Source organism: Pezoporus occidentalis, unplaced genomic scaffold, assembly GCF_034315485.1.
Source record: "Pezoporus occidentalis ecotype Australia unplaced genomic scaffold, CSIRO_AGI_Poc_V1 ctg88, whole genome shotgun sequence".
In the NCBI taxonomy this organism is placed as follows: Eukaryota; Metazoa; Chordata; class Aves; order Psittaciformes; family Psittacidae; genus Pezoporus; species Pezoporus occidentalis.
The window spans coordinates 1,092,965-1,211,872 of NW_026916242.1; the positions used below are offsets into that span (position 1 = coordinate 1,092,965).

Consider the following 118,908-nt stretch of genomic DNA (forward strand, 5'->3'; position numbering starts at 1 on the left):
ATGACCAGTCAGACCACACCGTGCCTTTTGAACTTGTTGCTCACTTTCCAACTGAACTGGACTGAGTAGTTGTGGTCTCAAAGCTACCACATTTCTGTTGGTTTTGTGAAAATGAGCAGGTAAATAGAGTCTCCTCCATGGCAACAAGAAATTCAGTGTAAATGAAACCATGATATAAGGCACTGGAATACTCACAGAAGAACATTATGAATATTCCAGCCATAAATGTCAGTCTGAGCTTTTGCTCTGGGCTAATCCAAACAGGAGACACAAGGCTATAGGGAGGCAGTCTTTATCCACTGCATTCTGAACTACACATTTAAGTCAGCAAGATTGGAAACTAACGTCTTAATGCCACTTAACCCATTCATTCCCTTTTCTGATTTGTGCTTCTTGGACCTTTGTTAAAATCAATTGCTTTGCATATCTGATGCTAAGATCTTCGTAGATACATTAGGCAAAAAAGAGCATTGAATATTTTAGTCTTCTCTGTGTCACATTATTTGGTATCTTTCATTTTAGATACTGGATTTGAACCTTCCTTTATCTCCCTTACCCTATGTGTGTGTGTAACCTCTTATTGGCTTTTAGGTCCTTTCCTAATTTAAGTCATTTTGCCTTTAGCCTTCCCGATTTGTTCCCCATCTGAGCATGCTATTCCTTTAAACTCATTTTCAATCATCTGTTTTTGTTTCCACTTTTTTGTGTGATCCCTTCTTGTTTTTTTAGTTAATTGAATAGCTCCTGTTGAAGCCTCGCTGCTCTCTTTCAGTGCTTTCTTTGCATCAGGGTCTTCTGCTGTTGTGCCTTTAATACACTTCTTTCAGTAACTGTTGGCTCTACTATGCTCCCATTTCCTTCTGAATTTCTTCCAAAAGATCTACCCACCCATTCATTCCCTAAGCCAACTAAAATCTGCTTTTGGAAGCCCATTCTCTTTCTGCCACTCCATGCTTTCTTTGGCATCATTGATTTTATTGTTTTGTGATCAGTTTTATACATGTACCTTCCACCTTTGTCTTAATCAGGAAATATTAACTGATAAGGTAAATAATATTCAAAACAGCCTTTCCTCTCTTACCTCCTCAAGTCTCTGCAACCACAAATAGTTGTTCTCAGTACCCTTCAGGAATGTGCTGGGCAGCTCCTCTCTTGTACAGCAATTTTCCAGGACTGCAAGTGTGTTGTATGTGGAGGGGTGGTAGGGGAGAAGGAAAGGGTGTCCCAGATCTGCTGACTGTGGGGTTGTTATCTTTTTCTTGGAGGAATATGACAACTCTGGACAAAACCAGGGATAGGACACTAGTCTGAGTGGGTGTCAGATCAGATGGAGCAAAGCAGCTCCCCTCTTCCCAGCACAGGAGCATTGCAGAGCGAGGCAGCAGAGCAGCTCACCTGCAGCTGGAAGGGAACGGAGGTGCGGAATCTGTAAATTGTATTACTGATATTTTAATATCTAGTATTGCATCATCAGTCTGGCTTTTTGTGGATGATCAGGCCAAAAATTGAAGTCACTATTCAATAATTACAAAAAAAACAAACCCAAACCCAACAACTGTAAACTGGTATGACTTTTGCCTGAATAAAGCATCAAGACATGCCCCATTACTATTAGAAACCACACACAGACATGGCTCTCTGCAAACACTGTCTGTCTCTAATGGCTTAAAATCAAAGGCAACAAAATAAGCTCCAGGCTAGGCAGATACTTCAGGACAGAAGATATAGGGTGTATAGAGTGAGACAGAAGTACGAAAGATGTGTGGAAAAGCATGAGCTTAAAAAACAGAGGAAGCCTGAAAGATAAGAGGGGCCTGTTTACCTGACAGCAGCATTATAAAAGGAATAGTCTGAGTGTATGAAAAAAATTGCAGGGAACAGCAGACAAGTAGATTGCAAAGAACATGGGAAGAAAAGCAATAGAATGAAATGAAAACAGACAGGTGGGGAAAAAGAAAGTGAATGTAGCATCCATCAGGATGGGTTTTTCTTTTCTTCACCAGGGAACATTTAAAACCAAATTACTTTTTATTAAAATGACAAACACAAGAAGGGATTATAAAACTGTCCTTGATTCTGACTGGAATGTAGCTAATAATCTTAGTAGCTAGAGCAGGGAGACTGGAGTTCAGGGGAACATTTCTATGGTAAAAAAAACCCCACTGTTTAATTTCTGTGTTTGGTTTGAAGGGAAGCTGTTTTTAGGCTTCTTAGAGATTTGGAGTACAAATAACCACAGCAGAGGTGGATCACTGGATCTGACTGATGTTGATGATAGCAAAGGTATGATAAATGCAGTTTGACAATTACATCAATGATAAAAATGTATCTCTGCTTACATGGTGTTTGTGTCTGTTTCTCGAATGTAGGCTTAATGTGATACCATTTTCTTTCGTTTTGGCTTCTCTGCATTTTGATATGCTGGTATATTTAGGGAAGATATTTTTGCTAGTATATTATTTATGTATGTTTTTGTTACCTTGCAACTCAGAGTTGCTAGGAAGTGCTATATTAAAAAAATTATAAAGCATGTAGTGCAGTATATGGCTCAGGGAGAGAGCTCTAATGCAGTGAGCCTCAAAATTGATGGAATCAAGCTCTAAATAACTTTTTCCTATAAAAATATTATTGCTCTAAATCAGTTTTAGAAAACTTTACCTAAGCTCAAAAATGAATGTTAGTACGATTGCAACATTCCTGTTTGCTCATAAATAGAAATGCTATGTGAGAACCAGGTGCAGAAGCTGTTACAATCTGAGGTGGTGTTCTATCACAGCAATGCACTTGCTGTCACAGTTACTTGGCATTTTACCTTGTATTTGTGCCAAAACTGCATTTTCAATCTTCTGAGCCTACAGGACATAGACTGGAAGATTCTAGTCATCATTCCAGCTCATACTGGCTAGGAGCGCATTAGTCTGATACAGTGAGAGTCCATATGTGTGCTCAGCTGTGTCAAAAGGACAGTGTTTTTGAGCTACAAACTTCCAGCATTCCCTGAGACAGAAAACAGCATTTTCTTCTCCAGACCTGTTTTCCCAGCATACTACATTCCATCTAACCTAGAAATGTCATAAATACATAATTTTGATGATGAAATAATTTAGGCATTTTCTACTTTAGCTGCTGTACTGGTATGTCTATTTAGCTACAAGAGTATTTTTCACTCTGATAAGTTAAATCAGATTGACTGATGGTGTTGGCATAGATATAGGATGTGTGTATGTCCTCCTATGTATGGATGGGGTAGGTGAGTGCATGTGCAGTTGTGTATACATATACCTATGTACAGAATTCATATATCTATTGGCAAATTTAAGAGCAAATACAGTGTGGCATACTGTAATAGCTTATGCTTTAAGAAAATACCACTACAGGTCTATTATCCAAAGTGATAGGATGACAGGGAACTAACTAAGAATTTTAAGCCTTCTTAACAAACAAAACCTCAGTTTCACTGGCATTGCAATTAATTGATGGGCTGAATCAAAGGACATGAATATTGCTTACAGATGAAAATTGCTTGTTTGAGAAAAGAACAGAAACAAGAGTAGGTAGCTCTATTGTTTGTCGAAGGAGCTAACTTGCTCCAAGAAGATGGAAGAAAGCTACATATTAAATATTTCTGATTGAATATATGAAAAGGTAATAACAGATGTTATATCCTCGTTTGGCCTGTTTTAGAACTCTTAATCAAAAGAAGCAGGTAAAGGAAATGGATACAAAATGCATCTATAGTAAAAACACTAGTAATCTCTGATTCCTGACATTTTAATCATCTGTGTCTTACAGAGACTGATTTAAGTTTGGAAGTGTACAGTTTAATACCTTTCCAGGAACAGTGTCATTTGTCGTAGTTCTGAAAACACTCGACTTTCATTCCTAGAAGTATGAGCCTGCTAAGTCACATTCCTCTCCTACCTCTCCTTCTTCTTATTGTTCCGTGAATCTGAGGCCTTCCTTCTAATAATTGACATAATTTCAAAATGGCCTTATTTGGAACCTATATTTAAACATATGTTATTTATATAATTGGTTACCTGACATGAGCAGTCACTACTCCCAGGTGTTTCAGTATCTGCTGCTTACAGGAAACTTAAGCCAGTGAATTTCAGATTGTTTTTTCCGGGAAAAAGAGGTAAGACATACCTGGGTATTAAGAACATGTATTATTTGTTGTTAACAGAGTACATATTTTTTATTAGGATATCAAAATGTATTTGGTGCCCGTGAGCAGTGAAACTGAGCATCTCAGAATAGGGAGGAAACTAATCTCTAACTGGTCCTACAGTCATAGCATATTCTTCCTCAAGAACACCTGGGATAAACTCTGGATTTTATGACAATAATGTTTGACAATAATGATTTTTCTTTGTTCTGTAAAGGGTGTATGTAAAAATGTTGAAATTTACGTTTGACCTGAGTGCACCATTTTCTTTATAGATGCGATGCAGACGTCTCCAGAAACCTGCTCCTGCTGTAATGTTATTTTCACTATGCAGTCCATCAGTTCTGTTCTTCAAGCCATTTCCTTCACTATCTGCCAGTTAACTTCTCCTATGTTTCTAAAGATTATGGGGTAGATTGTGGACTTACTGTGAGAAAAGTTTCTTGCACAAATAATTCCAGTGGCAAAGTTGAAAGCTCTCACGATTTCAATGTTTTTCAGTATTATTATTGCTTGGCTTTTTTATCTTTGGGATAATGAAATGTCTTTATGCTTTTCTGTTCTTCAAGTGTCCTTGATTTGAGGGTTACTACTGTGATAAACCTTGCTAACTTCCATTTGACATGAGAAAAATAGCACATAGGTATTTCACTCCTCCCTGTTCTGATCTGAATTTTGAGATACTCTTCCTTACCAGTTAGCAAAACTAAATGAGCTCTCTTGGGCTTTGCCTAGAGTCAAGCTTTCCCTTGTAGGTAGGTATATGGCACCTTCTGCATTATTATCCAGTGCAATTCCATTGCAAGGGGATTTCCCCGTATCTATTACCTGAAGTTATGCCTGATATTGATGATATGCAATGTTTACATAGGACACTTTGATAGCAGACTGTTTTGCTCCTGAAAACCAGAAGACAAAGATCTAGTATTTATTTTATATACATATTATTATTTTTAAGGAGGAGTAACTCAAGGAGTAACTTGAGTTGGGTTTAGTTTTTAACATTTTGGGTGCATGACACTGAGCTGACAGCTCACCACTGTAAGACAGAGGTTATCCATCTGGCCGGAGGACCTTAGAGTTTTATTGCAAAATGAAGGCAGGGCTTTCAAGGGAAAGCATTATGCACACTAACGATGCTATGCAATAAAGCAAATCTTTTAGAATATGTTTGGAAATTTCCAAAAGGTATTAATGAAGATGTTCTTTCCTGCTATGATACTATTAAACTGGTAACACTGAAGCAATGCAGCTTTACAGATGAAGGGATACCTTAAAATCAGTGTCAGCACTAACACATTAAGAAAAGTTTTCTGGAAACTACAGAGGGAAAATATACCAGCTCTATGCACTTCTGAAGTTATGTGGATTGTTTTATCTGGAGATGATCTATGTAATTCACATTCTGCTTTCAGTTTACATCAACAGCTCACAAAACCATGAGATATAGCTCTTCCGCATTACAGAAAGTAGACCCTGACCTGTATTTGCAGCAGGTACCCCATTCTGCCATGCAGGAGATGCTGTGTTTAAGGAGTGCTCTGGTGATGAGTCCTGCAGTATATGCCCCTTCACCCCTGGTCCCTCAGTGACATTCTTCTAACACATACTGAGATATTGCAACTATCTGTTTTTTTTTCACAGTGTCAATTTATGACAATTTTAAAGACATCATGGCATTTTTGTAATATTTAAACTGCATGTCTGCTGAAGAAGTAATGAATGAATGGGATCTTCCTCTTCATAGCCTGTTCCCCTAGTCAAAGCGACTGATGCTCTATTTAAACACAGAGTCCCAACTATCAGTGAAATGACTTGTAGGCAACAGTTTGTAAGCAAAAGCAGCAGAAAGAATGCTTGTTTATGTATGTTTTGGTAAGGGTAGCAGGGGTTTGCATTAAGTGGATGCAAATGAGTATAAACAAAGACTCAATTTCTGTAACTTACTGCTTCTTACTTGACAAGATTTTAAGAGCAGCATACTGCAGCAGGGTAAACTCATCAGGAAATGAGGTACACATTCACTTAGGCTATTGTCTGGATTGTGGGACTGTAAGTATGTTTTGTTTTTAACCTTGCAAGAAATTTCTATACCAGCTGCTAAATATTAATATTGCATTCAGTGAACTAGCAATGGTTTACTTCATGCCTAAGTACTAGCAATTTCCTGATATAATTTCCTTAGGTAAAGCCTGAGAAGTCTTCTCTAGGATCAAGACCTTAAAACCAAGTTAAGTATCAGTTAAAGTAAAGATCCCTCTCCCCCCCATGTATAACTGTTATTAAATATATGTCTGGAACAAACTTATTTAGCAAGTAAATATACTAATTTTTACTTCAAGTTAATACCAAATTGCTAAGAAACTTGAAGCTATGCTGTATACTTGTGGGAGGTGAAGAACTTGGATAATCTGACAGATGTCACTTTAAAAGGAAGAGACAGAATTGGTAATATCTGCCAGATCTGCCACCCAACATTAGTAGTCTATTCCTGCCTTTCTCAAAGAGGGGAAAGTAGGTTAATAGATGGCCAGGATGTCTCCACACAGCAACCACAAAATAAGAGCCATGCCTGGCTGATGAATATGCTTCTTTCTATATGCAGAATGCAATATATCTACAAACCATGACTTTCTTATTTCAAGTAATCTAACTCGCTGTCATACCTAAGTTGCACCCATTCATTAAAAGGCTTTGTTCCAGAACTGACTTTGCCATGTATCTCACATTCTCAGTGAAGACTATGTTAGGTTTTAAGGATGGGAAAACTGAAAACTGGGTTTAAATTACGCTATGTCTGCACTTTAGTCTCATTCAAGGAGATGTACGTTCTGAAAGACGCATAGGCCAGTGCTGGTGCCCAGCGGAGAGCCCCAGCCTGTTGGGTGAGGCAGGTGAGCGCTGGTGGCACATGGCTCCTGCTGAGCTGCAGCTCATCTAGCGGGAGCTGCTGCTTTGCAGCGAGGCAGGTTACGGCTGGCGAGCAACACCTTTTCCCTCAGGGCAACAGCTTCTTTCGGGTCCCGCCGTCTCCATCGCCACACCTCCCTGCTCGGGAAAAGAAAAACACTTGAAACCCGGCACAGCCGAGGAAGAAATGCAGCAAACACAACGCGCACCCGCACCGCGTTGGGGAGCGCTCCGCTCAGCCCCGCCGTTACCGCCCGTACTCACCGCAGCACCGGGCTGGGCTCGCCCCCTGTGGTCCCACGCCAGGTGGTGCCGGGTCTCCTGCGCGGCCTCAGCCGCACCGCACACCGTCTCGCTCCTGCCCTCGGGCCGGCCTCCTCGCCTTGCCCTGCCACCCGCTAGAGAAGGCGCGGCGGCCGGCCCGAGGGCTCCGGCGCGTGCTGACCGGGCCGCCCAGGAGAGAGACTCGCACGAAGGGAAGCACCGCGGCCTCAGGGGAGCCACCCCCGGCCCCGCCGCCGCAGCCGGCGGAGCGCTGCCGCGGCGCGGAAGGTGCGAGCTGGGCCGGGAAGGGAAGTGCCGGCCGCGGGACAGGGGTCAGTGGGCTCGGTCAGAGAGCGGGTAGGGGTCGGCCGGCGTTCTGAGGCCACGGTGCAGGTGCGTGCGCGGCGGGCGTCGCTTACCCGCCCGCCGCCCCTGGGCGGCTACAGCACGGCGGGGCTCGGCTGGGCGCCGGCGGAGCGCGGCGCTCGCTCGGCTCACGATAGTGTTTGCGCATGACCCCTCCCCGCCTGCGCCCTCCCCTCCCCGGCGGCAGCGGGGAAGGTTAGTCTCAGACACAGGCGGCTGCTCGGCGGCGGCCGCGGCGACGCAGTGCAGAGGTGCGGGCAGGTTGCGCTGGCCCCGCGCCCCGTCTCTCCTGCGCCCCGCCTGCCTCCGGAGCCCGCTCCCCGCCGGCGGCCTCCCCGCGCCGGTGTCGGGCCGGCCCCCCGGCCATGAGCGCGGTGCTGGGTGTCCCCCCGCCGCGCCGCCTCCCCCGCCGCCCCCGGCGGCTGCCGGGCTCCAGGAAAGTAGCTTGATGAGTGTCCAAAGTAGCAGTGGAAGTTTGGAGGGGCCGCCATCTTGGTCCCGGCTCTCCACGTCCCCACCGAGCCTGCAGGGCTGCTCCGCGGCGGCGGCCTCCCAGCTCCACGGCGCGCCGCCCGGCAAGCCGCCCAAGGAAGGTAATCAGCGCGCCGCGGGGCTGCGCGGGGGGCCCGGCCCTCGGGGAGGGGCCCGGCAACGGCCGCCGGAGGCCGGTCCCGGGCTGGCGGGGAGCGGTGGTGGTGGTGGTGGTGGTGCGGGGTCAGCGTTGGGCCCGGTGGCGGCGAGAGGAGCCTCGGGCGCTGGGTGAGCGGGGCCCCCGCACGCGCCTCCCGCCGCCGCTCGTCAGCGCGGCGGCGCCTTGTTTCCCCCCGCGCCTCCGGGCCGCGGAGGGGGATCGGCCGCGCTCCCTCCGCTCCGGGGTCGGCCGCCCGCCCGCCCGCAAGAGCCGCTCGAGTCTCCTCCCGCCGCGGCTCTCCTCGGGCGGCCACTCGAAATCGGTTCCCCTCCGCCAGCGGCAAAGTAAAAGTGCTGCGCCGGAGGATGCGGCCGTTGTTGCTGGATGAAGGGAGTCGGGCACTTTTGGCATCATGGAGGTGGGGAGGAGAGAGGGGCCGACACCGGCGTGTTCGTCCCCGTGGGGAAGGCTCCCTCGGGGTGGCTGGTTTTGCGGCCAGAAGTGACAGGGCGCCTTACGGCCACCGCGGAATGACTGCAACTTTCCCCTGTCCTCCATCACGCCTTAGATGATAATATTTTTCTCCTCCCTCCCCTGCTCCTCCCCTCTTGTGTTACACCGACAGCAGGGTGTTGTGGGTGTTTGCAGGGAATATCTGTATGAAGGTTATGAGCAAACAAGTCCCTTCGCTATTCCCTTTCGGGTATTGTCTGGTTTTCCTCCTTGTGTTGAAATGTATTGCCACAAGATGTAGCAGTTATACAGCTAGTGGATCGCTCGGTGCTTTTAGCTAAAATAACTACTTGCTGAACGCCGGTTAGTGGTGGAAGAGAACTTTTATACAGAGATACTTGCATACCGAGCAGTTGTATAATTTTACTCCATTTGCCCCGGTTTAATGAATACCATGTAGCATTTCTTGTGGCGTCCGCAGAATGTCATTGCCCAAGCAGGAAACTTGCTAAGTTAAAATAGAAATAATAGTGAAAATGGGAAGTCTTTGTTTTTCAGGTCTTCCTGTAGCTGCTTGCTTGCCTTTTTTTTTTTTTTTTTTTGGTTGATAAGCAATGTAAGGACTTGGTAACAGGGATCTGACATCCTGGAAACATGCAACGCAGCCCGTGTTTCTCCATTTTCCACACCAGTAGTTGTCAGACTTGTATCACTCTGTGCCACTTTTGCACACGCTCCTGCAGGTAGATTGACATGAAATGCTCTAGAAAATACCTGGAGAGGAATTATGGTATATGTTAAAGATGCTGAGTAAAGTGGCAGGCATTTTGTGCTCGGCTGCTCTGGGAAACGGAAGCTTTCAGCAGAGCAACAACCACCGGCCAAATGTGTAGTTTAAGTTTACAGAGAGTAGGTTTCTTCAGTGTTGCAACACTTGTTATAAATATGCTGCACATAATATCCACATAGCATGTATACATGAGATATTTTTTGTTGGATTCAGATAGCCAGCATACAGGCTTGAGAAGATTATTGCAGCACAACTTACGTATCTTATCTATTTTAAGGAAAAAGGGTGTTCCTTGACTACCTCTATTTAGACAAGGAAGAACATTTTTGTGAAATTAATTTCTGACATAATGATTCTTTTTACTTTTTTCTTTCTTATGACTCATGCTGTTGGATTTTTCTGGGTACTGTAATTTACGTCTTCTAATATAGATTCAGGAGTTAAAGAGTAATCAAAACCCTGGTGTTTGCTCTGTTGCTATATGGTACTGTATTTGCATGGTGTTTCTGGGTCGGGATAATTGTGTGTCCTCACTAGGTAGTTCTGTTTGAAGACAGGCATCAGCTACCAGCCATGCTTGGTTTATATTTTGCATTCATGCTCTTGGAATGTTATCAGCACACCTTACTTCATGTATGTACATTCTACAGTGAAGTATCTTGCCTGAAAGCAATAGGCCCTGAAATATAAATATGTCAATATGCCATAGACATTGGCTTATATATGTGAAAGAATGATGTCAGATAAAACTAATAAACGTGCAGTATTTTCAGTGCAGTGTATTTATAGGAGCTTGTGCTCTCATCGATTCTGAACTTGTGATACTTTGTGATGTTACAGAGGTTATGAGCTTTCGAGCAGCGCATGAGGCTGCTGGTCCATACTGGATCAGAGCTGCGTTGCTGTGCTAATGCCTCTGCTGGTTCTGGGTGGATGATATTTCCAGGTTACGGTGCATTCAGTTCTTGGGTTGAGTTTGTGGCCCAGCCTGGCCTTCGCCTTTGTGGATTCAAACCTCTGTGACAGTTATGCTCATGTTGACTTTGGATGCACAGGCCTTCACTGCATGAACCACGTGTGATGTGGTTTATCTGACCTTACCTGTGATTCACTATGAAAGCTTGGCAACAGCCCACATCTCTCTATGGGTTTTCAAGGGTTCTGATTTATTTAGAACAGAAACCTCCAGCACCCTGATTTAGAAAGTCCTAAAAATATTCTCTGAAGCTGTAATACGGAGAAAGCAAAAAGAAAAGCTTTGACCTTATCTTCTAAAGTTTTAAAATGTAAGGACTGGGATGAACATAAATGCAGTTGCATCTATATACTTTCATTGTACCAGAACTGTCTCTTATTTGCATTTCAGTATAGATTGTAACTATCTGTAGTTATGTCAGTTATTTTATATGCCGATAATTGATGTGTGGGATATGTGGTCAGTTATTCAAGAGCCATGCAATAGATGCTATTGAGAATTTAGGAGGACTGTTATGTGTATTATTTTACATAAGGTATGTGATCATGGGGCTAAATCCTATGCCACAGCTCACATAACTGCAGTCGTGCAACTTCATGTTTGAAGTTTTTTAACTTTTGACTGCTTTATGTGTGCAACTAAAAAGACAAGAGCACATAGTTGGAAAATGCTGTTTTGTAAATGGGGGATGTTCAGGCCACTGCTGACAAGGCAGAGAGGCAGAAGAAATTTCCTGAATCATGCAATGGTTTGAAGGGACCTTAAAGATTGTCTGGTTCCAGCCCCCTGCCATGGGCAGGGGCACCTTCCACTAGACCAGGTTGCTCAAAGCTAACCTGTCCTGGGACACTTCCAGGGATGGAACATCCACAGCTTCTCTGGGCAACCTATGCCAGTGTCTTGCCACCCTCACAGTAAAGAATTTCTTCCTTATATCTAATCTAAATCTACCTTCTTTCTGATCAAAGCCATTCTCCCTTGTCCTGTCACTACATGACCCTGTAAAAAGTCCCTCTGCAGCTTTCTTGTAGGCCCCCTTTAGGTACTGGATGGCTGCTGTCAGGTTTCCTCAGAGCTTTCTCTTCTCCAGGCTGAACAAGCCCAGCTCTCTCAGCCTGCCTTCATAGGAGAGGTGCTCCAGCCCACTGAGCATCTTTGTGGCCTCCTCTGGACTCACTCCAGCAGGTCCACATCCTTCTTATGTTGGAAGCCCCAGAGCTGAGCACAGTACTCCAGATAGGGTCTCACCAGAGCAGAGTAGAGGGGGAGAATCACCTCCCTCAACCTGCTGGTCACAGTGCTTTCCATGCAGCTTTCTGGGCTGCAAGTGCGCATTGTCAGATCATGTTGAGCTTCTTCCTCAACCAACGCCTCGAAGATTTGAGAGATACATATGGGTGTTTTGGAATAGCTTCTCTTTTGAGGTGGGAAGCAGTGCCACAGTGTCTGGTAGTCAAGCATGATGCAAGTTATTTTTTGTTTGTGCTCATGGCTTTTGACACTTTACTAAAAGTAAAACAATGCCAAATACAACTTTGAATTACCATGACAGGAGTGTACATTTCAGTTTTCAAATTTGAGGCCAAATTAACGTATGATGACAAAATGGTAAATAAACTCAGCACATGTATCTGAAACACTTTGGAGAACTAATGCGGTAGGAGTAATAAATTTTGTTGGTAATTTTTTTCTTTTAAATTGGATAAATGTATATTATTTTTATTTATTGTTACCTAAAATGTAATGGTAGTTGTCTGTTATAAAGGTACATCTTTTCCTCAAGTTTGCAGTCTAGAAAACGTTTCTAGATGCCAGGTTGTATTGCATATGCTACATATAGTGTATTAGTCCATGAACATGAAAGATACCTGATCTTACTAAATCTTCCTGTTTTTTTTTTTTCTCTGTTGTTTTCTTATAGTGTAAAAGCTCAGCTGCTTTATTTGCTTAACCAGTAAGTTCTCAGTAAGTTTGTTGGGTTTTGTCATTCAACTGTAGATTGAGAATTTGATGGATTTGGCTAGTTCACGTGAGGACAGAATAAAATGAGAACACTTGACATTTAAAGATGGTGGTATGTTTTTACTTAGGATGAGCACAGCAATCATGAAAGATTATTTGGGCTGGCTGTAGCATGAGCAGGTGTTGTGGAAGACTTCATGTTGTTCCACTGGTATGCAGAGATTCTAGCTTGCATTATTGTTGCTGGTTTTGTTGAAGATGTGTTTCTCATAGTGAGCTGATGCTAATGCCAAATTCTGGTGAGATTTTGTAGCATGCCCACATGAGAAAAGGTGACCTTTTTTAATATAGGTCCTTATTTGAATCTGGTTTTCTGAAAGGCAAGTGCTGCAGAGAATAGAGCAAATTAGTGCTTGGGTGATTGTTTTATTTTAATTCTAACTTGGTAGAATGGAATTTCCCATTAACCTATTCTGTTTTAAAGGGAGAGAGAATCAATATGTTTAAGGACGGGCTGTATTTATTTATTTATTATCTCAATTCAAAGAAAAAGTTTGTTATTTGTTTTTTCCCCTATGATTTTTTCTTGTTTGCTATTTCTTTCAGCAAGTAAATTCTTTTCTTCAGTAAGCTGTAATAAACTTGCAGACCAGAGTTATTATTAACAAGCAATTAGTCTTGTCATTTCTTTGGATTTTCTTAAGGCTGGGTATTTCTAAATGATTGCAAAATACTGTTGGGAGTCCTGGGAAAGAGTACTGTATATATGTGCATCATGGTCAAAGTTAGGTCTACAGAATTTTGCTACCTGAAGAATGGAGGTTATGCAAATATAACAGGTTTAAATAATCCTTTATGCTTTCTGTGTTCTGGATACAAGGCTGTGTTTTGAAGTAGTACTTGCTCCCAGTCCAGATTACTCCCATACTCAATTTGTTGCCCCTATGCTGAGGTGTTGTTTTTTTTTTACATGTGAGAACACTGAAGTTGGAAAACTGTGTTTATGCAGTGAAGCATTTTCTGAACTGTAGCTCCCCTGAAATGTAAAAGCACACAAGGAGGGGGGAAGAAGAGCTTTATGAACTTCTTCCTGTTTGGCTTGGTGTGTCTGCTGCAAAAGAGCAAAAGGGAAATTTGGTTTGCCAAATTGCTCTGAGTGGAGGTGAAAGTGGTTAGAGGAAGAAGAGTGGTCAGGTTTGCTGTTGAGAATGCCAGTGCTCCACTTGTCATTGTTGGAGAGCAGTTAAACGGAAACTGGCCACCATAATATAATCCAGTTTCTCAGGTGGGCTTCCAAGTAGACAACTTCTAATGGCTGCTGAAGATAACAAGGGAAGAGCACTGCATTTTATGTTCAGTACTCAAGGGTTGAGTTTGGTAGCAGTAGAGAAGAATTAGTAAGCATCAGAAGGTATTTTGAATCCTACATTTCCCTTCGTCTTGACTCCGTCCTTATTGAGATGCTCTGTTAAGGTAGAACCTAAGGCTGTGCTTCCTTCCCAGGCACCTCTCTGGAGGTCTTACTCCCTTCTTTCATTCCTGAGCCGAGCACTGGAATACGCCAACAGAAGAATCCTGGCAAACCAGCATTTCCCTGGGGAGGATGCAGTAGGTGGCAGGAATATGAATGTGTGTAAGCTTTAATTGACCTTTGTCAAACTTAGTCGCCAAAGCATGGAGAAGAAGGACTTAAAGTGAGGCTGTATGGGCTGAAGTTTTAACGGGGGAAGGCTGGGGCTGTGCGAGCCTTTGGGGGTGGGTCTGTGCTAGAGGGATTGACTGAAATCAGAGTGATTATATTACTAATTTTAATCATGACATAAATCAGCAAGCAGGAAATCCTGATTAAATAATTGTTTTTAATTTTATTTTGCATTTGTGCTTAATTATTTTTTCTAAAGAAAAGTTGATTCTAATTGGTCTAATTTGATCATGCCTTTTGCCAGGCAGGAGGGTATGCATCTATATGCATCCAAGTTATGCAGCTTAGTTTCTTAATGTTTAAGAAACATAATTCCCCATGCTGTAGATAGCTTTTAGCTAACTTTATTAGCTAACTAAAATGAATCCTAATTGTGCTAGATACATAAGAAGAAACAAATATATCCAAATGTGTTTTGCATTTAAACCAGATTAAGTAGACTTGTCTGTAGTTTGTGACATGAGTCCGTTATTTCCTGTCATCGCACCCTGTGAGATTTGGAGTTAATAGATCAAATCCAGTCACAGTTCCTTCTTGTTCATCATTTGGAAAAGAAAGCCAGGCTTTCTTACGTTCCTAGTTGTCCATTGCTCTTCAGCAGTTCCAAGTGAAACAACTGTTGAAGTGGTTGAACGGGTGAAAATGGCAGAAGCAGTTGCTGGTAAAAGCCAGCAACTGCTCAGAGCTTCGATTTGGCATCTTGCTGGCAGCTTCCAGCGATGTGATGGTTTGGCTGCCAGCAGAGCATAAAAGTTTATATTGTTTGAATGTATTTTTACCTTGTATGAATTTAATGGATCGTAAAGTTTAAACCTCACCAAGGATTGTTAATGCGTCAAGTTTAGCTTAAGCGTTTAATGCTGGAGTGTATTTTTAAAATAAACAACTAGGAAAAATTACCAACTCAGTGCTCAAAAGGCCATTGTAGCTTTAGCTGGAGAAGTCCTGGGACAGATGAATGTCCTCCAAGGAGTCAGAGATAAAGCTAGAGATTGTTGGATGGTTACACAACTGTGATGGGAATCTGGTTGCTTTGGAGATTACTGGAGCTTTTACGTGAAACGGAACGCCACAGAGAGGTTGTATGCCCTGGGACTGCCTCTGCATGCTGAGAGGTGGCAGCAGGAGCATTAAGCAATGTATCTTGCCTCATCATATCTGCACAGTTCTAAGTGGGTGGAAACTTAAAGGCCACAGTGCTTTCTTTATAATGTCCTTAAGACCAAAGCACTTTGCACTCCTTTAAGAGATGAGGATGGTGGCAAGAAACTCCAGAGTGCCTTTTACCGGAAATGAAGCCTAACCGGAATTACTTGAGATTGGCAACTGCTGGATTCCCTTTCTTTGGACTTCTAATACAGCTGTACGTATAAGAGAAAAGGAAGAAAAATACCTTTTTTTTTCTTTTTTTTTATTTTAAGAATAACAGGTAATCTTGATGCTTTTAGAAAAATCCATTGTATGATGTCACATACACCCAACCTTTTAGATATTTAATTTTATGACTGTACCTGGAGCTCAAGGCACGTAATAGCTTCAAGCACCCTGTCCAGCAGCTTTCCGGTGGGTTGCAAATTCTTATTTTTTTCGTAAGTAGTAGAACCTCTGAACTGCTACCTAAGGGCAGCAAATTGGAAAGTAACATTAAATACGCAAATATTTAAGTTGCTTTTCTTAACTCCTTTAAGTCTGACAGAATTTCATTTAGATCTGGTCTTTGCTTGGTGAGTGTCTGCCCTTGGCATCACAGAGGTCTTTCTCATTTCTCCACCACTGAACTCTTGGACTCCTTGGTTCTATGGAGAAAACCTCAGATGAGGCTACCAGTAGGATTTCTAATACTTCTTTCCTTCATTCTTGTGTCTTAGGCTAATCAGGCCTATGCACTGCATAGCTGTATTTGTTAAGTGTTGTGTTTTCTAGTTAATGCTGCATTCTCACAGGTTCCCCAGTTTTGTCCTACATTTTGCAGCTGTACTTCTGCCAGTGATTTTGTTGTTTTGTTTTTTTTTGTAGCCTAATGCCCTCTTTCTAGCTATTTTGGACCATGGGGAGGTTGCTGTCTTTGCCATTTCTTAGCTTATTCCTAGTAAAAGCAATGAGAGTCGTGTCCTTTAGTTAGTTGATATTTTCATTATGAAGCAATTGAAAACAGACACAATTAATAGTATTCATTTTAAGATCAGTAGAAATGTGCAGTTATAAATTAAATATACAGAATTATAATTTAAAACATGTTTGTTTACAGGACAGCTTCTAGTTTTGATGGACACTGGTGACTTACAACAAGGTTTATATTTTTGTAAGTGATATCGCTGTAAAGATCAACCATATTTGCACATATAAGATCATAATGAAACCGGGTCTTTCAATAAATATGTTTGTGTAGTGAAAAATATAGTAACTTTGAAATAGCTTTGTTATTTTATCTTTTACAAATACCATATTTATGCAGGAAAACATTTTGCAGGTATGATGCTGGAGGTCTTAATTTAGTGGCAAATTCTCTTAGTCTTGATAGGGAATAATCTGTTTTTAACAGTTCTTTTAAAAGTTTTATGAAAAGATGTATCAGAAGTTTTGAAACTTTTCAAAGTCCTTTGTTAGTGCTAAGTCATGGTAAGGTATATCCATGAGAGTCTTGCTGCCTTTGCAGCAGCTCTTTTCCCCGTGTGTCCCCTTCCACTGCTAGATGAGAACTTACATGGTGGTGTGAAGAGTGATGGTAGTCCGATTATCTTCATGAAGTAATTTTAGTTGTGGTAGGGCTGATTATAGATTATTAAGAATAGGTTTTTTGGTATGGGTCACTGTGGGGTTTGTTTGTTTTTTTTGTTTCTCTTGCAAGTCAGGTATTCCTTGAGCTGGCTGTTGGTTGGGAGTGGTTGCTGTGTCTTTGATACATGGTCTAGAAACTTTTTAATTGCTAGTGTTGCGTTTTAGTTTCAATAGTTTTGTTCACAGTTCAGAACTATGATAGAAGGCTATGTAGCAAGTTTTCTGCAAGCTTCAACTTTCAATAAAGTAGACTAATTCTTGTTATAGTACCTTTGTATTTAGTGTCATGAAGAGCCATTATGAGTGGGATTTTTGTATTTTAAAGTGAGATCAGAGGAATTCCTGAAGATGCAGGTTTAGAATTTGAAAATGAGATACAAAAAGCACTTTTTGCTGTGCACATTATTGCTTCAGTATGCTATTGCTTTCTGTGAAGTTCATTGCCTATTTAATTTACCTCTACTTACATAATCAGATTGTGTATTCCCTCTTTCTAACTAAATTGTATTATTAAATGATGGTGATACTAGTAATGCCTAAGAGGGGTAACGCCAGTATTCATACTATGAAAGGCAAAAATCATGGTCTTTGCTTCCTTTTTAGATGGTATTTTGTATTCTGCATCCATAGGTAATTTTCTTTTTTCAGTCTCTTGTTTGATACATGCTGTCGCATCCAGAACATCCAAGTAGTTAGTATTAAGGAAGAGGCAATTTTTTATATCATGCATGTACACACTTTTATATATACACAAAATGTGTGTGTGAAGTCTTGATGAGCAGTCTGTTTAGTCATCAGGAATACTAATGTTGTTAGGACCCCCCACCCCCCATAGTAGTCTCATAAACAAGCTCAGCTTACACAAAAATTTCAGCTGCCTTTTAATAAAAATGTTCTAAATTCCTGTTGTCTATTATTAGATACTTCTTAAAAACCTGATTCAATTTTTCCAAAGATGTGATTTTGTTAAACCTGCTGATGAATACTGCAGATGATACAAAATTTGGCTCCTAGATTGATCATGATAATTTTGCTGTATCTTGATTTTTAGCTTTTTATATGGGGTTTGCTTCTAAACAGAATCATAGAGGAGAATAGAAACATGTAGAGTTCACAAAAAAGCAGAGTCTGGTTGTATATTAGATTATACATTAATGTTGTATTTCTTGTATTTTTTCTCCCTGTTGTACTTGCAACATATATCGTGATTTGGGAATAAAATGTTGAAGCTATGACAACAAAATAATTTCCAGTAAATGACCTTAATAGTGATTTTTTTTTTTTTTCCCCTTCTCTGTGTCGTGTGATTGAAAGTTGACCTGATTTGTTCTCCTGGCTAAATCGCAACGTGCTGTTCTCTCCGAGCCTTTCACTTGTTTTTCTCTTCTAGAGAAGTGCAAACAACAGGCACCGACCTCTGCCAGTGTCTGACACCACTTTCCTGCTGTTTTCCTTAAATCTTTTTCTTTAAGTTTGTCCATACGAGAGAGAGAGAGAGAGAACCTGCTATTTTTACTTCTTTTTCTTCTTGTGGCTTTGAAATCCCATTTTTCTAAGGGAAGCAATGATGAGGCAGCAGTACTAGTGACTGTCAGGAGCTGCAGAATCTGGCAGTGTGCCACTATCTGGGGGGGTTGTGTGTGCTCTCCCCTAGACCAGGTCCCTGAGCCTGCCTCTTCCCACTGCCCCTTTCCTTTCCTGACCAGTGTTGGGCCACAAGAGTGACCTCCAGTCTTGTCCTGCTCCTCTGCTTCCCCTGGGCTTCTCTGAACTGTCACTTTCCTCCCCAGACTGTGGTCCCTCTGCTCAGTTTCCATTTGTGCATGGTGTTGATTTTGCTGGAGGAAAGGTAGTTTTTGACAAAGGGAGCAGTCGATGTGGTAGAAGCCAGAACCTTCCGGACATTCAAGCATTGACCGTCCATGCTCAGCTGGAAGTGCACTTGGTGGCATGGTTTTGCACGGATGCAGCCGGGAATGTCTCCTCTCGTGTCCACTGGTGCCTTACCATGTGGGAGCACTGGACTGTAGTGCTGGCAGCAGTCGCAAGTGCTTTGTGCAGTAAAGAGTTCATGGGTGCCCGTGTCTAGAAAGACTGGAGAGGAACGTTGGTTTACCTTGGGTGTCAAAATCCTGCTTGGCCAACAGCTTCCTCTTGAGAAAAGGTGAAATCCAGTTTCAGATTGTTGTGGATAAAGGACCAAATGAGGGATTTTGGGGAAGTAACATATTTTATTAGTATGCTTTAAGTCTGTAATAATAGAAATGCCTCATTTTCTTTTGGGTTTAATTCAAGACTGGTCATCACAATTGCTTTTTGTTACATCCATCGAGTCATTGAATCTGTTGGGTTTGTTGCATGAATAAGCCAAAGATACCGAGTAATTTCTGACTTCTCTCATTAGGAGAAATAATTGCATTAGGATGTATTACTTGCAGAGCAACATTTTGTTACATAAAAGCAGTAAATGAAGATATTGTTCGAATTAGTGATGGAGGTAGCTACCGAACCAGGTGGTGCGGCTAGCTGTTAGGGATGCAGAAGGGCTTCGTTGGAGACTCGGCTGGTATTTGTCCGACCCCCTCCTACCAGCCCTTGCGGGTGCACTCGCTCAGTTCCGTTTGCGTTTACCACCTGCTATTTAAAAGCTCTCCTGTCTCTTTAAAGTCACGCGGCCGTGTCACGTGAGCGTGCTCACCGTTGCCGCGTGGTGGTTGTAACTGCCGGCTGCCACCTGAGGGGGGCGCGTCTTGTCCGTTGGCCCTGCCGGAGCGGGCACGGCACGGCAAGGCAAGGCAAGGGGGCCGGCCTCCGGCGCCACCGGCTTTTCTCCCTGGGAGCTGCTGCCGGTGAAGCTTCCTCCTCACTGATGTGGTTTTGTACCGTTGCTTTTACCTGTTCTTAAACTTCAGTTGTCTTTTTGCCACACCAAAGCAGCGGAGGCTCATCAGGGCTTTAGCCTTGTCTAACTGTCTCATTTGGACTCTGCCTTTTCTAACTGGTGGAGGTAAGCCTGGCTCAGCTCTGGATCCTCTCGAAGTCTGACGTAGATTTGTTGATAGATTTACTCAGTTTTAAAAAATCTCCCATGTAGTTAGCTTGGTTTAGTCACCCCCAAATTCAGGAGTGTGGGAGCATGCGTGTTAAGTGTATGCCAAGTGAAAGGCACCCTCACTTCTTAGGTTTTGGTAACCTCCTGGTAGCACTGGCTCCTCTGGCAAATTGTCCGTAGGAGATGGGTTCCAGGAGGCCTGCTTCAACCATCCAAGAGTTCCATTGTCCTCCTTTGTGTCTGGTATTGGCTATTTTCAGGAAAAGCCCTGCATTACCTCCTGTCAGCTGGGGAAGAGAACTTGGATCACACTTGTTTTTACTTAAATTACAGCCGCAGTAGTCCACAGAAGCTGGTATAGCATCCTTATCCTTTAACGAAGAAGAGCTGTGGTTAGTTTTGTAGAGGAACAAGTACTATGAGCTGAGTGTTTGAGTGCTTCTACATGGTGGATGATGTTAATTGCACATAAGTATTTTTACTGGTGTCTTGAAGTATGTTTGAAGTAAATACCTGAATCCATTTGTTTGGGGCTTTTTTCCACTATCAAAGCCTAAAAATCTGTCCTTTTTCAGGGCTTTAACTGGTGTCCCTGCCTGTGGCAGTGGGGTTAGAACTAGATGATTTTACAGTCCTTTCCAACCATAACTATTCTATGATTTATGTTATGAAATTTTATTCACATGATAACAGATTTTCTTCCATGAAGTCAGTTCACTGAAACCTGTTTGCTTTGCCTGCAAGATGGGCAGTTCTCAGGAAGGGGCTATGCTTAAAGGAATGAGAATCCCTTTCTTCTAAAACATGAATGAAAGTGATAGTATAGCAGAAAAGAAAGCTGGTTTAAAATTAGGCGTTGAGCGCTGGATAGGAGAAATGGCTGTAAAGCAGATTTCTTTAACGGTAATGCTGAGCAACACTAAAACTGAATTTTTGACAGATGATTACATAGGATGTTTCTTTGTCTGTGCACTGGGTGGGTGCTGAATTTTTGAAAATGTTCAGTACACGAAGTTGCAACTGAATTTATTGTACACTGTTGGTATCAATAGGCTTTGTAGCTGTGCTGTAAGAAAGACGAGTGCAACGTTGAAAATATTTTTTCCCCTTACCTTTAAACTTGATTTTTAGCTGATTCATGTGTGATTTCATACAAGTCTCATTTTTTCCCTGTTCAGAATGGGAGCAGTACTGCAAAGTCCTAGGAAAATACAAGCGCAGTCATAACCATGTCAGCTTTACATGTGTGTAATTTCTCTATTTAGAGCCATATTCTGAGAGGCCCCTCCCTACAAGGGACTTTACGGAAATTATTTTCTTCCCCTATTCAGTGAAGTTTGGATTGTCCTGTCAGTTCAGAAGCTGCTGGTTGAGTTGTAAATTAAAAAGCCGCAAACCCCTAAGGAGCACCACCAAAGGAGCACCACAAAAACCTAAGAAGCACCTTCTGTGAGCACCACCTATAGACAGGCTGCCTACAAGAGAAAAAATCGTGAGCCATCTTGTAGGTAGCATGGCTCTCTCAGCACTGGGGAGAGGGTCCCTGTTGTATGAGCTGCCCACTGGTGTGATGGTTTCTCACAAAGCTGTAATTCAGCAGCCTAAACCTCTTAATGTAAATTTGTTTTATTTGTTTTAATTATCACTATTTTCTATGCTGTGTCCACCACACAGATATTTTGAAAAGAGGAAATTGGCCGTGTTGTTTGAGGTTAGTGCCTTTTTTTCTAAAGATGGTATAGTTCAGAAGCCAAAATAGTTCATAAGTCTTGTGCTTACAGTTACAGGTGAGTTTACTGTCCCAGTTTAATCTTAGGGGTGCAATAAACTTTTCTACATGTTTGATGTTAAACTGTGGTTGCTTATGTAAGTATATGGGGATTGAAGTTCTAGTCGATCATAATGTTATAAGTGAAATAGATGAATGTATTTGGAAAGACTTAGGGTTTTTTGCTTGATTTCTTATTTGTAGCATTTGCTTACAATGTCATGGTGAAAACAACATTGGTTGAGAGTTACATACTGTGATCAGCATTTTGTTATGTCCTGTGTATTTTAGGGAGCAGAACACTTGCCTCTGCCTCTACAGTCAGTGGACTGTGGTGGGAAAATTTTGGAGATCATGAGGGCAGAAATGGCAGTAGGAGTTACAGAAGTAAGGAGATTAGGAAATACAGGGAATTAACAACTGAAACACACTTCTTTTGATGCAAATACAGCTTTCAAATACCAAACGACTGGTATTAAAAAAATAAGATACATTTATTCTGTGACATTGTTAGGGGATTTTGGACTGCCTTTCTATCCTATAGTTAACTTCCACACAAATTTATTTGGGGAAAAGGTGCACAATTTGTATTTGTTCCTTCATGGTTTACTTTTTCTAAAGAGTGAGGCTGAGAACCAAAAACCCTATGGGAAGGGGCATTGCTCGCTCTCTTCCTGCTCCGTAGGTGACCTCTGCTTTTAACTTCCTTTTCACTTCTTCGTTAGATAGCAGAAACCACTGTTTATTTTTGATATGTGCAAAAGGTCTGTGCCATTTTAATCCTTGCAGTACAGCCATTTCGTGGACTAGAGTGTTTAGTGCTTATGGTTTGTTTCCTAATAAATGAATGCAGCAAATGAAATTTGCTGTACTTTCTGGTATTTCTCTAGGTAGATGTTTTTATTCTTCAGGACTGCTCCAGGCTTTTAGTCCTTTTCAGCACAGAAATAGATGGAATGTAGAGAGCTTTTGTTCAGAACGTGATGCGCTTTTTGAAAGTATCACAAAACTGGTGTTACCTTGTGACCTGTTAGTCTGCATTGCCAACAAGTGACCCATGAACTTGCAGTGTGCTTCTCCCCAAGGGGGCAGGGAGCGCCTGGCTTTGTGGCAGATGAAGCTGAAATGGGCAAATTTTGCTTCTCCATTTCTGTTTGGTTACTTTTTACAGAGCTGTCTGGAAGCAATAGTAATTGCTGCAGATTCCTCTACATAGAGATGAAAAGGGGGCTGGTAGAGTTAGGCAGGCAGCATGTCACCTGCATATGTGCAGCCCAGGCTGTGCTAGTTTTTATCTCTCTTGACATAAAGTTACGTTCAAGGCAGATGTTTGCTACCTAGGAAGATAGTGCTTTAGTGTTTCTGCCACAGATGTCTTGTGTAATTTTGACCAAGATGTTAAGTGCTTTTTGTAAAATATAAATAGGCTTCTCTTATGTTATAGGGTGATTGTAAGCATAAACTTACCATCCTTATACTGTATATTTGTTTATCTATCACAGTAGTAGTAGAGCAGTGCAGTAAAGCAGCACTGATACTGCTGTATAGGGCACTAACAAGGACTTTTTTTACTTTTGATTGACCAAGGATCTCCAGTAGACTAAAGCATACACAGGGGTACCATCATATTTTCTTCTTATCTTTCTTCTAACGTGGTAGTATACAATCATTTAACTATGCATTTAGTGTAGTTTTTCTTTAACCAGACCGTTGTTCTTAACTCTGAAGAAACAAAACTGCTGTTGACCTTACCACTGTGTAATGAGGCTTCCCTTTCCAGGAGAAAGCTTCATGGAACCTTGATGTGGTTGTTTAAGGCTTTAGGTGAGACTTCAGAGACCTTAGTATCCAGTTTATGCAGGCACAGACTATACTGGTCAGAGATGACAAGAAACATCAGGAAGGATCTATTAGTAGGCTACCCAGTTGCTGCCATAACTGACAGTTGTCTTAAACTTTATTAAAAGCACTTCATATGATTGCTTTGTATCTCTCATTATTCCGTCACTGTAGCAGATGTTCAAATCAGATGCTGTCATTACAAAAAGTTTTACTGAAGATCCATTTGTTTTCAGTACCTGTAGACTTGTTCAAAATGAGCTAAAGGCTTAGAGAAGCACATCAGACAGCAAAAGTCAACTAGTCAATAAACTTGCTCATGGGTATCACCATCTTTATCTGTAAAGAGTGCAAAACAATCAGTGAAGACTAAGTTAACAAATCTACTTGTTTCTTTGAAACACTCTGGCTCTGCCAGTTCCGTATTAAGTAGTAGAAGTTGGTGGCGTTAATGCAAGCATCAAAATCCTTCTGTCAGATCAGAACCCACTCTTTGATTGCTCTTGGCAGTTCAGAATAATATAGAGGACAATTGCGAGTGAGTAATCCAGGTTTCTAAAAAATCAGGAAAATACAACACTTGGGATTATATAGCTACAGGTTTCAAAGGAATAGATACCATTTGCTGTAATGAACACATTCAGGATATCAGCTATCTGGTTTGTATATGCTCAAAGCATTGACTTCTTTGTCAGGCTCATTCTGCATATGGTACTGTAGCCAACAACTCTGGAAATCTGTTTTTAGCAGTTTTTTTATTATTTAAGCTCTTAGTTGTATGAGTTCAGCTGGAAATGTTCAGGGATTTGGATGGGTTGGTTGGGGCTTTGAGCAATCTCATCTAATGGCAGGGGGGTTGGAACGAGATTATCAGTAAGGTTCCTTCTAACCCAAACAAACCATTCTATGATTCTATGATATTATTCACTGATGCTGCTTTTCTGCAGAGTATTTTTTGTAGCATCTTTTTTCTTTGATTGATACAAGAGGGCTTTCATGGTGGAGAAAGTTCTTGCAGTTCGGGATTTCAATGTAGGAAGTACACTCTGATCTTGCTTAGGTCAGTATTGGTATTAAGAGCCTAGAAGGAATTACTGGACAAGGAGAGGGATTTTGGATGTGGGGAATTCTTTTTCTGAGGGCACAGCAGATGTTTCTGTTACTCTGTACATGAACTGATCTGTTGAATTCAGTTTTTGTCTAGCTAAGGTGTGTGAAGAAAACAGAAAATGCAGTGATACCAGCCTCCTTACTGCTGTTGAGGGGTGGAAATTCCAAGATAAACAGCTTTCAAGATGCTGGTAATGTACTGCATCATCTATCAGTTGTCCTTTCCTCCTTCATTCATCACGTTGAATATTATTCAACAGACTCAGGAGGGACCTTGTCATGGTTCTGTTGGTCATAGCAGTATTTGCCATGCTAATGCTTCCTGTACATGGTGCACATGGGAGTTACATTAGAAGTCTGGGAAATGGACAAGTGGATGCCATGTTGAATGTTCTACACTGTATCTTATTTCCTCTTTATTAATTATTCTATACTTGCCAACTCCTAACATTCCTAACGGAAAAAGAGACCGCAGAAAATAATGGCATAATAATTTTTGGGTCAAGATGGAGGAAAATGTGGTCTGTGAAGAATTCCTTCAGGAAGAACTAGCATAAAGAAAAGTCTGGCTAAAACCCAACCAATGTAAGGATTCACATGCCAAATAAAACTAAATTTTTACTTGTTTTCTGAATAACAAACAGGATTCGAATGAGACACAGCATGCCTGTTTCAGTGAATATTGCAAAAAGCTTCAGACCCATCAGCACCGTTAATTGTTAGACAGACCTGAGTCTTGAAAACTGTCATAGACATGCATGTTGTCTTTTTCAGGTTTGGGATGTAATTTTTAAAGGTACTTAATCAGTTGGGTTTTTTTTTTTGTTTTCAGGTCTTTCCATTTCCTACATTAGTACTTATCTTAGGTACTGTGCTGCACCTCAAGCAGGTTGTGTCTACACCCATGCAATGGGTTTGTTGTCTGTGGTGTTGAAGGAAAGTGCAGTTTTTTGTATGCAGTATGTATTTAAAATGCTGTCATTCAGAAGTAAGAGCTCTTTTTTTGCTTCAAGAGGCCTGTGCATTGCTCTTGAGCCGTGTGTGGCTTCAAGGCAATTCAGTTGTAGAGGGGCTGGATTAGCAGAGGGACTTGTCAGAAACAAGGCATCACCAGCTTGCCTTGGTCATAGTTGCATGCCTGGTTCTGCCCCCATTACAATAGAACAGACCCTTGGGGAGCTGTTGTTCTCTCTGTTGTATGAATCACTCCCTGAGCTCTGAATGAGCCATTCTGAGTTGCCATCTTTGTGGCATAAACCCACACGCATGAGTATATGTTGTTTGTGGCCAGATAAAGACATTGGGAGGCAACTTGGAAATTCAGCTCTTCTGCTGCTGCCTACAGCCGTCTGAGGAGACACATGATGGCCAAGGGATCCTTAGAAGAGGGTGCCTAGCTGAAAGGCGGGGAGAGTTAAACATTCTTAAATTGTTACACAGAAATGTCTGCTAGCTAATCTAGAGTTGGCTCAAGTAGTTCATTCATAAGTCTTTCTGCAGGGTGTTAGCAGATGTTCCCTCGGGAACGTATTTCCCTGTAATTCACTTTTCCTTTCCAGGTTGTTGGCCAGACAATTGAAATCCAAAAGCTGGCAGCACAGAGATGAAGTCTAATGATCATTACCATTTTACTAGCGTTAAAGAATTGATTTCTGTTGTGGAATGATTTGCAGAGAATTACTTATCTTTCCAGCAGCCAAAATTGGATTTTTGTTTTAGATCAAGTTTCTGGACCGTTGAACTGTTGGAAAAAGTGAAATAAACAATGTTCAAATGGCACTTTTAAAAAGTGAGCTGCGGTCATAAAAAAGCCCTCCAAAATGTAAACTTCCAAAAGGAAATAGACTGCATCTTGGAGAGAGAAGGGACACAGGAAACATCTTCCTGTTCTTTGAGCACTAGGAGAATTAATGTTGAGTGGTAAAGTCCTGGTAACCCAGCAACCTGTCTGAAATGCACTTCTTGTCAGCTCTTCTGTTCACAGGAAGTCGGTGAGAATTGTTGTGTTTGGGGTGTTTTATCTCCCCAGCAGAAAACCTTATTTTCTGTATTTTGTATTTTAACAAGTTTGCATCCAACAATCATACAACTGTAATCAGCAGGCGCAGAAGTTTTATTTGTCAAAACTGTCTTCTGAAGTTTATATGGAAGTTGGTGGTTTTTTTCTTAGAATTTGTTAGATTTGCTAATTATCCAATTTTTTCCCTTCTTTCCTTACACACACACACACCCCAGCTTCCCATAAGCAGTAGTAACCTTTAGCTTTTTGCATCCCTCTGCCCATTCTTTTGGACGCAGTCTTTCTCATTTTAAGAGGGTTAATTTGTGGAATAAAAACTCTCTTTAGATTATTAAGAAAAGCATTTCGAGTTCACCTGGGCACCTTAGCAGTAGTCGTAGTGGTGGTGTTCGTTAGGAAATGGGGTACCTAAACAGAGAATAGAACTTCAATGAGAAATACTATTTTTATACTTGGTTTCTGTGTTGTGTGCTCAGTGTCAGTGGCTCAAGTGCTGAGAAATGCTGCATTTTCACTGTGCATGTAAAACTACTCTTGATTAATTAAATTGATTCTGTGTTTTCCTGACTCTGCACTTAGATACATATCTCATTAGGAATTTCTTATCACTTAAGATCTTTTCAAACAGCTAGTTTTGCTTGAATATCTGGATGTATTTTTCCCCTTTGCTGTTGCATTTACTGCTGCTGTTTGACCAGCTATCAGTTGACTGGTTTTCAACTCGAATGTAGTACCCTGAACTTTTTCTTGTTACCTGTTGATTGGAGGTTATAGTAGCTACATAGTCATCTGTGAAAGTCATTGTCATTAATTCTCTTCATTGGAAAACCAGTGATTTTAAACATTTCTAAATGTTCAGGTTAAACTTTGTCATGGGTAATCTGCAGTTTGTTGTTATTCTGTTAGGTATTTTGGAAGAGATGGAGCCCTGGTGTCCTTTAAGCTTTGATTATGTAGCTATTGTTAGGAGATAAATATAGTTCAGGGTTTTTTTTTATTTGTTTTACTTTAAGTCTCAGTGATTGTATCTTGCTGTCTGCCCTATTGACTGCTAATTTAGGTTGAGTGGGACCTTCTCGACTTCTGGGTCTGCAGTACAGAATCACTGGGGCCTTGGGATTGTGGCTCACATTGGATGGTGATGCCCTTCAAAGCCTTCTGCTAAGGACAGGTTGCGTTTTTACTGTTACCTTGGAATTTAAGTCTTTTCATATTTCTGATGCTTGAGTTTATGCCATTGTATGAGCATCTCAGCTTGTTTTCTTAGCACATTAGTAGTTTTCAGGCCTTTTTCCAATTATTTTCTGTGATTCCCCAAAACATGCTGTGGAGGAAAGACTATTCAAGGCATGGTTTAGCAACACAGGTTAGTTTTGTTTTTTTTTTTGTGTTGTTTTGTTTTGGTTGGTTGGTTTGGTTTGGTTTGGTTTTGGTTTGTATTTCCTTGGCTGAATCTCACAATCTCACAGCCCAGATGTTCTAGTTTAAGTGGAACAGGTGTCATTTTTTCCAACTTAAAAATGAAGAAGTTTGGATCCACTCTATAGAGTTTGTTGTCTTACTGTATTTTGATTTGTCATACTTTTTCACTTGATTAGACTTGTATTTTAGAGCTCTGTATGTTCCTTCACTGACAAATTGTTCTGTGTTGCTTTATTCCCAATTGGCTTTGTAAGGTACTGAAGCAAATATAAAGCACAAGCTATAATAAATAGGAAGTTTTACTATTAATAGAAAGAAACCTTGATCAGCATGACAGTGGCTTGCTGGAATTTACCTGACTACAAAATATTTTGTTATTAAATAGTTTGGGTTTTTTTGGAAGCAGAAATGTTTGCTCAGTCCCCTATTTTCCTGGGGACTGAAAAAGTCCTTTCTCATTGGTTCTGCAATAAGGAGAGTTCAGACTTCCAGAAAGATGAGAAAGAAGAGTGAAGTTGAGTGCCTGGTTTGGTTGGTTTGTTTTTCTTTTTCCCCATGAGACAAGACACTAGGTCACTTAAAAGGAAATACATGTGGATGCAGAGACAAGGTGCATCTTCGTGTTGGTGAAAGAAAAGAAAAATAGTTGTGTGGACTTTTTTTTTTAGGAGACTGAGTAAAGATTTTAGAATCTGTGTTTTTAGTAATTTTCTGTAGTCTGTTTTGCTTTTGATATTTTAAAGCTTTGGTTTTCTCTGCTGTTAGTATGTTGGACGTAATTCTCATAACTGTGCGTGTTACTAAAAAAGCTAAGTGCCCTCTATGAGCACATCAGGAAATTCTTTTTACATTTGGACTATTGTTGAAGTGTCTTCTTCTATTCAATAGATACGTCTCCATGTTGAAGTATTTTACTTTGGCATTAAAAGCTATATGCAAATAACTCTGTTAAAGAAATCAGACCAAACCAGTATGCCTTTCACTTAAGTGATAGGTGGTTTGTGCTGGCCTTGCATTCAGGGGGTGGGGGGCCTCTGTCAAATCTGGAGGGTTGCTCAAAGACAAATCTGGTTTCTCCATAATGAACTTTATCTTCATTGTAGAAAGCTGACAGTGTGTGAAGCTGTTGAGCTTCCTTCATCTCCAGGCTGTAACTGATTGCCAGACAAGAGTCCATTCAGGGTAATAAGAGGGTCAGAGATAAAGATTGAGTCTTAGAGTTTGATTCCATATTTAGTGGAAAAGAGAAATATGTCTCAACTGTCAGGCTTTTGTGTTTGGGTCTGTGATGCTGCTCGGTAGTCTAGAAGTGTTTTGAGATAGAGACTGTAGTAAATGTATATTCCAAAGATACAGTTTTAGGAGGTGAAGTCTTGCAATTGCAACTCACTGCTAAACTTTTTCTCTAAAGTGTCAGTTTCACTCAGATACAAGCAAATATTTGGTTAAATAACTAGATCTTGTGCAAGTATTTGTATATTTGGAGGTGTCAAGACCTGGGGTACAGGTGTAGTTGCACTTCATTATTTTCTGGTCACCAGTTCTGGAAAATTCAAACTGCCATGAAGAATCCTCTGATTTGTTATATCTCTGTTTTCCTAAGGTGAAGTACAGTATAATTGATTTTATACTGAATGCCATAAGAAAGCTTATAAATTGCTTGTCTGAATTACAACTTCGACTTCTGACATAACCCATTGCTCAACATATTCTCAGAGGAGTTTGGAGTTCTTCTCTGTAGAATTCTCGCAAAAAGTATACTCTCCAGGACAAGAAATCTGTGTATTTTATATTAGTTTTTAGAGGAGAGTCTGTGTGATTCTGAAAGATAAATTGATGTGGAAGATACCACCAGTCCAAAAAACCACAAGAGCTAGGTAGTGTGGGTAACTTTTAAAAATAATACTAGAATAAGCATTCCAAAAGCAGTTACAAGAAGTAAAGTAGTGGCATGTTTTAGGGCTTTTTTGTGAGTTTTAGGTGGTAGTAGAAGGTTGAATGGCAGTGGATTGTAGCAGTGCCGGTCCTTCATTTAGCATCATTGTAAATACACTGAAGGTACCTGCAGTATGTGATTGTGTGTCCTTTGAGTTACTGAGTTGGCTTTCAGGGGTAAGAATGAGCTTAGTTCACGTAAGGCTGGGTACATGTTCAGAACTGTAAGTTATGTCGATGTTGTGGGCAGCAGGAGAATTTATAATTTTTGGTATTTAAAATAACTGATTTTTTTTTTGTCCCTTACATGAAGTGGCTTAAAGCTCATGGTACCTTTAAAAGCAGGTAACTTGTGCTGAGAACTGCAGAATTGCACAGAGCTGTGTGTTCTTGAAAAAACAGCTGTGTGTCTGGGAGTGAATGGTGAATTAAATTACAGCATGAATGAGGAAGGCAATTTAATAGATGTTCATAGGATTTATTCTGTGTTGAAAGAAAGTTTGAATCCAGCTTTTCTGTCTTGTCCTTTAGATAACCAGAATGGAGGAGTACGTGTTGATTTTTGGTTCTGTATACTTAATACCAATAACCAAAACCAAACCAAAACAACCCCCCCAACCGTAATGCCGAAAACCACTCCAGCAGAAATAATGAAGAGAATACAGTGTATTCATTAGCATTTGTGCGCTCTAAAATCTGAGCAGAAAGAAAAATTTTCATCTGTGCTGTGGAATACCCCTCTACCTGCTAAATTACAATTATGACTTGTAAGGTAACCTGGGGTGCCATCTATTCAGTACATTAGTGTTTAGATACAGTATGTGGGACCTGCTGTAGCAATTTTACCCTGAAGCACTTCAAATGTGCCTTAGCTGTCCACAGTGGTTATTGCTTTCCTGTGTTTCATAAAATAAACAATATAGGATATGATAGTATCTGTTTCTATAATATATGTGTGTTTTGTAATTGCTAGAATGTCAGTAATTTTAAGTAAGCTCTAAGCTTTTGTGGGCAGTGACTATCAAGTAGGCTAGTAAAGCAAAATACCACTTTATTAAACGGGTTGCTTTGGTAAACTGGAATAGGTTGTTTCAGAGTGGTATACACTTAAACACTTTCACTGTTATGAAGCAGAACAATAATAATTTAAACTTGTGTGACAAATCTGGTGTGATTAGTTTGTTAAGCTTTTTCAGAGGAATACTTTCCTGTTACAGATTACATACATCGTAGGAAGGGTGTGCTGTACACATCTGTGCACAATGTATAAATGTAAGAAGTATATTCTGTGCATATGAGAAATGTACAATTTGGTTTTGAAACTCTTGGAAGCAGTACACAAGCATATTTTAGGAAGCAAGTGTTTAAAGAGGATTCCTGATTGTTCTGCATTGTGCATACACATAGTAAAATAGTTTTTACCCTAGAGAGCTTACGATTTAAAATATGTAGAAATTGGACGAATTTTCACTAGGCAAGTTCAGAACCAGTGTTAACAACTGCTGATAATACACCAGCTGCAGTTTCAAAGTGGGTAAATTTCGCCTGCATTGCTGGAAAAGAGACCTCCAGCTCTGTATGTGGCTGCATTTGGGTAAACTTCCCTACCTCCAGAAACAAAATGTGGGATCCTTAAACCACCACTTGCGGTTTGATTTTTTCAAAAGAAGGCTCTGCCAACCAGACAGTTCTTGAATGTCTCCTTCTGAACCATTTTTCTCTTGGTGTGGTTTTCTTCCATCGGAGGAGGTCTGGGTACCAGGCTCATCTTTGTCATTGGTGATAATGTTATTGGCTGTGCTGGTGCCTTGGGTGTCAGGATGCTTAGCTGATAGGTAGAAGTTCATGAAAAGTTTTCATGAAAATAAAATTCCAAAAATCTTTTTTCATAGCACTTTGAATATACATAGTTATTACTGTAATGCCCTTTCTTAACTGCTGTGCTGCCCTCTGGGACTCAGAAGCACAAACTTGCTAAGTTGTGTCTTAGTTGAAAAAGAAAAGGCTATATCACTTTATATGGTACTTCAGGGATATGCTATGAAATAGTGCATAACGACTTTGGTATTAAATATCTTACTTAAAATAAAGCAACTGGAATGTTTCCAATTGGAGATAAACTGAATGTTCAAGTAGTTGAAAAGATAAAAACAAAGAATGCAGTTTGTGTAAATATGGAAGACTATTTGTCTAGATCATCTTTCAGACTCATTAAACAGCCGTAAGTGATTTAAATACAAATTAGAAAGCTGCACATCATGTTGCAGCCTACCCATGTAGGCTGAGCTCATCAGAAACTCCTTTTGTTCCTCCATTTCCTTCCATCTTCATTTCCCTACCAGAGCCAGCAGCACTGCATTACCCTGTTTAGCAGGGCTCTGTCAGAGGCACCACCTGTGCAAGGATCTCTGTTACTCATGGCTCCTCTCGTATTGCTGATCCTGCTCCTTGCTTATCTGCCCTTCAAACCTCCATATAATCGTGCATTCCCTTGCATGTGTTGGGGACTGTGGTCTACCTTCTGATTTTTATTTTTTTTTTTTCCCCTATGATTCTTGTTTGTCTTGCTTATCAATGTCTTAAACATTTTTAATAGTATGGAAAACAAGGGGATTGCAGAATTGAGAGGGTTTATGCTGGAAACTGTTTTGCTCCTGTCAGCTAGTTTTTAATCTATAAATAATTTGCTGGTTGGCGTATCACACACCGCAGACTCCATGTCTCTTCCGCGCCTCTAACACATTCTAGTTTTCACCAACATTGACAAGGCTATTCTGATACACGGAACTTCCCCCTAAATTTCTGGAATTCATTGAGTGCATTCGTTATTAGGTAACAGATGGTGAATCCTTGTCACATTGAGAGTATAAATCCTTTCTTTACATAGGCTGGTGGTATGTTTGGCTTGTTTGCAAGATACTCCGCTGCAAATACTAGGGAATATAATGAATTTATTTATCTCTTTTTAGGAGCAATGGATGAGCTTCATAGCCTGGACCCAAGAAGACAAGAATTGTTAGAGGCAAGATTTACAGGAGTAGTAAGTGGCAGCACTGGGAGTACTGGAAGTTGCAGTGTTGGAGCTAAAGTAAGTTCTAAGAGAAGTCTTCCAGATCTACCATCTTTGACATATGAATTTATCTCACACTGTCTCAGTTGCATATTGCCCATGTGATTTACTTGCAAAAGTATTGAGTTGGAAGGGAGTCTCAGGAAAATCCTTGTTGGTTATGTTATTTTGAGATAGGATTATTTATCCTAAACCTGTCTATGTCATGGAGATTGAATTGTTCTGAAAACAACCAAAGAATAGGCTTGTGCAGGCTCTTTTGTGGTTTTACTGTAGTGCACATGTGATCAGAGATGGAAATTTTTCCTGGTACTTAAGTGGAGTTGTCCCTTCTGCAGATGGCCAGCTGTTTACAGTTCAGTTTGAAATAGACACAGGGAGTGTGATGTGACCTGTTTTTTAAGATTAAATTTGTTTGAAAGCTAGTATATCTAGATTAACAAAGGGTTGGAACTAGATGATCTTTAGGTCCTTTCCAGCCCTAACTTTTCTATGATTCTGTGACCAAAGTACTTTTAAATTCCATTTCCAATGTGTCTGCAGTGTCCTCATAAAAAATTTAAGTATTTTACTTAAACTTGGTTAGTATTTTTCACTTCTTATTCCGCATTTTAATTAGCAGCGTAGACCAGAGAACAAAATACTGCCTGATAGCAGAAGTCTAAATTTCTGGGGACGTGTGATGTATTGATGACTATTAACAAACTGTAAAGGGTTGAAATTGGTGCATAGTAATCTTGCATCTTCTTAATTTGTTTTTGGGAGTGACAGCAAGTTAATTGTCACAAAGCTGTAAAATGGGTGACAGATCACTTCTGTTACTACCATTTTAACCAAGAAGTGAGGTAGTTGTTCAGGGGGAGGAATCAGGTTGGATTGACACAATGTAGTTGAGGCACTGTTTTTTTCTCTTGTTAATTGCCTTCTAATTATGACTGCAAAAATGTATACGAGGCATATCTTGTGATTAAAATTAGATACAAGCAAATTTTGGATTCTCTAGTACTACTTACTCCCCTAATTTTTCAGCTTATAATTGTTCAGGTAAATGCTGACCACTTGTCCTTTTTCATTACTAGCTCTGTACCTTCTTTTAACTTCGTTTAACTTCAAACCAGTGTATTTGTAAATACTTCCATTAGTTTTTGATACACTTGTGTTGTTTCCTTGCCTGAATGCCAGTCTTTCCTCCTCAGAATCTGTCTGCTGCTATGTGTGTAATACATTTTCCCTACAAGTAATCATCGAGTTTTATCCCCTCTAAGTCGCTGCTTACCATTTCCATAAATCTGTTCAAGTTTGGGGTTTTTTTTTGTTGTTGTTACTGTCTGTTGTTCAGCTAATTTCACTTTCAGACAGAGTTCATTCCACTCCCAGATTTTCGATTTGTTCGTCCAAATTAGCCATAAAAAAATTAAACCAACTGATTTCCCTTTTTGACTCTACCATGTAAAATATGAATTTCTTGTCCCTGACATGTTCCAAGGTCTGTTTGAACAGATAATTTTCTCTTATCCAGTTGGTTTCCAAATGGATAGAATGATAAAGTGTTTGTTTTTTTTTTTTAATATTGCCAAAAGGTTTGATAATTGTTTGCAGAAGATACTACTACCACTTTCTTCTGGTTGATGCAGATACTTACCTAAGACATTGTTCTCACTTTTGGCCAGAAAGATTCCACAAATGATCTTCAGTGCAATATCTCTTCTTTTGCGGCTTTTTTTTTTTTTTTTTTTTTTTTTTTGTAGTTTGGGGAGGCAGGGAGTCAGAGGGGAATACCAATATCTAGTCCTGTTATTTATCCCACCATCAGTAAAATGGCAATATCAGATTTGTATCTCTCTTATTTCTGCCCGTTCAGGATATCCAAGCAGATAATACTAACTGTAGTAGAAGGTCTGGGCTGTGTTTGGAATATGCCTTTCCCTCCATCCCCTCCCGCTTATTTTTTTTTTTTTCTTCCTTAATACAGTCTTTAGTCTTGGTGGGAACTGTTGATAGAGGCCTGTCTGATTTTTATTAACCTGATAAAACCTTTTTGATCTGATGTACAAAGGTAACTGGGAAAATGTGATGTGTAAATATGATCTCCATTTGTCTGCTTTCAATTTTAAGGTAAAAATCAGAAAAAATCCTCTTCACATACCTATCCAAATCCACACATACCAAATTCTCATTTTCCTAGCACAGCAACACAATACAGAGATTGCAGCTGCACTTAGTGATTATTTTTTGAAGCACTTACTGATTATTTTTTGAAGCATTCTAGGTCATTATTTTTCTGGTAATTAAATTGAGACGTATTTTTATTTATTTGGGCTACTGTTTTGTAAACCTACCTGTATCTACTGTTTTGCTGAAGAGTTTTCAAATAGTTGGGGCGGGGGCGGGAAGAACATAATCTTCAAGCTTTTGCAGTAAGCAAGAGTGGAAATAGCGTGTATGGGTTACTGAGATTGTTTTATCTGATTCAGATCACCACATACTCAGACATTGCAAGGAAGAACTACATATAGGCTTTTCCATAATAGCAACTGCCTGTGGGGAAAAGCACATGAGGAAATTTTGTGGGTTTAGTTAACATTTCTCCAGAAATTTCGATTCAGAGATGGTCTAGTTGTTCAGAAGGTGTCACACGTCAGTATTGTCTTGCAAACTGATGCAGAGTTAGAATGCAGTGCTTTGAAGCAAGATGAGTATTTGCCTTGGAAGTAGTTGTTTCACTTCAAAGTATTTGCTCTGCCTTCTTATATGGAGGAGAATAATCCAGTGACATAAGATTTTTGGTTTTCTTTTAATAAAAAGAAGCTCAGCTGATGTTGGCGTTTTTGTTATATGAACGTGGAGCAGACTCCTTCAGTAAAATGTCCTTGTTGCCATTCTGTGTTCAAAAGATCTCAGCATTAGAAAATTTCTAATTAGAAGTATTGTGACTTGAGACTATTTCACAGTTTCTTCTCCCCTTTCCTCCAGTCTAAATTTATTACTTTAGGGGAAATAATTTGTTTAAAGAACGTAGAAGAATATTGTCAAAAGTTGTTTGTTACTGAATGGATTTTAAAAAACTTAAATCTTTGCAGCAGCCTACTATCTGTCTTGGAGGAAATTAAACCCTCTTTTTCTTTGAAAATGATGAAAAAAATGAGGTTTTTTTCATAGTCTCCAGCACCTTCAGCAGTATTGGCTTTTTAAGCTTGTTTTGTGGAATCGTTTGTTAGGATTTTTTGTTGGATGTTTTGCTATTCCCAAATAAGACTGAAGTGGTTTTGACTGTTTCTGGGGTTTTACTTGGCTTAAAAGCAATTGAAATACAGAATTTGCTGTGCCCTGTCAAAACGTCCACCTGTAAAACTCTTCATCTTCCTTGCAAGTCACAAATGCTCTATAGTTAATAGGTTTATTTTTTTTTTCTCTTGCAAGCATGACAGTTTATTACTGTTACTTGTTATAACTGTGAATAATATTAGTGGATTAGCTGCTGTATAAATTTGCATAAAATATTTCGTATTTTATTTGTCTTGGTAGGCTTCAACAAATAACGAAAGTTCAAACCACAGCTTTGGAAGCTTGGGATCTTTAAGTGATAAGGAATCGGAGGTAAGTACATGGGGGACATTTTTTATTACTTAAGAAATTTAGTGCTGCAAGTAATAATTTTATATTCCAGTTTAACTTATTTTATATAGAAGCTTTTAAAGTAAAATACAAAATACGCAGCTAGATAAGAAAAAGCGTACATTACTGAAAGATACCATCTCTCAGAGGAGGAGAAATTACTTCCTTTTCTTTTGATTTTTGGTCATGAAACTAGGTGCTTCTGTCTCTTTATTATCTACGTAGTCATGTTGTGATGATACATACAGCTTTTGGAGCTGAAAATACTTAAAAACAGTTTGCTGTCTTTTGTTTAATAAGTAACAAGATTTTTATCAGCACAGATAAAGTTCACCTAGTCATTTGCTGCATCTTTGAAAATACTCTAGAAACTAGTTTGCTATGTTCTCTTCAAAAATACAGATTTACTCTGAGTGCAGCCAGTAGCTATCATCTGCATTTGTAAAAGCTGCAGTTGTCACTGTGTGTTCTCTTACCTAGTACCACTTCAGAATCCAAAAAAGGATTCATACTGTTATTCGGCTTTAATGTGCAGAGTGCAGATTTCCCTGGAGTAGAAGATTTGCCTCTTAATGACCAGCATTAATATAGGTACTCTGATGGCAGCTCTTAAAATTCACCTGTTTTGGAGTCAGCGAGTCCTTGACAATTTTGCCTGTGCACGTCACAGATTGCATCAATCAGATTATACCCATTGTAAGCAGGACCGCATTTCTAGCCAAGGCTAGACCTGTGTTTGAGCGTGTGTCGTGCCAGAGGGCATGTTGTTTGGAATGTGCTTTCAACATTATTTTCACATGTTAAAGCTTTACTTGGGGGCCTAATTGTTCATTCACCTAGTCACTATGAAACGCTGTCTGATATTTGTTTTTACACTGGGCTGACTAGCAAGTGAATTTAGTTTATTCCTAATACCAATATCTCATAAAGAATTGTGTGATTTCATGTTTTTCTCTTTGAAAAAGGCTCTACTATGTTTTTTTTCCCCTTTGTCTTTCCAAGCTGGATTTTCCTTTCAATTGTATGTAGACTATTTTCTTAACCAAAAGAGTCTGCCTGTTGCTTTTCTTCGTGGCTTTTCCTAGAAATACTTCCCCTAGTGTTGCAGTGAGGCAGTTCTGGTGTAGGGTGGTAATGGAAATGTGCAGCAGTAGCCTGAAGGTTACAGTGCATTATTGCAATTACTTGACAGAATAGCGTGTCTGTGAATAGTCAAGTGATCTCAGAACACTGACTTTATCTGTAATAACTTTTTGGTGTATAAAAATATTATTTTACAGTTGTATAAATGAGATACAGAGGCAAGGTTTTTCCAAGGCATGTAAGTTTGACAGTTCAATGCCTATCTTTGTTTTTTTAACCTCAAGCAGTGCTTCTGAGTAGGGATAAATGGGTTTATTTTCTTTTAAAATGTTCTAAAATTTGGATTCTAAAATAGAAGTAGACTTTTTCTTAGAAAAGTCCCTGCACACATAGATTTCCAGCGCTCCGTTGCTCTGTGCTTCAGATGTCTTCTGTTTTCTGAAAGACTGTTTTTTTCATTTACTGTTAATGACATTGAACAATGAAATACGATTTCTTCACCCATGTTCAGACGTAGTCAGTTGTCACTTAAATTGCAATTGTAATACCAAACATGTTAATAAGTTTTTACAGTTCTGTTCTTACGGTAACATCTGGTTACTTATATACTGTAATCCTATAGAAACACACTTTAGTTCTCAATATTGCAAACTATTTGTGGGATTTTTTTGAGGGGGGTGGTGGTGGTCGAGGTGTTGTTTTTTTTGTTGTTGTTGGTTTTTTTGAATGGTGTGACAATGAAGGTTTCATCATAATAGCAAATTTCTCTTGTGGATGGTAGTGTAGAAATACAAAGACTTACTCATATGGGAAGCAGAGAACTGTTTTATCACAATAGATTTTGGTTGGAAAAAAAGTAGAAATGCACATCTCAGAATAATTGAAATTAATTTCTAGCAAGAACGTCAGTTTCTGATCAAATTGTAATGGTACATCCATGTCACCATTCTGTGCTTTCATCACTGAGCAACACATTAAAAGAAAAAGTCTCACAGTTTTCAAAACAAGGCAGGCTTCACACACACAACATAAACACCCTTTTTGTTTCTGGTGTTAATTTTTCCTTTTTTTACTTTTTGCACATGGGATTGCAGAAAATGCATCTCTTGTTGGTCTGTCTGATGGATGTATGAAGAGGGGCATCTTATCTGAGTAATAGTTTTAATTGAGATACTTCCCAGAGATAAACTTTGACCTGCAAAACATCTTGAACCAGGCTTTATTCTGAATTCAGTTCAGCGTTGTAAGCAGTAAACATTAGCTGGATGTTTGATATTAATATCCAGACCTGTATTTCAGCTTCTTTTTAAATGTATACCTTATCTTTATTTTATTAAATGCTTTATTGATGTGGTACATAGGTCTTAATTTGAATGTATATTAGCTATCTGTAGTTAAGATAAATCCTAAATTGGCTTCCTTAGGTTGTGAACAAGTGTTTCTAGTAGTCTTCTGATATTTTGGCCCTCCCCACTGTCCCTCATTAAGTAGATTACTCTTCCCTCCTTTGGTTACAAATACACTATTTTATTTGTAACTAGTATTTTCTGTTCTCCATAGATAATAAATTATGTAAAGGAGGACAGCTTTGTCTGCGGCTTGGTTTATCCAGTTTGATTAGTTATATAAATGTTTCACTCCGCTCTCTAGTAGTTGCTGTTCAGTTGCTGTGATTCCTAGTAATACAGAACACTCATAAGTGTAATTTCAGAAGTAACTAAAGGTTTGATCTAATTGGAATTTATAATGCATTGCAGAGGAAAACAGTGCTGCTGTATTTATTTGCTGTAGTTGTGAAGCTTGGGGTGGGGGGTAGGATTTATAACAAAATAATTGTGGAAAACTGTCAACTCATTCATTATGCATACAAAAAATATTAACAACAAAATAATAACAATCATACTGGAGACTTTAACTTCTAAGAGGAAAAACAATGTATTTTATTACACGTTAATTTCTTTTTTCGTCCACAAAATTAAATTCCTGACTTAGTTGTTACCAGTTCTACAATAATGGTGGAAAATATGTAACTATACATAAAATACATTAAAATAGTTATCTTAGGTGGGTTTTTTTTTAAGAGGATTAACTATCTGAGAATTGGTTCTTAGAAATTTTTATTTTATAAAAGAATGTGGAAAGCCAAGATTTAAAACTGTAAAGGTGAAGACAGGACTCAGGGGAAGCACATTAAAATTGAAAGGTAAACTAGGATCTATGAGGCTGTGGTAGTGGGCCAAGGTGTAAGTAACTAACGTAGCTTTGCAATCTAATTTTGGATAACTTCAAAACTAGTTGTCTTGCTTGTGAAGTAGTGCTGTTTTAATCTAAATCTTGACTATATGTAAATCCTTCTGAAGTAACTGAAAGCAGCTTCAGTCTTCATTTTTCAGGATACTCTTCAGCCCCATTAGTCTTCAATTTCTTGTAATTCATATGATTTCGTTCATTAGAAGAGATTTTGGAGAACGTATTCTAGTGATGTAAGCTGTACATTACCATGTGAATTTTGTAATTGGAAAAGGTGAACGTGACTTTGTTGGATAACCTCATTACTAACCTGATTAGTGTGCCAATACTTTTTAGTTTGGAAGGTTAAATTAAACACTGAGAGAAATCAGAAGAGCTTAAGGAAATAGACATGAGTTACTTGAGCTTCAGTTTTAAAACTGTTAACCTTTTTAAATATCTTTTTTAAAATACAAGACTTCGGTCACTGCCGCTCAAAACTATTTTTGGTGAGGGAAATCTTAAATATTTAGTCATTAATTGGCTTTTAAACAGGTTTTTTTTTTGCTTGATATAGTAGGCAAAACTGACTACATTAGAATGATAACTGCAGAATTGTAAGCTGGAAAACAAAATACCATGAAAATGTTAGATTAAATAGTTTCAATTTATTTTTGTGGAAAGATAGCTTAATGTCACCTGTTTACCTGGCAGTAATTGCAAGTAATTACAGTAATATTCCTAAGCTATGCTTTCTGCTTTTAGAATTACGCAGTCTGAGGATAAGGTCATTTCCAGAAGTCTGTGTTGTACAGTTTGCGAATGTAAAAGACAAACTATAAAAGATGCAGATTTTGGTTGGAAGAGTTTATTTAAGATAAAATGTATTTAATTTTAATTTCAGTTGTAGCCCAAAGTGCAACAGCTACAATTGTGAAATTTCCAAAGGTATTTTTATGAAGCTGTCCACAGAGATAAAACTTCTAAAAAAAATACATTATGTAAATAAGAAAGACCTTTCTGTCCTGACTGTTCTTTTATAGACTGATAATTTTCTACTGATCACTGGTAATTTAAAGTAGTTCTTTGCCAAAATAAATATTTTAGTGTATTAGTAGTAAAATTATATTTGAAAGTATCCATGTGAAGATTTAGAAACTGAAACATAACTAGATTTAGAAACTGAAACATAACTTGAAATGCTGTTAGGGATGGGTTGAAATTTGAATTGTGGTATTATTTGCTGTGTTGAGAAAGGGCACTTAGAGTACAAAGTGACAAATACAGTGGAATAATAAAATGATATCATAAAAAAAGTTAAGCATCTTATCACTGATTTCAAATTTAGTCAGAAGTATTGGGGATCATTGATTTCTTGATTGTAGCAGAGAGCACGTGTAATGGCTTCTGTGCTTTCATGAGTTTCTGTTATGAGGCTGCTTAGAGGCTGAATACACACACAGCTGCAGTATCTTTTCCTTGAACTAAAGCAGCTTGTAGAATTTAACTTACACTGGGGAGACTAAGTGGTTTGAATCCTCAGATCAAGGGAGAGCAAATATAATTTAGAGATGCTTCTGATCACAGCCCTTTCTTGTTATCTGTGTTATACATGCTGACTGTGGTTTCTAGGCAATTATATATAATATTTCTGGATTAAAAATTTAACAGGTCTGGATTTTTTCACTTACCACTGGTGCTTTTTTTTTACCTTCTTGAGATACAAATATAAGGGGGTGGAGATGGCGATACGTTCCAAGCGGATACTCAAATTTTGAGAAATTGCTCTTTTTTTTTTTTTTTTTTTTTATCCTAAACAGATTCTAGAAATCTGCAGTTTATTTTAGTTTGGACATGACTCCTGCACTTCTGAAAATGCATAACATTATTGGCTTCTTATCGAAGCACTAGGACTTTGTTTTTACAGCATGACAAAGCTTAGAAAACACCACTATTGTAAATCAGATTATTTCCCTAAGTACGGAGCTTTAAAACACCCAGAAACAAAGATACAAAAATATTGGTAAAATGTAGCCATGGTGAAACCAAATTGGGTGTTCATAAACCCCAGAATGGATGAAAAGGTATAATTGCTTAACAATTAATATGTAGAATTGCCTCTGGGAAATGAATTAAGAATTATTTCTCACTTTCTTAAATATCTTTTCTAGCTTATATTTATCTGATTGACCAAGGATCATTATTATCTGCTTCAACTATAATCTGAAATTACATCCCTACTGAATTGTGAAATCATGTTTTATGAATGAGGATTTACATTTACTTCACAATAATATAGCAATGAAATAAATAAATAGAGCTGCTATTGAATCATGTTCTTTTTGTTGCTTGTAGACTCCAGAGAAGAAACAGTCAGAACCTTCCAGAGGAAGAAAAAGAAAAGCAGACACTCAGAGTGAAAGCAGCCAAGGTAAACTAAAATCTAAATTAATTAAATAGTTACTACATGTATTTAGTCAAATTATAATGCACAAAGTTTTCACTCTTAGCCTTAAAAGATCTGTATTTTTGCTTGCATAAGAAAGGTGTTGCGTTTTGGAAGTTAAATTACATATCCTCTCCCCTCTGCCCTCATTTGTCACTGGAAGGCATGGGCAAGTAAAACCTGAACTGGGCTGATGATTACCTGTAGGAATTGTGCACTAATATGTGTGCAACCTGCAGCTATGATACAACTCAGTACACCTTTTAAGAACTGTAGAAGCTCTTCTCATCCAAAATACCTTTGTGGTTTGTATTTCTTTTCAGTAGGTGATGTAAGGGGGTAAGGGGGAAAGGGAATTGTGGATTATAATAACTGATTGCTTGTTTTTCAAGTATATTTAAAAATCTAATCTTATTCTTTCTTTTCTATGGATAAGGTAGTTGTCTAAAGGGTTGGGGAAATCAAGATGAGATTGATTTCTGATTTTGTATTTACAAAGCATAGTTTTTGTCAGTCCTCTCTTTGATACAACTTTTGGGTAAGGAATGGTGTAAATTTAACTTCAAAATAAAAAATTCATCAAAAGAGGAGAAGAAATAGTTTTGATAACATCTGTATTAGCTTTTTTTGGTTTCTAACTGAGCTAGGAAATGTCACTTCAGATATCACAGTATCACAGTATGCTAGAGATTGGAAGGGACCTCAAAAGATCATCTAGTCCAATCCCCCTGCTGGAGCAGGAACACCTAGATAAGGTTGCACAGGAATGTGTCCAGGTGGGTTTTGAATGCCTCCAGAGAAGGAGACTCCACAACCTCCCTGGGCAGCCTGTTCCAGTGTTCTGTCACCCTCACTGAGAAGAAGTTTCTTCTCAAGTTTAAGTGGAACCTCTTGTGTTCCAGTTTGTACCCATTACTCCTTGTCCTATCATTGTTTGCCACTGAGTAGAGCCTGGCTTCATCCTCGTGACACTCCCCCTTTATAGATTTATATACACTAATAAGGTCACCCCTCAGTCTCCTCTTCCCCAAACTATAGAGACCCAGCTCCCTCAGTCTTTCCTCATAAGGGAGATGCTCCACTCCCTTAATCATCTTAGTTGCCCTGTGCTGGACTCTCTCCAGCAGCTCCCTGTCCTTCTTGAACTGAGGGGCCCAGAACTGGACACAATATTCCAGATGCGGTCTCACCAGGGCAGAGTAGAGGGGAAGGAGGACCTCTCTCGACCTACTAACCACCCCGCTTCTAATACACCCCAGGATGCCATTGGCCTTCTTGGCCACAAGGGCACAGTGTTGGCTCATGGTCATCCTGTCATCCACTAGGACCCCCAGGTCCCTCTCCCCTACACTGCTCTAACAGGTCGTTCCCCAACCTACACTGGAACGGGGGGTTGTTCCTGCCCAGATGCAGGACTCTACACTTTCCCTTGTTATATTTCATCAAGTTATTCCCTGCCCAACTCTCCAGCCTGTCCAGGTCTCGCTGGATGGCAGCACAGCCTTCTGGCGTGTCAGCCACTCCTCCCAGCTTAGTGTCATCAGCAAACTTGCTGATGGTACACTCAATTCCCTCATCTAAATCGTTGATGAATATATTAAATAATACTGGTCCCAGTACTGACCCTTGAGGCACTCCACTAGTTACAGGCCTCCAACTAGACTCCCCCCCATAGACTACAACTCTCTGGCTTCTCTCCTTCAGCCAGTTCGCAGTCCACCTCACTACCTGATCATCCAGACGACACTTCCTCAATTTATCTGTGAGGATGCTGTGGGAGACTGTGTCAAATGCTTTGCTGAAGTCAAGATAGACCACATCCACCTCTCTGCCATCATCCATCCACTGTGTTATTTCCTCATAAAAGGCTAAGAGATTGGTCAAACATGATTTCCTCTTGGTGAAGCCATGTTGACTGCCCCTCATAGCTCTCTTATCCTTGATACGCCTTAAGATGGCACCAAGGATAAGGTGTTCCATCACTTTTCAGTGGGCTTCATATCTGGAAGTCTTCATGATGCAACATGCTATTAGTAGAAGAATTATGTAGTTCGACTAAAATTAATTTCTTTGTAAGTGTTGCTTCAGAGACCTGCTTTGTTTGAAGAACTTGAATGAAATTTCCTACTTCCATTGTTCTAGAAGCTTATCCTTCCTGCTACCAATGAATGTTGAAATTGGAGATTATAGAAATTTTAGGAACTTTTTGTCATAGACAACATTATAATAGTGTCTTATAATTGCTATTTTAGTGTCAACCGCAGTGAAATGGAATAGTCTGCATGGCAGTATTCTCAAGGAGCTAGCCTAGGAAACTGCAGCATATTGGAGTGGTACATACAGGACAGTGGAAGCACAGCAAATACCACTCTTGTTCTTATTTTCAAGAGTTCTCTCTCTTTTATATTGCATACCTAGGATTTTGACTTTGTGATATGCAAAATAAGCCATAAATGTTGACGCAAGGTATCATTTACAGCACAGCCGTAATTGGAAGTGGGATAAAATCAGTGTAAATCTATTCGTAATTGGCTGTGCCAAAATATTTTTATATATTTCTTCAGTGTGGAGTTCTGTAACATGATACAGAATAGATTTTTCTATACTAAAAGGGAATGCAGTCTTGTCTTCATTTATCTGTGTGAAAGCAAATTTTAATTTGATGAAGTGATATATGAGAATTAAGCGTGAAGACAGAAATGCAGAATTACAGAGTAGGTAAAGAACTGGCTGAAGGACAGTAGCAGCAATGTGAACACTAACGGGGCAACTACTGGAGGAGTCATGTGTGTGCTGTTCTAAGTGCTTGAATTATCTAGGTGTTCCTGCTCCGGCAGGCGGATTGGACTAGATGATCTTTCGAGGTCCCTTCCAATCTCTAGCATACTGTGATACTGTGTGTGTGTAATTGTTTACCTAAATATTTCTGTTAAAAGTCTTGACACAAAATGGGCTGCCAAATACTTCTGTTTCTTTGTGATATTTCTTAGTGACACAAAGTTAGCAGCAGTGCCAGCATACTGGACTAGAAAGAATTCTTTAGAGCTGAAACTACAGAAGTGTTTTGAAATCTTTACTAAATAGTCCAAAATTACTTTTTTGGACCTATGTCTGATGATTTAATTCATCAAAACATTTTTTTTTTCTATAAAGGAAAAAGCTTTGAACAATAGTCTGTATATCCTAACAAGTAGTCTCACCTATACAAGAGACAGCCTTAAGATTTAGCAGTCGTCTTAGGGCCAAATAGATGAAAACATTTATGCCACTGGGTAAAAGCATTGGTGCAATCTCTGGAATGCCACATATAGGTCATTGAAAAAAGATTCATTCACATTGATGCTCCTCAAGTCTCAATACTGATTAAGATAAAAGAAATTCTACTCTCTCATTCAGCTCTTTTATCTCCCAAGTTAACCCTGGGAGTTAATCAATTCATGATCAGGTTGGGGGGAATGTAAGTACTTGTCATCCTCCATGCCCTCACTGTTAACTGGCGCTTGGGCTGGACATTTGGGCACAGGGACTCACCTGGATCATATAATGTTAGTAAACTTGGATAATTTGGTATTTTGGAAGTTAAGGAACTTTGAGATAGTGCTTAAGAAGGGGAAGGACTTGAAGCTAAAGGTTTGATCTGTAGGGTGAGAGATGAGTTTCCTTTTATCTAGAAGAGGTCTAAACTTACTGCTGAATCTGTGTTAATCTGGTTTAGGAATTGAAGTGTGACTTAATTTCTGATTTCTCAATGAATGGAATATGCAAATATCTTTGTTGTGGCAAATGCCTTAATTATCTACATAAGGAGATCAAATAGTAGCACATCAAAGAAAACCAATTAACAAGTGGTAAGACTTGCTATAATTACATTATAGGTAAAAATGTAAGACACATCTATAAGTATTTAATCAATTCTAACATGCATTGATATATTTTTTTCAGGAAAGAATATTGGGGGACGTGGTCACAAGATTAGCGACTATTTTGAGGTAAGGCTTTTGTGTGTTTGTAAAACTTTCTTGAGCTTTAAAATGTACTTTTAGCACTTTTTTATGTTAAAAGGATTTTTGTTTGTAATGGAGAAGCCTCTTGAGAGAATGGTTTCTTTTCTTTATGTATGTTTGCAAGTATTAAACATTAAAGTAGAGATGCACTGTCTCTTGTTGCAACCTGAGCTAAAAAACAGAAAACATTTTCTTTCATGCTTTTTTTAAATTGCCAGGTACCGCACTACTAAAAGTAGTACAATCTGATTTACAAATCTTGTGTACACATGAGCTGTATCATTCAGTAGATGTTTAACGTATTTTGATAATAAGATTGACTAATTGGAGGGCTCCGTCTTCTCTGCAGTACCAAGGTGGAAACGGCTCTAGTCCAGTGCGAGGCGTACCTCCTGCAATCCGATCTCCTCAGAATTCACATTCCGCTCCTTCTTCTGTAAGTCTGTGAATTTCTTAACTGCTGGGGAAACTTTGATAGTCTAAAAGTAGCATAATTGAAAATAATTATATTCAGCGGAAGAGTTTTGAAAGTAAGGAATCCTGGGAAGATGTTCATTACTTCAATGGGAAAAAAACAAGATCAAATTAAATATTAAAACTTAAATTTTCTGTTAATGCTAAGACTTTTTTTCTAAAACATCATTTTTAAATTCAAAGTAATTATGTAAATGTTGAATAAATGTTAAAATGCTCTAATGACACCTATTTAGAAACTTCATACAAAGGGGAAGATTTTTGTTACTTACGAAGAAACTAGACCCCTAACTTGGGACTTTAAAAGCTCAGTTTTTGATAAATTGTAAGTTTTTTAGTAATTGGCACCTGACTTGCCTGTATCCTTTTAAACTTCTCTTCGCTTTTTATGCTAATTAATTGTTTTCTTCCTCATATGCACAATTGCAGTGTTATGCATATCCACATGTGATTCTAGATTGCCAAACAGATTCTGCCAGTTACAGAAGGGATTTGTTTTCTCTGCTGGTAGACCTCAGCTTTTGTGTCACATACTTTCAACTTAAAGCATCGTCTTATTCTTGCTAGCAGTATGGAGTGTAATACAGAATGTAGAATTTGGCTTGAGGACGGTCTTGTTCACACAAACTGGTGGATTTTGGAAAGTTTTATTAACAGGATTTGTGTCATGATCAACACTAGCTTCCCCTTTGTGGTTCTCCCATGGAAAATAACCACTCCAAAAATAACTCACATTATTTTTGAGTTGTGAAAGCTTAGAATCAGAAAAATAAGTCTGTGTAAGTCTGACATCACCTTATGTTAGTCTTGTATTGTTTTAAATCTTTCAGTCTGTTTCCCAAAAGTGACAATCTTTAGTTTTCTCAGAGAATATATTGCATCCTTTCTCAACTACAAGTGATGTATTACAGCGTAGTGATAGCTCTCAGTGCAGTACTCCAAGTAGTATTTTCTTTAATAAGGATACCTTATTTCTTTATTCTGATTTTCCTGCCATGAGTTGTAAACAAGGCTGTGTTCATAATTATTACAATTCTATCTAAAATACTTTGTTCTCATATATTCCAGGTTCGACAGAATAGTCCTTCTCCTACTTCATTAGCTTTTGGGGACCACCCTGTCACACAACCAAAGCAGTTATCTTTTAAAATTACTCAGGTAACTATTTTTGAGTAGAGCTGTCCTGTATCACTTCAGACTGTGGAAAAAAACCTGATACATTTTTTTGTCAGCTTCTTCTGAACTCTTAAAGGCTTTCAAAAGCTTTGCTTTTTACAGTCCACCAAAGCATTTCTCTGTTAAGTTCAGCAGTTCATAATTTAAATCTCTCTGATTAGTTTTGTATTCTGCACTTGCTCTGCTGCCAGTGTTGCACTCCATGAGTAGTTAGATGACCATGTCATTGGTAGGCTTTTACTCAAGCATTGTGTGATCTCAGAAGTAGAGACTTCTCTTTCAGGCAGTATTTGAAGTGACAGCTGCTGTTGTCATATTGCATTTAAAATATGACATTGAAGAAGAAAAATGAGTTGCTGATCAGAATGATCAAGATATAGTTCTGTCATGAGTTTTAAAAGCCAAAAGCAACTGTTTTATCCTCTCTGTCATTTATGACATGATCTAGTCTATCTTTCACAAGTTAGTCAGAAAAGTCTACTTCACATGTTGACCAGATAGAATTTAAAGCAATTAGCTGACACATTTGTGCCCTGTTTTATATGCTTTTTTGTGAACAATAACTTTTCCATTAGTGGTGAAATCTTTTAACACTGTTGGTGGTTTGTCGTGACAGTTCACAGTCATACTCATGGAGAGGGAAAGCAGTTTTGATTAAGAGCCATCTATGTCACTTTCAAAACACATGAAAATAAGATGTGCTGGTCTTGTTAAATGTTTTAAAGCAGTTTATTTCTCTGCATAACAAACATGAGAAAAATAATGCTGTAATTGTTAAAGGAAAGGATAAATATTTCAAAATGTTCTTTTTAGACTGATCTCACAATGCTGAAATTAGCTGCACTAGAAAGTAATAAAAGTCAAGACTTGGAAAAGAAAGAAGGTCGTATAGATGACTTACTCAGGGTAAGTGTTAGACATGGGGTAAAGATATTTATTCAGAACAACAGACAGTTAATCTGAGGCAAGTGTTTTAAGTGTTTGAATAACCTTGGATTTAAAAATTACCCTTGACTTACCTAAATTAAAAGGTGAAATGAGTTTTTAATTTTGGATTGGAGTTTGGGTTTGGTTGGGTTTTTTTTTCCCTGAAAATCCAAGAAGTCTGTAAAATGAAATGCATAAGGGTTTGGTTTTGTTTTGTTTTTTTAATGCTTCTGTGCTACAGCTTGTTAATGATTAAATATTTTTGCAGACTTTCTGAAGGTACAAAGAAAACTGCTGCTGTATTGCAGGCAGTTGATTAATTCCTTAAGTTCATAATACAGTTTCACAAAACAGGCAGTGGTTTTGTTGTCCTAATTGTGAATAGCAGTTATCAGTGGGACAGAAAAAAAAATGAATGCTTATGCTCTTGAAAGAAGTGTTAGAGAGGCGATACACAGAAATAGGAAATAAAAAACACTATTCACAACTTATAGCCTATTTAGTGCTAATGAGTAAACAGGTATACACGTATTAACCTGTTCATGTAGGTTTTTCTAGCGCATGTTCAACAGTATGGGATAGACAAGCCTAACCTTAAAAAAAAAAATCAGTAGTTTTAAACAAAATAATATTGCTGTGCTTTTTAAGGTAACAATTTAAATATAATTGGAACGTAGGGAACTTATTTAACTTCCTACTCAGATAATTGAAACTTTCATCATTGTGAACTTCTTGTTTCCTTTTTAAAAGTTAGTATTTCACATGACTTTAGCAGTCAGATGTAAAGGATCCAGAGCTAAAATTAAACTTTCAGTTTAACAGTGGAGGACTAGAAATGTGATCAGTACAATGCTTTTGCGTATTATCTGTATGTTGAGTGATCTGTGATAGAGACTGCAGCTCAGTGTAAAGGAAATAAAAAAGGAAGCAAGGCATCCTTCTACAAGTTGGGATAGATCTGTTAAATGAGATTTTTGCATATATATTGATTTTATATATATGTATTATGTGTATGCATGTTCCTTCAGTCATGTGATGATAAATGTTTATTTTCTATGACAGCTGATTTTAAGAAAAAAAACAGTTTTTCCATATATCTTTTTGTATTTTGTATGTATGTGTTAGGCTAACTGTGATCTTAGAAGACAAATAGATGAACAACAAAAACTACTTGAAAAATATAAAGAAAGATTAAACAAATGTATTTCAATGAGCAAGAAGCTTCTTATTGAAAAGGTAAGTTTACTGCTTTTAAAATCTTTGATTAAAAACTGAAGCACTCCATTATAATTCCTTCATTTTCTCTTCTTCACATTAGTCTCTGATTCTGAAACTTTGTGTGCATGGTCTCTATCTGGCAATAAGTATTTTTATAAGCCTAAATAGGCAGAATAAAATATTAAGCCTTTCTTTTCAGGTTGTGGAAAATGTGCCTCTTTTAATTGAAGGAGGGTTTTCCCCAAGTAATTCCGATCTAAGAAAGCAAAAATGATAAGAATTTAGCATGTGGCAAATTATCTGGACAACCTGTCAGAATAAGATTACAGTGGATGAAAATAATTCTGAATATAATTTGTTGTAGAGAGGAGACAGATAAAATCTCTTTGAGAGACACTTAAGTGGCTGAGATAATTTTTCATGTACAATGATTAAATGCTATGTTAGCTCTGAATTAATGGAAACAAGGAAATGAAGGTGACCATTTACATTCATACTCCTGTGAAATAAATGTTTATTCCAATTCTAATGCCAGTTACATTTAAGCCAGCACCGATTTCTTAGAAGGTAAGGATGTTTGTTTAACTCCCTGTTCTTCAAAATAAAATAAAAAAATAACAAAAAGTGAAATCAGTTTATTAAAATCAGGATACAAAAAAGTTTAATGTAAGCAGCCAGGTCTCTTCCCTAACACTAACAGATACTGCTGTCAGATACAAGGCCACAAACTGGTCTGCTGGAGGAACAGGGGGAATTTCCTCACTAGCAGGCCATAAATAAATTATTGCAGTCCTTTTTAAGTTCCAGTATGAGGGGAATGCAGGGAAGAGAAGCATCAGATCTGATCAGCATGATGGTAGGTGAGCAGCTTTTAACTGAGGGTATCGAAATAGGCCATATTTCATGAAAGGTCATACAGGTGCCCTTTTCAGTCTAGAAATCTGTTTGCACAAAGATCCTCACTCACTTCAATTTCTTCTCATTTTTTCCTTTCTTTTTGTGTGAGTGCATGTGTAATTTTGGGCCATAGACATTTATGAGGAAGCAAGTGTTTGTAACAATTAAAGAAGCTTCTGTCCATCAGCAGTGCTCTTAGTGCTCCTTCTTCTTGTGCTGAAGCAGACTAGGCAGACTGAGTTATCTATTACATCCCAAGGATGCTTGTGGTAGTAGTGACTGGTTCTGAAAAGGGCATCTGCTTCTGTTACTGCAGGTTAAGTGTACCTGCAGTGCATTTCTACATAGAGGCTCCTGAACTCGCTCGATTTGGTACAGGTGATAACATAGATGCTCTGTCAAGGGACTTTCCAGGTTAAGTGTAGTAAGTGCAGTCTTTGTGTTACCTAATCAGGCTCAATTAGTATGATAGACATGTACAGACATAATTTTAATGTACAGTGCTGATGCTCTAGCTGTTTTGCTGTACTTGCAAGTAAAATATTTTGTTAAAGAACAGCGAACTTTATAGAAAAACTGAGTCAAACTCAGATTATTCTTTTTGTGCACAAATCGCCATTGGTACCAGTTCTGACAACTGCCAACTTTAGACGTTCTACAGAAATAAGAATAAATTAAATAAAGTAATAAAAGGTATTTTTATCTACTCTCCTTTTATCCCACCCTTAGAAACTTGCTTGAGGGGAAGAAGTGTTTTACTGGCTTTTTGAACACTTTATATTGCCACATATGAATTTTCTTTTTGTTGTTTTCTTAGAGCACACAGGAAAAGCTGGCAAGCAGAGAGAAGAGCATGCAAGACAGATTACGCCTGGGGCATTTTACAACAGTTCGTCATGGTGCTTCGTTTACTGAACAGTGGACAGATGGCTTTGCATTTCAAAATCTTGTGAAGTTAGTCCATGCTATGTTCTTAAGATTCTCACTAATTGTTAGTTCCCTCTAGTGGATTTTTTTTTATTACTAAGGTTCTAGGATTGGAGCAGCTTTTCATATGTTGTATTTTGCTTTGCCTTTTGCAGACTGAGAATACAGTGCAGAACTAGGGAGTACTAAGCTGGCTTCCCTTGAAAGACAGCTTTGTTTCGCTCGATTTTTAACTATCCTTAGAAAAGCATGAGTGTACTAAATGCGCAGCACATGATTATTCCGCTGAGCTATAAAACTCAATTGGTGGTTTTTCAGGCGGCTAACTGTGTATCACTGGTGATCATTGGGGCATATGAGGTCTGTGAAGTTCTCACTAGTCACATAGGTGTTGCCTGTGCATCCATCACTCTAGCAGCTTTTTCAGGCATCCTGCTCCTCAGTGCCATGAAGAAGGAGTGACAATCTGGCAGCCTCAGGTATGGTCTAGTGCAAGTGGATGGGGAAGAGCAGCCACCTGGAAAAGAGCTGCTGCAACAGGCATTTCAGCAGAGATGGAGCCAAGGAAAAGGGCTCTAGGAGAACATTAGGATTATGGTGAAATAATTTATCAAGGCCTAAAAAGGTGTTCTTCAGTAACAAGTCTGATTCAGTCTTTGGAGATGTATATAGATGTATGTGTATATATAGATATATATAAAAATATAAAAGTAAGACAGCAAGATTTTAGTTTTCAAAGGGCATTGCATAGTCTTAACATTATATGATTGCCTAGGGCATTGTTTTTTGTTGTTTTTTTTTAAGAGTCTTAAAAACTATCTGTATACCTGTTTTGCATAAGAGCTGTGATTTTTTTACCATACGACCAAGATGATGATTTATTTGGGATTGATCAGATAAAATGAAGTATTTGGCCTAAAAATCAAGTACGCTTTATTACATTTCTTTTGGTGGCATAAAAGGAGGTATCTACCAGCTCAGATACTTTTGTTTTTTCTAATACAGAAATCATGTGTAACACTTAAAAAAAAAAATAACCCCCAACAACAACAAAAAACCCAACAACACATTTCAAAATTAAATTGTGCCAAAACTTTAGCAAAATTTTTCCACCTCATGAAGAGCATTAATGTTCGTTTTCCTTGGAAATATTTTCATATGTGCAGTAAATGTTCTATAAATTTCTTTATGGTTTATCAGTTGCAAAGGTAGTTCTTAAAAAAGTGCAAAATGCTGAACCTTTAATAAAGCTTTTTTTGGGGTTTACAGGCAGCAAGAATGGGTGAATCAACAAAGGGAAGACATTGAAAGGCAACGAAAGCTCCTGGCCAAGCGAAAGCCTCCAACTACAAATAATTCTCAGGCACCATCTGCCAATTCTGAACCCAAGCAGAGGAAAAATAAAGCTGTGAATGGGGCAGAAAACGATCCCTTTGTTAGACCCAATTTACCACAGCTGTAAGTTTAACATTTCAATCAGTCTTTTACATAAATTCTCAGATATTGTCTGTGTGAGTTCTATTCAAATAACAGCATAAAAAGACACTCAGTATATTCAGCAGCTATATTCTCACTGAGGACTTGCTGATGTTAGGGAAATTTGCACCACTGCCTATGAAGATGTCGCACAATCACCCAATTTATTTTTGGTAAAGTCATCAGAGAAAGGCCCATTCTGTGTTTATGCAATGTTTCTTCTGTTTTTCTGATCTAGAAGAGTCCTTATTATATGGTTTCCTACTCTTGCAGTGTCATTGATACCTATTGAACTTTCTTTGATCCACATTGGTTTAGGAGCCTCTTCTTTAGTTAGAGATCATTTCATTTTTCATATAAGAGACTTTAGCTGACAACAAAAGCTTTTTTCAGCCTTCAGTGTTTGAAGACGTGTCTACAAACAAATGGAAAAGAACGTTCTTTTCCCCTTCTGAATGCTAGATCTTGAGAGCAACTGTCAGAAGTTACTGATCCCATCTCACATATTGACAATGTGGGTTTTTTTCCACTTAAAAATAAAAATTGAGAGCTATCAAAAAATTCTCCATTTTTTCAAGTGATTTTTTTTTTTTTTGTGCAGACAGAAATGGCATAATTCAAGGCACAGACAGATGTGTTCTTGACATTTAATTTGAGTATTTTAAGAAGTTGCTGCTTGGAGATACTAGTTATTGTCCGTGATGCTAAGAAGCTGCAGCTGATAGCGTGTCTGTTCCTAGTCAGCTTAAATAAAAAGGAAATAACTAGGGTTAAAAAACTGACAAATTAATCTGTGTTACTTTGCAGAAGTAGGGTACATGTATTGAACACAGTCATCTGTCACCTTTTACTTGTGGAGGTAGTAATTTATACCTCTGGGGATGGCGGGTAAATAAATTACTCTCGTTAGATCTGAAAAATAAATACATTTGAACAGTCAGTTTGAGGACAGCTGCATATATTTTGCATAATGCATCATTCTTAAAGTTCTCATTGTGAAATTGGCTGTGACAAAAATATCATTAAAATACTGTAGTAAGGCTGGAAATGTAAACAAATCCGGGTTAGTGTTACGTGTGTGTTTTGGTAGAGAGGTGAAGAGTTATCACTCAAATTGTTTCTTTAGTAGTAATTAGTGCCTACATTAGTACTTCCGAATAGTATGGTAAAGATTACTGTCATGTTAAAAATACCTTTTTGTTTGAATGCAATACCTCTTATTAAAGGTAACATGTAAGTAGTGGAAAGATCTGAAACAGAACTTTTAATTTGACAGCCTTTGGCCATGTCTTCATTCATGTTAAATTTTCTATAATCTCATTGCTGCTTTAGGAGATGACAAAATATGCGTTTGGGAAAAAAATACAGAAGACATGTTCTAATTGTTAAGTAGGACAAGATTAATTCCTGATAATAGACCTCTGAATATTTTCTGGTGTTGGGCAGTTTTAAATAATTTCCAAATGACTAAAAAATTCGGCTTAACCAGTTCCATGTTAAGTGGCACATGAAAATGCTTGCTGCTCATGGAGCTGCTGTGAGAACTATCAGAATTGCCCTTTTGTATCTAATGCTAGCATAAATGTAAGCTGTTACTGAATCAAAGCTGGTATGCCTTTAAGCTTCCTAATTTGAACATTATATAATCTAGATAGAGGTTGCTTGCCTAAGTGATAAGCTTATAAGTTCTGTTTGAGATCTTTGAGAAGGTCTCTGATGTGGCCAAGATCACAGAATTGTTTAGCTGCATCATGCTCTTAGGCCTTTACTTGGAGGGTTTTTTAAATGTTTGTATTTAGGGTTCATTACAATTTTGTATAGTAGTATGTGATGACTTGTGTATTTTCATAAAACAATAATTGTGCACTTCCATTTTAGAGTAAATTTTTCATCCCTCCTATTACATTGTGCTTATCACTGTTCTGTGTTACTTTGAAAGTCGTCATCTTAATTAGTAGAGCCAAATGGAAAGGGTTCTTTTTATATAAGGCATGGGGAAATGCAGAGCTGCTTGAGATTGATGAAGTAAACCAGCAGTAAATTAGTACAATGTATATGCAAGTGATTAGGCAGATCTTTTTGAAATAAACAAACAACTTGCTAGCAGTTGTTAGCAACAAGTGTCTCTGCTACTGAGTTGTTTGTCTTAGAAAATGTTTCCAGCTGCAGGTATTGACAAGACAAAATGATCTGTAGCTTTGTAACAAGCAGTATTATTGAAGCCCTTTCTGAAAACAGGTGAAATGGATTGAAGGTGTTGCCTGAGGCATTCTTAGTAAGAGCATTGTTGTCGTTTTGCTGAATATATTATGGTCTCTGGTAGGAATTTAAAAGCAAAATATTTGCACTGAAGTTACTAGTGTAAAAGTGGCCATCTGCCAGTGTTCTATGAGTGAATGGTGGGTTTGGTGGTTAAATAACATGCGACAGATGAGTCTAAACATTGTCCTGGTTTTCCATCATTCTTTCCATTTTTGTGGCCCAAACCAAAACTAAAAAGTAGTTTTGGTTTTGAGAGATCTCTGTTCTACTGAGCAGAGTAATTTTATTAGTCTTACATGAAAGAAATAAATTGAAATATATTTAAAGAAAAATACCCAAACAAACAACAAACCCCCCTCCCCCCCAAAAAAAAACAAACAAAAACCCCACAAAATAAAACAAAAAACCCAGACCTACACATTTATTTGAAGTAGGGGTTACTGCCTTAGCCCTGGAAAAATCTGTTTGAGAACTCTATTCCAAATTTTTTTGAGACTTGAGAGATTAAAATGCTAGTCCTTGCTTTTTGGAAGCAGCTCTTACCTCACTAGACAGTTATTTCTAGGAGTAATGTTTTATTTAGTTTAGGTGGGTTTAGTCCTTTCTGTGCAGCTTCAGCCATGTCACTCGTATTTACTTCACAGTCACCTCTACTTCCCAGTTCCTCTGTTGGAGTCTGCATGCGTCCTTTCCTTGTCCCTGCATGCAATTTGGAATAGGGGAGCAGAGGGAGCTGGCAATTTGTTACTGTAGCTGAAAAAATGCATCATTTAGAGGGAGCATTCTGTTCTGTATGGAACAAATAAAAATATTTTCAGGAACTTTTTCAGGCTGAAGTGCCAACAATGTGTCTGGGCTTTACAGGACAAGCAAATTCCTCCTTTCCTGAGGCAGTCTCTTTCTAAGGCAAACATAGAAACAATGGGTGAAAAGACCTCATGGAAGGCTTTGTCTTGGTCAGTGTCAGCCTGTCCTTGCAGAAATTCAAGGAACTTGTGTGAGAATAAGGCTGGACCAAGAGGCCACAAAAGGGCACTTAAGAGATTGTAGCAAAAAACTTATACTGGATGTGTGTATGGTTGTTTGGGGCATGGCTGCACTTGTGTATCCATGATGATTTTTCAACTGGAAAAAGGAGGGAGTAGAGATGGTTGTAAATGTGCCAGGCTTGATTGTCATGAAAACCAAGGAGCTGAAGGCTGTTTTGTTGGGTTGTTTGTTTTGTCTGTGCCCTGTAATAACAGTGTTTTGATCATAGAATGGTTTGGGTTGGAAAGGACCTTAAGATCATCTAGTTCCAGCCCCCTGCCATGGGTAGGGACACCTCACACTAGACTGTGTTGCCCAAGGCTCTGTCCAGCCTGGCCTTTGAGCACTGCCAGGGATGGAGCATTTATCAGTTCTTTGGGCAACCTGTTCCAGTGCCTCATCACCTTCACAGTGAAGAACTTCTTCCTTACATCTAGCCTGAACTTCCTCTGTTTAAACCCCTTCTGCCTTTTCCTGTTGCTACAGTCTCTGATGAAGAGAAGGTTTTGTCTGAACATGTAAGGAAGAAGTGCAGAGAAGATTGGTTATGTCTACCCATGCATAATATGTCAAGGCCTTTGCAATTTGGCTTTAACACTGTTAAACAACTGAAAAGCCTATTTTTGCTAATTAAAAAAAAAAGTGTTTCAGGCCAGGAAAGCTGGCCTTTCAATGACAAGTGGAGGTGGCACACTGTGGCCCTACCTGTCACTGGAAAATTACACTACATGCACAAGTATGTCCAGTGCTTTTTGGTGAATTTTAGGAATCCATTGCATATGTATGATAGCTTGTTTGGCTGTAGACAGTTAAAATACAGCATTTATTGCACTGTAATTTTGAGCAGAAAAGATCACGGTCAGGACCAGATTGTTACCAGATTAATTCGTCCAACCTGCTCACAGCTGCCTTTCTTTCCTGGTGCTCCTCAGGTTAGCCTCAAGCCTGGCTGTCCAGCTAAAGTTCACTAGGTTCATTGGCAGCAGCCTGTTTCTGTCCAGTGTCCCACACCTGTGCTCCTCAACCATTCTTCCTCTACATCCAACACCTGTGTGTCTCAGGTGATAGAGGAACAATCCCTTCTGTGAGAAAGGATGGTCTGATAGGTGACTTGTGTTCTCAGAAGGTGCCTCCAGCTTGCCACTGTTCTGCAAAAGGTGTAGGAACGTGCAGGTGGGAAGCAGTGTGCTGATGGTAAGCAGTCTCTAGGCTGGATGTGTTCATCCTGTGCAGTGGGGTGATGGCCCTTGGCCAGAAAACAGACAGCATGCACAGTGTTGCTCTTTTACTGCTGGTTGTTGTGTGCTATTTTAATAATAGGCATATGAAGTACAGTATATTTATAGATAAAAAGCAGTAAACTCCTAAAAAGAGTAAATGTTTATGAATATGAGGGAATAAAGTTTTGTTTTTCGTAAGTAAACAAACAAAATCCAAAAACTGTGTCTGCAGTTCAGCATTTTATATGCCTTCTCCAAAGTGTGGTGGTCAGTAACAACAGTTTCAAATTGCTGTGAATCATGCTGTGCCTCTAATAGAGTTAGATTTGTAAGGAAATAGAAAATGGAAAACAGTCATTTATTGGGATATAGCATGGAAACATGGAAAGAGTGACTTTGCATCTTAATGTTTTCAATATGACCTCTATGTTGTGCTCTATGCTCAAGGGGGCTATTTAAGAACTTTTTGGAAGGCAGGGCTTGCTAAAGCTGTCTAGGCACTTTGTCATGATTCTGTGTAGATAACTGAGGTTTTATTAAAAGGACCACATTTTCTTTATTATGTTAGTTTTTCAAGGGAGCCTTGGGTTTAGGGCTCTCACTATTCATTGAAAATTCTAGAAGGTCATATCATAAACTTTGTATTCAGTGTCTTTTCTTCCTAAGAAAGACAAATGTTACTATCTGCATTTCTGGAAATTCAGAAGCGTGTAATTTATACTGCAGACAGGAATCTGGAAAGAATAATATTCAAACTCATATACATTGGCATTGATCCTTTGCCTTTTGATTGAGAACTTAATCCATGTTAGAGTAGCTCACTGTTTGAGTAGAAGCATTGAAAAAGTGACAGGGATGCTGCTGTGTGCTGCTTCACGTGATCTCGATATTCTCTTCGGTACGTCTAGCAGATGTATTAGAGCAGGAATTACAACATTGCTTTCTTGGGTTTCTTGCTGTTGTTCGCACTGTACAGGGAATGCATTGCCAGCTTTCCTAGGTATTGAGACACCCCATTTCATATTTGCTTTAATGCCTCTTCTTTTAAGATGTGGCGTAAATTGTCTAAACCCAGGAAGAGAGTATAAACATTTGGTTCCAAAATCTGGTACTAAGGGACCTTTTGCCTTTCTTGGAGAGGCAAATTTTCTCACTCTGACACCTTCAGAGTGTTTGGGGATGTTTGCTGACTGGACTACAAGGCTGCTTTTCATTCCCACAGGAAAAAAAGATGCAGGGTAACTTTGCAGGATGCTTTTTGAAAGAAGTGATTGCTTCCTTCCCAGATACTGACAGGGTGTGGTGATGGGTGCTTTTGTCACCTGATCTGAAAGGCTTCTGTACATTATAGACCAGAAGGTTAATGAACTAATCAGTCTTGTGAAGCTGTTTCTTGGAAATTTAGATGCTGTAGTAAAAAAGAATCCAGCAATTTCACTAATATTAATGGAGAATATGTGATCAATGAAATCTTCTGTCCTGGCCAAGTCAGGGAAGGGGCAGCAAAATTCAGTATTTATGAAATCAGGAATAGGAAAGGACTCTGTGAAAGCTTCAGAACAAGCAGGTTTTATCCTCAAAAGAGTCACTCCTTTTACTAACAACTTTTGACACCAAATTAATACAGGGTTTAGAATTCCAGAAACTATGGTGAACTTCATCCAGATTTAAGAGGGGGAAAGAAGTCTTGCAGTTAATTAGAATTCTGCAAATTTTGCCAAAGTTGGCGTTTGCTGTGAGAGGAGTTTGAATCGGTATCCCTCACCGTTGGGGAAACTAATGATGATTCTCAAGGCACTCTCATTCTTTAGACTTGCAATATAAAAAGTATATATAGCCCTCTAAACACTTTGTGTAACTTACCTTCCAGTTGATAATTTAACTCCCTAAATGAACATTGTGAAAATGTATTATGCTATTAGTTTTAATTTGGCATCATGCAAGAAATAATGGATCTAGGCAAAACAACAAAATGTTTGTTAGTAAGGATTTGTATGAATCCTTTCTGTGAGGCCATACCTCTTTCTCCTTCCCCATCCCTTGCTCCCCTTCATCCTACGCATATGATTTCTTTTCTGGAACTTGAAGTCTCTTTGGTTTCTTTTCTTTGGTAGTTTGTCTCCCGTGTCTATTTTGTTTATTTGCCAGATGGACACTGCATACAGTTCACGGGTTTCTTAGCTGCAAATCCATATGAAGGGTCTAAATCTTCTGGGTGATAACTGACTTTGTGTCCTAGCAAGTCTACAGACACTGCTGAATTAATTGTAGCCAGGAATCTTTTTTCAAAGGAAGACAGAAAGAGACCAAGAAGAGTTGCATTCTGATTCCAAACTGAATTTGTGGTCTCATGCAAAATGCGGTGTTAATGAACTTGGAATGTGTGGGTTTGCAGTGTGTTCTTTAAATCACAGATCAAAAATCCAGTGTTATCAGTCTTGTCTAGTTGGTTTCTGGATCTCCATCCTTTGGTTCATTAAGATTGGAGAACCAAGCAGTGGAGTAGCATCAGCTAAAATACTGGGATGGTGATATGATTCAGTATGCATCCAGATAATCTAAGAGGCAATCTGAGAGAACAGAAATGGTGCAGTGGGAGAGGCAATTAATATTCCAGAATACCAAAGACAGAGGCATTCTCCAAGTATTTTTTGATCCTGAAATTACAAACCAGGATGTTCAGATGATTCAAAAATGTATTCCTAGTATCGTGGTAGTAAATAATTAACATAAGATACTGTTTTTACTGTAGTAGTAATTAAGAATGCTGTTGTTTTGTTTGTCATCATATAAAATGATTGTTTGGTTTGTTTTTTTAGTTTGACTCTAGCAGAGTATCATGAACAGGAAGAAATTTTCAAGCTTCGATTAGGACATCTCAAAAAGGTATGTATATGGTCTCCCATGCCCCAAACCATAAATACTAGTACTGTCGGGAGAGGGCTTGTTGAGAGCTGACTTATTAGAAAACATAACACTAAAAGTGCTGTACAATTGTGCTGTACAATTTTATGCCTAATAATGGCTTTACTTCCTTTTTCATTTGTTTGGAGGGGTTTTTTTATGCAACTTGCCATAAGCACTGGGAGTGCAGGGGAGTAGTTGTGAGTCCATCCAGTGCAACACTGTACTGATTCCTTGAATCCTTCTAACAGTGGGAATAGTGACGATGCCACCAATACTGTTCTTGTTGCAGAACAGAGGAAGTAGAGTTAGCCAAGTTGATATATGGGCTTTTTATGTTAGTTTTTGACCTTTAGAAAGCTCCAGTTTACAAACCATTGCATTTCTGAATGAATATCAGATTTTAGTCATCTACAGCATTCACTTCAGTTTTATCAGAGATACAATTTTCCTACTTTTATGGAAAATCTTTTCTCTGTATCTTAGGTTATTTTTGCAGTCAGGTATTTTACTCAGTTTTTTACTTTTGGAAAAAGAAAAAGCAAACAACAAACCAATATTTTTTTCTTGAAGCCCATCATTCTAATAAATGTTTGTAATGAGATAATTATGATATTAAGAAACTTCAAGGAAAGCTTTGAGCGAAAATGAATGACAGTTGAAGCAGGTAGAAATATCTCAAGTGTGAAAGAAAAGTACCTTTACTTGTTGAGCAGTAGTTCTTGAGGTGTTCAGTCAAAAAAGGTCATAGTGTTTTTCCCCTTGAAATATTGCAAGAGTCTGTTCAGGCCTGTGTAAGTCACCTGTTATAAATCCTACTATAATAAACTGAGCTGGGTCCCTTTGGAACACTGCTGGTTTTGAAAAATACGACAAGAAAGTACATGAATCTGTGGTAGGGAGTCTGCATATAAAGTTTTTGGCACTAGTGAAGTAGACTGCCCACATGGTTCTTCATGGCTAATGCTTTAGAAATAGCACCAGCTCCACAGGAAGTTCTGTGGGTTTTCTTCCACACTTTAACTTTTTGGAAGTCTAATGGAAATTTCAAGTGACATATGAAGGAAGCTGTTACAAAGTTGTTGAATTTTCTTTTCACTTTGAGCATCAGTGCTGGGGTACTCTCTATAGATGGAACTTGACTAAATGCAGAGCGGAAACAAATGTTATTTCTTAGCAAATCATGCTTGAATATATCTGAAAATAATAATTAAGATATTTTCATTTTAATTCGTATGTGCAATACAGATTTTGTCATTAACTAAGAAAAACAATTTTGTGATCTTCTTTTTACATGGCTATATTTCTTCCCTAGTGCTTCTTTTGCTGGTTACATTATTTTTCTTCTTTCCCTCTGCATATGCTGTTTTGCTGTCTGCTCCTCTTCCTTTTCACTTTCCAGATGCTTTCCTGGTGCTCTTATTTTTGGTGCCCTGTACATGCTGCCACCACCAGTTTTCTTTTCCTTCTGCTCCCCAGGAAATTCTTTTCCAGCTAGCCGCTTTGGTCCTGGAGAGAGGCTCTTGTTTTCTCACTTCCTTTTATATAGCAGTGACCTGAGGCAGCTAAGCTGGTTCATTCTTGCTTAAAGGTATTCACAGCCTGAGTGTCCTAAATAACAGCTGGAAACAATGCAACCAGCCAGTTCTCTTTGGACTAACATTGGCCTATGAGCCACATTTTGAGAACCACTGAATTGCATAATATATGAACAAAAAAGCCTGAAAGAGGCATAACTGATGGATTTTTTTGTCAGCCTTTGGGAAGAACATAGACAATTTTGTGTGTATAAGTGTGTGGCCTTTTGCGGGGGGAGAAGGGCTTGGGGTCTTTAGAAAGAAACTATTGGGTTATGAGGAACTGCATATCATTTCAGGGTATTTAACAGGGAACTCTTAAGAGGATAAATTTAAATAAAAAAAAAAAGAGTTTAACATTCTGTGAACTGGGAGGGGAGAAGCTTGACATTGTATGTTAGGAAAAACAAATGGTCCACACAGCTCTACTGGCAGATTAGTGTTACTTAGTCCAGGTTTAAATTACTAGGAATTTATTTTTCATTTTTTGAATAGAGATTCATCTAATGTCTTGGTTTGGGATAGTGTTTTTTTTTCCTTAGCTTATGGGGAGGGATTCAGGATATCCACTGAAATGATCTGGTCTGGACTTCTCAACTCGTTGGAAATCTGGTTATTTAATCTGTGGTTTAGATTTTATAAATATAGTTGTTTCAGGATGTAGTTTTATGATATACAGTGTTTGAAAATACCAGCTTTATAGCATTTTCTCTCCCCTCTGATGACTTCTGCCTCCAGCCCTTTATGCTATGACTTGCTGACCTGTTGCTTTTATCAGTACCACCAGGTTGTGCAGTCACAGTATAAATTGGGGAACCAGTCTACCTTCTTTCAAAAACTAAATATGTATCTTTTTTTGAGGCTTTAAAAAACAAAGAAAAAAAGGATTAGTTTTCCAGTTTGGTTCACGATTTGGCTGTACAAGAGGCTGTGCCAAAATAACAAGAGATGATGTGGGGCACTCCTTCCGCTGGCACTGCTACTAAAAAATACGTATCAGGTGCCAAACATTCTTTTTTCCCTTTTCAGCTAGAATAATTCCATAAATACGAGCTGTTTGATATGGGCTACTTTTGTCTCCACTTTATGCAAACTTTCAAGTGCTAGAAGTACTAACTGAAATCAGTAGAACCCTTTCTTCAGTGTTTTTTGATGAATGTAGATATTCCACTTCGAATATAGATACATAGGTTTCCATAAATTAAGCATCATGAATTCTTTACTTTCTTAGAGAATCTGAATAAACAACTGTTTGAATGTTCTCTAATATGTAACATAAACATGAGATAATTTTAAGTGCTGAAATTAGTAGGGAATGTGCTCGTACCTGACATGCTGCTTATGAAATTGCACTCAAAATCTTAGGCAGTACACATTCTGAATTTGTAATTTTAATAAGATATGAATGGAAAAATCGTAAATTAGCTTGGTTTTGGTGTGTTGTATCAACATCTTAAGAATGTTTCTGCTGTAATGACTTACACTTTCATCCCTTGTTTCTTTATTTGCACTTCAGCCTCAAAATATTTCATATGTCTTTTCTTAATTCATCAATTTGTACAAGATCTGTAACTGCGCATATCTCAGTTTTTTCTTTGTACATCAATTTTAGACCGCTTCCCAGATAATTTCTCTCCTTGGCTGAAATACAAAACCCAGCTGCCTCTCATTTCAAATAGCATCCCTACCGTGCATAACAAAACGGTTAACATCCCATTACCTGTGGGTTCATGGACAGAAAGATTCCGTGAAACAGGCTTTTGCCTTATCTTTCTGAATTTTTCTGGCTTTAAGAGAAAAGCAGTGCTTTCTTCTAGTTCAGCAGGGTTTTGTAATGTAATGTTCCTCCATCACCACTAGTATAGATGCAGGGGTAAAAATATCGTTTTCAAATGGGGAGTAAATGAGCTTTTATATTTCATTCTTTTCATTTGCAGGAGGAAGCTGAAATACAAGCAGAACTTGAACGTTTGGAAAGAGTTAGGAATCTTCACATAAGAGAGCTGAAAAGAATAAATAATGAAGATAATTCACAGTAAGAGACTTGCTGTCTTAATTTTGAATGTCTATTTTTAAAATAATGCTCCAGAATCACATTTTACCTACAGAGGGTAGGGTTTTTCATGATTTTTTACGTTGGTTCTCTTTTAGGTTTTGACTTTTAAAAATAAAGAATTACTTATAGTTTGGTAAACTTATTAATGGTTTTAACAAATACGCACAAAGTTATATATACACAGCTTACAGTGCAGGAGAGCTAAAACTTCCTGGACCATATTACTAAGCTAAAAAGAATACTTGTAATTGAACTTAATGCAGTTAGTTTAGCTGACAATGATGCAAGAGAATGGCGGGGGAAGTTTGCACCAGTAGTGACTTTGTGACGCAGTTAAAATCACATTTGGTTTTACTGCACTGTGATTTCATTTCTACAAGGTACTTGTACATATAAAAGACATATTAAACATTACTCTGTACTTCAGCTTGCATAGCAATATACCATAAAGTTAAATTGTTTAACATTAACGATTACTATGTAGATTTGAAAGTAATAATTACATAACCTAAATAAAAATTGTCTGTTTTCTGTAATGGCAAATACAAGCACTAATACCAGCACTTCAGACTGAAGGGAACTGGTTCTGCTTATCCCTGACTGCTTATGCCCTTGCCCTGTTTCCTTTCACATGCCTGCAATGGCATTTCTTTACTGAGCAGATGCTGGAAATTGATCCAAGTTGAAACCATCTCCTATGGTTTCTTTTCCTGGATTAATTTTAACTCCAGATCAATTTCCAGGTCCAGTTCTTTGCCCCAGTTGCAAAAATGCTTATGTTGCATGAGGAGAGAGGGGAGTGCAAGGGTGGTATGAGAAGCTGGGGGAAGGAGATGATGGGACTGGGTTTCTTTCTTTCTGCAATAGTAAATGTTTATGAAACAGAAGCCTTAAGACTACAGGATTGTATTAATTTTTTACTTTTTAGACACATTAGAAGTACACCTACACCAAGACTTTTAAACATGAAAGCAACAAGATGTGAAATTGTGCTTAACTGTTTTAATGGTTTCCATACCTACTATGCAGGAATACAGAGAAGTTTTGTTCCTTTGTGGCCACAGTGGTAATTGGCAGCTAAACTGGTGGTGTGTTTTGGATACAAATAATAATGGCTTGATTCTTAGAATTCAATGGCAGAATATTTTCTTTTTAAAATAAATTGCCTGCAGCAAATAAACAAGCAGCTCTTTGCAGGTTAAAAGATAACTCTTTTAATTCTCAGTGTTTTCATTAGAAAAGTTTTGTTTTGTTTTGTTTTTTTTAAAGGAATACTTGAGCATGAAGGAATAAATGGTACAGAAAAATGACAGGTTTTGACTGTAAATAGTGTGTATGTGGGGCAAAGAATGTCCAGATTACACTCCCAGTTGAAAACAGAATTACAGGACCTGGGCAAGCAGAATACTACAGCTTCACTGCTCATTTTCTGCAGTCAACGTTGACACATTTTATGGTGCAGAACTAAATGCTTTAAACATGTTTTTGTAGGAGTTCAAACTTGTGTATTTACCAAGTGGCTAAGCTGCAGCTTACATTTCGTAATACAGAAGACAGACCCAATGGAGAAGTAATTTAGGTCTATAGCCCCTGCTGTCTTTCCTAATATGTCTTGGCAACTGGCCATTTGATAAGGGACACAGGGTTCTGAAGTGAAGCAGCTGTTCCGTCATAACTCGGATCCTCTTAGGTTTTCAGCTTCCAGCTGTGGTGCAAAGCTGAGCCCTCTTTCCTGTTCTAGCAATGTTCCCCTCTATGTCCCTCTACCCACGGGTGACCTCCCCAAGTGTCCCAAATATAAAGCAGGCTGCAAACTTGGTTCTTTGGGGTTCCAGCCTTTACAATGAAGAGTATGAAGTATTGCCCAGTTCAGAGATGGGTAACCTTTTATGTCTGCATGTGTTTTTACAATTGCACTACAATAACAGGAAAAGTGAGAGTGCAGGTTAGGGCTTCCCTGTCTGGGTTTAGGGCCCACGTGATGCTGGCACTACCTGCAAGATGTAGGTTCTGAGCCATGAAGAGCCACAGAGTAACAAAAGCAGCAATGGAGAGGGAAGGTGATGAGGTTCACAAAAATGGCCTCACTAGAGGCATACGTTTAGTAGAAGGACTAAAAAAATGTGAATCTAAATTTGAGTGTGGTTTTAAAAGAATTGAGCTACTGGTCAAGGATGCTTTTGATTAGAGTATGAGCAGATATTCAGTCCTTTGGTGTGTTTCCCCCATCTTGCTGTTAACTACTTTGTGTTACATGGAATCCATTTTGTTAAAAAGGGGCAGGCTTATACAACAGGTCACTCACATTCCTCCTTGTCTGTTCCAAAAGGCTGAAGTCTAAGGGTTCTCTAAACTTTGGTACAATAAAGAGAGAACCCTTCTATCAGATGTTTAAATTTAAGGGTTTTTTCCTTACCTTCATAGAAATGGAGAAAAATAACAAAAAAGTATGGCGGAATCGACTGGTTGGATGATGGTATTATGATATTATTTGTACACTAAATAGCCAAAAGTCACTGAAATTGGCCAGTTGTACAGTTGTGCCATAAGGTTACACAGTGTTCAACGTATTATATATAACATACGTATATTGCTAGTAAAAAGAAAGCTCTATCTGAGGAGTAATACCAAGAGGTTTACATTTTAAACTCTGTTTGTATACCTTACATAGAATTATTTTTTATTTTTCTTTCGAGGTTTAAAGATCACCCCACGTTGAATGAACGGTATTTGTTACTCCACTTACTTGGCCGAGGTGGCTTCAGTGAAGTATACAAGGTAGAGTGTGTTGGGTCTGCTAAACCTAATGTTTGAACCAGATACATTTGTACACTTAGTTTCTGGGAGAGTTAAAGGATCCAAATAGGCAGAATGATTGTACTGTGGTATACTCTAAGCACTGGTTGAGCAAACTCTGATTAACCCGTGGAGGGAGGGAGCATTACAATAGACTTGTCAGTAGACCTGTCAGTTACATGCCACTTTTTTTCCTCTATTTGGTGTTATTTTTATCATCTTTGGTTGTAATTTTCCTATATTTGTGGATTTCTTTTTTAGGCTTTTGATCTTTATGAACAAAGATACGCTGCTGTGAAGATTCACCAGCTTAACAAAAGCTGGAGGGATGAAAAGAAAGAAAACTACCACAAGTAAATATTAATGATTTACGCTTCGTATGTTAAACTGAGTAGCGTTTTATTGATTGTGGAAGGTTAATGTATCCATTTTCTTTTAGACATGCCTGCAGAGAGTATAGAATACACAAAGAACTGGATCACCCCCGGATAGTTAAACTATATGACTACTTCTCCCTGGATACAGATACGTAAGTACATAAAATGATACATTTTCCAGAAGTTGGCAAGGATTTTAGTACTATATATTAGATAAAGAGAAATGAAGAGTATTTGAACAAAAGTAGCATGTTCTTGCTTTCAGCCAAAGTGTTTAGTCCTTAAGGGGACTTTAGAAAAACCCCACACTAGTTGTAGACACTAGTCTCAGCTGACTATTGCAGGCCTTCTATAAAGTGATGAATACACTGTTTTGCAACACGTCCTGAGGGTGAAGGGGGTATGCAGTGCTGTAATGTTTTGGGGCAGGGCAAGGGCTGCTGCATCTTAAAAAAAGTTTCCAAGAGTAAATGGCATCAGGAGTGTTACTAGCCTAAGCTAGTAGTATGTTCACTGGGCTGCATCTCTTTGCATGACATTGTGTTGCATCTTAAGGGAGTGAATTCATTTTTCTATTGAGAAACATGCCTGCATAAGGTGAGGTTTTATTAACTTAACCTCTCATCAGTATGGGTACATTTTATCTTTTGGTGAGTATGAATGTTCTGACTGATGTTAGTTTTCATAAAGCAGTAGTTACTGTGAACCATGTGTTCTACTAACAATTTCATTCATATAGTTTAATATTCAGGCAGCCATTCTTAAACTTCACAGTATCAAACTAGGTTGTCTCTGTTTCTGATTGTGCAGTTTGATACGTTATTTAATTTTGTCTCTGAATTCTGCCCTAGGTTTTGCACGGTGTTAGAATACTGTGAAGGCAATGACTTGGATTTCTATCTCAAGCAACATAAACTGATGTCAGAGAAGGAAGCTAGGTCCATTGTAATGCAAATAGTAAATGCACTACGGTATCTCAATGAGATCAAGCCCCCTATTATACACTATGATCTTAAACCAGGTAAATGAGGAATGTTACAATTGAAAATGTAATTATTTTTTTTTAGTCCTTTTGTTTGTAATTCATGTCTGAACATACCAAAATTATCTTCTGTGTGTCAGCCTTACTGTAAACAGCCTTTCTTTCTAGCTTTATTGCCAAAATAATCTGTCTTTTCTTTGAAAAAAATATTTGCTGTAACTTTTCTACTTTGTATTATTTTGATTCAAATTTATAGGAAAAATATCATACAGCAGCATATAGATGCATACATTGGTATTTAGTAATATAACCAGATAATATCGTTAGTTGGCTCTCCTCTCTGATCATTGTGGAATGCTGATGTGTAAATAATTTTTCCTTTATGTGTTTCATAGTCTGTAAAGGATTTAAATAGGTATTCAGTCACTATCAGCATCTCAATGTAAGCACTTCAAAGCAGGACTTTACGGAAGTTTTCTTTACAATGAATAACAAACATTGTCATAAGTGATGTATTCTGTTTTCATTCCATGGTCTTTGATTTACCACCTTACATGAAAGATGCTTGTGTTCTTCATGTACTTTAATCTGCTACACTTCCAAGAGTGGTATTTGTAATGTAACTCTTAATGCTGGCCTGTTTGCTTCCTGCTATGTAATAAATAAGATTCATGCAGATTTCTCTCACATTATTTAATTGTACAGAATGTATTCTTAATCTTGTAAATCTTTTTGTTCTTAGACTAACTTCATCAGATAACTTTTATATCAAGAAATTTTACTTTACCACAACTAATCAATTTCTTGGCACAGTTTTATGGCACGTGCAAGCCCTGAAACCTGTAGTGTAGGGTTTGTTCTGGGTAGAAAAATATCAAAACTTCATTGTAACTGGTATCCTGCTATGCATCTTTTTGTGTTTCCTCACTACATTTTGGTGTTTCACTGTCCAGCCAGCCCCCAGCTGAGGGCGCCAGTTCAGATGATGGTAACCTAGGGAGTTCCTGAGACTGCACTGAAATGTGTCATAGTCAAGTTACTCTAGACTCGAGGATATAAAGATGATGTACCCTCATGAAGTTAGATATTCCTGAAAATTGAATGTGGTTGTGAAAATAAAGCATTCTGTTAGCTTTTTTGAGGTAATTATTTATTTTCCCCCCTTCCTGGATAGGTAATATCCTTCTTGTAGATGGAACAGCATGTGGAGAAATAAAAATTACTGATTTTGGCCTCTCCAAAATAATGGATGATGATAGCTACGGTGTGGATGGAATGGATTTAACTTCACAGGGAGCAGGAACTTACTGGTAATACCTGGTTCGATTTTGCTGTTCATGTTTCATAAATGCTCTCTTACCAAGCCAATTTGGAGAGAGAGCTAGCATTAAAATCCATTAAAATGGATGGCAATCAAGACTTGTGAAGTACTGTGAATGTTGATACTCACAAATGTTAGAATGGTAACATAACAAGTAAGGTAAGAGAGTGTGAGAGTGTGTTGTTTATTTTTTTATATATATAAAAATATATGGAGAAGATCACTATGATTTAGCAACATGGTTTCTCTGAAGAAGCAGGTGTTTAATCTTCGGCTGCAGGTGGTTGAAGATTTGACAGAGCTATGATGATTAAGTGTGGGTGCTTAGTCCTTGGGGATCTTAGAGCAGGGATTACCAGCAGGTAATGTCCTTAGGACAAAAGAGTATCCACTCTTCCATCCTAAAGGTTAATGACAGCTCAGTAGCTGTGATTTGTTTTCTGTGTGCACTTGCTTGCTTGTCCAAAAACCTGAAGTTTTAGAGCTGTCTAGGGAACAGGAATAAGCTTACAGAAAAACTATTTCTAGAATTTGCTTTCTAAGATGCAGATCCTTCATGGCACAGCAGCTCTTTCAGCTGCCGTGGTAGTTATGTCAGCTTATATTGGCCAGGTTACTATTTGTGAGTTCATTTGTTCTTACTCTCCTCGTTCTTACTCTCCTCATTCTGCCTGTAGCAAGGTCAGAGTCAGGAGCTGAAACCTAACTAAACAGAGAAGCCAGTGTTGTTCCCATGTGCTCTGCAACTTTTCCTATATTCGGAAGTTGCACATAGTAAAGCTTTTTCCTTTTCCTTTGGATTTTTTAGAAAAGCAAGCACACATACTCTTGCACAAGTGCAATGTGCACATGCTGTGAGAAGATGATTGTTCAAGTTGAAGCATTTTAGAAGTGTTAGGGTTTTGTTACTCTTTTTAATACTTTACCTATATAAAGACCAATTTATTGTACCAGTGTATGTAAAAAAGTTTCAGCCTTTGGATTTCATTTAAAATGCCACAGGCATTAGTGTTGCTGTAAACTAAGACATCAAAAACAGTCTGTGACCATTATGGGTTCATGATGAATCTCTGCATTACTAAATCATAATTCCTGTGAGCCCAAAATCTTCTTTAAGAAAGGCAGTATTTTGAATGAGATTGAGGTGGGGATGAGTCTCTTCAGAGCATATTGCACAAACTGCCAGCACCATAGTCCTGGAAGGGATTTCCTCAGTCACTGGATCCGGTACCTGCCTTTCCAGATAGTCAAGTCACATAATCTCTTTTGTAAACTTAAAGACGTTTGTATTAAATTTAGTTAATGTTTTGTCCCCAGTAATCTGATTTGAAGTGTGTTCTGTAACCTCAGTTCTCTGATCATTAGAAACCTAATCCTCTCATTTACGGACTGTGTTTATTTGTGGCCAGTTTATACTTGTTTGTTCCTGTGCCAACACTGTCCTTCCTGAAGTAGGTTGTTTCCTTTCCTCGTACTTTCCGCTTGATGTTTTTCTAGCCTTCAATATTTTTCCCTGAATTTCTCTATTCTTCAGATCATTTTAGTAGCTTTCTTTGCACTTGCATCTCTTTAAGCTCATTTCTCTTGATTGTTGCAATCAGAATTGTACACGAGTATTCCAGATGAGTTTTGTGATACTGTGTGAAATTCATATTTATGTTGCATTCTTATCTCATTTTTCTCCTTATTCCCATTTCTACAAATATTTCTTCAAAATTTCTTTAAAAGCCTTATATGCTGTTGATGAAAGAATGTCTGGTCTGTAGATAACTCTAATCGCTTTTATGCCTTTCTTGATTTTAGATGTTACAGTCGATAATACATGACTGCCCCCACATTGATATGCTTGGGAGGTTTTATTTGTTTGTTTGTTTTTAAGGATGTTCCATTTCACCAGTTCTTTTGTAATTCAGGAGTGCCACAGGAACTCCCACAACTTTCAGCTCTTTAAGTATGGCTTCCTGCAGATTATACGAATGGAAATACCAATCACCTTTGTCTACTATATACACCTCTCGTTAATGTCACTATTCTTACTAAAAACTTAGATAAAAGGGTCTTTAAGTCGTATCTGTATTATCTTTGATTCCTAACCAGGCCTTGCACTAAAATGCTCTATATGGCTTTCATCTTTTCTTGCTCTGATAGATGGAGACAGTTCATATTTAACCTAGGATTCCAATTAAAACAAAACAAAGAAAGGTGATAATTAGTGATTTAGGCAGAGAATATTGGTATTTGTGCTTCTGTGAAATAGACCCTCTGTTTGACTGACTATACAAAAAGCTGTCATGTCAGTTTTGATGGCTGTGCAAAGTGTTGGAATGTGGATCATAAGGCAGCTGTACAGTTGTCGAAAGATCAGAGATGTGTATGTGAAGTGTTTGCATAATTTGGTATTTGAGGAAGTTCTAGTGATGCCATACATCTACTTGCAGACATTGAGATGCATATTTTGTTTTCCAGGTACCTGCCTCCAGAGTGTTTTGTAGTTGGCAAAGAGCCGCCAAAGATTTCTAATAAGGTTGACGTATGGTCAGTTGGAGTAATCTTTTTTCAATGCCTTTATGGTAGAAAGGTAAGGAAATCTTTCTTTGAAAATCGGAGGTTTAGTGTAAATGCCTGTTACCAGTAGAATGTGAATTATAGTCACAAAGATGTGAATCTACATGGAAAATTACTTGTGTTACTTTTTGGTGTTGTGCATTGATACTGCAAGAAATGTAGAAGATCTTGACTGAAACTTCTTATTTACAGAATGGCTAGCAGTTTGTATTAACACTTCAGCAACTTACTGCAGCATAAATATTTATGAAATCAAAGTAGTTGGATAACTCTCATGAAGCAAATAATGTGCTTATTTTTCAGCCATTTGGCCACAATCAATCGCAGCAAGATATCTTACAAGAAAATACAATATTAAAAGCCACAGAAGTTCAGTTCCCTGTTAAACCTGTTGTAAGCAATGAAGCTAAGGTAACTTTTCATATGATCTCTGAGTAACAGTTAAAACATTCATCATAGAGGATTCTGCTGTAAAATCACTGTTACGAATGCTATGGGACATAGTAACATGTAGGAAAACATAATTGAGAACTAGTATTTTTATGTTTTTATTTAAGAAAACTTATTCTGGGACTTCTCAAAATCATGTACTTCAAAGTGAGCCTATATATATTCCAGAAATTTGCAAGTGGTTTTAAAGTAGGCCGCCTCAAAAATTGTCTGCTTTGCTTTTACCCAGAGGATCTTGATGTCTCACTCAAGCTGTCTCACTACAAATTCTTGTGAAATACTGATGCTAGCAGCAACAAGCTCTCTGAAAATAGTGAATGTTATTCTCTTCAGCTTTACTGGCTTGAAGAACTATTTGACTGCCAAATACCTAGAGTACATGGCTGCTAACACTCTTCCCCTTGAAAGATTGTAGTATGTGTGTGTTAACTGAAAACTGAGATTAGAAATGTAAATTTTTAAGGTTAAGAATCTTATAAAATACGTTGATGGCATAAAGGTGTGGATGGCCGTTTCCTGAAAAATGTTATTTTGAAACATCTGCAGTATCAAGCTCATCTCTCTCATCTCTGTAGACTAGTTGAAACAGATTAAGGTGGTTTCCCAAATGATTGTTGCTGTGAGCATCCGTAACACAAATCCAGTTCTCTGAATAAGGACAAAAACATTATGTATGTTACTTGTTTGTAAAAGTGTCCCAGTTTTTGAAAAATGTATTCATGGCCAGATGCAGAAGAGATGCGCTCATTGAAAAAATGCTAAGATGATAGAACTCCTGTTCAAATTTCAGCAACTAATTAAACATACTTAGATTTGGGACACATGCTGAAAAAATGCTAGGAATGTTAAGACCTAGCTTCTGAAGATTTAAAGGAAAGGCAACCTGTTTCTAGAGGCTGGAACCTCCCAAGAAAATAAGTCTTTTGGATACATAAACCCACTGTTAGAATTTGTGGTACTTTTCCATCAGTTATAATTTCCAGAAGTAATGTTAGTGAGTTGCATAAGGTTATGAATATTTGGTGAAGAATTGTAGTTCTTTTGGTAGAATTTTCTGGTTGCTTTTTCTTGGGTTTTCACCCCTGTTTGGAAGAATTGTCTTCTTTGAATGCATTTGACAAATACACATCATATAACTTCATAACATTGCATGTTAACAGTTTATATCCCTGTCTTTTAACTTTGTGTTTCTTTGTCATTAGGACTTTTTCTTTAATATTGGGAAAGAGTAGACAGACAAGAGTAGACAGTGGAGGACTGGCAACTTTTATTTTACGTTCTCTCTTGTTTGTTTGAAAGACTAAAATAAACTTTCAGTATTCTTCACTCTTACTAACATTGTCACGATAGCTGTAAGAGAGAGAAATTATTCTCTAGTGGAAATGCTATAAAACAATTTCAGACTAATTTGTAAATTCAGACCATTTATGATGACTCTGTAGAATCCAAATTGTCTTTCAGATTTATAGGCCTGGCGCTTGGAAAAGAACAGCTTGTAAACTGAGATTCTGATTTGGAAAACATGGAGATGAAATAAATATGAACCTGAAATGATGTTGTTAGTTTGTTTCCAGACTGTAATTGTCCTTTGATCCCCCTTTTTCCTTTTTTGTGCAGTGTTCTCCTTCTCATTGCAGTAATGTGTCTACAGTGCCACAGAAGCATGAAGTCTTTTACAAACATTTTAGACACAAACTTACTCTGAGGATCTTGCAAACAACTCTTAACAATTGGTTTGTTGTGAAGGATTTATTGAGAAGAATTTGGTTAAAATCCATAATGTCCATGAACATCTGAATATATATTGAAAGATGTGCATATTTTTATTTTATGCCTTGTTCATGCTGGATATATAAATGATAGAAGTAAATTCTAGCAGGATTCTTTGAAGGCTTGCATCACAGATTTTTTTCCTTTAATCTCCTGTTTTTAATTGGAGCAAAGAACAAACAGCTGAACAGATTTATCAAAGAAAAGATTTGCAATTCTTTTAAATTAAGTCCTAAATTAAGTAATGACGTGCTTGTCAGTTCTGTAGTAATAATAAGGATTTTCTGTCATTAAATGTTGAAGGCCAAGCTCTCAGGAGACCAAATGTTCTGTTTATGCTAGACAAGACTTGACAGAAACTTTCAGCATAAACTGATTGGCATACATTGTATGGACCTAAATGCAGGATAACGTAGTGTCTCAAAAGCAGTTCTGAAGCTAGCTACAGAATTTGTCAGTTGATGGGATTGAGTTTTTTCTGGGAAAGGAGTTCCAGCTAGGTAGTGCTTCTTAATAGTCTATTAGTTATTTAATGCCAATTGAAAATGGCAACCACCATTGTGAAATTTCACATTTTGCTTTATTCCATCGTGGTACATGTGGTAATGCTTGGTTTCAAAGGTCAGCTAAAGCATTAAAATTCTGTCCCTGTATCTTCTGTGTACTCTTCATCTGCTGCACAGCTGAATGGTGTTAGAAGCTCTGTGGAGCTCCTTTCTGCTTTTTCAGTCCTCTTGACATTTGCTTCTGGTTTTCACTAAGCTGTTCAGGGATAACACATGCAGAATTCTAACTGTGTGATATGCTAATATTTCACTTGTAAATGCAGTTCCTAAATATGGAAATAACTATTTTAAGTGTAATTATATGAAGCCAATTAATTTGCTGGATTTTGTGTGTTTGTTTGTTTGTTTGTTTCTTCAGTGATGTTACATTTTTTTCATGGTCTCAGTAGCAAAATGTTACACTGTCATTTGAATTGAATTAGATAGGAACAAGAGTTTGTACAGGAGGACATGCATATTTGCTTGTAAGCAGATGTAATTATTTGGAGTGGAACTGTAATTTTTTGTATTTCTTTCCTAGGCCTTTATCAGACGCTGTTTAGCATACCGAAAAGAGGATAGATTTGATGTCCACCAGCTGGCTAATGATCCTTATCTCCTCCCTCATATGAGGAGATCAAACTCTTCAGGAAACTTGCATATGACTGGGCTAGCAGCATCCCCTACACCACCTACTTCAAGCATTATTTCGTACTGAAATTTCTCCAACCAAGGAATGGCATTATACCTTTGTGTAGTTTCCAGATGCAGACTTGAGCTTGAAAGCAGTTGAGTGTTTTTACACAGGACAAGTTTGATAACTGTGTTTTCAGACTGAAGTCCTCCTACATAGTGTCATTTGTATGATTGGAATGGATCATGGACTGTGAATAGATGTACCCTTCTGAGAAATACTTTTAAACATTGAAGGATGACACTGCCTGTTACACACTAACAGGTATATTGTGTTGAAGACTGAAGAAAAGGATTTTAGTTTTTTTTCTGGGGAACATTGTAAATAATTTTTTTAATACTTAAAAGTACATTTGGTTGATACTGGAAAGTTCTAACATGAAGGGTAGTTTTTCATTATTTAAATAAAAAAGGGTAGTGAACCAATTTGAAAACAGGAAAAATTCCGTGCCTGATTATAAACTAAATAAACTGCCATCTTTCCAAGACATTGATCTTTTGAAACCAAAGTAAGGAGTGTGAGACAGTTGAAGATATGTTCTGTGTCAGATTCTGCAGATAAAATTGTAGTATTTTATTTGGCAACTCAGGCTTGTACCTCCAAAAATGTGGTGGTGTTTCACTGAATTTAGATTGGAAGGGTGATATGGAATTCCTGGTACTTACTTCTCAAGTAGATTGCTAATTTTGAAATCTGCTCAATTTTCTAAAAAAACTATACTTGCTGTGGTATTGAAACTTGTGTATCTTTCCAGACTTCTGATACAGGCAAGCAGCAGTATGAAACCAAATGCAAACAGGTCATGTATAACGTTCTATGCAGGAATAATGATAAATTCCCTTCTAGCTCTATTGTAAATTGTTGTACAGATGTCACATTTTCAGTTAAGTTCCAGCAACTTATTCCTGTACAAATGTTTAAAGTATGGCTTTTTCTAATTGGATATTGTATTTTTTTTAAGTCTCCCTCAAGGCGCTTTTAATTGCTGCTAAATGACGTTGCTTTTACTTTTGCGAAAGAATCAAATGACCTCCTTAAGGTGCAAGTCAACTGAACGTTATTGAGAGATTAAGAGTAAGTAATTCATTAACAATCAAGGCATGTAAAACAGATCTGTGTTGGCAATATACAGTACAGTTCTCTAAGCCTGTTTATTGCGTTCTCGACATGCAGGGCGCATTGATACTAGATGTAGAAGTTGCTCATGGTTATTCTCTCTTTCTGGAAGTTCCTATCAACAAGGAAATGTTTCTTGTACAGATATTTTAAAATGTGAAACATTTTCTAACTGCCTTGTATGGTAGAAACTTACTTTTCAGAACAGTGTATCTCTCATTCGCTATTCTTTTTACTATCCCATTCTTGATGCCGAATACCTATATGTAATTTTGTCCATGTTGCAGAAAAAGGAGGCTGTATTACCACCGGTTTTCATTTAGTATTGTACAGTTAAACTGTTGCTCTTGTTTCTGATGTTGCAAGCCATTTTGTTTTCATTGTATATAAAGAAACATTAACTGTCTCTTTAAGATGCTGCTGAAATTGTAGAGAATGTAGCCAAAACAGTAATAAACAATGACAGTTGAAATTTCAAGGTTTTCATTGTGTGCCTTTGCATTTCAACCAGGGTGAATCAGCTCACCACATCGCTGAGCTACACTTAGCTATTTAAAGCAAATGCTCTTCAATTACAAACAAAAGGCCAATAATAAAGTTACATTGGAGGTGTAAGTGAAGGATTCCATGAAACTTGAATCTGTCATGACATATGTCATAATGGAGTAACCAAAGCATCGTTTCACTGACCAGACCTCACAGAAGCAACTTAAAGTATTTCAGCAGGGCCTTCTAGAGTTATTTAACTGCGGAATAAGATTAGCTAATAGAATAAAATTAGACTCAAATACTCTTTCTGCCTTATATTCATCAGAGTACTGGGACTGCATCCCTTCCATCTTCCACAGTGTGAGACCAGGTCCATGGTTCAAGGGAGGAGAATGTGCCATAGCTGTAGGTTCTCATTAGATTTCATTCATTGTTTCTCTGCGTGTCAGTATTGGAAGTTAAATTGAAGAATCTGTTATGGTTACCCCTAGTAAACGAAAGTTTGGCAATGTATTAGAGAACTAAACTAGAAATCTTACAGCTACCTAAAAACTAAGGGGCTTTATGCATTGCACTAATTACATGCAGACTTGTTTTTCCTGTTGTTAGCATCTGGGAATAGGCTGTTGTGGTCGAGTGCATGGCACTTACTCCAGCTTTACAAGTACACGTTTCTGAAACCTAAACCATCACTTTAAACGACGTTTCTTGTAGAAATATACGAAAGAAAAGAAGAGTCACCATTTCCTGTTTTGAATCATAGTTGGAGGTAAAAACCTCCAATACACACAGTGATGTTTGTGTTAGCATCTTACAGTATTGTTTATAGAAATTCCATATCCCCGCATGGACTCATTCTGTGATCACAAGAAGACATCTGAGTTAGTGTGTTTGGTGCCTGGTATTCAGCAAGTTGTGCTTGGGATAGAAGTACCCTAGAGACTGAGTCCAGATGCCCAAATTACTGCTGCTTATGGAGCAATGCTGATCCACACCCAGGTAATTGATGCATTGGTGGTTCAGTCTGTATTTCGTGCATGTTTTACTAACTTTATCATGTATCATCCATCACTAGATGTCCTAAGCTCTCTTGATTTAGCAGCAGGTAGACAAAAGGAATAAAGTTGAACCTCATCAGGCAGGTTTTAATGAACCTTGGAAACAGTGGGCTTCCTGTACTTGAAATTCATAAATACTTCCAATTTTCTGCATTTCATGGAAGGTGCTAAAATACTACACTGCTGTATAATAAAAGCCCAAACTACATATGAAACAGGTGACTGTAGGGTAAGTTCTGCCCTTTTAACTATGATTGTAGCACTACAGGTCATTGCAGCTAGAGCGAGCCATGTTCGGCTTGTTTCTGGAAAACAGCTGTGTTTTGTTGCACTGTTACTTATGTTTGCACTGCAGTTGTTCAGATTTCAGTGAACATTCTTCTCCCTTAGCTGGGCCTGTGCTGGTTGGTAGGTACCGTTTTTAGGGAGGCCAGTTACTGTTTTAGTTTTCTAAAGAGTGCTTTTAACACTCACAAGAGGACTGGAAGGGCATCTCCTTGCTGGCTAGCTGCCCAAGGGCTATTGACTGCACACACTTTGCTATGAGCAAACTGCTGCATAATTAGAGAGGCTTTCAAAAGCCCACAAAGCTGGGAGCCCTCTCAGTATGCAAGTCACGGGCGTGCGAGGTGCCAAGCTGCTGCTGGACCCTGCACAGAGGCCAGGGGCTGCTGATGGTGGCCTGAGCAGGTGACTAGCTAAGGTGTGTTTAAAAGGAAAGCATGCCCTGGGTCTGAAGCATCCTGGGTGCTCCTGCTCCAGCTTCAACATCTTTCTGTTGAGGAAACCACAGGTCTGAGGCGGGGCCACCAGCCCTGTCTTCCCCAACCCATCAGCTCCAGTTCTGGGAGCAGGTGCAAGTGCCCAGCCACGCTGCTGCTCCAGTCCTGCTCTGGATTGCAGTTCCGCTGGGGCTGAGGCTGCTCCTCTCCAGCCCAGAGGAGCTGCGGCAGCTGAGGGCCCTGCTGGGCAGGTGGTGGCAGCCACTCCCTCCTTACCCGCCGCCGTATTTTGTGCAGAGGGCTGGAATAGTGAGGGACGCTGGGTGAAGGGGCCACCAGGAAGGGTGGGAGGTGTCTCTGAGACACTTCTTTGTCTTCTCCAGAAGTGGGGCATCGTGTTGGGAAGGGGGCCTGGGAAGCCTGGCCCTGTGTGGGGCCTGGGCAGGGGGTTGGGGCAGCCTCTAAATTCAGAGGCAGAGCAGTAAGAGTCTCCCAACTTAAGTGTCTAAACCAGTTCAGACTCTCAGTTGCTGTTGGCTTTGTATATTACAAATACATAACAGCTGCTGTCGGAGGGAAGACCCTGGTTTCGCAGGCAAGGGGTTCCTGGCAGCACTGACTAATGGTGTTTCACCATCATGGACTTGCACTCTGTGTGCAAGCCAGCCCACCATGTCTGTCTGCTGTCACATCACCCAGGCCAGGCACTGTCATTTCTGCAGTCCCAGCCCACTCCTGCCGTGGGCTTTGATGTGTAAATACCTCTCCTGAGGACTGGTGTGTACCCAGCAGCCATGGATGGTAGAGTGAAGAACTGTGTTGTGTTTCTAGGAGAGGTAAGACTGCAAATGCTTTCAGAGAGATCATGAATAATCCAACAATTTCATATGCCTGTGACCACTGGCTGATGAAAGGAGACTAATAAGATAAACGGAGCTCCCCCTGAGTCACCAGCCTGGGGGCCTGGTGTTATGTACCTGCCACCTGAGCCCAATGTGTTTCCAGGTGCTCTTTCCACAAAGCAAGCAGGTTTTACTTGGTCCTGAATGCTTACAAGGCAAGGGTCCCTGAAAAGTTGTCTGGGGCATTCCAGTACCCAAGTTTGGCTCCAGTTTACTTTTATCCTGACGATTTTTCCACCTTATTCTTAAAGATGCCCATCAGTGGAGGCTACATTACTTATCCATGCAATCTGCTCCAGTTTTTCATAGCATCCTTTCTTGCTGCTTACTAAGCCTGTTACTTCCAGTCCTATGCATTATGGCTTACTGTGCCCCCTCCATATATTTCATTTTGAACTTCATGCATGTTTATTGAGTATCCTTCAGAGTTAAGATTATTATCCTCTTAACAAGTGAGATCTTCACATTATCTATTTCAGATATTCAACTCCTAACACAATGTTAGGGAAACTTACTGTTGAAGAAATTACTTTTATCTGTTTTGCTCTAAGTAATTGAGTCATCTTGAGATGTTTTCATTGTGCTATGTTTCCTAAACCAGGAAAATTCTGTGGTTAAATCAAGGGAAAATGTTTTCCCTCAAATTCTCATTTTGTACCTAGTGACTCTAGAGCTAATCAGGTACCATTAAGAAATTACATGATGTTTGAATTTCAGAATCCCCTGGTGCAAATCTGTGGGTATCTTCTGTGCATCACTAAAACACATACAGGGACTTTCTGTTTGAAAGCAGATGGAGATCAGAACCACATTTGCTGTATCCTCAGAGGTGTGCTACTATCAGACCAGCAGGTCAGCTACTAACGCAAGGAATTTCTTGCTCCTGTGTGGAAGTTGTGCTGTGGTATTCAGCAAAGCACAGCTTTGCAGCTCATTGAAACAAATTTTTCCTGGTAGGAGAATGCCATGGCCTCAGCCCCAAGCTCAGTACTGTTTCTTACTTTGGCAGTTGTGCTTTCAGTGCAAAAGACTATAAGCAGTCACTGGACATCACCCTTGTGTTTGCTGTTACTCTTGGGAAACCTGTTTACCCATACAGAGGGTTTGAATTAGTTTTGCAGGTGGCCTGGGGTTGTGGCTTCAGATTATTTTTCTTACTGATACACACAGGGGTTGTGCAATTGCTCCCTTCACCTCAACTGGAAGGATGCTCCTTAGCAGAGTCATTGACTTCAGTAAGGCCTGGGAGCAGCTGTGGCTCAAAGAGGCATAGGCATGATTCAGTGCTTCAGCGCTTAGAAGTGCCTGTCAGTACCTTAACTGAATCAATACCATAGTTTATTTTTGATGCTGAAATTCTGAAATATTTATAGCTCAGGACAGAAGGAAAGGAATCTTCATGCACTTTTAAACCAGCTTCTTCTAAATACTGGCCACTAATATAAAACTGTGATTGCTGAAAGAATCAATTGTATGTGGTTTTATGAAAGAAAGTATGTTATGATAAATACTGTATATAACTATATTATGATAAGTACTGTATATATTATGTTAATGCTGTATTTAATACAAGCATAGCTTCTATTTCTTTGATGATTCTAATTGCAGGGATAAAAGTGCCACGTGCATCTACAAGTCTATGGCTTGTATAAAATGTATGCAAAGATGGTATTTCAGAATAGTACTCCTGGGTAGGATCTGGCAATATGTATCTCCTATTGCCCAAATGCCTTTTAACCTGATTTTACATATTATCTGCATACCTTTCACTGTAATGGAGTAAGTGGAACTGGGACTTGTAAAGAAGGAAACCCTGTGATGCTTAAATATGTATCTACTAGCCCTAAGGCATTGGTCTTGCAGCTTCCAGGAAAGCTGGGCTAGTGCTTTGTCCAAGAGTCACCAGTATGTCCGCCAGCTCCAATATGTCACCATGCAGCCATAGTCCATGATACATTCCTGAAATGTGCAATGGTAAGCAGCTGGATGGGTAACAAAGATTCCTGTAAGAACCAGTATAATGGTACAGTGACATGTGCAAGGCCTGGAGAAATATCATTTGAATACACAGAGATGTATTTTGAAGCACAAGCTCTTTCCTATTCATATTCCACTACTGCTTCCAGAAAAGAGTTCTCAGTGGTCTAAATGCAAGATAAAGCCGGGAGAGATGGTTTCTGGTGTCTTAACCTGCTGGGACACACTTGTGACTTTAAGCAGGCCTGGAAGGAAAGATGGAAAAGAGAGCTGACTTGCCATTAGCATTGGTGAGAGCTTTGCAGGACAGAGGACTAAGACCTGCCCTGCTTTGTGCATGTGTGAACAGATCCAGTAGATCTTCACTTACCTTCATTGGTAAAGCAGCAGTTTCTACTGAAACTGTTGGGATTAGCAAGGATTTAGAGGATTGAAAGAAGTAAAACATGTTCCCCCGTGCTCCCAGGTTTCTACATTCTTCCTCATCTGCATGACAACAAGACCTGACAGTGGTCACCTACACGGGGCTGACTTAGCAAGAAGGTGCGGATCCTGTCATTCACCTAGGTTTGCCCCTCTAAAAAGGCACATGAAGAGTTCTTGCAAAGCTTTCTACATTTGCATAATGGGAAACTTTCTTCATGACAAAAATAATCACCCTAACTAGTACACAAATGGCTCTTTTCAGGCTTGCAGCTGTGGCTCGTTGGCAGCTGGCAGAGCTTTCATCACTGATTAGGGAACTGGAATACCTTCCTTGCATGCCCTTCTATTGCAAAGCCAGGTAAGTAGTGTATAAGTTGGAAAACTGCACATGAGCACTTGCCTATAGTGAATTTGCCCTTATTATTCCATTCGTTAAATGTCAACTCGTGTACATTCATGTGATACCACAAAATTCCCATGTTGCTTGCAGGGTTACATAAGGATATATCAGATGCTGAGCCTGATCTCGTAAATTGTCTTCTCAGAGCTATCACATATCAGGACAGTTTTATTACTGAGCTCAAACACATTCCAATCTAACAAATTAGCATATCATAAATTATCGTCCTATCACCCAATTAACAAAACCCGTACAGATAAAATAGAATTACTCTCATCCTTCATCATCTGACAGAATTCTTGTGTTTTTAATGAACCTCAGCCTCTTCCACTTGTATTAATACCTTAGTGTATTGGTAAAATCAAAACTTTAATGAATAGGTAGCATGTTAAACAAAACATGGTTCTAATGGTGAAAACTGTAAAGATCAGGATTTTTTTTATCCTTATACCAGAGACAACTACGAGGAAATCAGCTAAATTATGTTGAGATAGCTTTTCTACTTTGGGGCATGCTTTGATGTGCTCTGTTAACATCAGGCAGCAATGTGAAGGTCTCTTTTTTATTTAGTGAGTCAGGTCATGTTTTTCTCTTTTTAGGTTTTGCAAAAGATTACTTAGGTTGCAAAGGATTTTGCTAGTTTTGTGCTAAGGAGCAACACAGATGGGGCACAGAGATCATGAAGAAAAGCCAATATGAGCCATTCGTATTCGAAATTGAGGAAAAGCAAGTAGGAGTCAGCTGGGCAAGGCTCCAGACGGATGGTGTGACTGAAGTGACACTTCAGCTGTGCTCACTTAGATAACTTGCTCTATGTCCATGTGACAGGACAAGGAGGAATGGCTTCAAACTGAAAGAAGGTAGACTTAGATTAGATACTAGGAAGAAATTCTTTACTGTGAGAGTGGTGAGGCACTGGAAAAACTTGCCCAGAGAAGCTGTGGCTGCCCCATCCCTGGAAATGTTCAAGGCCAGGTTGGATGGGGCTTGGAGCAACCTGGTCTAGTGGAAGGTGTGGGGTTGGAACTAGATGATCTTTAAGGTCCCTTCCAACCCAAACCATTCTGTGATTCTGATTTTATGATTCTATGGTACAGAAGGCAAGACATGGGCACAAGGGGAAAAGTAGTGGCGCCTGAACCATCACTACTTTATAAGCAGCACTTTGCTGCTCGAAAGTCAACCCGAAACCAAGGAGGTACATCAAAATTTGGCTTGCCACTGGAGATCTGCATCATACTAACTTGCCAGCAGCCATTCGGTTTCTCAGCGCCCACTAGATGGCAAAACAAGGTGATGTATTCAGACAAAGTACTGCTAAAGTACCTGACTGCATATCCCGCTGGTGTGACACAGAGCTTGGGCGTGATGATATCAGAGCAGCAGATGCTGTGACTTAGTGGTCAGGACTGCTCGTCCCTCTGCGATATTTGACCAGAGCTTCTTTGCCTCCTGCAGGCAGAGGATTTAAATATTAATGACACTAATTTTCCTAGAAATTGGCATGTGGTAGCGGTATTTGCTTGGATTTGGCTGTACTTGGCTAGCTATCAATTCAACAAATACTAAGAGAAAATGGTTTCTCTTATAGCTTATGTAAAGCAGGGAGAAATAGCTTGTAACAAAGGGTGAAGGAAAACTCACCAATTCATACGTTCCACCTGACTTGAAGCAAGAGTCTTAAAATAAGAATCAGAGCTTCCAGAGTGAAACTTGACTTCTGTTTGGAGTTCACAGCAGTATTAAGTTGTAGTATCTGGAAATAGGATCTGTAATTGTACTTAACTCTCACCATTCTGAATTTTGTCTCCTCAATTTTTGTGTTAAGCCTTAGCTTTAGGTGCTCAAGTACTACAATGATGAATCTGTAAAATGCATTAATTGATACCTAAATAGTTTGAAGCAGGATTCACAGAACATATTTATAATTAAAAATGGCTGGAAGTATTGTAATTCAGTTCTTTTGCTCTCTGCTCTGGATTTCATTCCTATTACTGCCATTCTTGTAATTTGAAATGACACAATTACAACTCAGAAACCTTTTAAAATACCATTTTATAATTTTCAAGACACACATTTCCTTGTGATGGTCACTGCTGATGATTTCTAACATGTTATTCACAGGACATTGTGCTGACAAAGGTGAATTAATGATAGGTAGTTCTAAACTAATTTCAAATGGCGAAAGAAATACTGGTAGCTCCTACAATATACAATCTGCAACAGATTTTTTCAGTTAAAGATATAATGCAGCAGTTAGTAAACCTCATAGCATGGCTGTTGTGGTTTAGGGCAAATAAATACCCTCTTACCATTAAAGATTTTGTATTTTTTACACAAGACAAATATTTAATACGAAAATTATCTAAGTGCTTCACAGAAGTTGATTCCTTTAGGGTGTGGTTGTATGTTAGAAGTTTCTTAATAATTAAAACCATTGTTTTACACTTGTTTGCTCATTTGGAGGGGAAAATGCTGTCTTATAGCAACTAAAGTCACGAAGGGTGTAAGAGTTATGATGGTTTTGGTCTTGGTCCAGGGTTTAATACCTCTCAGTTTCACATTCCTAGCTGGAGATGTGATTTTTGCTGTCAGTGTAAGCCAACCCAGGACTCACCCCCGAGGCCTTTGCACACACAGCCTCCCTTGCCTCCAGACCAACAACCACGCAGCTTGTGGGCCTGGGTGAAAACTCAGTTTTCTCTTTTTGGCTGGGTTACTTCTCAGCCAGGACTGAGCTGAGCCAAGGCCTGAGCAGCACCAGTATTGGGAAGTGTGTGTGAGCAGCAGCTGGCATGGGGAAAAGATGGAGAGACACATCGGGAAATGGCAGCGGCTTAGCATGGTGCAGGACAGGTCTTCACTTCCAGCTCAGGCTGCCCCACTGCCTGGCTGTGCTCACTCCAGAGCCCATTGGAGGAAAAGGGGCTTCCCCAGAGGCAGGCTTACTCTCACAGCTGGGCTTTGGTGTACTGGCTTTCCAGCAGGAGGAACAGCTTTCTTAACAGGGGCAATTGCCTGGCTGCCCTACCAGTATTCTCAATTTTTCATTTTGTGGACATCTTGTCAAAGATTTTCTCCTTCCCTCCACAGTTGTACAAATAATTTCCTTCTCCAGGCACGATCCAGCAGTGTGCTGTATCCAGCTGAAACGACAGAGGGAAATTCAGACACAATACAATAAAGCAACTGGAATTTGTTTGTCATAAACTCCAAGGGCATGTTCTCATTAAAGCAACAAGTTGTATCCAGCAGTTATGTTCTTTCATGTTTGCATTACACCCCTCTAAACTGCCAGAGATTAGAGTCTGCTTCCAGTGTCTGTGGATCACTGTTTGGTTTGACAGGGAGGAAACTTTTCAGCCAGGTCTTGGAACAGAGAGTGTTCCTCCACACAGCAGCTATTAATCCTGCCCTTGTGGGTGAAATACTAGCTTTATTCACTGACCAAAATCAGTTTGTTAAGAGGAGGGCAAGAATGCGATTAGAGATTATCTCTCACCTGACAAACAGCAAACAGCAGAGGTGCTCTGCAGCAGGAAAGCCACCAGCAGGAGATACAGGAAACATCCCCTGCTAGTCAGTACCATTTCCCATGGGGCCCTCAGGCGGCCGTTTAGTTTAGTGTTTCTTTTATGCCACCACACAAATACAAATACTTGGCCAAGCCAATGCTTTTTTTGGCATATGACAGAGTCCTAACACACCACTCATGCTGGCCTATGCTGTCCTCTGCAACATAACAAAGAACCAGAGCTTCCTAGAAACAACCACCATCACAGCAGCCGCCACAGTGATCTGGGTGCTACCAGCATTTAAGCACTCAGCTTCTGCATAATTATCTCTAGAGAGCAGAAATTACACACACACCCCCCCACATACACCCCCCCCGTCGTCGTTTTTAAGCATTCCCTGACTAAGCTCATGTAGGAAGAACCTGTTGTTCCAATTATTCCATATCCCATGGGCACGCAAGTGTTTATTCCTGTAGGTCCTTCATGAATTCAAGCATCTGAAGCTCATATCTAATACTGCATCTATGTTCATTACCCTTTGGACACCAAACGCTTAACCTACACCGAGCATCAGATGCCTTTGTGCACTGTGACTAAGCAATGACATCTGGTCTTGGCAGACATGTACTAATCCAGGATGCAAATGTAAAATGTTTTCCTAAGATAATAAACAATAGTTTGAGAACAGTAAAATTCTCAATCAATAGTGTTTATATGTGGTTAGATTAATTAATAGTATTTCTGAATCAAACAAAACCACTTAGAAAGGATTAGCAAAGACTGGTGCCATGTTAGGCAGCATGTTTGCACTCACTGTTCTTCTAGAAATGCTGATGATGTTCTGGAAACCTTTGTCTTCTTAGATGGATCTTCTTAACACTGAATTCCTAACCAGACTTGGTAGGGAAAGAGAGTGTTTGCTTCTCTCCTCCCCTATGAACGGCTCCATTCCCTCCTTTTAGAGTTGGCTGGTATGGAAATGCTTGTTTAAACCTCACCTTTCTCAAACTGGAGATATTCCTTCGTTAATGTTTTGGACAGCTACATTGCACATGGTCCAAGAGAAGTCTTCCTCTTGGTCAGCAAGGACCTGGCTCTGGGGGCATTTTCTCCAGGGCATGAGGGAGTGTGTCTCCTTTCTTTCTCAGCTGAACCCCTTGATAGAAGACCCAGATTTAGGGCAGCTTTTTAGAATCCTGCTGCAATCTACTTGTAACTAGATTGAGTCAAGTAGTTAGAACATTTGTTACCAGGTTTGTAGTGATACACTGTTAAAGAGCTTAAAATCAATCCCAAAGAGAGATGCCTTGTTTCAAGTGCTTGACTGAGACTGGGGAGATAAGACTCAAATTCCTGCAAACTTTGATGTTCTGCATTTAAAGAGATAGAAGAGAGACAGACATATACACACCTTAATACATTCACGCATGCATATTGAAAATATGCTGCCTGTGCATCTAGTTGCAGGTGTAGGACCCTGTAGCCCTGACTCTCTGTGTGGTCACATAGACCCAGCACAGGAAGCTGAGAAGTCAGATGAGACCTCTGGACTCTCACAGCAATGCAAATATAAGCCATTAGTTAACCACCATTTTTCACTTCTAAGGGGTGAAATGTCAGCATCTTCTTTATTTATGAATCAAGCAGACAGGTCCTTAAAACTGTTGATCTTATAGGAGAGAGACGTATTAGCTATGGAGCAGATTACAACAGTGGAAGCGAACACTTGCCCTTGTGAATTCTTATGAACTACATTTAGAATGTAAATCCAAGCATAATTAAACAGTGCTAATGAGACAGAGGGACTTATCTTCATTTGGCATATAATTGGTGTCACTGATTTCCTTGTTCATTTTTTCCTAGTTTTAAAGCTGCCTTGTTCCAGTGAGAGTTGATGGTAAAAGTTACCCTGCAGAGAGAAAGTATCTGGCCTGGAGCTTAAATTCAGCTGGAAGCCTTTTAAGGGATGCAGCTTTCTTGATAGCATCAATAAGTGAGAGCAAAGACACCTGTGACTGTGTAGCCAACAGTCAAGCAAGGCACTCTTTCTGCAGTGTAGACTTGAAAAAATGCCATTTCACACAGTATTACAAACACCGTAAGGCGGAAGAAAAGCTCACCCCTTATTTACAGTAAGGGAAACAAAACATGGTAAGAGTTTTAGTAGTTGTAAATATATAATCCACCACTATCAACTGAGGTTTAAATTCCTTCTCAAAATATGCTCCAATTCATTCAGGCATGTGAAGCTTGCACAGGAACTCTTGGTGCCATTTTGTGGTGGTCATACTGCAGGAGGTCAGGGTGGAAGATGGTAATGATCTTGCCCAGCCTTAGTAAGTCTGAGCCCATAAGCAGAGCAGCAGCCTGTTGCTGCAACAGCTGATTTTTTTGATAAGCAAAGGACAACAGGAGCTTGCAGCAGCAGGGGCTGGACCTTTTTCTCCTGACTTTGTCATAGCCAGTAGAGAAGCGGGTGCAATGTGGCAAAGCCAAGTTTACCAAAGTCCCATTTTGCTTTCCAGCTTTGGTTGGTGTCTTTGGTTGGACTTGGGCTCCTCTTAATTATGTGCTACTGCCTCAAGTGGGTACAATTTTTTAGAGGGTTTAGTCCACCTCTGTTGCTTCAAACTGCATCAAAATCAACTGTTTCTAAATGGTGGCACAATAATGGCTATGACTGTGCATTTCAGTGCTGCCCTGCATGCCAGGGTGCTTGTGCCTACCAGCTGACGAGGGTACTCAGAAGCATCTTTAAACTTTAGACCTTGCTGTGCTTCACATCCTAGTGGGAGTGCTTGCAGCCAGCTGGAATCTGTTCTCAGTGACTGCCTGTAGAAAAAGATTCTCCAAACCCTCCTCCCTCCAAAGTGACCACCGCTAACTAAATGCCCATCTACCCACTGAGCCAAACCAGTTCAAAGAGGAGCACCACAGTGTCTGTGAGCAGGCTCTGCTGGATATGAAGAGGGTAGAGCAAGATGAATCCCACAAAACAGCAAATGTTTTTCATCTTGCTCCAGTAATTCAGCACAGGCTTATTCTTTTGGTTGCTGAACCCAAGACTTTGTTTTGTCCTTTTCTGGAAAGGGATTTGAACCCTTCCCTGCTAGAGACTGTTACGTAGATTAATCTGAGCGCCTGGTCTAAAGTTCCTTTTGCTCAGTTTCAGTGGACCATTCTGACAGTATCATCTATAGTAAATCCCCTCCCTCTTTTTGAGGCTGCCTCTTTTGACCTCTTAGGGCTCTGCTGCTGTTGTAGGAGGTGGGACTTCCAGCTTCCCCTTCATCACTGCTTAGCCGAGCTATTCGGTCAGCCCACTGGCTTATCATTCAGTCAATTGTACTGGTTTTAACATTCCAGGGGAAAAGATCATTTTAGAAGTTGCTCTTCACCCCCAAAATATCTTCATCTGCTTATATATTTCACAGAATGTCATGTTTGCCCATGCTGCTTTTTCACATTAATAGTCCAAGTGTTGAAGCATTTAACACTGCCTTGTGGTTGAACAGCAATGCAAAATACCATTGGTAACCAAAAGAACTGAGAGCAGCAGCCAGTACAGCTGCTCTACTTGTGAGCAGTCCCAGTCCACAACCACTTGTCCCTTGAGCCCAGCTGAAAGAAGCCCTTTTTCAAAAGGAAGATTTCTCTATGGCTCAGCTGTGAAACAGAGGTCCTGACCGGCCACAACCCTCAAACTATCAGTGGCTGAAGTCTTATCAAATTTGAAAAGAATATCACTGCCTTCTGCTGCCTTAAACATAATTTTCAATCATATTCCTTCTTAACCACCTCAGCCTAACTGCTGGGGAGTCCCACTGACAGGATTAAACAGATGTTTTATTTCCTGCCAAAGGTGGGTGAAATAATAGCCACCAGTTTTCCTTCATTGGCTGCCATGTGGTCTGGAAGGGTGCCATATGCCCAGCGCTCAGAGACTGCTGCAGATGGGAAGCTGAGGGCATTATTTATTATTTGCCTAATCAATTTAAATACTATCTTTGTTTCAGAAAGCATATTTCTAGTCTTTATGAAGAGATACGTACAGGAGTCATCAAACACCCTGCTCTAGTGAAGTGCACCTACTGTTTAAACAGCCAATATTCCCCCTGCACAGCATACGCACAGCACAAGCAAAGACCTTGCACTTGAAATTGCACTGTGCTCATCAGCTGTTCTCAGCATCATAATCAGTCATAGAGGTTGTTCAAGTTCAGCCCATGCGCAATGACAACATTTTTCTATTACTGTGAATCCTTTTGAAGAGTTCTTGAAGAGAGCATGGTGCCTCTCCTCCTGCAGTCAAAAGGTGTCAGTGAGCTGCTATTTTCAAACAGCCTCTTAAAAACTGCTGCTGTGCCTCCATAGTGACAGGATGTGGTGTCTCAGGCACAGGGAAATGTCCGGGGGTGTTCTCTCCCACCGGCTGACTCATGATCCTCCCTCAGGCCAGCCCCTGTCTTCCACTGAAGCCGCAGAGTGCTGAGGTGGAGCACAGGCCGTGGCTGAAGGGGGTGGGCAGGGTGTGCAGAGCACACCAGGCAGTGGATGTGTGTGCTGACTCCCACTCGTTTCTTGGAGAGTCCAAGAAGTAGTTCAAAAAGCATGGCACTCCCCATGAAAAGATGGCAAATGAGGAGTCCTAGGCAAGAGGTGACAGTAGGACCCCTCTGCTCTGTGAAGTAGCCAAGCAGAGTGCCAAATGCAGTGATTAGAAAAGAGAAAGCCATCTGTCTTCTATCCTTTAACAGCTCTCTTTCAGTATCTCTCTTCCTATATACCACAAGAAATCTCCCTGTGTTTTTAGTAACCCTTTCTAGCCTTTCTGAACGATACTACACAGCCCCATCTAGAAATGACATGGGGAGTAAGGCAAAAAGAGGAAAGGGGGAGAAATTCAATGATGTAGTAGACAAGAATCCAAGATGCTTTCAGGCTTTATCCTAAAATACTGTGTTTGTACTGCGAGATATGGCAGCAGTCACCAAACAGCAAGTGCTTTAGAGAAGGGGCTAGTAACATACCAAAAGAAATCTGTGGGCTAACAGACAAGCATAGAGAGGACGGGATTCCAGGCTGAAGCAAGTAATTCTGCAAGTTGGTGAGAGACTCTGGAGCAGACTGCACTTATGCTGAACTCCAGCAGTGTGAATCTTTCGGTACGGATGTATGAGGATGCCTCCATATGAGTGATGTGTGGAAATTTCCAAGGGGCATTTAAAAATATTTCACTCAGTTCCCCAAAGTCCTCGATATTTCACCTCAAAGTCTTCCTACTCCTTTATGATGTGTATTTTTAGGCTAAAAATATTCAGAAGCACAGTGCAATCAGAAGAACATTATTTTTGTTACTCGTTTTGTAGTTAGGAATAAAACCAGTCAAGAGCGGGTTAGGAGCATTAAGTTCCTTTTCATTATTAAGCAGTGCCTAGAGAGCAAGTGTGAATTTTGGGGTTCTTTTGGGGTTTTTTTTTTCTTCTCTCCAAACAGGTGATACTGGCAAGATGGGCAAGAAATCTGGTTCAAATAAAAATGTAACCTTGAAACAAAAGGTAATTGTTTTACAAAATCAGCCATTTCCAGTGCCCAGCATGTTATTTGGCAATACACAGACTTCCAGTTGGTTTCTATTTTCTTAGCAGTTGCAGTTGCTCTCTAAAAGGATTTTACCCAAGTACTGTATACATGTACAAAAGCATCTTCTATTGTCAGACTTTTGAGCCTTAGTAGTGGTACTGCCTAGGAGCATGCTTGTTCTGTTCCCTGTTTCATGTGAACACAAACTCACCTGAGGGCATAAACAGTGTTGTGAAATAGCTTCTTATATCTTTTTTCTTACAGTTCTAGCTTTTAGTATCATAGTTGACAAAACTCGACCTAATGCCTAGTAACTGTTAATATTGAGCTGCTGTTTATAAAAATGTCAAATTTCGTTTCCAAGGTCTAATGTTTCTTAAAGAAATTGCACTATTTCTCTGGGCAAGCTTCAATGCCCAGATTCTTTCTTTAAATTGTTTAAGCAGTGCCTGATGGCATGTGCCAATCCAAGCACATGGTATGTGCACAGCTTCAAGCCCATACAACAGGCACTTAGAAATACCAGGATAGGAGAAAACTTCAGTTTGTTTTTAAAGAAGACTATTTTGAAGACTCAAACCCCAGAATTTCAGGGGAAATCAAGTTGAAAGATAAGGGTGAGATGGTAGCAAGGTCACTGCTAAGTCTTAGCTATGTTTTCTCTCACTCTCTCCAGTGGCAAGAACTGAAAGCTATTTCTCTTACAGCAGGTGAGAATGAAGTGTTGTTGGGTGAAGATTTGTTATTTGTGACTACTGTTCACCTAGGAGCAAGAACAGCGCAAAGAGCTGTTTATTCATGAAAGCTGCTAGCAGAAGACGTTGGCTGATACATGCAAAGGCTGGGAAGCGATGTCTTCAAGGAGCAGGATCTGGGCAGTGCTATAATGTCCTTTCTGCACCTCAGAAAGTCCAGATGGGCTGACTCTCAGTGACATCCATTACGACCAGTGCCCCTTGTCAAATGTAAATGTCATGGCTCTGCATTGCTTTTGCTAATATAATCTTCCACTGCAGGATTTTCTTACGTATCTACCAAGCCTATGTTGACTGTAGTCTTTGGGGCTTGAGTTCATCACTCGTGTTTCCTTTTTTTTAGCTTCTTTTGAGGTTTCATAGCTCACTCAAGGCTGCAAGGGCCATGAACAAAGTACACGAATACGCAACCACTTGCAGGCAGAGTAAACAGCTCTCAGGCAAGAGGACTGCTATTAAAATGGGTTGTTTTGTTGGCAGAAGTGGCTTTCACTGTTGCCTTGGGTTGCCCAAGGTGAGCCTGACCTCTGTGGTCTCTGAAGCTCTCTTTTGTGGGTGAACTGAGCGATGCTGGAATGCAGCTTTTAAGATGGATTAACTGTGAACCTAACACAGGAAACTGTTCAGAGGGAGTAAAAATACTACATTGCACAACTATGGATGAAACGTACCTTTTGATCCCATAGCATAAAATTTCCAAGGCTGAGAATGTGATTATTTGATGGGGCCGTAGTCAGCTTGTCAGTCTCCTCTTAAGGCAAAATTCTGCCTTTCTATGTGCAAGGAAGGGCAGCAGAGAGGCAAGCACGTGGCTGATGGAGATGGGACTGCACTTTCCTGCTCTGAATGAGTAAGGTAACAAAACCATGCACACCACCTAGCCCTCCTCAGCCAGAGCAGGTCTTCACATGCCAGGTCTTTCTCCTTTGAACTCTAAATCTTGATGCAGTTTTGCATGACAAGCATGTCATAGCAAAAAAACCTGCACTTCAGTGCTAACTTGCAACTGAAATATGTGCAAAGGCTGTTCCTAAGAAACACCAGTCATCCACCCAAGTGAAATTCTGATTTGCTAGCTGCACCCTGGCAACGTAATGTATTCGCCTAAGGATAAACATGAATTGAGGTTTCTGGAAAAGGATGTATTTGTTCCTTGCTCAGTTTATAAGCTCTCTAGCCACCATCTGCAAATCTCTTAGATATGCTGTAAAATGGCAGATTACTATGCCTGAGATCATTCACCAGGCCTGCAGGGCAGAACTGATGGAGATTTATCTGAGCTAAATGAAGTTTTCTGTTTGATTAGGGTGGTGGCTTGGCTTGTTTGGGTTTGGTTTAGGTTTGTTTTGGGGTTTTCTTTGAGATTAGTTCTTTTCACTTTAAAACTGCTATGGTAGGTGTTGGCTCCCCGTTATATCACAGCTTAAAAACCCCAAACGTTTTTGCCACAGATGTTACAGGGAAAACAGTTTGAAGATTTTTGCTTTCTCTGCTAAAGTTACTACTAGAACATGCAGCACTCTGCTGAGCTGCGCAAATAAGGATCAGGACTACAAAATATGAGTTAGTTGTCAACTATGGACACTTACAAATGAAGAAACACTTTTGCAGTCCAATACCATTACAAGATTCAAATCTAAAATGAGACAGATTCTAGGCATCTAAGTCCAAGCAATGAACCAAAGAATCTGAGCTTGGTGCCAGTGGGGCCTCAACAGTAGGGAGTGATTGTGAACACTGTTGACTAGTACAGACAAAGCCTGTGTGTAATTGAGGAAGCCAGGGCGCCATGATTGAACATCACCGATCCTTATCCTGCCTCCTTCAACTTAATTCCGTAATCAGCACTTGCATCACTGAGAGGCTGGAAATGTTACTGGGGCCTCTCCTTCAGCATTATGGTATCTCAAACAAGTCCCTTCCTGTAAGGATCTGCCTCCTTTGAAAACAAACTTTCACCCTGCCCTATGGTTAGCTTGGCTTAAGTCAGCAAATTGCCAGAAAAATACTGGAATTTAGAAATAGCTTCAGCTTAGCCCATTTCTGCCTTCAAATCAGTGGGTTCTACAGTTATCTGTGATTCCTGAAAGCACCATCATTCAGCATCCAGCTGGCATCCATTTGACTACTGTTGCTGCTGGAGGCGGTAACCAACAACCACCCTCATTGCTGAGCCTAATCCTGAGTTCAGCAAAAGGAAACTATTGCACGCCATCTCGTGGTCCTGCACAGCTACTTCCTGGAAACAAACAGCTCCAACTGCGACAGGGAGGTTTAATGTTGGGCAGGATTGATTTAAAAGATGGCTGTCGGGCTCAGAAACAGCCCACTCTGTGACCTCACCAGAGCCATGAAACGTTCAGCACGAACACTTCGCCCACATTCCTGCCTTGACCTTGCAGCCTGAGCAGCTGTTTCGTGGAGCCTCAAGCTGCAAAATGCACCTCTTCAGCTCAGTTTCTCGAACAGCGCCGTAGAGACAGCCCCACACTCACAGCGACCACAAGTACCCTGAACACCACTGCCCCCACAGCAGCCTTTGGTGGAGCAGGAAATTACCTTATTCAGTTTATAGTATGTCACAGATGTTAATAATTCTTAATTACATGCAAGGCTAGGGATGTTCATGGTACATCTATCTTCTTATCTGCTGTCAGTACCTGTTAAAGAACTCCATGTGTCAACGTTTCAAATAAAGCTAATATGCCTATTAGTAACTGTCCATTAACAGCTGAACATAACTAATGGAAACAAGGCCACATCGGCTGTCAGTCACTTAAGTCCTTATCCCTCCTTACTTTCTTTTCTGGGGAAAAAGTCATTAAGACACCCTTGCCAGAAATTATTAGGGTATGATTTGATTAAATCTAGTTGAGGGAATTAAAGAACAGGAAAAGAGTGCATTAGTATGACTTCAAGATCTTCGTTTCTAGTTTAAGTGGTAAGTTTTTGACTCTTCAGTGTTTATCGCTTTTTAGCTGGGAGATTACAGCTTAGAATCTGCACCACTGAATCCTCTCTGAAGTCATGTTATCTTTAGCAGAACTGCTGATGGTTACACTCAAACGCTGCCTTACTTCCACTGCACTCTACCTAAGGACTCTAGCTCAAGGCATCTGACTACAGGCATCAATCGCTCTAAATTTGGTATGCGACAAAACTTCTGTTTCTACTGTTCTTGGGTTAGATAAGGAAAAATAATGATGACTTTAGCTGTGTAAGGAAGATACAGAAAAGACTGATACACTTGTGAGGCTTTATGAAGCTCAACACTTCCTCAATATACAGCAAAGCAAAGAGGGAACATCCTTCTTCTCATGCCAAGGTTTAATTCTGAGGTATGTGACACTGGATTTACAAAGGTAAATCAAAAATACAGTCTGAGAAACAGTGAGCCCCCTACTTAACAAGGCAGAGGAATTTCACACTCCAAGAAGAAACAGCTCACAGTGTGAAGAGAAGTATTTGGTGATCTGTCTTCAACATAGACTTTTGATACAACAGATGATGATGGGGGGGCATAGAAATAGTGGGACAGAGGAAAGGCAAATACTTAAGTGAAAAAGATGAGACAGGGCAACAGGTCCTAGATAAGGCTTCCACTTGAATCAATTCTTTGAGACATTATGATGAGCAGTTAGATGCAAGTCCTATTCCAAACAGTGATCAGACACACTATTGCCAAAAGCGATTACATAGCTGTTGAAACAGACTTGGCTTCAGCCTGCTGCTGATATGGCTAAAGTTTGCATATGCTGGAAGCAAACACATAGAAATGAAACATCAGTTGTATAGAAAGACTGGAGTAGTACAGAATTGTTTTCTGCATTGACTGTACCTGATACCAGGAGTGAAGGCTATCACCTGGAATATAGCACAGGCAGTAGTTTTGCGTGTATAACCTACAGTTAATCTGCAATTATCATCCTGAACATCAATTTTAAAAGCCAAGTATGAATCATATGCAGACAGATTTCATGACTCATTGCTGCAACTGATCTAACTGCTAGTGCTGATCCTGCCTGCCATTAAGAAGTCTGGCATTCCCTCTTGGATCCACTTCTCTGGAGGGGAGCCCTTTCACGATCTGTGCTAGAGAGCTGAGATAAAAACACTTAAATGAAAATTCAAGCATTAACCAAATAAATGTGCTATTTTGTCACATGAAAGATAAAATACCAGGAATTTATTGCTGTATGTATGCTTAATCCATTAACTTGTCTTACAGTAGTCATGAAGTGCTAAATTGTGTGCCATATTAAGCATTTCCTGTGTTCCCTTCCAAATGCCATTTTACAGCGGGCATATGAAACAACACAGCAGCAGTCACAAAACATGGCTTGAGCATCTCTCAAGAGCTTAAAAACAAAGATTTGTGTAAAAGCTGAATAACGAGATGTCGGTTAATAGGTCACTCAGCAACTTTAATAGAAATATCTTTAGGTGGAAGTTTTGCGATGTTAAAATATACAACTCGGACTAAACATTCTCATCCCCACTGTAGTAACAAGATACTTGCAAAGATCAAGAAGTATGGTATGTAAATGTCACACGCAAGAACCGCTTCATTTCTATCCGAAGCAAAAACTGCTAATTATAAGCAAGGACAGGCCTAGCAGGCTAAAGCCATCAGCCTATATTAAAAACATATACCTCCGAGTTTGGCAGTGGAAATCTATGTACCATCTTGACTTGTTTTTTGGTTACATACAAGTACTCTTCTTCCCCTCCCACCACACACACTTTATAAACCCCCTTTTATTTTTATTATACCTCCATATTATTTACAGGACTCCTAAGATTAAGTACAAACTAGTATGAAATTAATGATAGGTTGCTCTTCAAATATGTATCCAATGGCTACATAAATACCAAGCCAATCCAACAGAGTGACCTGGAGTTATGATTCAGAAGCTTGTGTATCTGTGACTCCAGAGGTTTTCTCATTAACTGTGGAGGATTCACTTGATCTGTCAACAACAGTTGCGTTAGAAGTTGGGGTAGTACTATCCAAGGTGAGCATCGAGGTCTGTTCTACATTTACAGTAGTGGCAGGGTTGATGGGAACGCTTCCGGCTTGAGTAATGGAGGGAAGCAAATCTGTAGGCACTGTAGATGCCTCTGTGACCAAAGGAAGCAGAGGAACACATTTGGGTGGCATTGATAGAGGTGTTATTCCCATTAGATTCAGCGGCAACAAGGAAGGAAGGGATGGCAAACCTAAGGAGAAAACAGGGGGAAAAAGTTAAAATAAAAAGGCAGCATGAGCTGCTGCATACCACAGACAGAGCTGGAGAGATTCTCCACCTGCTTAACTTTTTTATCATATCTAATCTCCTGTTTACTCCTGGAGAGGGGGAAGCTTTTTGAACTTAGTGTGAGCATGACACATGTGCAGCACTGACTCAGCAAGCTAGTTTCAAGCCTGATACTTTTCAAATTTCAGAATTGAGGATCAGAATAAACTCAAGTTTGCTTCTACCTCCCCTGAGGACTGCGTATTTATTGCATTAATACTGATGACTAGATTTTTCTGCCATTCAATGAAACTGCCAGAAACAAGAAGTTAACAAGAACCTTTTATTCTATATGAGCTTCCAATTTCCTTTTGTTTGCTTCATGTGCACCTTCAGCAGTTTTGTTTAACTCAAAACCATAAATCTATTATTAGTTCATACTGCTGGCATTCAGTCATGGTGCTTCGAACGCCTCATCTAGCAAACAAGGATATATCTCACAATTTCCTCTACCCATAAAACTATACACTTTCATTCTTGGCACAATCCCTTTGGAGATCATAAATCAGGTAATATAAGGTGAAACAACTAAGTACAGACACAGGTTTCTAATTAGTTTATCTAAAGACATATTCCTTGTCTACCTAATGGGGCACTACCGTCAACTCTCATCTTCAATTCATCTTCTTCAGGACTCAACCAGATGACTGGCTCTAACTGACAGCATCAAGGATCATCAAGGACAGACCTGCTATTACAGTGTTTCAGTTTGCAGAAGGACATACCGGGCTGCACGATTTCTGGGACAATGTGTGGTGCAGGTAAATTAAGTTTGGACAGATCAGTCAGGTTGGGAAGTCCTGCTGGTAATGGCATCAGACCTAAGAGAAGAGTGGAAAAGTTACAGCTGAGAAATTAGAATCATTTTTTTCCTAACTGTTTCCGAGATCTTACTGAAAATTTACTTTGCTTTACATCTTGATGAATGCAAGTTCACTCAAGTTTCAACTTTTAGGTGTCTGTCTTCACTGTGCAACTTATAGCAGAAAGTCCATACTAGCAAATACATAATCCCAACTTTTCAGATTTTTCTGAGCAAAGTAGAATCTTACATTAAGGAATTAGTAGGTTTGTATTCCAAATTCAGCTTTAATAAAGGTGGCTATTTCACCACAGCACCGTACAGAAGCCCTCCATTCCTGTATTGCACAGCAAATAATAATCATAGGATGAAATACATAGTACTATTGGTCTCTTAATACTGATTACTATTTCTTTTCTACTTGGTTCATAACTAGAATTAAAACCACAAAAATATCTAGAAAAGGTAAGACAAAGTAACTTTGAAAGTCAGGATGAGCTGAGAAGAGAAACACAATGAGCACGACACATGGTCTTCCATCATTGTGTTCGCTGTGGAACATCTTTCCGCTCTTGAATCTCCTGTCTTACAAAAGCTGCATTTCTGAAACAAGGGTGCTATTCTTACGTTATGTTTAGCTTGGAGAAGGCTATTTCTAAAATAAACTGTTGATACTACTGTAATAAGACAGAGAAAAGTCTTAAAGCAAGGCCACAGTAGAGAGATTTTGATTAAAACCCAGCCATCTTTACCTACCTGTGAATTCATTAGGCACAAAGGCTGACATAATCTGACTCAAAGAGCTTTCAGCTCAGCTACAAGGGACTTTGGTTTGAACTTTTTTTTTTAAAATCTGAAAACAGATGAACTTCATACAAATACATTCAAATTTTAACCTGTACATTTAATATTTAGAATTTCACTATATAGTCACGCAAACTGCAAATAAATATTGATAGCTCTCAAAAAAGCAAGGATAGTGTTCACAGAACAAGGTGAAAGGAAAATTTGTATTGGCAGATTTTGGGGAAAGGATGGGTAAGGGGCTGGGGAAGAAGGGGACATTAACAGGAGCTGAACTTCTTAAGTTGTTATCTATTTTCTCTAAACAGTACAAGATTAAAGTTGCTTGCCCTTTTGCATGCCCTTCACTCTACTACACATTTTCTTCTATGTTAGAGAGCATTCCTCCACGCATGACTTAAAACTCTTCGACCCATCTTTATGTACATGTCTTATAGCATACAAAGCATAAAACACAAGTCCTTCAGTGTCTGGAGTGCACAACTGAGTCCTGTACCAGTGCACCAATGACACGGCAAAATCATACACAAACCTCATGTTTCCCACTGTGAATTTCTTTCATATACCAGTTTAAATTACTAAGTAATTTAGAAACAGTAGCTGCAACACACAGACCTTTTTTGTTAGACCTCTATTTATACTAAGAAGAATGACCAAGCTAAGTATTAAAAAGGAATTACCGAAGCTGGAGGTGTTATGGGTGAAAAGAACGCAGAAAGGCAAGACTTGCCTTCTCAGATCTTTCTTCCCTCATGATGTACCAGTGCAAAAGACAAACGGGAAACTGTGAAGTTATTTGCAAAAGTGTTTTGCAACAGACAATTTATGAACTGTGGAAAGTAACAATGTATCGACTCCAGAAACACTGCAAAGAGCAAGGCTAATACCTTCCTGAGAAATTCTGAACTGCACCTATTGTGCAGGGGACCCTAAAGGGGAAACGATTGTAAACTTCGTTGCCATCTCAGACCTCTGTGCTACAGACAAGCTGGCACATACCCTAACAAAGCAAACAAACAAAACCCAAATCCTAACACTGTAGAGGTGGTATAGAGATCTTTAACATGAAATGTGCAAGTTGTATGAAGTTACACCCTCTTGCCACCCAAAGGCAGTGGAAAAAAACAGCTATTTCTACTTGCTTCCTTAAGAATTTTGTTTCAAAGATGTTTTAAGAACTTTTCCCTACTCACCTGGTAATGTTGTTGCTGGGTTAACTGGTGGCACAGAGGTGAGGGACTGACTGACTTGTGGTGGTAATAATGGAACTGTTGGAACACCTGGTGGCATACACAGGAAAACAGCATTAATTTTAAGCATACAACACCTCAGCTCCCTTCCTTGAGGAGTACAAATAACTAATTGCTTACAGGAGAACTGCTATTTGCCTTAACCATAAAATGGTGATGAAGAAAAATAGTATTCCAAATGATACACATCATATTTCTGATAGAATTTGTTTGCAGTTGTTTCATGAGCAAGTAGGGCACAATTACAGTACTCCAGCATTTCTTAACAAGTTTGGGGAAAAGAATATTTTATTCTCTTCTGCCTTCTATTAAATTGGTAGAAACATCTGTGAATGCAAAAAAAAGTCAGAAACCTCACATATTTCAGAAGTCAGTTACTTCCATACTAACCTGTACTGAGAACGTTACTGACAGTAGTTGAGGGTGAACTAATAGAAAGTCCTGAAAGACTCTGTTCAAGTCCTGCTGACCCAGGGGGTAATGTGGCTGTGGGATTAACTGATGACAGCTGAACCTTATTGGAAGGAAAAAAGGAAAGTTACACCATTAGGGTTTGCGTCCACGAGAACCAAGAGGCAGAAAAACAATATAACATCAAGCTGTTTTTACCAAGGCAAAGAAGTGACTACAACTTACCTCTGTGAAGCCATCTTTGAGAGGACTGAGAGATGCACTGGGCAACTGTCCTGGGAGAGAAATTTTCTTTCCCTCTTCAAATGGGCGTGTAGGTATCCTATGTAAATATCCATAACCAATGCCACAGCCTAGGCTTTTAAAATGTGAACATTGATAAGTCAGTAAAGTGACTCTACAACTACAGACTTCATAGCAAGCAACAAAGCTGACTCAAGACAAGTTCTATACAACTTTCCTCTTCCCCTCCCCATGTTGTCTCATTTTCCATAGAGAAATAATCAATACAAGACAATGGAAAGGAAATTCTGTAGCTTTTAGCAGAAAATAAATTTAATTGTTATTTAAACCAAGTAACTACATCAGATACACAACCTGGAATTCAACTCACAGTTGATATTTGCAGTCCTCTGTTCTGGCTACTGTGCAATACTTTAATAATATACTACAGCTTAATGACTATTTAAAGCCTAATGCAGAAAGCAACCACTGCACTAATTTACACCCCTCATTGGTAACTAAATCTGAATTTCAAATAAATATAATTGATTATAGCAGAAACACCTTTGATATAACAACACTCTTTTCCTGTATAAGCAAGCAGCTTTTAGGCTAGCGCTGTAAGAAAGTCACCCCGCTCCCCTGTAACATATTGTCTCCTTACCTGCCTTCTCCACCCCAGGAAGAATTTGGAGTAATCACCACCTCCCGACAATTATCAGTGTCTGTGTTGTACACGTAAAGTTTTAATGGCTTTGCTTCATGTGTTTCAATAAGGGAAAAGAGATCTTCAGACTGTGAAAGGATAAAAATGAATAAGGGCTTTCTTGTCTTTATTTTATCTTTTGACATTAGAATGATCACCCTACTAGACCTATCTTTCTGTGTCAGAACATGGTAACTGCTACATGCTGCAATTGTAGTAATGTTGTTTAATCCCAAGGGCAACTTTAAAATGTGCTTTCCTAGAGCACCTCAGAAGATGTGGCACAACCCAGACTTCAAGTCTGCTATTTGAAATATTAATATTAGAGTACAAAAAAGTTTCTATCTGACTTCATGAAGACACCTGAGAGCAGTTTTTACTTCCAGAATTGCATTTAAGCACGAAGAGGCACCATGCCAGCGCTCCTTCCTCTTTGCATTAACTTACATCCATTAGCACTGAACAGAGACAGAACTGGGGATGTTTCAAACTACCCTGGTGCAATTATTATCTTACATTTTTCTTAGTTAAAAACAAATACACACCACCTTATTTTTATATACTTACCTCATTCATGACTGTATCTGCTCCAATGATATAGTCACTATGAGGTCTAAGTCCAGCTAATGCAGCAGGAGAATTAGGTTCCACTTCCTAGTTTCAAGATGGAAAGTTACAAAACACTATGTAACTGTCAGGGTGTAACAGAACAGTTAGACACTTCACTGAAGTTTTGAGTCAGACATACAAACTGGTCAAGTTTTCAACATTATTATTAGTCACTGAACTAATGAAGCAGTGGCTTGATGGCAGTCTCTTCTGATACTGTTACAAGAAGCTCCGAGTATTGTACAAACCCACTGATTTAAACACAAGATTTGACAATATGCTCAACAAACAGTCCTACTTCGAAAGTCTTTCCAAACCCTTCAAACGTTTTCCAAACTTTCTAAATCAGCAAAAAGAAAACAGACCAATTTGATCTTGTGTACCCCTTTGCAAGTTACTTTTCAGTAAAGAGATAAAAAGTTTAACAGTAAGCAACAGTGAGGAGAACACATGGAAGTCTGTACGTACCAAAACATGCCATACATTTTCATTGGCCCCGTCAAAGCTGCAGAAACGAATGCTCACGCCCAACAGGCCCTGTCCACCCCACATGTTGCTGGGGGTCACTGATGTTTCCCTCAGCTCCAGTGTTTTGCTACTGTACACCAGCATTTTTACAGGCTTTTCAACATTTGCTTTCAAGAGGTCCTTGAGAGTATCATTGTCTTTATTCTGTGAATGTTCAAACAAGAACTCAGGTTAGTGTTTATCCAGCAACCATCCAGTTCTATAGCACCACTTTCGTATTTCAAATGTCCTATAAATGCTGTGCACTATCAGGATAAGTATCTACAGCTATTTTATAACAAGCTTCCAGTCCCTTCACAATTCTAGAATATAACTCCAGCAAAAGCCTGGGATTTCACAGAAACAGGTCATGCCTTCCAAACATGAAAGCACTTCAATTCAATCTGTGATACAATGTACCTTGCAGCTCTTCAGAGGCTTTCTTGAATCCGGGTGGAAGAGCTTACCCACAGCTGTCCTTTTCCACTGCTGTGATCATGGTTTGCCATCTCACTACAGCTCTGCTTGAAAACTTCCTCCTGTGATTGCTGCCCAGCTAACAGCTTTGACAACAGCTCTTTCAACCAACCTGCTTTGACTGAAGTGAGTTTAAAAGTTCTCACACAAGCAGTTTTGCCAACAGAACTAGGGAAGCACTAACACAAGCAGTGAGTGGTGAGTCAGTAGCAGTTGTCTGCAGAAAGCATGTCTGTCCTCTGTCTGCATCATTATTCTTGAGCTAATTTTTTTATAGAATTGTACATATTCTGTATACACTTAAATAGAACAAATGCATTGACTTACCTGTCAAGCTAAGATTCACAGCACATTGTTTATATTCAGAGTTATAAAATTGCAACACACTTACCAATCTTGAACCATTAATGGACACGATAAAATCAAAGAATGGCTCCAATCCAGCTCTATGGCCCGGAGAGTTTTCTTGTACCTAACAAAGTTGAACAAGAATTTAGCAGAAGTGCACCAATGCTGGTGCACAGCATCAATCACAGATCAGAATTCTATTTCTACTTGTGCAAACTGTAGCTCTAGAAGCTAGTAATGTTTGTATGACTTTTAAGTGCTCAAATATAACCTTCTGGACCAAAAAAAAAGTAGAGAAACGTTTTAAAAGAGCCAGTAATCTATAAATTATTGAGGAAGGACCAACAGTCACCCCTGGGATAAGCACTGCTTAACAATTACAGCAGATAAACTGTAGATATTTATGTCAATGAAGGAGATTATGGTCAAGCTTCATGAACTCCAAAAAAGTCAGTTAAGAAGCTGTAGCTTTCCACAGAAGTACCACTGTTGGACCTTGCTTTTTACCTTACTTACTAGAGGAAAAGGAGAGTCACATCTGTGTAAGCAGGGGTTGTTATCTCATGATTAAACCTCATCTGTTGACATTCTTGAGACACAGAGGACACCTGTACAACCAATGATTTATTAACATATCAACAAGCTGCAAAAAAAGGGACTCCCGCAATTGTGCAGCTATGGCAGCTCAAGTAATTCGAACACTCCACTGGGACAAGGCCTAAGTATTGGATACACGTTGCTCCCAGAAGCTTAAAGTATGCTTTTAATTCCAAATGGAGTAACTGAGAGACATTTTGCCAGTGGTGTTTTTTCACTGTTTCAGGCGCTGCTGACTGACAAAAGTAACTCCAATATGGCTACTAGATTTTTCCTACAGCCTCCGTAATAAAGGCTATCTTTCTTTATTCGTAAGCTGATTCATTTTACCCACTGGCTTTATCTTTTATGTGCTGCATTCATCTTCCAAAAATATCTAAACCCCACCCTTTCCAGTGTGCTTTTTACATTATGTGTTATTCCACCTGGCAGAGATGGTATAAATCTGCTGGTCTGTTCAATACTGGTCTGATTTTGCAGGTATTGAGGTTTTTTAATATGACTCATCTAGAACAAAATATTCTAATATGGAAAAATCCCAAACTTGATTAATACTAAAACTATCCTCTTAGAGTCTATTTATCTCTGCCCAACACATTCACAAAATCAGAGCTTGGAAACTCAGATTACTTGTGGGCAGCTTTCTGTAACAGGTGACAGAAGCTGGCACATTAATGTCATATAATCTACACATTCATTAAAGAATGGAATCGGCAGTTCCAGAGTCACATCACACACAGATTGCTGTCCAAGATTTGCAAAGCAGTAAAAACATATGAAACCAGCATTATCACAAAGTAATTAAAAAAAAAAAAATCACTGAGGCAGCAATAACATCCCCAAACTCCACATTTATCATTTCTGACTAAAATTTGAAGTGTGTCTGGAGAAATAATATCCTACCACTGGGGGTACAGATATTCTCCCTCTCTGCCAAGTATTAATTGTACAGAACCACCAATCTCAACCAACAAAGGAACTTTCAGTCCTGCTAACTAGACCCGAACTACTGCCTCCATGTCACTTACTCAATTCGTTGGTTCAAGATGCCTCTCATCAAAGAATAACTAGAGATCAGACTGCAAGATGAACACCAGGTAACAGGGTAAAAACACAAGCAAAGCTCCATGCAGCAGACCCTCTGACACCAGCAGCATAGAAATTCACAGGCGCGCTGTGTATGTTGCTTTGACATTAGTGGACTGTCCCTTGAGCCCATTTTTAACTTAAATAATGTAGAGCTATCTCAGAACAGCCTCCACAGACAGAAATTTTAGCTCATGACAAAAGGCAGAGAGAGGCTAAAATACACTATCTGAATTATCCTTCTCAAATTTTGCTTACTAAGTTGGGTACTCGAGACCTTCCTGCCAAAGATAACCAGTTTCACAAAAGCAGAATTCAAGAACTCTGTTTTCCTATGGACATGCTCCATAATTGCATGCTCAGGCTTGAAGTTTCTCTTGTAATTAAGTAATACAAAACATTCTCTCCTCTGATGTGTTTTTTTTCTAGTAGCAAATGTAGAACGAGCTTTTGCTGTTTGTTGTTCTTCCCTCAGTTTAGGGAGGTGATGTGAAAACACTTTAATAGCCTCTCTCTCTCATTCCACCGCCTATGGCATGTGACATACAAGAACTCACATTTTGTGTTTTTAAAAGCCTGCCATAAAGGCTTTATACCAGAATGAAATCAGCAGATGGTTTCAGAAGTCATTGAGAAAATAAGAATTTTAAAGACAGAACATGTCTGTCTAAACCTCAGCATTAAAAAAAAAAATAAAAACATCAGTAAATCCAGCAAACTGATACATTTATTCTGATCACAGAGCAGATTTTTAGGATGTATGTCATGGCCCTGAAATTATGAAAAGCCAGACTTCACTCAGCCAGTAGAACAGCTGCAAAAGCAGTCCTGACACGGTTCACACTTTATTCGGAGATTTTACTCCATTTCTAAATGAGCTTCTTAAAAAAAAACCAAACAAAATCCGTACGCAATATCCCTCCCTCATGGCCTCTGATAGGTTATACCTTGAATGCTGTGACCCATTTTCAATAAGGCCAAATTTTAAAATGAGAAGGCGCACCTATGATAAGTGAGACTTACATATGTTCAGCATCCATCGATGTCAGCCTCCAAGCTGACACCTGGGATGTACAGATTTGGTATTCTAAGCAAATTATTTACAGTCTGCCCCAAACTGATGAAGGGGCTGTGAGACCTTCCAAGTTCCAAACAATTAGTCTGCAGAAAGTACCTTCAGATGTGAAGCTCCTTCCCTCAAATCCATCACAATCCTGAACACTTCTGAATGGTTCATTTCTAAGTGGCCATGTAAAAACTACCAGGAAGCTGTATCTAAAAGAAATCAAGCTCTTAGAGTTGTATCCATCACACATGCATTTGCATCCCTTCTGTGATCAGTTCCTCATGCTGCCATGCATCCTCATGCTTCAGTGACAAGAAGCTTCCTATTTCCCTCTCTTTTTTTGCCGAGCATCACTGGTGGAAAAGCATTTATATGCCTGGCAGACCCAGAAATTCAGAACAGAAGTTCTGAATTTGTTCCATATGAAAAGTCTCCTGCTTAAAGGACAGACATACTCAGCCTCACACAAAAATCACCACTAGCCCCATACAGCTTTTATGTCACACAACCTTATTTTCAGGCAGCTACCTAGAAACTTCATTACCACAGCAGTGCCAAATGCACTACATGGAGCTCTGCTCAAAGCTCTGGGGCCATGATTCTCTTCCAGGAACTACAGCAATAAAGGAGAATCAGGGACCTAAGGAAATAAAAGTGCACAAAAACCTCATTAATGATGGAAATAAAGATTCCATGTATATGTACATACACTGTGGACCCCCTGAGCAATCTGGCTTTGTGCAGCTTTCTGTATGCCCCAAGCAGGTATTCAGTAACTTGCCTTTGTAATTGAATAAGGACTGTGAAATAATCAAGTAATACCATTTACAACAGATGCCGCTGCAGGCATGGCAGTTTGGAAAGCCTAATCCTCCCAAAGCCAGCTGTTATTTCAGACATATAAGTTACAGACACCTGTGGGTAAATGCCATGACTTTCTAACAGAAGAGAAACAACAGTGGAACAGGCGGAGAGGAGAAGCTGTGGAACTGCAACCACTGGAGCTTTTCAAAAGCAAGCAAAGACAACCTCTATCAGGAACACTGAATGTCAGAAGGCTGGAAAAGTCATCCAGCCCTGTACAATGCTGCAGGACTCGTTCCTCCCCAAGATGACAGCAGGGCTGCTGAGCACACAGATTAAACACAAATTATTTCACTTTTAATTCACTGTCAAGAATTAAATGGGGAAAAGGTTTCAAAGTCAAGACACTAATTTTAAACTGCACTACTAAAAAGACTTCTTTGTCAGTAAATACATAACGTTTCTCTTTGCTGAACACCTTTCTCAACACTATCACTCTATGCCTACACAGTATACACTGTACATTACACATTATAAGGCTGCTCAGCAACACAACGGTCACAAATTCAAGCCCCAAGCAAGCAGTGCTACTATGAATGGAATTAGGCACAGTAACTGATTTTCAGAGGCAGATGAAGGCTCTTACCACTTTTGAGAGTCAGATAACTTATACAAATGTCCACTTAAACTTTCAGAAGCTTAGCCGCAAGCACTCAATACACAACTTTTAAGGAGCAGAAGCTCAAGCTCCAAAGCTTCCCCCCACCCCACGCAAGAAATGGTTCCTAATATTAAATTAATTACCAATGAAATGCTGAAAGAAGTTTTTCTGTAGTTCTTTCACTGACTGTAATTGGTAATAAAATTTCATTGTGTATCACATATAAGCAATTTCTGTTTGGTCCAACCACCTACTGCATTTCTGTCAGCTATTTTAACACATTACATGGCATAACTGTATTGAATTTCCTTATGAAACATCCAGTTTTCAAGAAAAAAAGCTTTATAAGCTTTCTGCAAGAGAACAGATTGCCTATATGAGCACCTTTTGTAGGGAGGGGCACAGAACTAAACACAGTATTCAAGGTGCAGCACTCAGTACAGGGGGATGATCATTTCCCTGGTCCTGCTGGCCACACTATTTCTGATACAGGTCAGGATGCTGTTGGCCCTCTTGTCCACTTGGGCACAAGCTGGCTCATGTTCAGCGGCTGCCAATCAGCACCCCTGGGTCCCTTTCCACCTGTCAGCTTTTCAGCCACTCTTCCCCAAGCCTGCAGGTTGCATGGGGCTGTTCTGACATCACCTATTAGTTGAAGAAATTGTCAAGCCATTACAATAGCCAGGGCAAACTGCAGCAGCTTTGCACTGCCGAACAGGAAACTAATCTAAACTTTTCCTTCTTTCTGTTTTGAAGAGAGAAACAAATGCATACTGAGCAACACCTAGAGTCAGACAGCTGCTCTAATCAGACACACAGCTTCTGTTAAAGGAAGCTTACAGAGGAGAAAAAACAAACAACAGAGAAAATTCCTGGAGGTAAGTAGCACTGCATACTACTGGCCTGGGAGGTACTAGTTAAATGGAAGACTTAGGAGTGTTTTACATGAATCAGTAAACGGAAGCCTAAGAGCAAGAAACAAGATATGATGAATAAAAATGCATTTGAAAGAACTGTTTCAAATAAATGACTAATTATTAGTTCTTCCTGTGAAGAGATCAGGGCAACACAGCTGTTTGTAACTTTCTTTTTATTTAAAAAAATAATAAAAATGGGGCTACATTTCAATGTCTAGAAACCCAAACAGCACAACCCACAGCGACTTTTCCTGCATGCACATGATTAAATAATTTTCCTTCAACAGCACTTCAGTCCTGAAGTGTTCCTATTTCCTGTAACAAGTGCACTGATAATAAAGTCCACAACAAAAGCGGTATTGCACCGAATAATAGCAGGAGCAGCCAAAAAGATTTAAGTAAACTGCAAAACTTATGTCAAAACTTACTGATGGTATTGTTAACTTGCTGCATATATTTCTACTCCTGTTTGAAGTGATCAGAGCAAGAGACTTGCTACCAGTTTTGTAGGGAGGCAGCCTGTGCAGTTTAAAAGTCTCACTGTAAGAAACCTGTGATTTGCAACAGTCTCAGTGTGCACATCCCTCTGGCAACTTGTACTCGGCTCCTACCATCATTCTGAACAACTTTAACTCATTTGCTTCATGGCCTTTTAACACATTTTTCAGTTATTTGTCCTACCCAAACAAACTCTTCCAATAACTAACATTTCTCTAGTTTTCCACAACTAATGAAATCTTTAAAACACCCCCTACATGCTATTTATGGAAGTTTGGCATTATCAAAGAAATCTGACCTTATCTGAATTAGCTCTGTCACACTGAAAGACTACCAATGGTTTCCTTCACCATTCTTCTTTATCTGAATAATTTAATGAGCTCAGAAATAAAGTCTACTTGAGAAGAAATGAGATGAAAATTGTGGTATTGATTGACCCCAAGTTCTACCAAAAGTTGATCCACGCAGACAGAACATTTGTGCAGAGCTCCCCTAACCATGTGAGCCAAGCAAGCAGTCTGTCACAAACTTACTATAGAAATCCAACCGGAAAATTAAACTTGGAAAAAAATGGAGAGGAAAACTCTGGTCACTTGTATGCCACATGCATTTCAATATAAGCATTCCAAATTACAACTGTGAAGCTTCATAATTTTTCTCTACTCTGAATCTATGCTCCCAACTCCATATAAGCACAGGCCTGATTCCTGTTAGACTGGGATCATGATGCAATTTAAGATGCCTGTCCACAGGAAAAAAAAAAAAAAGAAAACTGCTCTTTGTTGTGGCATCTGAACAGCAAGATAAGGCAGGGAAAGAGAAACATCAGCCTAAGACAACAGGCAGGTCCCTGTTCTTCCTGCACTTAATGTCGATAGAGCTGTCCTCTCAGAAATCTACTTCTTTAAGGTGCACCTACCAACTACATTTACAAAGACTGGCAATCAAACGCTGCCACTTCGAGTCATAACAAAAACATTACAACCAAAAGGAGCTTAAATGAAAACAGAAGGTGGCAGATTCAAGAAAGATTACAAGAAAAAAAACCAAGCAGATTATACCTCGTAGGAGATATGCATCTCAATTTACTAATGTGCTTTAATCAAAGTGCAAATCGACCAATCCAGCATAACTGATACTCCCACTGCAGAGCACTCACTGATTTTAGAACCCTCAAAAACAGAAAGCACTAAAAAAAAAGTCTGCCACTTTTACCAAACCACAACTTTTTTGTGGGGAAAAGGAAAATACAAAAAGGACTGTTACACATTAGTAACACTGGAGTGCTAAATATTAGTAACAATAAAAGGGAGAAGTAAAGACCACTGTGTCTTTAGCCTATATATAGGTTTTAAGAGATGAATGTTTGGATTTGAGCAGACGACCAACGTTTGGTTCTCAAACGCATTACAAAAGCATTTTCTAACACTTGAAAAATGATCTCTGTTCTTTTTTCACCATGATACTCTAACACATATTTGTAGCTCACCACTAGGCAAGATCCATGTGTTCTTGCACATGTCTAAAACATGGGGATAGCTCCGAACAGAGCGTGGATCTGAGAAGGTCTGATGCCAACAAAAACCTGGCCCAGCCCAGTGCACACAGTAAGGGTGCTCCAAGCTTCAGGTACAGTGTCAAGAGCGCAACGGTGTGGGCAAGGTTATTAGTAACTCCTGCAAAGTTACTGTATCACCTAGCACAGCAGATTCAAGGACACAACCCAGGTACCCTTCCCCTCACTGACCGCGAAGGCCACGCTAAAGAACGGGCTTCCAAAAACCTACACAAGAGACCTCTAACACAGCCCGGAAAATTTTGTTGCACACAAACCTGAACTTTAGTGGCTGCAATGCGAGCAAACCCTACGTAACTATGAAAATAGGTTAAAAATACCTATGAAGGTAGCTCTGGCAAGTGTCATGCCTGTCGCTTAAATACCTTGATCTAAGCCCCCAGAAAGGGGGAAGCAGCTACAGTTCAGATACTGATGCAACGATCTAGAGCCTGACGTGTCAGCCGGGCCAGGCACCGGAGGGCTGCGTTCGGACGTGTCAAGCCCGTGTGCTCGCAGCCTTTTCTCTGGAGCGGCTGCCTTGCCCCCCAGGGCTGCCCCAAAGCAGCACCAGCTCCCGCGCACCGGCCCTCCCGGCCCGGTTACAACCCGAAGCGCAGGCAGAGCATCCCCCGGCAGTTCCGGGCCGCCCAGACCTCAGTGACCGGGCAGAGATGGCTCGGAGCCCGCGGGGCTGCCGCCGCGGGCCGAGAGCAGGCCGCGGGCAGCTCCACGCAGCTGCGAGGCAGCGCGGGACCGAGCCGTTCCGACGGGCCGCCCGTGAGCCCCGCTGCTCCGGGAACGGAAGCCGGCAGCGGGGCGGAGGCCCGGCCGCCACCACTGCCCGAGCGCCTCCTCCGAGCCGGGAGAGAGCGGCGAGGCCGCCCGGCTTGGGGAGCCCTGCGGGGCGCTCAGGCGCGGAACCACGCAGAGAGGCCGCCGGGCCCCAAGGACCAGCACCTGCCTAAGGACCACCGAAGCGCCTGCCCACCTCCCTTACCCGCAGGACGTGGTAGCCCTCGGTGCCCCCTCCGGGGATCTCGACGCTCTGCGAGGAGCCCATGGCTCGGGGCGAGCAGCGGCGGCGCTGTTCCCCGCACAAAGCCCCACGCACGGAGACGTGGCACCCGCTCCCTCCCCTCTCCCGCCCGACTCGGGAGGGGCGGGAGAAGGCCGCGCGCGGGGCATGCCGGGAAGCCGCGCCGCAGCGCCCCCTGCCGAGCACTCCCCTCTGCTGGGAGGAAGCGGAAGCCGTGCGGCGGTTAGGACAGCCCCCGCCGGGGAGGCGGAGGCAGTACGGTGGCTGCCGTGGACCAGCGCCCTCCAGCTCGCCTCTGGCGCGGCGGCGCCCCCTCGCGGCTGAGGGTGGTAAGGCGCGTCTGTGCGCGCTTGGGCTGGGAAAAAACGGCGGTGGCGGATAGGAGCAGCTAATGGATGTGTACTAGCGTTAATTACATTAATAGTAAATAATAAAGTTATGTAACAACAATATAATAATATTATAGTAAATAATGTGTTATACTAATATTATATTATAGTAAATAGGTGCACAGAACATAAAGAGGGAAAGGTGGGGGTCAAAACAAACCTGCGCATTCTCTAGTCCTGCAGCTCCCTGCAGAGTTCAGGGCAAGCTGTGATTCTGGGGGCTCTGGAGGCCCCTCCATCCTGGGCTGGAGCACACTGTGCACCTTGAAGGGATTCCCAGGCACACCTGAAGTGGTCTGGTAGCTGGAGCTGAAGTGAAAGGACTAATAGTCATAGGATCACATAATCAACTAGATTGGAAAACCTTTAAGACCTTTAAGACCACCAAGTCTAACCATTATCCCAGGACTGACAAGACCACCACTAAACCATGTTACTAAGGGTCTCATCCTCACAGTTTCTGAACACTTCCAAAGGCACTGATTCCACCACTTCCCTGAGAAGCCTGCTCCAATGTCTGATTACCCTTTCAGTGAAGAAATTTTTCCTAGTATCCCATCTAAAATAATGCGTTGGTGAGAACAGACTGGGTGAAAAATGTCACCCAGGAGCAGCATTTGGGGTTAACCTGTCTGAGGGCACGCGCGTGCTCACAGACATTATCAAGGTAAGGGGATAGGTTCTTGCTGCAGATGCAGGGTGTGCAGTGACACACAGCAGACATCTGCTCTCAGCTCACCTGTACAGGGAGAACTGCTGACTGGTGGAACACACCGTGCATCCAGTGGGAAAATCCAGCCTCAAGCCAACTTGGTGCCACCTTGTAGCTGGAGGAGGTGGATGGTGATGTATCAGGGAGCATTATGAGCTGAGGTTTAGACATTCTCTCCAAAAGTGTCCCTTGTGCCTAGAAGCCTCCAGATGAAGTTTTTGCACAGCCTTCCCATGCAAAACTGTGCTTCTTGCCTCTGGTACCACACATCTACCGGGAGAAGAGAGCTCTTTTAAGGAGTGCTGCAGACACACGTCATTTCAGTAATGCAGAAACAGTGTTTGATAGTGAGCTGGAGCACAATGTTAAAGGTCCTCAACTGAGAAAGGAAATTCAGTTTATCATACCTCACTTCTTTTGGACGCATTTCCCTCTGTATTATAGAATCATATAGAATCATAGAATAGTTAGGGTTGGAAAGGACCTTAAGATCATCTAGTTCCAACCCCTCTGCCACGGGCAGGGACACCTCACACTAAACCATCTCACCCAAGGCTCTGTCCAACCTGGACTTGAACACGGCCAGGGATGGAGCATTCACAACTTCCCTGGACAACCCATTCCAGTGCCTCACCACCCTTACAGTAAAGAACTTCTTCCTTATATCCAATCTAAACTTCCCCTGTTTAAGTTTTAACCCATTACCCCTTGTCCTATCACTACAGTTCCTAATGAAGAGTCCCTCCCCAGCATCCCTATAGGCCCCCTTCAGATACTCTTCTCCAGGCTGAACAGCCCCAACTTTCTCAGCCTATCCTCATGCGGGAGGTGCTCCAGTCCCCTGATCATCCTCGTGGCCCTTCTCTGGACTTGCTCCAACAGTTCCATGTCCTTTTTATGTTGAGGACACCAGAACATTCCTTCCCTCCAGCGTATCAACCGAACCACACAGCTTGGTGTCATCGGCAAACTTGCTGAGGGCGCACTCAATCCCACTGTCCATGTCAGCAACAAAGATGTTGAACAAGACCGGTCCCAACACCGATCCCTGAGGGACACCACTCGTTACTGGTCTCCAGCTGGACATTGAACCATTGACCACAACTCTTTGGGTGCGGCCATCCGGCCAGTTCTTTATCCACCGAGTGGTCCATCCATCAAATTGATGTCTCTTCAGTTTAGAGACGAGGATGTCGTGTGGGACAGTGTCAGATGCTTTACACAAGTCCAGGTAGATGACATCAACTGCTCTACCCCTGTCCATCAGTTCTGTAGCCCCACCATAGAAGGCCACCAAATTGGTCAGGCAGGATTTCCCCTTAGTGAAGCCATGCTGGCTGTCACCAAGCGCCTTGTTGTTTTTCATGTGCCTTAGCATGCCTTCCAGGAGAATCTGCTCCAAGATTTTGCCAGGCACAGTGGGGAGACTGACTGGTCTGTAATTCCCTGGGTCATCCATTTTCCCCTTCTTGAAAATGGGGGTTATATTTCCATTTTTCCAGTCATCGGGAACTTCATCACCAGTGTTTTACTGGTTAGTATAAAAGCCTCATTGCACTGTGCATGGGATATACCCCAGTGCTGCCTACTGAGACGACCAACCCCCTTCCCAGCCTTGGCTGCCTCTCTGTGCCCAGGTGTTTCTCCAGGCACTCTTGTCAGGTATGGCCATTTCTGGATTGTCTGCATACCAGGTCAGACATGTTTGCTTCCCTACATCTCTCTTCATCATTACAAGAAGAAATAAACTCTAGGATACCCAGAGGCAGCAACACAAAGTAAGAAGGCAAAGTTAATATCGTATGAATAAACTGTATCTTGCAAGATTTTCTGTGCTTCTAATACAGTACAAGAAATTTGTTACAGTGAGATGATAAAGTAAAAAGTCACACAAAGAGGGCTAAAAACTCTACCAGTTTGAGCAAATCTTATGCTTCCATGCACATGCTATTTAGTTTCAGGGAGAAAATCCCAGCCATATTAATTTCTTTCTTGCTATTAGAGGTTCATGAGAGGCAGCAGTATAACATAGTGCAATCCAGGGACAGCAGCTGTGGTTCACCACCCTTTATCTAAAGCTTCCTAAAGGATCCATAGCTGGTGGCAAGCTACCACCCACAGTCTCTCCCACCCACCTTCACTCTCTTCTGGGAGAGTGGCTCCTGTATGACACCTCTCCTTATGCTGCTAGGCAGGTGTTAGCAATTTTATGTATTGCTTGTAGGTTTGCTGCGGCCATGAGGCAGATGCTAGCCAGATGTTGTCCTCCTGGCTGACTGGCTCTGTGAGGCCAGCCCCTCCTTTGTCGAGGACAAACCTATATGTGAAAACCTTCATTCAATGAAGGCTTCTCTAGGGTATATTCAGTTTCATTACCTTGCTTGTGGAAGGGGAGACGCATGAATTACTATTTCTGTGTTAAGAAAAGAAAAAATACTACAATTCAAGCAACTTTGCAGTGGGTTGCTTATCTCCCCAGCCAAAGCCCCATAAATCCCAGAGCATTTTTTTGACCACACAGTAAATTTCAGTGACAATTCTGTTTCCCCAGAGATTATGAAGGGGTGAGTAACCCTGGAGCTGATAAACATTTCATTAATGGCCAGGATTTCCTAGTCAGAGTTTATGTTTGGTCAGATGTGATAACTGTTCATGTGCTCCATTGAAGACAATAAATCCTCACTTCAGCCTGTTGCATTCCTCATCCTTGAAGCGTTATCTCTCAGCAGGGGTTACTGTGAGCACTACATCACAGAGAAACACACTGTGAAATGGCACTTAGAATAGTACTGAACTGAACTGGTCATTGAAGGCAATGACCTTTCCCGTAACATTAAAGATCTGAAGTGTGATTCCTTTGGGGGAATAAAAAATGTTACCCCAAACTTGATAATTCTATCCACCAATACCAGAACCAAAACAGCAACTGAGTTTTGCCATCAGAAAGTCGCCATTTTGACATATATGTGCTTGAAAATCCCTCACGCACTTCCATCTGGCCTCTAAACACATAAATAGCATCAAAGCTGGGATTGGCCAAATCCCATAGTGCTGATTTTATGACCTTAACTTCTAATTACCTGGTTCCCAGTTAGTGGCAAAGCCAAAACCACCATGTACAAAGCAGAAGGTGAAGAAAGCCTCTGTCACTGGCAGTAACACTTCTGCAGCTGAATTCTGCTCCTGCCACCACTGAGAGGTGTGTGCTCGTGAAAGGGAATATAAATTATATCTACTCTGAGTGCAGCTGCAAGAGTGAAATCCTATCAAAGGAGGAAGGCTCCTCATGTTTCCTGAAGGTGCTAGTGGGGAAAGAAGGTGATGGAGATTTTGCAGCTCCATGAATCTGCTCAGACATTACACCCTCTGAGAGCCAGCCAGTACTGTTGCACTGATAGTCAGTTTGTCTTATTCAAAGAAATTCTATTTCTCTCTTCCTCAGGAGATCTGTAAAACTTTCATGCCTGGATATGATGAACCCGGAAATGGCAGATGTTTTTCGTTCTTCTTAATCACTCAAGTCAACCTCTTCAGATAAATATGAAGCTGGCCCCTCTCTGAAGACATAAACTACACGCATTGCTGCAAGACCTGAGATGCCTCACCACAGCACCTCAGCTTTCCATCAAAATGCTATCACTCCTTCTGGGCTGGCTGCACCTCGGTGAAGAAATATGTTCTCTGCAGATGTCCATTGATTCCCATTAAGGGCTGAACGAAGCCAACAGATTTATATGAGGAAATATCTTTGAACTTGGTTCAATGTTCTATGGCAAATGGGTAGTCTGTAAAAAACCAACCAAACAAAACCAACATTTAGAACCCTCTTAGGTGGAAAAGACACAAAATTATTTGGGAAATAGGGAACAAGAAACAAGATTGCCCGAAAATATCACTTAAGACCTAATGGCAACAAACTCCTCTTGCAGAACTTAACTAACAACTATAGCCTACCTGTTCCTTTCTGTGTACATCTCAGCAGCTGCATTTCAAATGTAATTAATGAGTTGCACTTTGTGGTAGAACCATGACAACTTAATTGGCGTAATTAGTTGTGAGGTAACAAATGCACCTTCCTGGATCACAACACGTCATCATTTGATAAGAATAATAATGATTTTAATAAATAAATCAGGGCCTTTCTAATATATTAATAAAGTAATGAAGTACATGTGCAAATGATGAATTATTAGTTTGGAGACTGCATACAACTGTCTGAGTAAGACGGATGTGGAAGTGGCCTTCTTGAAACTGTCAGCTGTGGGTGTTGGTTAAAATCCAGCTTGCAACAGGTGAAACAGCCACGCTGCCCTTTGCAGAGCCAGCGTTGCAAAGGCTTTCAGTGGGGGCCAGCACCCCTCCACAGGGCAGGATACACAGTGCCTGAAGAAAAGCAGCTGCTTTTTTGTATTACTCTTTCCCTCCTAAACCCTTCTGTACTGTTGGTGCTAGGGAAGCAGGAATAAAGGTGGACAGAGAAATTCTGGCATGTATAACAGGAAGGGAGATACTGAAACACAGTGTACAAATCAGCCTGTTGGGCCCAAATAATTTAGAGGCTAAGACAGGCAGAAAATGATGATTTATGGCAGAAATGGCCTTGAGCTGGAGCATAGACAAATATGCCAGAACAAAAGCTTTTGAGGCGTTATTAAGGATCAGTAAATAGAATTGTTTTAAATAAGGGGCATCTTTAAAAATAAAATAAGGGAGTACTGCCAGAGTTACGAAACAGCCTGCATCTCCAGTGGATAAAGTAATAAAAGGGTTTTCCCAGTAAGCAAAATTGAAGGAGGTAATTTTAGTCAGAAATAGAGCAGCAGTGTCCAGTGACTGAGAATAGGATGGGTCATAAGATAGCTCTTGGTCATAACATCTTTTATCCCCTAATCAACGTATGACCTTGTTCATTCCTGCTCTTAATGTATTGCCCAAGATGAGGAATTGCAGGTCAGAATAGCTACTTGTTGAC

General features: G+C 39.8%; 2 protein-coding genes across 3 annotated transcripts; one reads left to right on the forward strand and one right to left on the reverse strand.

Annotated features, from left to right (window-relative positions):
• The first annotated feature begins 7,815 nt into the window (after positions 1 to 7,815).
• On the forward strand, positions 7,816 to 77,830 carry TLK1 (tousled like kinase 1). 2 transcript variants are annotated; one of them, XM_062604671.1, is made up of 21 exons: positions 7,816 to 8,301; positions 33,116 to 33,234; positions 36,742 to 36,813; positions 42,499 to 42,574; positions 46,532 to 46,578; positions 46,943 to 47,029; positions 48,136 to 48,225; positions 49,057 to 49,149; positions 50,296 to 50,406; positions 52,103 to 52,239; positions 53,482 to 53,670; positions 61,019 to 61,085; positions 64,618 to 64,715; positions 67,433 to 67,514; positions 67,794 to 67,885; positions 67,972 to 68,061; positions 68,761 to 68,930; positions 70,066 to 70,201; positions 72,679 to 72,790; positions 73,081 to 73,188; positions 76,084 to 77,830. In XM_062604671.1, the coding sequence occupies exons 1-21, from the start codon at positions 8,157 to 8,159 to the stop codon at positions 76,258 to 76,260; spliced, it is 2,298 nt and encodes a 765-aa protein (XP_062460655.1). In that variant the 5' UTR covers positions 7,816 to 8,156; the 3' UTR covers positions 76,261 to 77,830. The 2 variants fall into 2 exon arrangements, with proteins under 2 accessions (XP_062460655.1, XP_062460656.1); XM_062604672.1 differs by lacking the exon at positions 7,816 to 8,301 and adding an exon at positions 19,801 to 20,007.
• Positions 77,831 to 97,350: 19,520 nt separating this feature from the next.
• GORASP2 (golgi reassembly stacking protein 2) lies at positions 97,351 to 113,009 on the reverse strand. Its single transcript, XM_062604748.1, has 10 exons — positions 112,797 to 113,009; positions 104,656 to 104,736; positions 103,749 to 103,952; positions 103,239 to 103,325; positions 102,630 to 102,760; positions 101,969 to 102,101; positions 101,723 to 101,846; positions 101,276 to 101,362; positions 99,202 to 99,297; positions 97,351 to 98,399 (listed from the first exon to the last, which is right to left on the reverse strand). The coding sequence occupies exons 1-10, from the start codon at positions 112,857 to 112,859 to the stop codon at positions 98,080 to 98,082; spliced, it is 1,326 nt and encodes a 441-aa protein (XP_062460732.1). The 5' UTR covers positions 112,860 to 113,009; the 3' UTR covers positions 97,351 to 98,079.
• Positions 113,010 to 118,908: the final 5,899 nt, after the last annotated feature.

What these genes read in the sequence shown, in the direction of transcription:
- TLK1 (XM_062604671.1), top strand. Translation starts at nt 8,157, where the DNA reads ATGAGTGTCCAAAGTAGCAGTGGAAGTTTGGAGGGGCCGCCATCTTGG. An exon ending in TCAGAGTGAAAGCAGCCAAG is followed by an intron (nt 42,575 to 46,531) that starts GTAAACTAAAAT and finishes TATTTTTTTCAG; the next exon opens with GAAAGAATATTGGGGGACGT. An exon ending in AAGAAAGAAAACTACCACAA is followed by an intron (nt 67,886 to 67,971) that starts GTAAATATTAAT and finishes ATTTTCTTTTAG; the next exon opens with ACATGCCTGCAGAGAGTATA.
- GORASP2 (XM_062604748.1), bottom strand. Translation starts at nt 112,859, where the DNA reads ATGGGCTCCTCGCAGAGCGTCGAGATCCCCGGAGGGGGCACCGAGGGC. An exon ending in AGGGCTACCACGTCCTGCGG is followed by an intron (nt 104,737 to 112,796) that starts GTAAGGGAGGTG and finishes CAACTTTGTTAG; the next exon opens with GTACAAGAAAACTCTCCGGG. An exon ending in TCAAAGATGGCTTCACAGAG is followed by an intron (nt 101,847 to 101,968) that starts GTAAGTTGTAGT and finishes CCTTCCAATAAG; the next exon opens with GTTCAGCTGTCATCAGTTAA.